This window comes from Gorilla gorilla, chromosome 13 (assembly GCF_029281585.2).
Source record: "Gorilla gorilla gorilla isolate KB3781 chromosome 13, NHGRI_mGorGor1-v2.1_pri, whole genome shotgun sequence".
NCBI classification, from domain to species: domain Eukaryota; kingdom Metazoa; phylum Chordata; class Mammalia; order Primates; family Hominidae; genus Gorilla; species Gorilla gorilla.
In genome coordinates this window covers 19,010,754-19,154,932 of record NC_073237.2, presented here as the reverse complement: position 1 = coordinate 19,154,932, position 144,179 = coordinate 19,010,754, and positions in this window count along the sequence as shown.

Here is a 144,179-nt window from a genome sequence, read left to right as displayed (position 1 = left end):
CTTTGTGATGAGTGTCCTCAACTAACAGAGTTGAACCTTTCTTTTGACAGAGCACTTTGGAAACACTCATTTGTCGAATCTGTTAGTGGATATCTAGATAGTTCTAACGATTTCGTTGGAAAAGGGAATATCTTCATCTGAAATCTAGACAGAAGCACTGTCAGAAACTACTTTGTGATATCTGCATTCAAGTCACAGAGCTGAACATTCCCTTTCAAAGAGCAGGTTTGAAACCCTCTTTCTATAGTATCTGGAAGTGGATATTTCGAGCGCATTCAGGCCTTGGGTGAAAAACGTAATATCTTCCCATAAAAACTACACAGAAGCATTCTCAGAAACTTATTTGGCATGTGTGTCCTCAACTAACAGAGTTGAAACTTTCTTTTGATAGAGCAGTTTGGAAACAGTCTTTTTGTAGAATCTGAAAGTCGATGTTTGGATAACTGTGAAGATTTCATTGGAAACGGGAATATCTTCATATAAAATCTAGACAGAAGCATTCTCAGAAACTTCTTTGTGATGAGTGTCCTCAACTAACAGAGTTGAACCTTTCTTTTTATAGAGAAGTTTGGAAACACTCTTTTTGTGGAATCTGTAATTGGATATCTAGATAGTCCTAAGGATTTCGTTGGAAACGGGAATATCTTCATCTAAATTCTAGACAGAATCACTGTCAGAAACTACTTTGTGATATCTGCATTCAAGTCACAGAGCTGAACATTCCCTTTCATAGAGCAGGTTGGAAACCCTCTTTCTGTAGTGTCTGGAAGTGGACATTTCGAGCGCATTCGGGCCTATGGTGAAAAACGAAATATCTCCCCTTTAAATCTACACAGAAGCGTTCTCAGAAACTTATTTGGGATGTGTGTCCTCAATTAACAGAGTTGAACCTTTCTTTGGATACAGCAGTTTGGAAACACTGTTTTTGTAGAATCTGTAAGTGGATATTAGGATAACTGTGATGATTTCGTTGGAAACGGGAATATCTTCATCTAAAATCTAGACAGAAGCGCTGTCAGAAACTACTTTGTGATATCTGCATTCAAGTCTCAGAGCTGAACATTCCGTTTCATAGAGCAGGTTTGAAACACTCTTTCTGCAGTATCTGGAAGTGGACATTTCGAGTGCTTTCAGGCCTACGGAGAAAAAGGAAGTATTTCCCATAAAAACGAGACAGAGGCTGTCTCAGAAACTTATTTGGGATGTGTGTCCTCAACTAAGAGAGTTGAACTTTCTTTTGATACAGCAGTTTGGAAACACTCTTTTTGTAGAATCTGCAAGTGGATATTTGGAAAGCTGTGAAGATTTCATAGGAATCGGGAACATCTTCATGTAAAATATAGACAGAAGCATTCTCAGAAACTTCTTTGTGATGTGTGTCCTCAACTAACAGAGTTCAACCTTTCTTTTGATACAGCAATTTGGAAACACTCTTTTTGTAGAATCTGCAAGTGGAAGTTGGATAACTGTGATGATTTCGTTGGAAACGGGAATATCTTCATATAAAATCTAGACAGAAGCATTCTCAGAAACTTCTTTGTGATGAGTGTCCTCAACTAACAGAGTTGAACCTTTCTTTTTACAGAGCACTTTGGAAACACTCTTTTTGTCGAATCTGTTAGTGGATATCTAGATAGTTCTAACGATTTCATTGGAAAAGGGAATATCTTCATCTGAAATCTAGACAGAAGCACTGTCAGAAACTACTTTGTGATATCTGCATTCAAGTCACAGAGCTGAACATTCCCTTTCAAAGAGCAGGTTTGAAACCCTCTTTCTGTAGTATCTGGAAGTGGATATTTCGAGCGCATTCGGGCCTATGGTGAAAAACGTAATATCTTCCCATAAAAACTACACAGAAGCATTCTCAGAAACTTATTTGGCATGTGTGTCCTCAACTAAGAGATTTGAAACTTTCTTTTGATAGAGCGGTTTGGAAACACTCTTTTTGTAGAATCTGCAAGTCGATGTTTGGATAACTGTGAAGATTTCGTTGGAAACGGGAATATCTTCATATAAAATCTAGACAGAAGCATTCTCAGAAACTTCTTGGTGATGAGTGTCCCCAACTAACAGAGTTGAACCTTTCTTTTTATAGAGCAGTTTGGAAACACTGTTTTTGTGGAATCTGTAATTGGATATCTAGATAGTCCTAAGGATTTCGTTGGAAACGGGAATATCTTCATCTAAATTCTAGACAGAAGCACTGTCAGAAACTACTTTGTGATATCTGCATTCAAGTCACAGAGCTGAACATTCCCTTTCATAGAGCAGGTTGGAAACCCTCTTTCTGTAGTGTCTGGAAGTGGACATTTCGAGCGCATTCGGGCCTATGGAGAAAAAAGAAATATCTCCCCTTTAAATCTACACAGAAGCGTTCTCAGAAACTTATTTGGGATGTGTGTCCTCAACTAACAGAGTTGAACCTTTCTTTGGATACAGCAGTTTGGAAACACTGTTTTTGTAGAATCTGTAAGTGGATATTTGGATAACTGTGATGATTTCGTTGGAAACGGGAATATCTTCATCTAAAATCTAGACAGAAGCTCTGTCAGAAACTACTTTGTGATATCTGCATTCAAGTCACAGAGCTGAACATTCCCTTTCATAGAGTAGGTTTGAAACAGTCTTTCTGTAGTATCTGGAAGTGGACATTTCCAGCGCTTTCAGGCCTATGGTGAAAAAGGAAATATCATCCCATAAAATCTAGACAAAAGCATTCTAAGAAACTTATTTGGGATGAGTTTACTCCACTAACAGACTTGATCATTTCTTTTGATATAGCAGTTTGGAAACACTCTTTTTGTAGAATCTGCAAGTGGATATTTGGATAACTGTGAAGATTTCGTTGGAAACGGTAATATCTTCATATAAAATCTTGACAGAAGCATTCTCAGAAACTTCTTTGTGATGTTTGTCCTCAACTAACAGAGTTCAACATTTCTTTTGCTACAGCAGTTTGGAAACACTCTTTTTGTAGAATCTTCAAGTGGATATTTGGATAACTGTGAAGATTTCATAGGAAACGGGAATATCTTCATATAAAATCTTGACAAAAGCATTCTCAGAAACTTCTTTGTGATGAGTGTCCTCAACTAACAGAGTTGAACCTTTCTTTTGACAGAGCACTTTCGAAACACTCTTTTTGTAGAATCTGTAAGTGGATATCTAGATAGTTCTAACGATTTCATTGGAAACGGGAATATCTTCATCTGAAATCTAGACAGAAGCACTGTCAGAAACTACTTTGTGATATCTGCATTCAACTCACTTAGCTGAACATTCCCTTTCATAGAGCAGGTTGGAAACCCTCTTTCTGTAGTGTCTGGAAGTGGACATTTCGAGCGCATTCGGGCCTATGGTGAAAAACGAAATATCTCCCCATTAAATCTACACAGAAGCATTCTCCGAAACTTATTTGGCATGTGTGTCCTCAACTAACGGAGTTGAAACTTTCTTTTGATAGAGCAGTTTGGAAACACTCTTTTTGTAGAATCTGCAAGTCGATTTTTGGATAACTGTGAAGATTTCGTTGGAAACGGGAATATCTTCCTATAAAATCTAGACAGAAGCATTCTCAGAAACTTCTTTGTGATGAGTGTCCTCAACTGACGGAGTTGAACCTTTCTTTTTATAGAGCAGTTTGGAAACACTCTTTTTGTAGTATCTGTATGTGGATATCAAGATAGTTCTAACGATTTCATTGGAAACGGTAATATCTTCTTCTAAAATCTAGATAGAAGCACTGTCAGAAACTACTTTGTGATATCTGCATTCAAGCCTCAGAGCTGAACATTCCGTTTCATAGAGCAGGTTTGAAACACTCTTTCTGCAGTATCTGCAAGTGGACATTTCGAGCGCTTTCAGGCCTACGGTGAAAAAGGAAGTATCTTCCCATAAAAACGAGACGGAGGATTTCTCAGAAACTTATGTGGGATGTGTGTCCTCAACTAAGGGAGTTGAACCTTTCTTTTGATACAGCAGTTTGGAAACACACTTTTTGTAGAATCTGCAAGAGGATATTTGGAAAGCTGTGAAGATTTCGTAGGAAACGGGGATATCTTCATGTAAAATCTAGACAGAAGCATTCTCAGAAACTTCTTTGTGATGTGTGTCCTCAACTAACAGAGTTGAACCTTTCTTTTGCTACAGCAGTTTGGAAACACTCTTTTTGTAGAATCTGTAAGTGGATATTGTTATAGCTCTGAAGATTTCATTGGAAACGGGAATATCTTCATTTAAAATCTAGACAGAAGCATTCTCAGAAACTTCTTTGTGATGTGTGTCCTCAACTAACAGAGTTGAACCTTTCTTTGGATAGAGCACTTTGGAAACACTCTTTTTGTAGAATCTGCAAGTGGATATTTGTTTAACTGTGATGATATCGTTGGAAACGGGAATATCTTCATCTAAAATCTAGAAAGAAGCATTCTCAGAAACTTCTTTGTGATGTGTGTCCTCAACTAACAGTGTTCAACCTTTCTTTTGATAGAGCAGTTTGGAAACACTCTTTTTGTGGAATCTTCAAGTGGATATTTGGATAACTGTGAAGATTTCATTGGAAACGGGAATATCTTTATATAAAATCTAGACAGAAGCATTCTCAGAAACTTCCTTGTGATGTGTGTCCTCAACTAACAGAGTTGAACCTTTCTTTTTATAGAGCGGTTTGGAAACACTCTTTTTGTAGAATCTGTATGTGGATATCAAGACAGTTCTAACGATTTTGTTGGAAACGGGAATATCTTCTTCTAAAATCTAGACAGAAGCACTGTCAGAAACTACTTTGTGATATCTGCATTCAAGTCTCAGAGCTGAACATTCCGTTTCATAGAGCAGGTTTGAAACACTCTTTCTGCAGTATCTGGAAGTGGACATTTCGAGTGCTTTCAGGCCTACGGAGAAAAAGGAAGTATTTCCCATAAAAACGAGACAGAGGCTGTCTCAGAAACTTATTTGGGTTGTGTGTCCTCAACTAAGAGAGTTGAACTTTCTTTTGATACAGCAGTTTGGAAACACTCTTTTTGTAGAATCTGCAAGTGGATATTTGGAAAGCTGTGAAGATTTCATAGGAAACGGGAACATCTTCATGTAAAATATAGACAGAAGCATTCTCAGAAACTTCTTTGTGATGAGTGTCCTCAACTAACAGAGTTGAACCTTTCTTTTTATAGAGAAGTTTGGAAACACTCTTTTTGTGGAATCTGTAATTGGATATCTAGATAGTCCTAAGGATTTCGTTGGAAACGGGAATATCTTCATCTAAATTCTAGACAGAAGCACTGTCAGAAACTACTTTGTGATATCTGCATTCAAGTCACAGAGCTGAACATTCCCTTTCATAGAGCAGGTTGGAAACCCTCTTTCTGTAGTGTCTGGAAGTGGACATTTCGAGGGCATTCGGGCCTATGGTGAAAAACGAAATATCTCCCCTTTAAATCTACACAGAAGCATTCTCAGAAACTTATTTGGGATGTGTGTCCTCAACTAACAGATTTGAACCTTTCTTTGGATACAGCAGTTTGGAAACACTGTTTTTGTAGAATCTGTAAGTGGATATTTGGATAACTGTGATGATTTCGTTGGAAACGGGAATATCTTCATCTAAAATCTAGACAGAAGCGCTGTCAGAAACTACTTTGTGATATCTGCATTCAAGTCACAGAGCTGAACATTCCCTTTCATAGAGTAGGTTTGAAACAGTCTTTCTGTAGTATCTGGAAGTGGACATTTCGAGCGCCTTCAGGCCTATGGTGAAAAAGGAAATATCATCCCATACAATCTAGACAAAAGCATTCTAAGAAACTTATTTGGGATGAGTTTACTCCACTAACAGACTTGATCATTTCTTTTGATATAGCAGTTTGGAAACACTCTTTTTGTAGAATCTGCAAGTGGATATTTGGATATATGTGAAGATTTAGTTGGAAACGGTAATGTCTTCATATAAAATCTTGACAGAAGCATTCTCAGAAACTTCTTTGTGATGTTTGTCCTCAACTAACAGAGTTCAACATTTCTTTGGCTACAGCAGTTTGGAAACACTCTTTTTGTAGAATCTTCAAGTGGATATTTGGATAACTGTGAAGATTTCATAGGAAACGGGAATATCTTCATATAAAATCTTGACAAAAGCATTCTCAGAAACTTCTTTGTGATGAGTGTCCTCAACTAACAGAGTTGAACCTTTCTTTTGACAGAGCACTTTCGAAACACTCTTTTTGTAGAATCTGTAAGTGGATATCTAGATAGTTCTAACGATTTCATTGGAAACGGGAATATCTTCATCTGAAATCTAGACAGAAGCACTGTCAGAAACTACTTTGTGATATCTGCATTCAACTCACTTAGCTGCACATTCCCTTTCATAGAGCAGGTTGGAAACCCTCTTTCTGTAGTGTCTGGAAGTGGACATTTCGAGCGCATTCGGGCCTATGGTGAAAAACGAAATATCTCCCCATTAAATCTACACAGAAGCATTCTCCGAAACTTATTTGGCATGTGTGTCCTCAACTAACGGAGTTGAAACTTTCTTTTGATAGAGCAGTTTGGAAACACTCTTTTTGTAGAATCTGCAAGTCGATTTTTGGATAACTGTGAAGATTTCGTTGGAAACGGGAATATCTTCCTATAAAATCTAGACAGAAGCATTCTCAGAAACTTCTTTGTGATGAGTGTCCTCAACTGACGGAGTTGAACCTTTCTTTTTATAGAGCAGTTTGGAAACACTCTTTTTGTAGTATCTGTATGTGGATATCAAGATAGTTCTAACGATTTCATTGGAAACGGTAATATCTTCTTCTAAAATCTAGATAGAAGCACTGTCAGAAACTACTTTGTGATATCTGCATTCAAGCCTCAGAGCTGAACATTCCGTTTCATAGAGCAGGTTTGAAACACTCTTTCTGCAGTATCTGCAAGTGGACATTTCGAGCGCTTTCAGGCCTACGGTGAAAAAGGAAGTATCTTCCCATAAAAACGAGACGGAGGATTTCTCAGAAACTTATGGGGGATGTGTGTCCTCAACTAAGGGAGTTGAACCTTTCTTTTGATACAGCAGTTTGGAAACACACTTTTTGTAGAATCTGCAAGAGGATATTTGGAAAGCTGTGAAGATTTCGTAGGAAACGGGGATATCTTCATGTAAAATCTAGACAGAAGCATTCTCAGAAACTTCTTTGTGATGTGTGTCCTCAACTAACAGAGTTGAACCTTTCTTTTGCTACAGCAGTTTGGAAACACTCTTTTTGTAGAATCTGTAAGTGGATATTGTTATAGCTCTGAAGATTTCGTTGGAAACGGGAATATCTTCATTTAAAATCTAGACAGAAGCATTCTCAGAAACTTCTTTGTGATGTGTGTCCTCAACTAACAGAGTTGAACCTTTCTTTGGATAGAGCACTTTGGAAACACTCTTTTTGTAGAATCTGCAAGTGGATATTTGTTTAACTGTGATGATATCGTTGGAAACGGGAATATCTTCATCTAAAATCTAGAAAGAAGCATTCTCAGAAACTTCTTTGTGATGTGTGTCCTCAACTAACAGTGTTCAACCTTTCTTTTGATAGAGCAGTTTGGAAACACTCTTTTTGTGGAATCTTCAAGTGGATATTTGGATAACTGTGAAGATTTCATTGGAAACGGGAATATCTTTATATAAAATCTAGACAGAAGCATTCTCAGAAACTTCCTTGTGATGTGTGTCCTCAACTAACAGAGTTGAACCTTTCTTTTTATAGAGCGGTTTGGAAACACTCTTTTTGTAGAATCTGTATGTGGATATCAAGACAGTTCTAACGATTTTGTTGGAAACGGGAATATCTTCTTCTAAAATCTAGACAGAAGCACTGTCAGAAACTACTTTGTGATATCTGCATTCAAGTCTCAGAGCTGAACATTCCGTTTCATAGAGCAGGTTTGAAACACTCTTTCTGCAGTATCTGGAAGTGGACATTTCGAGTGCTTTCAGGCCTACGGAGAAAAAGGAAGTATTTCCCATAAAAACGAGACAGAGGCTGTCTCAGAAACTTATTTGGGTTGTGTGTCCTCAACTAAGAGAGTTGAACTTTCTTTTGATACAGCAGTTTGGAAACACTCTTTTTGTAGAATCTGCAAGTGGATATTTGGAAAGCTGTGAAGATTTCATAGGAAACGGGAACATCTTCATGTAAAATATAGACAGAAGCATTCTCAGAAACTTCTTTGTGATGAGTGTCCTCAACTAACAGAGTTGAACCTTTCTTTTTATAGAGAAGTTTGGAAACACTCTTTTTGTGGAATCTGTAATTGGATATCTAGATAGTCCTAAGGATTTCGTTGGAAACGGGAATATCTTCATCTAAATTCTAGACAGAAGCACTGTCAGAAACTACTTTGTGATATCTGCATTCAAGTCACAGAGCTGAACATTCCCTTTCATAGAGCAGGTTGGAAACCCTCTTTCTGTAGTGTCTGGAAGTGGACATTTCGAGCGCATTCGGGCCTATGGTGAAAAACGAAATATCTCCCCTTTAAATCTACACAGAAGCATTCTCAGAAACTTATTTGGGATGTGTGTCCTCAACTAACAGATTTGAACCTTTCTTTGGATACAGCAGTTTGGAAACACTGTTTTTGTAGAATCTGTAAGTGGATATTTGGATAACTGTGATGATTTCGTTGGAAACGGGAATATCTTCATCTAAAATCTAGACAGAAGCGCTGTCAGAAACTACTTTGTGATATCTGCATTCAAGTCACAGAGCTGAACATTCCCTTTCATAGAGTAGGTTTGAAACAGTCTTTCTGTAGTATCTGGAAGTGGACATTTCGAGCGCCTTCAGGCCTATGGTGAAAAAGGAAATATCATCCCATACAATCTAGACAAAAGCATTCTAAGAAACTTATTTGGGATGAGTTTACTCCACTAACAGACTTGATCATTTCTTTTGATATAGCAGTTTGGAAACACTCTTTTTGTAGAATCTGCAAGTGGATATTTGGATATATGTGAAGATTTCGTTGGAAACGGTAATGTCTTCATATAAAATCTTGACAGAAGCATTCTCAGAAACTTCTTTGTGATGTTTGTCCTCAACTAACAGAGTTCAACATTTCTTTTGCTACAGCAGTTTGGAAACACTCTTTTTGTAGAATCTTCAAGTGGATATTTGGATAACTGTGAAGATTTCATAGGAAACGGGAATATCTTCATATAAAATCTTGACAAAAGCATTCTCAGAAACTTCTTTGTGATGAGTGTCCTCAACTAACAGAGTTGAACCTTTCTTTTGACAGAGCACTTTCGAAACACTCTTTTTGTAGAATCTGTAAGTGGATATCTAGATAGTTCTAACGATTTCATTGGAAACGGGAATATCTTCATCTGAAATCTAGACAGAAGCACTGTCAGAAACTACTTTGTGATATCTGCATTCAACTCACTTAGCTGAACATTCCCTTTCATAGAGCAGGTTGGAAACCCTCTTTCTGTAGTGTCTGGAAGTGGACATTTCGAGCGCATTCGGGCCTATGGTGAAAAACGAAATATCTCCCCATTAAATCTACACAGAAGCATTCTCCGAAACTTATTTGGCATGTGTGTCCTCAACTAAAGGAGTTGAAACTTTCTTTTGATAGAGCAGTTTGGAAACACTCTTTTTGTAGAATCTGCAAGTCGATTTTTGGATAACTGTGAAGATTTCGTTGGAAACGGGAATATCTTCCTATAAAATCTAGACAGAAGCATTCTCAGAAACTTCTTTGTGATGAGTGTCCTCAACTGACGGAGTTGAACCTTTCTTTTTATAGAGCAGTTTGGAAACACTCTTTTTGTAGTATCTGTATGTGGATATCAAGATAGTTCTAACGATTTCATTGGAAACGGTAATATCTTCTCCTAAAATCTAGATAGAAGCACTGTCAGAAACTACTTTGTGATATCTGCATTCAAGCCTCAGAGCTGAACATTCCGTTTCATAGAGCAGGTTTGAAACACTCTTTCTGCAGTATCTGCAAGTGGACATTTCGAGCGCTTTCAGGCCTACGGTGAAAAAGGAAGTATCTTCCCATAAAAACGAGACGGAGGATTTCTCAGAAACTTATGGGGGATGTGTGTCCTCAACTAAGGGAGTTGAACCTTTCTTTTGATACAGCAGTTTGGAAACACACTTTTTGTAGAATCTGCAAGAGGATATTTGGAAAGCTGTGAAGATTTCGTAGGAAACGGGGATATCTTCATGTAAAATCTAGACAGAAGCATTCTCAGAAACTTCTTTGTGATGTGTGTCCTCAACTAACAGAGTTGAACCTTTCTTTTGCTACAGCAGTTTGGAAACACTCTTTTTGTAGAATCTGTAAGTGGATATTGTTATAGCTCTGAAGATTTCGTTGGAAACGGGAATATCTTCATTTAAAATCTAGACAGAAGCATTCTCAGAAACTTCTTTGTGATGTGTGTCCTCAACTAACAGAGTTGAACCTTTCTTTGGATAGAGCACTTTGGAAACACTCTTTTTGTAGAATCTGCAAGTGGATATTTGTTTAACTGTGATGATATCGTTGGAAACGGGAATATCTTCATCTAAAATCTAGAAAGAAGCATTCTCAGAAACTTCTTTGTGATGTGTGTCCTCAACTAACAGTGTTCAACCTTTCTTTTGATAGAGCAGTTTGGAAACACTCTTTTTGTGGAATCTTCAAGTGGATCTTTGGATAACTGTGAATATTTCATTGGAAACGGGAATATCTTTATATAAAATCTAGACAGAAGCATTCTCAGAAACTTCCTTGTGATGTGTGTCCTCAACTAACAGAGTTGAACCTTTCTTTTTATAGAGCGGTTTGGAAACACTCTTTTTGTAGAATCTGTATGTGGATATCAAGACAGTTCTAACGATTTTGTTGGAAACGGGAATATCTTCTTCTAAAATCTAGACAGAAGCACTGTCAGAAACTACTTTGTGATATCTGCATTCAAGTCTCAGAGCTGAACATTCCGTTTCATAGAGCAGGTTTGAAACACTCTTTCTGAAGTATCTGGAAGTGGACATTTCGAGTGCTTTCAGGCCTACGGAGAAAAAGGAAGTATTTCCCATAAAAACGAGACAGAGGCTGTCTCAGAAACTTATTTGGGTTGTGTGTCCTCAACTAAGAGAGTTGAACTTTCTTTTGATACAGCAGTTTGGAAACACTCTTTTTGTAGAATCTGCAAGTGGATATTTGGAAAGCTGTGAAGATTTCATAGGAAACGGGAACATCTTCATGTAAAATATAGACAGAAGCATTCTCAGAAACTTTTTGTGATGAGTGTCCTCAACTAACAGAGTTGAACCTTTCTTTTTATAGAGAAGTTTGGAAACACTCTTTTTGTGGAATCTGTAATTGGATATCTAGATAGTCCTAAGGATTTCGTTGGAAACGGGAATATCTTCATCTAAATTCTAGACAGAAGCACTGTCAGAAACTACTTTGTGATATCTGCATTCAAGTCACAGAGCTGAACATTCCCTTTCATAGAGCAGGTTGGAAACCCTCTTTCTGTAGTGTCTGGAAGTGGACATTTCGAGCGCATTCGGGCCTATGGTGAAAAACGAAATATCTCCCCTTTAAATCTACACAGAAGCATTCTCAGAAACTTATTTGGGATGTGTGTCCTCAACTAACAGATTTGAACCTTTCTTTGGATACAGCAGTTTGGAAACACTGTTTTTGTAGAATCTGTAAGTGGATATTTGGATAACTGTGATGATTTCGTTGGAAACGGGAATATCTTCATCTAAAATCTAGACAGAAGCGCTGTCAGAAACTACTTTGTGATATCTGCATTCAAGTCACAGAGCTGAACATTCCCTTTCATAGAGTAGGTTTGAAACAGTCTTTCTGTAGTATCTGGAAGTGGACATTTCGAGCGCCTTCAGGCCTATGGTGAAAAAGGAAATATCATCCCATACAATCTAGACAAAAGCATTCTAAGAAACTTATTTGGGATGAGTTTACTCCACTAACAGACTTGATCATTTCTTTTGATATAGCAGTTTGGAAACACTCTTTTTGTAGAATCTGCAAGTGGATATTTGGATATATGTGAAGATTTCGTTGGAAACGGTAATGTCTTCATATAAAATCTTGACAGAAGCATTCTCAGAAACTTCTTTGTGATGTTTGTCCTCAACTAACAGAGTTCAACATTTCTTTTGCTACAGCAGTTTGGAAACACTCTTTTTGTAGAATCTTCAAGTGGATATTTGTATAACTGTGAAGATTTCATAGGAAACGGGAATATCTTCATATAAAATGTTGACAAAAGCATTCTCAGAAACTTCTTTGTGATGAGTGTCCTCAACTAACAGAGTTGAACCTTTCTTTTGACAGAGCACTTTCGAAACACTCTTTTTGTAGAATCTGTAAGTGGATATCTGGATAGTTCTAACGATTTCATTGGAAACGGGAATATCTTCATCTGAAATCTAGACAGAAGCACTGTCAGAAACTACTTTGTGATATCTGCATTCAAGTCACAGAGCTGAACATTCCCTTTCATAGAGCAGGATGGAAACCCTCTTTCTGTAGTGTCTGGAAGTGGACATTTCGAGCGCATTCGGGCCTATGGTGAAAAACGAAATATCTCCCCATTAAATCTACACAGAAGCATTCTCCGAAACTTATTTGGCATGTGTGTCCTCAACTAACAGAGTTGAAACTTTCTTTTGATAGAGCAGTTTGGAAACACTCTTTTTGTAGAATCTGCAAGTCGATTTTTGGATAACTGTGAAGATTTCGTTGGAAACGGGAATATCTTCATATAAAATCTAGACAGAAGCATTCTCAGAAACTTCTTTGTGATGAGTGTCCTCAACTAACAGAGTTGAACCTTTCTTTTTATAGAGCAGTTTGGAAACACTCTTTTTGTAGAATCTGTATGTGGATATCAAGATAGTTCTAACGATTTCATTGGAAACGGGAATATCTTCTTCTAAAATCTAGACAGAAGCACTTTCAGAAACTACTTTGTGATATCTGCATTCAAGCCTCAGAGCTGAACATTCCGTTTCATAGAGCAGGTTTGAAACACTCTTTCTGCAGTATCTGCAAGTGGACATTTCGAGCGCTTTCAGGCCTACGGTGAAAAAGGAAGTATCTTCCCATAAAAACGAGACGGAGGATTTCTCAGAAACTTATGTGGGATGTGTGTCCACAACTAAGAGAGTTGAATCTTTCTTTTGATACAGCAGTTTGGAAACACTCTTTTTGTAGAATCTGCAAGTGTGTATTTGGAAAGCAGTGAAGATTTCGTAGGAAACGGGAATATCTTCATATAAAATCTTGACAGAAGCATTCTCAGAAACTTCTTTGTGATGTGTGTCCTCAACTAACAGAGTTGAACCTTTCTTTGGATAGAGCACTTTGGAAACACTCTTTTTGTAGAATCTGCAAGTGGATATTTGTTTAACTGTGATGATATCGTTGGAAACGGGAATATCTTCATCTAAAATCTAGAAAGAAGCATTCTCAGAAACTTCTTTGTGATGTGTGTCCTCAACTAACAGTGTTCAACCTTTCTTTTGATAGAGCAGTTTGGAAACACTCTTTTTGTGGAATCTTCAATTGGATATTTGGATAACTGTGAAGATTTCATTGGAAACGGGAATATCTTTATATAAAATCTAGACAGAAGCATTCTCAGAAACTTCCTTGTGATGTGTGTCCTCAACTAACAGAGTTGAACCTTTCTTTTTATACAGCGGTTTGGAAACACTCTTTTTGTAGAATCTGTATGTGGATATCAAGACAGTTCTAACGATTTTGTTGGAAACGGGAATATCTTCTTCTAAAATCTAGACAGAAGCACTGTCAGAAACTACTTTGTGATATCAGCATTCAAGTCTCAGAGCTGAACATTCCGTTTCATAGAGCAGGTTTGAAACACTCTTTCTGCAGTATCTGGAAGTGGACATTTCGAGTGCTTTCAGGCCTACGGAGAAAAAGGAAGTATTTCCCATAAAAACGAGACAGAGGCTGTCTCAGAAACTTATTTGGGATGTGTGTCCTCAACTAAGAGAGTTGAACTTTCTTTTGATACAGCAGTTTGGAAACACTCTTTTTGTAGAATCTGCAAGTGGATATTTGGAAAGCTGTGAAGATTTCATAGGAAACGGGAACATCTTCATGTAAAATATAGACAGAAGCATTCTCAGAAACTTCTTTGTGATGTGTGTCCTCAACTAACAGAGTTCAACCTTTCTTTTGATACAGCAATTTGGAAACACTCTTTTTGTAGAATCTGCAAGTGGAAGTTGGATAACTGTGATGATTTCGTTGGAAACGGGAATATCTTCATATAAAATCTAGACAGAAGCATTCTCAGAAACTTCTTTGTGATGAGTGTCCTCAACTAACAGAGTTGAACCTTTCTTTTGACAGAGCACTTTGGAAACACTCATTTGTCGAATCTGTTAGTGGATATCTAGATAGTTCTAACGATTTCGTTGGAAAAGGGAATATCTTCATCTGAAATCTAGACAGAAGCACTGTCAGAAACTACTTTGTGATATCTGCATTCAAGTCACAGAGCTGAACATTCCCCTTCATAGAGCAGGTTGGAAACCCTCTTTCTGTAGTGTCTGGAAGTGGACATTTCGAGCGCATTCGGGCCTATGGTGAAAAACGAAATATCTCCCCTTTAAATCTACACAGAAGCGTTCTCAGAAACTTATTTGGGATGTGTGTCCTCAACTAACAGAGTTGAACCTTTCTTTGGATACAGCAGTTTGGAAACACTGTTTTTGTAGAATCTGTAAGTGGATATTTGGATAACTGTGATGATTTCGTTGGAAACGGGAATATCTTCATCTAAAATCTAGACAGAAGCGCTGTCAGAAACTACTTTGTGATATCTGCATTCAAGTCACAGAGCTGAACATTCCCTTTCATAGAGTAGGTTTGAAACAGTCTTTCTGTAGTATCTGGAAGTGGACATTTCGAGCGCTTTCAGGCCTATGGTGAAAAAGGAAATATCATCCCATAAAATCTAGACAAAAGCATTCTAAGAAACTTATTTGGGATGAGTTTACTCCACTAACAGACTTGATCATTTCTTTTGATATAGCAGTTTGGAAACACTCTTTTTGTAGAATCTGCAAGTGGATATTTGGATAACTGTGAAGATTTCGTTGGAAACGGTAATATCTTCATATAAAATCTTGACAGAAGCATTCTCAGAAACTTCTTTGTGATGTTTGTCCTCAACTAACAGAGTTCAACATTTCTTTTGCTACAGCAGTTTGGAAACACTCTTTTTGTAGAATCTTCAAGTGGATATTTGGATAACTGTGAAGATTTCATAGGAAACGGGAATATCTTCATATAAAATCTTGACAAAAGCATTCTCAGAAACTTCTTTGTGATGAGTGTCCTCAACTAACAGAGTTGAACCTTTCTTTTGACAGAGCACTTTCGAAACACTCTTTTTGTAGAATCTGTAAGTGGATATCAAGATAGTTCTAACGATTTCATTGGAAACGGGAATATCTTCATCTGAAATCTAGACAGAAGCACTGTCAGAAACTACTTTGTGATATCTGCATTCAACTCACTTAGCTGAACATTCCCTTTCATAGAGCAGGTTGGAAACCCTCTTTCTGTAGTGTCTGGAAGTGGACATTTCGAGCGCATTCGGGCCTATGGTGAAAAACGAAATATCTCCCCATTAAATGTACACAGAAGCATTCTCCGAAACTTATTTGGCATGTGTGTCCTCAACTAACAGAGTTGAAACTTTCTTTTGATAGAGCAGTTTGGAAACACTCTTTTTGTAGAATCTGCAAGTCTATTTTTGGATAACTGAAGATTTCGTTGGAAACGGGAATATCTTCCTATAAAATCTAGACAGAAGCATTCTCAGAAACTTCTTTGTGATGAGTGTCCTCAACTGACAGAGTTGAACCTTTTTTTTATAGAGCAGTTTGGAAACACTCTTTTTGTAGAATCTGTATGTGGATATCAAGATGGTTCTAACGATTTCTTTGGAAACGGGAATATCTTCTTCTAAAATCTAGACAGAAGCACTGTCAGAAACTCCTTTGTGATATCTGCATTCAAGCCTCAGAGCTGAACATTCCGTTTCATAGAGCAGGTTTGAAACACTCTTTCTGCAGTATCTGCAAGTGGACATTTCGAGCGCTTTCAGGCCTACGGTGAAAAAGGAAGTATCTCCCCATAAAAACGAGACGGAGGATTTCTCAGAAGCTTATGTGGGATGTTTGTCCACAACTAAGAGAGTTGAACCTTTCTTTTGATACAGCAGTTTGGAAACACTCTTTTTGTAGAATCTGCAAGTGTATATTTGGAAAGCTGTGAATATTTCGTAGGAAACGGTAATATCTTCATGTAAAATCTAGACAGAAGCATTCTCAGAAACTTCTTTGTGATGTGTGTCCTCAACTAACGTAGTTGAGCCTTTCTTTTGCTACAGCAGTTTAGAAACACTCTTTTTGTAGAATCTGTAAGTGGATATTGTTATATCTCTGAAGATTTCATTGGAAACGGGAATATCTTCATTTAAAATCTAGACAGAAGCATTCTCAGAAACTTCTTTGTGATGTGTGTCCTCAACTAACAGAGTTGAACCTTTCTTTGGATAGAGCACTTTGGAAACACTCTTTTTGTAGAATCTGCAAGTGGATATTTGTTTAACTGTGATGATATCGTTGGAAACGGGAATATCTTCATCTAAAATATAGAAAGAAGCATTCTCAGAAACTTCTTTGTGATGTGTGTCCTCAACTAACAGTGTTCAACCTTTCTTTTGATAGAGCAGTTTGGAAACACTCTTTTTGTGGAATCTTCAAGTGGATATTTGGATAACTGTGAAGATATCATTGGAAACGGGAATATCTTTATATAAAATCTAGACAGAAGCATTCTCAGAAACTTCCTTGTGATGTGTGTCCTCAACTAACAGAGTTGAACCTTTCTTTTTATAGAGCGGTTTGGAAACACTCTTTTTGTAGAATCTGTATGTGGATATCAAGACAGTTCTAACGATTTTGTTGGAAACGGGAATATCTTCTTCTAAAATCTAGACAGAAGCACTGTCAGAAACTACTTTGTGATATCTGCATTCAAGTCTCAGAGCTGAACATTCCGTTTCATAGAGCAGGTTTGAAACACTCTTTCTGCAGTATCTGGAAGTGGACATTTCGAGTGCTTTCAGGCCTACGGAGAAAAAGGAAGTATTTCCCATAAAAACGAGACAGAGGCTGTCTCAGAAACTTATTTGGGATGTGTGTCCTCAACTAAGAGAGTTGAACTTTCTTTTGATACAGCAGTTTGGAAACACTCTTTTTGTAGAATCTGCAAGTGGATATTTGGAAAGCTGTGAAGATTTCATAGGAAACGGGAACATCTTCATGTAAAATATAGACAGAAGCATTCTCAGAAACTTCTTTGTGATGTGTGTCCTCAACTAACAGAGTTCAACCTTTCTTTTGATACAGCAATTTGGAAACACTCTTTTTGTAGAATCTGCAAGTGGAAGTTGGATAACTGTGATGATTTCGTTGGAAACGGGAATATCTTCATCTAAAATCTAGACAGAAGCGCTGTCAGAAACTACTTTGTGATATCTGCATTCAAGTCACAGAGCTGAACATTCCCTTTCATAGAGTAGGTTTGAAACAGTCTTTCTGTAGTATCTGGAAGTGGACATTTCGAGCGCTTTCAGGCCTATGGTGAAAAAGGAAATATCATCCCATAAAATCTAGACAAAAGCATTCTAAGAAACTTATTTGGGATGAGTTTACTCCACTAGCAGACTTGATCATTTCTTTTGATACAGCAGTTTGGAAACACTCTTTTTGTAGAATCTGCAAGTGGATATTTGGATAACTGTGAAGATTTCATTGGAAACGGTAATATCTTCATATAAAATCTTGACAGAAGCATTCTCAGAAACTTCTTTGTGATGTTTGTCCTCAACTAACAGAGTTCAACATTTCTTTTGCTACAGCAGTTTGGAATTACTCTTTTTGTAGAATCTTCAAGTGGATATTTGGATAACTGTGAAGATTTCATAGGAAACGGGAATATCTTCATATAAAATCTTGACAAAAGCATTCTCAGAAACTTCTTTGTGATGAGTGTCCTCAACTAACAGAGTTGAACCTTTCTTTTTATAGAGCAGTTTGGAAACACTCTTTTTGTAGAATCTGTATGTGGATATCAAGATAGTTCTAACGATTTCATTGGAAACGGGAATATATTCTTCTAAAATCTAGACAGAAGCACTGTCAGAAACTACTTTGTGATATCTGCATTCAAGCCTCAGAGCTGAACATTCCGTTTCATAGAGCAGGTTTGAAACACTCTTTCTGCAGTATCTGCAAGTGGACATTTCGAGCGCTTTCAGGCTTACGGTGAAAAAGGAAGTATCTTCCCATAAAAACGAGACAGAGGATTTCTCAGAAACTTATGTGGGATGTGTGTCCACAACTAAGAGAGTTGAACCTTTCTTTTGATACAGCAGTTTGGAAACACACTTTTTGTAGAATCTGCAAGTGGATATTTGGAAAGCTGTGAAGATTTCGTAGGAAACGGGGATATCTTCATGTAAAATCTAGACAGAAGGATTCTCAGAAACTTCTTTGTGATGTGTGTCCTCAACTAACCGAGTAGAACCTTTCTTTTGCTAAAGCAGTTTGGAAACACTCTTTTTGTAGAATCTGTAAGTGGATATTGGGATAGCTCTGAAGATTTCGTTGGAAACGGGTATATCTTCATTTAAAATCTAGACAGAAGCATTCTCAGAAACTTCTTTGTGATGTGTGTCCTCAACTAACAGAGTTGAAACTTTCTTTGGATAGAGCACTTTGGAAACACTCTTTTTGTAGAATCTGCAAGTGGATATTTGTTTAACTGTGATGATATCATTGGAAACGGGAATATCTTCATCTAAAATCTAGAAAGAAGCATTCTCAGAAACTTCTTTGTGATGTGTGTCCTCAACTAACAGAGTTCAACATTTCTTTTGCTACAGCAGTTTGGAAACACTCTTTTTGTGGAATCTTCAAGTGGATATTTGGATAACTGTGAAGATTTCATTGGAAACGGGAATTTCTTTATATAAAATCTAGACAGAAGCGTTCTCAGAAACTTCCTTGTGATGTGTGTCCTCAACTAACAGAGTTGAACCTTTCTTTTTATAGAGCGGTTTGGAAACACTCTTTTTGTAGAATCTGTATGTGGATATCCAGACAGTTCTAACGATTTTGTTGGAAACGGGAATATCTTCTTCTAAAATCTAGACAGAAGCACTGTCAGAAACTACTTTGTGATATCTGCATTCAAGTCTCAGAGCTGAACATTCCGTTTCATAGAGCAGGTTTGAAACACTCTTTCTGCAGTATCTGGAAGTGGACATTTCGAGTGCTTTCAGGCCTACGGAGAAAAAGGAAGTATTTCCCATAAAAACGAGACAGAGGCTATCTCAGAAACTTGTTTGGGATGTGTGTCCTCAACTAAGAGAGTTGAACTTTCTTTTGATACAGCAGTTTGGAAACACTCTTTTTGTAGAATCTGCAAGTGGATATTTGGAAAGCTGTGAAGATTTCATAGGAAACGGGAACATCTTCATGTAAAATATAGACAGAAGCATTCTCAGAAACTTCTTTGTGATGTGTGTCCTCAACTAACAGAGTTCAACCTTTCTTTTGATACAGCAATTTGGAAACACTCTTTTTGTAGAATCTGCAAGTGGAAGTTGGATAACTGTGATGATTTCGTTGGAAACAGGAATATCTTCATATAAAATCTAGACAGAAGCATTCTCAGAAACTTCTTTGTGATGAGTGTCCTCAACTAACAGAGTTGAACCTTTCTTTTGACAGAGCACTTTGGAAACACTCTTTTTGTCGAATCTGTTAGTGGATATCTAGATAGTTCTAACGATTTCATTGGAAAAGGGAATATCTTCATCTGAAATCTAGACAGAAGCACTGTCAGAAACTACTTTGTGATATCTGCATTCACCTCACTTAGCTGAACATTCCCTTTCATAGAGCAGGTTGGAAACCCTCTTTCTGTAGTGTCTGGAAGTGGACATTTCGAGCGCATTCGGGCCTACGGTGAAAAACGAAATATCTCCCCATTAAATCTACACAGAAGCATTCTCAGAAACTTATTTGGCATGTGTGTCCTCAACTAACAGAGTTGAAACTTTCTTTTGATAGAGCAGTTTGGAAACACTCTTTTTGTAGAATCTGCAAGTCGATTTTTGGATAACTGTGAAGATTTCGTTGGAAACGGGAATATCTTCCTATAAAATCTAGACAGAAGCATTCTCAGAAACTTCTTTGTGATGAGTGTCCTCAACTAACAGAGTTGAACCTTTCTTTTTTTAGAGCAGTTTGGAAACACTCTTTTTGTAGAATCTGTATGTGGATATCAAGATAGTTCTAACGATTTCATTGGAAACGGGAATATCTTCTTCTAAAATCTAGACAGAAGCACTGTCAGAAACTACTTTGTGATATCTGCATTCAAGCCTCAGAGCTGAACATTCCGTTTCATAGAGCAGGTTTGAAACACTCTTTCTGCAGTATCTGCAAGTGGACATTTTGAGCGCTTTCAGGCCTACGGTGAAAAAGGAAGTATCTTCCCATAAATATGAGACGGAGGATTTCCCAGAAACTTATGTGGGATGTGTGTCCACAAGTAAGAGAGTTGAACCTTTCTTTTGATACAGCAGTTTGGAAACACACTTTTTGTAGAATCTGCAAGTGGATATTTGGAAAGCTGTGAAGATTTCGTAGGAAACGGGGATATCTTCATGTAAAATCTAGACAGAAGCATTCTCAGAAACTTCTTTGTGATGTGTGTCCTCAACTAACAGAGTAGAACCTTTCTTTTGCTACAGCAGTTTGGAAACACTCTTTTTGTAGAATCTGTAAGTGGATATTGGGATAGCTCTGAAGATTTCGTTGGAAACGGGAATATCTTCATTTAAAATCTAGACAGAAGCATTCTCAGAAACTTCTTTGTGATGTGTGTCCTCAACTAACAGAGTTGAACCTTTCTTTGGATAGAGCAGTTTGGAAACACTCTTTTTGTAGAATCTGCAAGTGGATATTTGTTTAACTGTGATGATTTCGTTGGAAACGGGAATATCTTCATCTAAAATCTAGAAAGAAGCATTCTCAGAAACTTCTTTGTGATGTGTGTCCTCAACTAACAGAGTTCAACATTTCTTTTGCTACAGCAGTTTGGAAACACTCTTTTTGTGGAATCTTCAAGTGGATATTTGGATAACTGTGAAGATTTCATTGGAAACTGGAATATCTTTATATAAAATCTAGACAGAAGCATTCTCAGAAACTTCCTTGTGATGTGTGTCCTCAACTAACAGAGTTGAACCTTTCTTTTTATAGAGCGGTTTGGAAACACTCTTTTTGTAGAATCTGTATGTGGATATCAAGACAGTTCTAACGATTTTGTTGGAAACCGGAATATCTTCTTCTAAAATCTAGACAGAAGCACTGTCAGAAACTACTTTGTGATATCTGCATTCAAGTCTCAGAGCTGAACATTCCGTTTCATAGAGCAGGTTTGAAACACTCTTTCTGCAGTATCTGGAAGTGGACATTTCGAGTGCTTTCAGGCCTACGGAGAAAAAGGAAGTATTTCCCATAAAAACGAGACAGAGGGTGTCTCAGAAACTTATTTGGGATGTGTGTCCTCAACTAAGAGAGTTGAACTTTCTTTTGATACAGCAGTTTGGAAACACTCTTTTTGTAGAATCTGCAAGTGGATATTTGGAAAGCTGTGAAGATTTCATAGGAAACGGGAACATCTTCATGTAAAATATAGACAGAAGCATTCTCAGAAACTTCTTTGTGATGTGTGTCCTCAACTAACAGAGTTCAACCTTTCTTTTGATACAGCAATTTGGAAACACTCTTTTTGTAGAATCTGCAAGTGGAAGTTGGATAACTGTGATGATTTCGTTGGAAACGGGAATATCTTCATATAAAATCTAGACAGAAGCATTCTCAGAAGCTTCTTTGTGATGAGTGTCCTCAACTAACAGAGTTGAACCTTTCTTTTGACAGAGCACTTTGGAAACACTCATTTGTCGAATCTGTTAGTGGATATCTAGATAGTTCAAACGATTTCGTTGGAAAAGGGAATATCATCATCTGAAATCTAGACAGAAGCACTGTCAGAAACTACTTTGTGATATCTGCATTCAAGTCACAGAGCTGAACATTCCCTTTCAAAGAGCAGGTTTGAAACCCTCTTTCTATAGTATCTGGAAGTGGATATTTCGAGCGCATTCAGGCCTTTGGTGAAAAACGTAATATCTTCCCATAAAAACTACACAGAAGCATTCTCAGAAACTTATTTGGCATGTGTGTCCTCAACTAACAGAGTTGAAACTTTCTTTTGATAGAGCAGTTTGGAAACAGTCTTTTTGTAGAATCTGAAAGTCGATGTTTGGATAACTGTGAAGATTTCATTGGAAACGGGAATATCTTCATATAAAATCTAGACAGAAGCATTCTCAGAAACTTCTTTGTGATGAGTGTCCTCAACTAACAGAGTTGAACCTTTCTTTTTATAGAGAAGTTTGGAAACACTCTTTTTGTGGAATCTGTAATTGGATATCTAGATAGTCCTAAGGATTTCGTTGGAAACGGGAATATCTTCATCTAAATTCTAGACAGAAGCACTGTCAGAAACTACTTTGTGATATCTGCATTCAAGTCACAGAGCTGAACATTCCCTTTCATAGAGCATGTTGGAAACCCTCTTTCTGTAGTGTCTGGAAGTGGACATTTCGAGCGCATTCGGGCCTATGGTGAAAAACGAAATATCTCCCCTTTAAATCTACACAGAAGCGTTCTCGGAAACTTATTTGGGATGTGTGTCCTCAACTAACAGAGTTGAACCTTTCTTTGGATACAGCAGTTTGGAAACACTGTTTTTGTAGAATCTGTAAGTGGATATTTGGATAACTGTGATGATTTCGTTGGAAACGGGAATATCTTCATCTAAAATCTAGACAGAAGCGCTGTCAGAAACTACTTTGTGATATCTGCATTCAAGTCACAGAGCTGAACATTCCCTTTCATAGAGTAGGTTTGAAACAGTCTTTCTGTAGTATCTGGAAGTGGACATTTCGAGCGCTTTCAGGCCTATGGTGAAAAAGGAAATATCATCCCATAAAATCTAGACAAAAGCATTCTAAGAAACTTATTTGGGATGAGTTTACTCCACTAACAGACTTGATCATTTCTTTTGATATAGCAGTTTGGAAACACTCTTTTTGTAGAATCTGCAAGTGGATATTTGGATAACTGTGAAGATTTCATTGGAAACGGGAATATCTTCATATAAAATCTAGACAGAAGCATTCTCAGAAACTTCTTTGTGATGTTTGTCCTCAACTAACAGAGTTCAACATTTCTTTTGCTACAGCAGTTTGGAAACACTCTTTTTGTAGAATCTTCAAGTGGATATTTGGATAACTGTGAAGATTTCATAGGAAACGGGAATATCTTCATATAAAATCTTGACAAAAGCATTCTCAGAAACTTCTTTGTGATGAGTGTCCTCAACTAACAGAGTTGAACCTTTCTTTTGACAGAGCACTTTCGAAACTCTCTTTTTGTAGAATCTGTAAGTGGATATCTAGATAGTTCTAATGATTTCATTGGAAAGGGGAATATCTTCATCTGAAATCTAGACAGAAGCACTGTCAGAAACTACTTTGTGATATCTGCATTCACCTCACTTAGCTGAACATTCCCTTTCATAGAGCAGGTTGGAAACCCTCTTTCTGTAGTGTCTGGAAGTGGACATTTCGAGCGCATTCGGGCCTATGGTGAAAAACGAAATATCTCCCCATTAAATCTACACAGAAGCATTCTCCAAAACTTATTTGGCATGTGTATCCTCAACTAACGGAGTTGAAACTTTCTTTTGATAGAGCAGTTTGGAAACACTCTTTTTGTAGAATCTGCAAGTCGATTTTTGGATAACTGTGAAGATTTCGTTGGAAACGGGAATATCTTCATATAAAATCTAGACAGAAGCATTCTCAGAAACTTCTTTGTGATGAGTGTCCTCAACTAACAGAGTTGAACCTTTCTTTTTATAGAGCTGTTTGGAAACACTCTTTTTGTAGAATCTGTATGTGGATATCAAGATAGTTCTAACGGTTTCATTGGAAACGGGAATATCTTCTTCTAAAATCTAGACAGAAGCACTGTCAGAAACTACTTTGTGATATCTGCATTCAAGAATCAGAGCTGAACATTCCGTTTCATAGAGCTGGTTTGAAACACTCTTTCTGCAGTATCTGCAAGTGGACATTTCGAGCGCTTTCAGGCCTACGGTGAAAAAGGAAGTATCTTCCCATAAAAACGAGACGGAGGATTTCTCAGAAACTTATGTGGGATGTGTGTCCACAACTAAGAGAGTTGAACCTTTCTTTTGATACAGCAGTTTGGAAACACTCTTTTTGTAGAATCTGCAAGTGTGTATTTGGAAAGATGTGAAGATTTCGTAGGAAACGGTAATATCTTCATGTAAAATCTAGACAGAAGCATTCTCAGAAACTTCTTTGTGATGTGTGTCCTCCACTAACAGAGTTGAGCCTTTCTTTTGCTACAGCAGTTTAGAAACACTCTTTTTGTAGAATCTGTAAGTGGATATTGTTATAGCTCTGAAGATTTCGTTGGAAACGGGAATATCTTCATTTAAAATCTAGACAGAAGCATTCTCAGAAACTTCTTTGTGATGTGTGTCCTCAACTAACAGAGTTGAACCTTTCTTTGGATAGAGCACTTTGGAAACACTCTTTTTGTAGAATCTGCAAGTGGATATTTGTTTAACTGTGATGATATCGTTGGAAACGGGAATATCTTCATCTAAAATCTAGAAAGAAGCATTCTCAGAAACTTCTTTGTGATGTGTGTCCTCAACTAACAGTGTTCAACCTTTCTTTTGATAGAGCAGTTTGGAAACACTCTTTTTGTGGAATCTTCAAGTGGATATTTGGATAACTGTGAAGATTTCATTGGAAACGGGAATATCTTTATATAAAATCTAGACAGAAGCATTCTCAGAAACCTCCTTGTGATGTGTGTCCTCAACTAACAGAGTTGAACCTTTCTTTTTATAGAGCGGTTTGGAAACACTCTTTTTGTAGAATCTGTATGTGGATATCAAGACAGTTCTAACGATTTTGTTGGAAACGGGAATATCTTCTTCTAAAATCTAGACAGAAGCACTGTCAGAAACTACTTTGTGATATCTGCATTCAAGTCTCAGAGCTGAACATTCCGTTTCATAGAGCAGGTTTGAAACACTCTTTCTGCAGTATCTGGTAGTGGACATTTCGAGTGCTTTCAGGCCTACGGAGAAAAAGGAAGTATTTCCCATAAAAACGAGACAGAGGGTGTCTCAGAAACTTATTTGGGATGTGTGTCCTCAACTAAGAGAGTTGAACTTTCTTTTGATACAGCAGTTTGGAAACACTCTTTTTGTAGAATCTGCAAGTGGATATTTGGAAAGCTGTGAAGATTTCATAGGAAACGGGAACATCTTCATGTAAAATATAGACAGAAGCATTCTCAGAAACTTCTTTGTGATGTGTGTCCTCAACTAACAGAGTTCAACCTTTCTTTTGATACAGCAATTTGGAAACACTCTTTTTGTAGAATCTGCAAGTGGAAGTTGGATAACTGTGATGATTTCGTTGGAAACGGGAATATCTTCATATAAAATCTAGACAGAAGCATTCTCAGAAACTTCTTTGTGATGAGTGTCCTCAACTAACAGAGTTGAACCTTTCTTTTGACAGAGCACTTTGGAAACACTCATTTGTCGAATCTGTTAGTGGATATCTAGATAGTTCTAACGATTTCGTTGGAAAAGGGAATATCATCATCTGAAATCTAGACAGAAGCACTGTCAGAAACTACTTTGTGATATCTGCATTCAAGTCACAGAGCTGAACATTCCCTTTCAAAGAGCAGGTTTGAAACCCTCTTTCTATAGTATCTGGAAGTGGATATTTCGAGCGCATTCAGGCCTTTGGTGAAAAACGTAATATCTTCCCATAAAAACTACACAGAAGCATTCTCAGAAACTTATTTGGCATGTGTGTCCTCAACTAACAGAGTTGAAACTTTCTTTTGATAGAGCAGTTTGGAAACAGTCTTTTTGTAGAATCTGAAAGTCGATGTTTGGATAACTGTGAAGATTTCATTGGAAACGGGAATATCTTCATATAAAATCTAGACAGAAGCATTCTCAGAAACTTCTTTGTGATGAGTGTCCTCAACTAACAGAGTTGAACCTTTCTTTTTATAGAGAAGTTTGGAAACACTCTTTTTGTGGAATCTGTAATTGGATATCTAGATAGTCCTAAGGATTTCGTTGGAAACGGGAATATCTTCATCTAAATTCTAGACAGAAGCACTGTCAGAAACTACTTTGTGATATCTGCATTCAAGTCACAGAGCTGAACATTCCCTTTCATAGAGCATGTTGGAAACCCTCTTTCTGTAGTGTCTGGAAGTGGACATTTCGAGCGCATTCGGGCCTATGGTGAAAAACGAAATATCTCCCCTTTAAATCTACACAGAAGCGTTCTCAGAAACTTATTTGGGATGTGTGTCCTCAACTAACAGAGTTGAAACTTTCTTTTGATAGAGCAGTTTGGAAACACTGTTTTTGTAGAATCTGTAAGTGGATATTTGGATAACTGTGATGATTTCGTTGGAAACGGGAATATCTTCATCTAAAATCTAGACAGAAGCGCTGTCAGAAACTACTTTGTGATATCTGCATTCAAGTCACAGAGCTGAACATTCCCTTTCATAGAGTAGGTTTGAAACAGTCTTTCTGTAGTATCTGGAAGTGGACATTTCGAGCGCTTTCAGGCCTATGGTGAAAAAGGAAATATCATCCCATAAAATCTAGACAAAAGCATTCTAAGAGACTTATTTGGGATGAGTTTACTCCACTAACAGACTTGATCATTTCTTTTGATATAGCAGTTTGGAAACACTCTTTTTGTAGAATCTGCAAGTGGATATTTGGATAACTGTGAAGATTTCGTTGGAAACGGTATTATCTTCATATAAAATCTTGAGAGAAGCATTCTCAGAAACTTCTTTGTGATGTTTGTCCTCAACTAACAGAGTTCAACATTTCTTCTGCTACAGCAGTTTGGAAACACTCTTTTTGTAGAATCTTCAAGTGGATATTTGGATAACTGTGAAGATTTCATAGGAAACGGGAATATCTTCATATAAAATCTTGACAAAAGCATTCTCAGAAACTTCTTTGTGATGAGTGTCCTCAACTAACAGAGTTGAACCTTTCTTTTGACAGAGCACTTTCGAAACACTCTTTTTGTAGAATCTGTAAGTGGATATCTGGATAGTTCTAACGATTCCATTGGAAACGGGAATATCTTCATCTGAAATCTAGACAGAAGCACTGTCAGAAACTACTTTGTGATATCTGCATTCAACTCACTTAGCTGAACATTCCCTTTCATAGAGCAGGTTGGAAACCCTCTTTCTGTAGTGTCTGGAAGTGGACATTTCGAGCGCATTCGGGCCTATGGTGAAAAACGAAATATCTCCCCATTAAATCTACACAGAAGCATTCTCCGAAACTTATTTGGCATGTGTGTCCTCAACTAACGGAGTTGAAACTTTCTTTTGATAGAGCAGTTTGGAAACACTCTTTTTGTAGAATCTGCAAGTCGATTTTTGGATAACTGTGAAGATTTCGTTGGAAACGGGAATATCTTCCTATAAAATCTAGACAGAAGCATTCTCAGAAACTTCTTTGTGATGAGTGTCCTCAACTAACAGAGTTGAACCTTTCTTTTTATATAGCAGTTTGGAAACACTCTTTTTGTAGAATCTGTATGTGGATATCAAGATAGTTCTAACGATTTCATTGGAAACGGGAATATCTTCTTCTAAAATCTAGACAGAAGCACTGTCAGAAACTACTTTGTGATATCTGCATTCAAGCCTCAGAGCTGAACATTCCGTTTCATAGAGCAGGTTTGAAACACTCTTTCTGCAGTATCTGCAAGTGGACATTTCGAGCGCTTTCAGGCCTACGGTGAAAAAGGAAGTATCTTCCCATAAAAACGAGACGGAGTATTTCTCAGAAACTTATGTGGGATGTGTGTCCACAACTAAGAGAGTTGAACCTTTCTTTTGATACAGCAGTTTGGAAACACTCTTTTTGTAGAATCTGCAAGTGTGTATTTGGAAAGCTGTGAAGATTTCGTAGGAAACGGTAATATCTTCATGTAAAATCTAGACAGAAGCATTCTCAGAAACTTCTTTGTGATGTGTGTCCTCAACTAACAGAGTTGAGCCTTTCTTTTGCTACAGCAGTTTGGAAACACTCTTTTTGTAGAATCTGCAAGTGGATATTTGTTTAACTGTGATGATATCGTTGGAAACGGGAATATCTTCATCTAAAATCTAGAAAGAAGCATTCTCAGAAACTTCTTTGTGATGTGTGTCCTCAACTAACAGTGTTCAACCTTTCTTTTGATAGAGCAGTTTGGAAACACTCTTTTTGTGGAATCTTCAAGTGGATATTTGGATAACTGTGAAGATTTCATTGGAAACGGGAATATCTTTATATAAAATCTAGACAGAAGCATTCTCAGAAACTTCCTTGTGATGTGTGTCCTCAACTAACAGAGTTGAACCTTTCTTTTTATAGAGCGTTTTGGAAACACTCTTTTTGTAGAATCTGTATGTGGATATCAAGACAGTTCTAACGATTTTGTTGGAAACGGGAATATCTTCTTCTAAAATCTAGACAGAAGCACTGTCAGAAACTACTTTGTGATATCTGCATTCAAGTCTCAGAGCTGAACATTCCGTTTCATAGAGCAGGTTTGAAACACTCTTTCTGCAGTATCTGGAAGTGGACATTTCGAGTGCTTTCAGGCCTACGGAGAAAAAGGAAGTATTTCCCATAAAAACGAGACAGAGGCTGTCTCAGAAACTTATTTGGGATGTGTGTCCTCAACTAGGAGAGTTGAACTTTCTTTTGATACAGCAGTTTGGAAACACTCTTTTTGTAGAATCTGCAAGTGGATATTTGGAAAGCTGTGAAGATTTCATAGGAAACGGGAACATCTTCATGTAAAATATAGACAGAAGCATTCTCAGAAACTTCTTTGTGATGTGTGTCCTCAACTAACAGAGTTCAACCTTTCTTTTGATACAGCAATTTGGAAACACTCTTTTTGTAGAATCTGCAAGTGGAAGTTGGATAACTGTGATGATTTCGTTGGAAACGGGAATATCTTCATATAAAATCTAGACAGAAGCATTCTCAGAAACTTCTTTGTGATGAGTGTCCTCAACTAACAGAGTTGAACCTTTCTTTTGACAGAGCACTTTGGAAACACTCATTTGTCGAATCTGTTAGTGGATATCTAGATAGTTCAAATGATTTCGTTGGAAAAGGGAATATCATCATCTGAAATCTAGACAGAAGCACTGTCAGAAACTACTTTGTGATATCTGCATTCAAGTCACAGAGCTGAACATTCCCTTTCAAAGAGCAGGTTTGAAACCCTCTTTCTATAGTATCTGGAAGTGGATATTTCGAGCGCATTCAGGCCTTTGGTGAAAAACGTAATATCTTCCCATAAAAACTACACAGAAGCATTCTCAGAAACTTATTTGGCATGTGTGTCCTCAACTAACAGAGTTGAAACTTTCTTTTGATAGAGCAGTTTGGAAACAGTCTTTTTGTAGAATCTGAAAGTCGATGTTTGGATAACTGTGAAGATTTCATTGGAAACGGGAATATCTTCATATAAAATCTAGACAGAAGCATTCTCAGAAACTTCTTTGTGATGAGTGTCCTCAACTAACAGAGTTGAACCTTTCTTTTTATAGAGAAGTTTGGAAACACTCTTTTTGTGGAATCTGTAATTGGATATCTAGATAGTCCTAAGGATTTCGTTGGAAACGGGAATATCTTCATCTAAATTCTAGACAGAAGCACTGTCAGAAACTACTTTGTGATATCTGCATTCAAGTCACAGAGCTGAACATTCCCTTTCATAGAGCAGGTTGGAAACCCTCTTTCTGTAGTGTCTGGAAGTGGACATTTCGAGCGCATTCGGGCCTATGGTGAAAAACGAAATATCTCCCCTTTAAATCTACACAGAAGCGTTCTCAGAAACTTATTTGGGATGTGTGTCCTCAACTAACAGAGTTGAACCTTTCTTTGGATACAGCAGTTTGGAAACACTGTTTTTGTAGAATCTGTAAGTGGATATTTGGATAACTGTGATGATTTCGTTGGAAACGGGAATATCTTCATCTAAAATCTAGACAGAAGCGCTGTCAGAAACTACTTTGTGATATCTGCATTCAAGTCACAGTGCTGAACATTCCCTTTCATAGAGTAGGTTTGAAACAGTCTTTCTGTAGTATCTGGAAGTGGACATTTCGAGCGCTTTCAGGCCTATGGTGAAAAAGGAAATATCATCCCATAAAATCTAGACAAAAGCATTCTAAGAGACTTATTTGGGATGAGTTTACTCCACTAACAGACTTGATCATTTCTTTTGATATAGCAGTTTGGAAACACTCTTTTTGTAGAATCTGCAAGTGGATATTTGGATAACTGTGAAGATTTCGTTGGAAACGGTATTATCTTCATATAAAATCTTGAGAGAAGCATTCTCAGAAACTTCTTTGTGATGTTTGTCCTCAACTAACAGAGTTCAACATTTCTTCTGCTACAGCAGTTTGGAAACACTCTTTTTGTAGAATCTTCAAGTGGATATTTGGATAACTGTGAAGATTTCATAGGAAACGGGAATATCTTCATATAAAATCTTGACAAAAGCATTCTCAGAAACTTCTTTGTGATGAGTGTCCTCAACTAACAGAGTTGAACCTTTCTTTTGACAGAGCACTTTCGAAACACTCTTTTTGTAGAATCTGTAAGTGGATATCTGGATAGTTCTAACGATTCCATTGGAAACGGGAATATCTTCATCTGAAATCTAGACAGAAGCACTGTCAGAAACTACTTTGTGATATCTGCATTCAACTCACTTAGCTGAACATTCCCTTTCATAGAGCAGGTTGGAAACCCTCTTTCTGTAGTGTCTGGAAGTGGACATTTCGAGCGCATTCGGGCCTATGGTGAAAAACGAAATATCTCCCCATTAAATCTACACAGAAGCATTCTCCGAAACTTATTTGGCATGTGTGTCCTCAACTAACGGAGTTGAAACTTTCTTTTGATAGAGCAGTTTGGAAACACTCTTTTTGTAGAATCTGCAAGTCGATTTTTGGATAACTGTGAAGATTTCGTTGGAAACGGGAATATCTTCCTATAAAATCTAGACAGAAGCATTCTCAGAAACTTCTTTGTGATGAGTGTCCTCAACTAACAGAGTTGAACCTTTCTTTTTATATAGCAGTTTGGAAACACTCTTTTTGTAGAATCTGTATGTGGATATCAAGATAGTTCTAACGATTTCATTGGAAACGGGAATATCTTCTTCTAAAATCTAGACAGAAGCACTGTCAGAAACTACTTTGTGATATCTGCATTCAAGCCTCAGAGCTGAACATTCCGTTTCATAGAGCAGGTTTGAAACACTCTTTCTGCAGTATCTGCAAGTGGACATTTCGAGCGCTTTCAGGCCTACGGTGAAAAAGGAAGTATCTTCCCATAAAAACGAGACGGAGTATTTCTCAGAAACTTATGTGGGATGTGTGTCCACAACTAAGAGAGTTGAACCTTTCTTTTGATACAGCAGTTTGGAAACACTCTTTTTGTAGAATCTGCAAGTGTGTATTTGGAAAGCTGTGAAGATTTCGTAGGAAACGGTAATATCTTCATGTAAAATCTAGACAGAAGCATTCTCAGAAACTTCTTTGTGATGTGTGTCCTCAACTAACAGAGTTGAGCCTTTCTTTTGCTACAGCAGTTTGGAAACACTCTTTTTGTAGAATCTGCAAGTGGATATTTGTTTAACTGTGATGATATCGTTGGAAACGGGAATATCTTCATCTAAAATCTAGAAAGAAGCATTCTCAGAAACTTCTTTGTGATGTGTGTCCTCAACTAACAGTGTTCAACCTTTCTTTTGATAGAGCAGTTTGGAAACACTCTTTTTGTGGAATCTTCAAGTGGATATTTGGATAACTGTGAAGATTTCATTGGAAACGGGAATATCTTTATATAAAATCTAGACAGAAGCATTCTCAGAAACTTCCTTGTGATGTGTGTCCTCAACTAACAGAGTTGAACCTTTCTTTTTATAGAGCGTTTTGGAAACACTCTTTTTGTAGAATCTGTATGTGGATATCAAGACAGTTCTAACGATTTTGTTGGAAACGGGAATATCTTCTTCTAAAATCTAGACAGAAGCACTGTCAGAAACTACTTTGTGATATCTGCATTCAAGTCTCAGAGCTGAACATTCCGTTTCATAGAGCAGGTTTGAAACACTCTTTCTGCAGTATCTGGAAGTGGACATTTCGAGTGCTTTCAGGCCTACGGAGAAAAAGGAAGTATTTCCCATAAAAACGAGACAGAGGCTGTCTCAGAAACTTATTTGGGATGTGTGTCCTCAACTAGGAGAGTTGAACTTTCTTTTGATACAGCAGTTTGGAAACACTCTTTTTGTAGAATCTGCAAGTGGATATTTGGAAAGCTGTGAAGATTTCATAGGAAACGGGAACATCTTCATGTAAAATATAGACAGAAGCATTCTCAGAAACTTCTTTGTGATGTGTGTCCTCAACTAACAGAGTTCAACCTTTCTTTTGATACAGCAATTTGGAAACACTCTTTTTGTAGAATCTGCAAGTGGAAGTTGGATAACTGTGATGATTTCGTTGGAAACGGGAATATCTTCATATAAAATCTAGACAGAAGCATTCTCAGAAACTTCTTTGTGATGAGTGTCCTCAACTAACAGAGTTGAACCTTTCTTTTGACAGAGCACTTTGGAAACACTCATTTGTCGAATCTGTTAGTGGATATCTAGATAGTTCAAACGATTTCGTTGGAAAAGGGAATATCATCATCTGAAATCTAGACAGAAGCACTGTCAGAAACTACTTTGTGATATCTGCATTCAAGTCACAGAGCTGAACATTCCCTTTCAAAGAGCAGGTTTGAAACCCTCTTTCTATAGTATCTGGAAGTGGATATTTCGAGCGCATTCAGGCCTTTGGTGAAAAACGTAATATCTTCCCATAAAAACTACTCAGAAGCATTCTCAGAAACTTATTTGGCATGTGTGTCCTCAACTAACAGAGTTGAAATTTTCTTTTGATAGAGCAGTTTGGAAACAGTCTTTTTGTAGAATCTGAAAGTCGATGTTTGGATAACTGTGAAGATTTCATTGGAAACGGGAATATCTTCATATAAAATCTAGACAGAAGCATTCTCAGAAACTTCTTTGTGATGAGTGTCCTCAACTAACAGAGTTGAACCTTTCTTTTTATAGAGAAGTTTGGAAACACTCTTTTTGTGGAATCTGTAATTGGATATCTAGATAGTCCTAAGGATTTCGTTGGAAACGGGAATATCTTCATCTAAATTCTAGACAGAAGCACTGTCAGAAACTACTTTGTGATATCTGCATTCAAGTCACAGAGCTGAACATTCCCTTTCATAGAGCAGGTTGGAAACCCTCTTTCTGTAGTGTCTGGAAGTGGACATTTCGAGCGCATTCGGGCCTATGGTGAAAAACGAAATATCTCCCCTTTAAATCTACACAGAAGCGTTCTCAGAAACTTATTTGGGATGTGTGTCCTCAACTAACAGAGTTGAACCTTTCTTTGGATACAGCAGTTTGGAAACACTGTTTTTGTAGAATCTGTAAGTGGATATTTGGATAACTGTGATGATTTCGTTGGAAACGGGAATATCTTCATCTAAAATCTAGACAGAAGCGCTGTCAGAAACTACTTTGTGATATCTGCATTCAAGTCACAGAGCTGAACATTCCCTTTCATAGAGTAGGTTTGAAACAGTCTTTCTGTAGTATCTGGAAGTGGACATTTCGAGCGCTTTCAGGCCTATGGTGAAAAAGGAAATATCATCCCATAAAATCTAGACAAAAGCATTCTAAGAAACTTATTTGGGATGAGTTTACTCCACTAACAGACTTGATCATTTCTTTTGATATAGCAGTTTGGAAACACTCTTTTTGTAGAATCTGCAAGTGGATATTTGGATAACTGTGAAGATTTCGTTGGAAACGGTAATATCTTCATATAAAATCTTGACAGAAGCATTCTCAGAAACTTCTTTGTGATGTTTGTCCTCAACTAACAGAGTTCAACATTTCTTTTGCTACAGCAGTTTGGAATTACTCTTTTTGTAGAATCTTCAAGTGGATATTTGGATAACTGTGAAGATTTCATAGGAAACCGGAATATCTTCATATAAAATCTTGACAAAGGCATTCTCAGAAACTTCTTTGTGATGAGTGTCCTCAACTAACAGAGTTGAACATTTCTTTTGACAGAGCACTTTCGAAACACTGTTTTTGTAGAATCTGTAATTGGATATCTAGATAGTTCTAACGATTTCATTGGAAACGGGAATATCTTCATCTTAAATCTAGACAGAAGCACTGTCAGAAACTACTTTGTGATATCTGCATTCACCTCACTTAGCTGAACATTCTCTTTCATAGAGCAGGTTGGAAACCCTCTTTCTGTAGTGTCTGGAAGTGGACATTTCGAGCGCATTCGGGCCTATGGTGAAAAGCGAAATATCTCCCCATTAAATCTACACAGAAGCATTCTCCGAAACTTATTTGGCATGTGTGTCCTCAACTAACGGAGTTGAAACTTTCTTTTGATAGAGCAGTTTGGAAACACTCTTTTTGTAGAATCTGCAAGTCGATTTTTGGATAACTGTGAAGATTTCGTTGGAAACGGGAATATCTTCATATAAAATCTAGACAGAAGCATTCTCAGAAACTTCTTTGTGATGAGTGTCCTCAACTAACAGAGTTGAACCTTTCTTTTTTTAGAGCAGTTTGGAAACACTCTTTTTGTAGAATCTGTATGTGGATATCAAGATAGTTCTAACGATTTCATTGGAAACGGGAATATCTTCTTCTAAAATCTAGACAGAAGCACTGTCAGAAACTACTTTGTGATATCTGCATTCAAGCCTCAGAGCTGAACATTCCGTTTCATAGAGCAGGTTTGAAACACTCTTTCTGCAGTATCTGCAAGTGGACATTTCGGGTGCTTTCAGGCCTACGGTGAAAAAGGAAGTATCTTCCCATAAAAACGAGACGGAGGATTTCTCAGAAACTTATGTGGGATGTGTGTCCACAACTAAGAGAGTTGAACCTTTCTTTTGATACAGCAGTTTGGAAACACTCTTTTTGTAGAATCTGCAAGTGTGTATTTGGAAAGCTGTGAAGATTTCGTAGGAAACGGTAATATCTTCATGTAAAATCTAGACAGAAGCATTCTCAGAAACTTCTTTGTGATGTGTGTCCTCAACTGACAGAGTTGAGCCTTTCTTTTGCTACAGCAGTTTAGAAACACTCTTTTTGTAGAATCTGTAAGTGGATATTGTTATAGATCTGAAGATTTCGTTGGAAACGGGAATATCTTCATTTAAAATCTAGACTGAAGCATTCTCAGAAACTTCTTTGTGATGTGTGTCCTCAACTAACAGAGTTGAACCTTTCTTTGGATAGAGCACTTTGGAAACACTCTTTTTGTAGAATCTGCAAGTGGATATTTGTTTAACTGTGATGATATCGTTGGAAACGGGAATATCTTCATCTAAAATCTAGAAAGAAGCATTCTCAGAAACTTCTTTGTGATGTGTGTCCTCAACTAACAGTGTTCAACCTTTCTTTTGATAGAGCAGTTTGGAAACACTCTTTTTGTGGAATCTTCAAGTGGATATTTGGATAACTGTGAAGATTTCATTGGAAACGGGAATATCTTTATATAAAATCTAGACAGAAGCATTCTCAGAAACTTCCTTGTGATGTGTGTCCTCAACTAACAGAGTTGAACCTTTCTTTTTATAGAGCGGTTAGGAAACACTCTTTTTGTATAATCTGTATGTGGATATCAAGACAGTTCTAACGATTTTGTTGGAAACGGGAATATCTTCTTCTAAAATCTAGACAGAAGCACTGTCAGAAACTACTTTGTGATATCTGCATTCAAGTCTCAGAGCTGAACATTCCGTTTAATAGAGCAGGTTTGAAACACTCTTTCTGCAGTATCTGGAAGTGGACATTTCGAGTGCTTTCAGGCCTACGGAGAAAAAGGAAGTATTTCCCATAAAAACGAGACAGAGGCTGTCTCAGAAACTTATTTGGGATGTGTGTCCTCAACTAAGAGAGTTGAACTTTCTTTTGATACAGCAGTTTGGAAACACTCTTTTTGTAGAATCTGCAAGTGGATATTTGGAAAGCTGTGAAGATTTCATAGGAAACGGGAACATCTTCATGTAAAATATAGACAGAAGCATTCTCAGAAACTTCTTTGTGATGTGTGTCCTCAACTAACAGAGTTCAACCTTTCTTTTGATACAGCAATTTGGAAACACTCTTTTTGTAGAATCTGCAAGTGGAAGTTGGATAACTGTGATGATTTCGTTGGAAACGGGAATATCTTCATATAAAATCTAGACAGAAGCATTCTCAGAAACTTCTTTGTGATGAGTGACCTAAACTAACAGAGTTGAACCTTTCTTTTGACAGAGCACTTTGGAAACACTCATTTGTCGAATCTGTTAGTGGATATCTAGATAGTTCTAACGATTTCGTTGGAAAAGGGAATATCTTCATCTGAAATCTAGACAGAAGCACTGTCAGAAACTACTTTGTGATATCTGCATTCAAGTCACAGAGCTGAACATTCCCTTTCAAAGAGCAGGTTTGAAACCCTCTTTCTATAGTATCTGGAAGTGGATATTTCGAGCGCATTCAGGCCTTTGGTGAAAAACGTAATATCTTCCCATAAAAACTACACAGAAGCATTCTCAGAAACTTATTTGGCATGTGTGTCCTCAACTAACAGAGTTGAAACTTTCTTTTGATAGAGCAGTTTGGAAACAGTCTTTTTGTAGAATCTGAAAGTCGATGTTTGGATAACTGTGAAGATTTCATTGGAAACGGGAATATCTTCATATAAAATCTAGACAGAAGCATTCTCAGAAACTTCTTTGTGATGAGTGTCCTCAACTAACAGAGTTGAACCTTTCTTTTTATAGAGAAGTTTGGAAACACTCTTTTTGTGGAATCTGTAATTGGATATCTAGATAGTCCTAAGGATTTCGTTGGAAACGGGAATATCTTCATCTAAATTCTAGACAGAAGCACTGTCAGAAACTACTTTGTGATATCTGCATTCAAGTCACAGAGCTGAACATTCCCTTTCATAGAGCAGGTTGGAAACCCTCTTTCTGTAGTGTCTGGAAGTGGACATTTCGAGCGCATTCGGGCCTATGGTGCAAAACGAAATATCTCCCCTTTAAATCTACACAGAAGCGTTCTCAGAAACTTATTTGGGATGTGTGTCCTCAACTAACAGAGTTGAACCTTTCTTTGGATACAGCAGTTTGGAAACACTGTTTTTGTAGAATCTGTAAGTGGATATTTGGATAACTGTGATGATTTCGTTGCAAACGGGAATATCTTCATCTAAAATCTAGACAGAAGCGCTGTCAGAAACTACTTTGTGATATCTGCATTCAAGTCACAGAGCTGAACATTCCCTTTCATAGAGTAGGTTTGAAACAGTCTTTCTGTAGTATCTGGAAGTGGACATTTCCAGCGCTTTCAGGCCTACGGTGAAAAAGGAAATATCATCCCATAAAATCTAGACAAAAGCATTCTAAGAAACTTATTTGGGATGAGTTTACTCCACTAACAGAGTTGATCATTTCTTTTGATATAGCAGTTTGGAAACACTCTTTTTGTAGAATCTGCAAGTGGATATTTGGATAACTGTGAAGATTTCGTTGGAAACGGTAATATCTTCATATAAAATCTTGACAGAAGCATTCTCAGAAACTTCTTTGTGATGTTTGTCCTCAACTAAGAGAGTTCAACATTTCTTTTGCTACAGCAGTTTGGAAACACTCTTTTTGTAGAATCTTCAAGTGGATATTTGGATAACTGTGAAGATTTCATAGGAAACGGGAATATCTTCATATAAAATCTTGACAAAAGCATTCTCAGAAACTTCTTTGTGATGAGTGTCCTCAACTAACAGAGTTGAACCTTTCTTTTGACAGAGCACTTTCGAAACACTCTTTTTGTAGAATCTGTAAGTGGTTATCAAGATAGTTCTAACGATTACATTGGAAACGGGAATATCTTCATCTGAAATCTAGACAGAAGCACTGTCAGAAACTACTTTGTGATATCTGCATTCAACTCACTTAGCTGAACATTCCCTTTCATAGAGCAGGTTGGAAACCCTCTTTCTGTAGTGTCTGGAAGTTGACATTTCGAGCGCATTCGGGCCTATGGTGAAAAACGAAATATCTCCCCATTAAATCTACACAGAAGCATTCTCCGAAACTTATTTGGCATGTGTGTCCTCAACTGACGGAGTTGAATCTTTCTTTTGATAGAGCAGTTTGGAAACACTCTTTTTGTAGAATCTGCAAGTCGATTTTTGGATAACTGTGAAGATTTCGTTGGAAACGGGAATATCTTCATATAAAATCTAGACAGAAGAATTCTCAGAAACTTCTTTGTGATGAGTGTCCTCAACTAACAGAGTTGAACCTTTCTTTTTATAGAGCAGTTTGGAAACACTCTTTTTGTAGAATCTGTATGTGGATATCAAGATAGTTCTAACGATTTCATTGGAAACGGGAATATCTTCTTCTAAAATCTAGACAGAAGCACTGTCAGAAACTACTTTGTGATATCTGCATTCAAGCCTCAGAGCTGAACATTCCGTTTCATAGAGCAGGTTTGAAACACTCTTTCTGCAGTATCTGCAAGTGGACATTTCGAGCGCTTTCAGGCCTACGGTGAAAAAGGAAGTATCTTCCCATAAAAACGAGACGGAGGATTTCTCAGAAACTTATGTGGGATGTGTGTCCACAACTAAGAGAGTTGAACCTTTCTTTTGATACAGCAGTTTGGAAACACTCTTTTTGTAGAATCTGCAAGTGTGTATTTGGAAAGCTGTGAAGATTTCGTAGGAAACGGTAATATCTTCATGTAAAATCTAGACAGAAGCATTCTCAGAAACTTCTTTGTGATGTGTGTCCTCAACTAACAGAGTTGAGCCTTTCTTTTGCTACAGCAGTTTAGAAACACTCTTTTTGTAGAATCTGTAAGTGGATATTGTTATAGATCTGAAGATTTCGTTGGAAACGGCAATATCTTCATTTAAAATCTAGACAGAAGCATTCTCAGAAACTTCTTTGTGATGTGTGTCCTCAACTAACAGAGTTGAACCTTTCTTTGGATAGAGCACTTTGGAAACACTCTTTTTGTAGAATCTGCAAGTGGATATTTGTTTAACTGTGATGATATCGTTGGAAACGGGAATATCTTCATCTAAAATCTAGAAAGAAGCATTCTCAGAAACTTCTTTGTGATGTGTGTCCTCAACTAACAGTGTTCAACCTTTCTTTTGATAGAGCAGTTTGGAAACACTCTTTTTGTGGAATCTTCAAGTGGATATTTGGATAACTGTGAAGATTTCATTGGAAACGGGAATATCTTTATATAAAATCTAGACAGAAGCATTCTCAGAAACTTCCTTGTGATGTGTGTCCTCAACTAACAGAGTTGAACCTTTCTTTTTATAGAGCGGTTTGGAAACACTCTTTTTGTAGAATCTGCATGTGGATATCAAGACAGTTCTAACGATTTTGTTGGAAACGGGAATATCTTCTTCTAAAATCTAGACAGAAGCACTGTCAGAAACTACTTTGTGATATCTGCATTCAAGTCTCAGAGCTGAACATTCCGTTTCATAGAGCAGGTTTGAAACACTCTTTCTGCAGTATCTGGAAGTGGACATTTCGAGTGCTTTCAGGCCTACGGAGAAAAAGGAAGTATTTCCCATAAAAACGAGACAGAGGCTGTCTCAGAAACTTATTTGGGATGTGTGTCCTCAACTAAGAGAGTTGAACTTTCTTTTGATACAGCAGTTTGGAAACACTCTTTTTGTAGAATCTGCAAGTGGATATTTGGAAAGCTGTGGAGATTTCATAGGAAACGGGAACATCTTCATGTAAAATATAGACAGAAGCATTCTCAGAAACTTCTTTGTGATGTGTGTCCTCAACTAACAGAGTTCAACCTTTCTTTTGATACAGCAATTTGGAAACACTCTTTTTGTAGAATCTGCAAGTGGAAGTTGGATAACTGTGATGATTTCGTTGGAAACGGGAATATCTTCATATAAAATCTAGACAGAAGCATTCTCAGAAACTTCTTTGTGATGAGTGTCCTCAACTAACAGAGTTGAACCTTTCTTTTGACAGAGCACTTTGGAAACACTCATTTGTCGAATCTGTTAGTGGATATCTAGATAGTTCTAACGATTTTGTTGGAAAAGGGAATATCTTCATCTGAAATCTAGACAGAAGCACTGTCAGAAACTACTTTGTGATATCTGCATTCAAGTCACAGAGCTGAACATTCCCTTTCAAAGAGCAGGTTTGAAACCCTCTTTCTATAGTATCTGGAAGTGGATATTTCGAGCGCATTCAGGCCTTTGGTGAAAAACGTAATATCTTCCCACAAAAACTACACAGAAGCATTCTCAGAAACTTATTTGGCATGTGTGTCCTCAACTAACAGAGTTGAAACTTTCTTTTGATAGAGCAGTTTGGAAACAGTCTTTTTGTAGAATCTGAAAGTCGATGTTTGGATAAATGTGAAGATTTCATTGGAAACGGGAATATCTTCATATAAAATCTAGACAGAAGCATTCTCAGAAACTTCTTTGTGATGAGTGTCCTGAACTAACAGAGTTGAACCTTTCTTTTTATAGAGAAGTTTGGAAACACTCTTTTTGTGGAATCTGTAATTGGATATCTAGATAGTCCTAAGGATTTCGTTGGAAACGGGAATATCTTCATCTAAATTCTGGACAGAAGCACTGTCAGAAACTACTTTGTGATATCTGCATTCAAGTCACAGAGCTGAACATTCCCTTTCATAGAGCAGGTTGGAAACCCTCTTTCTGTAGTGTCTGGAAGTGGACATTTCGAGCGCATTCGGGCCTATGGTGCAAAACGAAATATCTCCCCTTTAAATCTACACAGAAGCGATCTCAGAAACTTATTTGGGATGTGTGTCCTCAACTAACAGAGTTGAACCTTTCTTTGGATACAGCAGTTTGGAAACACTGTTTTTGTAGAATCTGTAAGTGGATATTTGGATAACTGTGATGATTTCGTTGCAAACGGGAATATCTTCATCTAAAATCTAGACAGAAGCGCTGTCAGAAACTACTTTGTGATATCTGCATTCAAGTCACAGAGCTGAACATTCCCTTTCATAGAGTAGGTTTGAAACAGTCTTTCTGTAGTATCTGGAAGTGGACAATTCGAGCGCTTTCAGGCCTTTGGTGAAAAAGGAAATATCATCCCATAAAATCTAGACAAAAGCATTCTAAGAAACTTATTTGGGATTAGTTTACTCCACTAACAGACTTGATCATTTCTTTTGATATAGCAGTTTGGAAACACTCTTTTTGTAGAATCTGCAAGTGGATATTTGGATAACTGTGAAGATTTCGTTGGAAACGGTAATATCTTCATATAAAATCTTGACAGAAGCATTCTCAGAAACTTCTTTGTGATGTTTGTCCTCAACTAACAGAGTTCAACATTTCTCTTGCTACAGCAGTGTGGAAACACTCTTTTTGTAGAATCTTCAAGTGGATATTTGGATAACTGTGAAGATTTCATAGGAAACGGGAATATCTTCATATAAAATCTTGACAAAAGCATTCTCAGAAACTTCTTTGTGATGAGTGTCCTCAACTAACAGAGTTGAACCTTTCTTTTGACAGAGCACTTTCGAAACACTCTTTTTGTAGAATCTGTAAGTGGATATCTGGATAGTTCTAACGATTTCATTGGAAACGGGAATATCTTCATCTGAAATCTAGACAGAAGCACTGTCAGAAACTACTTTGTGATATCTGCATTCACCTCACTTAGCTGAACATTCCCTTTCATAGAGCAGGTTGGAAACCCTCTTTCTGTAGTGTCTGGAAGTGGACATTTCGAGCGCATTCGGGCCTATGGTGAAAAACGAAATATCTCCCCATTAAATCTACACAGAAGCATTCTCCGAAACTTATTTGGCATGTGTGTCCTCAACTAACGGAGTTGAAACTTTCTTTTGATAGAGCAGTTTGGAAACACTCTTTTTGTAGAATCTGCAAGTCGATTTTTGGATAACTGTGAAGATTTCGATGGAAACGGGAATATCTTCATATAAAATCTAGACAGAAGCATTCTCAGAAACTTCTTTGTGATGAGTGTCCTCAACTAACAGAGTTGAACCTTTCTTTTCATAGAGCAGTTTGGAAACACTCTTTTTGTAGAATCTGTATGTGGATATCAAGATAGTTCTAACGATTTCATTGGAAACGGGAATATCTTCTTCTAAAATCTAGACAGAAGCACTGTCAGAAACTACTTTGTGATATCTGCATTCAAGCCTCAGAGCTGAACATTCCGTTTCATAGAGCAGGTTTGAAACACTCTTTCTGCAGTATCTGCAAGTGGACATTTCGAGCGCTTTCAGGCCTACGGTGAAAAAGGAAGTATCTTCCCATAAAAACGAGACGGAGGATTTCTCAGAAACTTATGTGGGATGTGTGTCCACAACTAAGAGAGTTGAACCTTTCTTTTGATACAGCAGTTTGGAAACACTCTTTTTGTAGAATCTGCAAGTGTGTATTTGGAAAGCTGTGAAGATTTCGTAGGAAACGGTAATATCTTCATGTAAAATCTAGACAAAAGCATTCTCAGAAACTTCTTTGTGATGTGTGTCCTCAACTAACAGAGTTGAGCCTTTCTTTTGCTACAGCAGTTTAGAAACACTCTTTTTGTAGAATCTGTAAATGGATATTGTTATAGCTCTGAAGATTTCATTGGAAACGGGAATATCTTCATTTAAAATCTTGACAGAAGCATTCTCAGAAACTTCTTTGTGATGTGTGTCCTCAACTAACAGAGTTGAAACTTTCTTTGGATAGAGCACTTTGGAAACACTCTTTTTGTAGAATCTGCAAGTGGATATTTGTTTAACTGTGATGATATCGTTGGAAACGGGAATATCTTCATCTAAAAGCTAGAAAGAAGCATTCTCAGAAACTTCTTTGTGATGTGTGTCCTCAACTAACAGTGTTCAACCTTTCTTTTGATAGAGCAGTTCGGAAACACACTTTTTGTGGAATCTTCAAGTGGATATTTGGATAACTGTGAAGATTTCATTGGAAACGGGAATATCTTTATATAAAATCTAGACAGAAGCATTCTCAGAAACTTCCTTGTGATGTGTGTCCTCAACTAACAGAGTTGAACCTTTCTTTTTATAGAGCGGTTTGGAAACACTCTTTTTGTAGAATCTGTATGTGGATATCAAGACAGTTCTAACGATTTTGTTGGAAACGGGAATATCTTCTTCTAAAATCTAGACAGAAGCACTGTCAGAAACTACTTTGTGATATCTGCATTCAAGTCTCAGAGCTGAACATTCCGTTTCATAGAGCAGGTTTGAAACACTCTTTCTGCAGTATCTGGAAGTGGACATTTCGAGTGCTTTCAGGCCTACGGAGAAAAAGGAAGTATTTCCCATAAAAACGAGACAGAGGCTGTCTCAGAAACTTATTTGGGATGTGTGTCCTCAACTAAGAGAGTTGAACTTTCTTTTGATACAGCAGTTTGGAAACACTCTTTTTGTAGAATCTGCAAATGGATATTTGGAAAGATGTGAAGATTTCATAGGAAACGGGAACATCTTCATGTAAAATATAGACAGAAGCATTCTCAGAAACTTCTTTGTGATGTGTGTCCTCAACTAACAGAGTTCAACCTTTCTTTTGATACAGCAATTTGGAAACACTCTTTTTGTAGAATCTGCAAGTGGAAGTTGGATAACTGTGATGATTTCGTTGGAAACGGGAATATCTTCATATAAAATCTAGACAGAAGCATTCTCAGAAACTTCTTTGTGATGAGTGTCCTCAACTAACAGAGTTGAACCTTTCTTTTGACAGAGCACTTTGGAAACACTCATTTGTCGAATCTGTTAGTGGATATCTAGATAGTTCTAACGATTTCGTTGGAAAAGGGAATATCTTCATCTGAAATCTAGACAGCAGCACTGTCAGAAACTACTTTGTGATATCTGCATTCAAGTCACAGAGCTGAACATTCCCTTTCAAAGAGCAGGTTTGAAACCCTCTTTCTATAGTATCTGGAAGTGGATATTTCGAGCGCATTCAGGCCTTTGGTGAAAAACGTAATATCTTCCCATAAAAACTACACAGAAGCATTCTCAGAAACTTATTTGGCATGTGTGTCCTCAACTAACAGAGTTGAAACTTTCTTTTGATAGAGCAGTTTGGAAACAGTCTTTTTGTAGAATCTGAAAGTCGATGTTTGGATAACTGTGAAGATTTCATTGGAAACGGGAATATCTTCATATAAAATCTAGACAGAAGCATTCTCAGAAACTTCTTTGTGATGAGTGTCCTCAACTAACAGAGTTGAACCTTTCTTTTTATAGAGAAGTTTGGAAACACTCTTTTTGTGGAATCTGTAATTGGATATCTAGATAGTCCTAAGGATTTCGTTGGAAACGGGAATATCTTCATCTAAATTCTAGACAGAAGCACTGTCAGAAACTACTTTGTGATATCTGCATTCAAGTCACAGAGCTGAACATTCCCTTTCATAGAGCAGGTTGGAAACCCTCTTTCTGTAGTGTCTGGAAGTGGACATTTCGAGCGCATTCGGGCCTATGGTGCAAAACGAAATATCTCCCCTTTAAATCTACACAGAAGCGTTCTCAGAAACTTATTTGGGATGTGTGTCCTCAACTAACAGAGTTGAACCTTTCTTTGGATACAGCAGTTTGGAAACACTGTTTTTGTAGAATCTGTAAGTGGATATTTGGATAACTGTGATGATTTCGTTGGAAACGGGAATATCTTCATCTAAAATCTAGACAGAAGCGCTGTCAGAAACTACTTTGTGATATCTGCATTCAAGTCACAGAGCTGAACATTCCCTTTCATAGAGTAGGTTTGAAACAGTCTTTCTGTAGTATCTGGAAGTGGACATTTCGAGCGCTTTCAGGCCTATGGTGAAAAAGGAAATATCATCCCATAAAATCTAGACAAAAGCATTCTAAGAAACTTATTTGGGATGAGTTTACTCCACTAACAGACTTGATCATTTCTTTTGATATAGCAGTTTGGAAACACTCTTTTTGTAGAATCTGCAAGTGGATATTTGGATAACTGTGAAGATTTCGTTGGAAACGGTAATATCTTCATATAAAATCTTGACAGAAGCATTCTCAGAAACTTCTTTGTGATGTTTGTCCTCAACTAACAGAGTTCAACATTTCTTTTGCTACAGCAGTTTGGAAACACTCTTTTTGTAGAATCTTCAAGTGGATATTTGGATAACTGTGAAGATTTCATAGGAAACGGGAATATCTTCATATAAAATCTTGACAAAAGCATTCTCAGAAACTTCTTTGTGATGAGTGTCCTCAACTAACAGAGTTGAACCTTTCTTTTGACAGAGCACTTTCGAAACACTCTTTTTGTAGAATCTGTAAGTGGACATCTAGATAGTTCTAACGATTTCATTGGAAACGGGAATATCTGCATCTGAAATCTAGACAGAAGCACTGTCAGAAACTACTTTGTGATATCTGCATTCACCTCACTTAGCTGAACATTCCCTTTCATAGAGCAGGTTGGAAACCCTCTTTCTGTAGTGTCTGGAAGTGGACATTTCGAGCGCATTCGCGCCTATGGTGAAAAGCGAAATATCTCCCCATTAAATCTACACAGAAGCATTCTCCGAAACTTATTTGGCATGTGTGTCCTCAACTAACGGAGTTGAAACTTTCTTTTGATAGAGCAGTTTGGAAACACTCTTTTTGTAGAATCTGCAAGTCGATTTTTGGATAACTGTGAAGATTTCGTTGGAAACGGGAATATCTTCATATAAAATCTAGACAGAAGCATTCTCAGAAACTTCTTTGTGATGAGTGTCCTCAACTAACAGAGTTGAACCTTTCTTTTTATAGAGCAGTTTGGAAACACTCTTTTTGTAGAATCTGTATGTGGATATCAAGATAGTTCTAACGATTTCATTGGAAACGGGAATATCTTCTTCTAAAATCTAGACAGAAGCACTGTCAGAAAATACTTTGTGATATCTGCATTCAAGCCTCAGAGCTGAACATTCCGTTTCATAGAGCAGGTTTGAAACACTCTTTCTGCAGTATCTGCAAGTGGACATTTCGAGCGCTTTCAGGCCTACGGTGAAAAAGGAAGTATCTTCCCATAAAAACGAGACGGAGGATTTCTCAGAAACTTATGTGGGATGTGTGTCCACAACTAAGAGAGTTGAACCTTTCTTTTGATACAGCAGTTTGGAAACACTCTTTTTGTAGAATCTGCAAGTGTGTATTTGGAAAGCTGTGAAGATTTCGTAGGAAACGGTAATATCTTCATGTAAAATCTAGACAGAAGCATTCTCAGAAACTTCTTTGTGATGTGTGTCCTCAACTAACAGAGTTGAGCCTTTCTTTTGCTACAGCAGTTTAGAAACACTCTTTTTATAGAATCTGTAAGTGGATATTGTTATAGCTCTGAAGATTTCGTTGGAAACGGGAATATCTTCATTTAAAATCTAGACAGAGGCATTCTCAGAAACTTCTTTGTGATGTGTGTCCTCAACTAACAGAGTTGAACCTTTCTTTGGATAGAGCACTTTGGAAACACTCTTTTTGTAGAATCTGCAAGTGGATATTTGTTTAACTGTGATGATATCGTTGGAAACGGGAATATCTTCATCTAAAATCTAGAAAGAAGCATTCTCAGAAACTTCTTTGTGATGTGTGTCCTCAACTAACAGTGTTCAACCTTTCTTTTGATAGAGCAGTTTGGAAACACTCTTTTTGTGGAATCTTCAAGTGGATATTTGGATAACTGTGAAGATTTCATTGGAAACGGGAATATCTTTATATAAAATCTAGACAGAAGCATTCTCAGAAACTTCCTTGTGATGTGTGTCCTCAACTAACAGAGTTGAACCTTTCTTTTTATAGAGCGGTTTGGAAACACTCTTTTTGTAGAATCTGTATGTGGATATCAAGAGAGTTCTAACGATTTTGTTGGAAACGGGAATATCTTCTTCTAAAATCTAGACAGAAGCACTGTCAGAAACTACTTTGTGATATCTGCATTCAAGTCTCAGAGCTGAACATTCCGTTTCATAGAGCAGGTTTGAAACACTCTTTCTGCAGTATCTGGAAGTGGACATTTCGAGTGCTTTCAGGCCTACGGAGAAAAAGGAAGTATTTCCCATAAAAACGAGACAGAGGCTGTCTCAGAAACTTATTTGGGATGTGTGTCCTCAACTAAGAGAGTTGAACTTTCTTTTGATACAGCAGTTTGGAAACACTCTTTTTGTAGAATCTGCAAGTGGATATTTGGAAAGCTGTGAAGATTTCATAGGAAACGGGAACATCTTCATGTAAAATCTAGACAGAAGCATTCTCAGAAACTTCTTTGTGATGTGTGTCCTCAACTAACAGAGTTCAACCTTTCTTTTGATACAGCAATTTGGAAACACTCTTTTTGTAGAATCTGCAAGTGGAAGTTGGATAACTGTGATGATTTCGTTGGAAACGGGAATATCTTCATATAAAATCTAGACAGAAGCATTCTCAGAAACTTCTTTGTGATGAGTGTCCTCAACTAACAGAGTTGAACCTTTCTTTTGACAGAGCACTTTGGAAACACTCATTTGTCGAATCTGTTAGTGGATATCTAGATAGTTCTAACGATTTTGTTGGAAAAGGGAATATCTTCATCTGAAATCTAGACAGAAGCACTGTCAGAAACTACTTTGTGATATCTGCATTCAAGTCACAGAGCTGAACATTCCCTTTCAAAGAGCAGGTTTGAAACCCTCTTTCTATAGTATCTGGAAGTGGATATTTCGAGCGCATTCAGGCCTTTGGTGAAAAACGTAATATCTTCCCACAAAAACTACACAGAAGCATTCTCAGAAACTTATTTGGCATGTATGTCCTCAACTAACAGAGTTGAAACTTTCTTTTGATAGAGCAGTTTGGAAACAGTCTTTTTGTAGAATCTGAAAGTCGATGTTTGGATAACTGTGAAGATTTCATTGGAAACGGGAATATCTTCATATAAAATCTAGACAGAAGCATTCTCAGAAACTTCTTTGTGATGAGAGTCCTCAACTAACAGAGTTGAACCTTTCTTTTTATAGAGAAGTTTGGAAACACTCTTTTTGTGGAATCTGTAATTGGATATCTAGATAGTCCTAAGGATTTCGTTGGAAACGGGAATATCTTCATCTAAATTCTAGACAGAAGCACTGTCAGAAACTACTTTGTGATATCTGCATTCAAGTCACAGAGCTGAACATTCCCTTTCATAGAGCAGGTTGGAAACCCTCTTTCTGTAGTGTCTGGAAGTGGACATTTCGAGCGCATTCGGGCCTATGGTGAAAAACGAAATATCTCCCCTTTAAATCTACACAGAAGCGTTCTCAGAAACTTATTTGGGATGTGTGTCCTCAACTAACAGAGTTGAACCTTTCTTTGGATACAGCAGTTTGGAAACACTGTTTTTGTAGAATCTGTAAGTGGATATTTGGATAACTGTGATGATTTCGTTGGAAACGGGAATATCTTCATCTAAAATCTAGACAGAAGCGCTGTCAGAAACTACTTTGTGATATCTGCATTCAAGTCACAGAGCTGAACATTCCCTTTCATAGAGTAGGTTTGAAACAGTCTTTCTGTAGTATCTGGAAGTGGACATTTCGAGCGCTTTCAGGCCTATGGTGAAAAAGGAAATATCATCCCATAAAATCTAGACAAAAGCATTCTAAGAAACTTATTTAGGATGAGTTTACTCCACTAACAGACTTGATCATTTCTTTTGATATAGCAGTTTGGAAACACTCTTTTTGTAGAATCTGCAAGTGGATATTTGGATAACTGTGAAGATTTCGTTGGAAACGGTAATATCTTCATATAAAATCTTGACAGAAGCATTCTCGGAACCTTCTTTGTGATGTTTGTCCTCAACTAACAGAGTTCAACATTTCTTTTGCTACAGCAGTTTGGAAACACTCTTTTGGTAGAATCTTCATGTGGATATTTGGATAACTGTGAAGATTTCATAGGAAACGGGAATATCTTCATATAAAATCTTGACAAAAGCATTCTCAGAAACTTCTTTGTGATGAGTGTCCTCAACTAACAGAGTTGAACCTTTCTTTTGACAGAGCACTTTCGAAACACTCTTTTTGTAGAATCTGTAAGTGGATATCTAGATAGTTCTAACGATTTCATTGGAAACGGGAATATCTTCATCTGAAATCTAGACAGAAGCACTGTCAGAAACTACTTTGTGATATCTGCATTCAACTCACTTAGCTGAACATTCCCTTTCATAGAGCAGGTTGGAAACCCTCTTTCTGTAGAGTCTGGAAGTGGACATTTCGAGCGCATTCGGGCCTATGGTGAAAAACGAAATATCTCCCCATTAAATCTACACAGAAGCATTCTCCGAAACTTATTTGGCATGTGTGTCCTCAACTAACGGAGTTGAAACTTTCTTTTGATAGAGCAGTTTGGAAACACTCTTTTTGTAGAATCTGCAAGTCGATTTTTGGATAACTGTGAAGATTTCGTTGGAAACGGGAATATCTTCCTATAAAATCTAGACAGAGGCATTCTCAGAAACTTCTTTGTGATGAGTGTCCTCAACTAACAGAGTTGAACCTTTCTTTTTATAGAGCAGTTTGGAAACACTCTTTTTGTAGAATCTGTATGTGGATATCAAGATAGTTCTAACGATTTCATTGGAAACGGGAATATCTTCTTCTAAAATCTAGACAGAAGCACTGTCAGAAACTACTTTGTGATATCTGCATTCAAGCCTCAGAGCTGAACATTCCGTTTCATAGAGCAGGTTTGAAACACTCTTTCTGCAATATCTGCAAGTGGACATTTCGAGCGCTTTCAGGCCTACGGTGAAAAAGGAAGTATCTTCCCATAAAAACGAGACGGAGGATTTCTCAGAAACTTATGTGGGATGTGTGTCCACAACTAAGAGAGTTGAACCTTTCTTTTGATACAGCAGTTTGGAAACACTCTTTTTGTAGAATCTGCAAGTGTGTATTTGGAAAGCTGTGAAGATTTCGTAGGAAACGGTAATATCTTCATGTAAAATATAGACAGAAGCATTCTCAGAAACTTCTTTGTGATGTGTGTCCTCAACTAACAGAGTTGAGCCTTTCTTTTGCTACAGCAGTTTAGAAACACTCTTTTTGTAGAATCTGTAAGTGGATATTGTTATAGCTCTGAAGATTTCGTTGGAAACGGGAATATCTTCATTTAAAATCTAGACAGAAGCATTCTCAGAAACTTCTTTGTGATGTGTGTCCTCAACTAACAGAGTTGAACCTTTCTTTGGATAGAGCACTTTGGAAACACTCTTTTTGTAGAATCTGCAAGTGGATATTTGTTTAACTGTGATGATATCGTTGGAAACGGGAATATCTTCATCTAAAATCTAGAAAGAAGCATTCTCAGAAACTTCTTTGTGATGTGTGTCCTCAACTAACAGTGTTCAACCTTTCTTTTGATAGAGCAGTTTGGAAACACTCTTTTTGTGGAATCTTCAAGTGGATATTTGGATAACTGTGAAGATTTCATTGGAAACGGGAATATCTTTATATAAAATCTAGACAGAAGCATTCTCAGAAACTTCCTTGTGATGTGTGTCCTCAACTAACAGAGTTGAACCTTTCTTTTTATAGAGCAGTTTGGAAACACTCTTTTTGTAGAATCTGTATGTGGATATCAAGACAGTTCTAACGATTTTGTTGGAAACGGGAATATCTTCTTCTAAAATCTAGACAGAAGCACTGTCAGAAACTACTTTGTGATATCTGCATTCAAGTCTCAGAGCTGAACATTCCGTTTCATAGAGCAGGTTTGAAACACTCTTTCTGCAGTATCTGGAAGTGGACATTTCGAGTGCTTTCAGGCCTACGGAGAAAAAGGAAGTATTTCCCATAAAAACGAGACAGAGGCTGTCTCAGAAACTTATTTGGGATGTGTGTCCTCAACTAAGAGAGTTGAACTTTCTTTTGATACAGCAGTTTGGAAACACTCTTTTTGTAGAATCTGCAAGTGGATATTTGGAAAGCTGTGAAGATTTCATAGGAAACGGGAACATCTTCATGTAAAATCTAGACAGAAGCATTCTCAGAAACTTCTTTGTGATGTGTGTCCTCAACTAACAGAGTTCAACCTTTCTTTTGATACAGCAATTTGGAAACACTCTTTTTGTAGAATCTGCAAGTGGAAGTTGGATAACTGTGATGATTTCGTTGGAAACGGGAATATCTTCATATAAAATCTAGACAGAAGCATTCTCAGAAACTTCTTTGTGATGAGTGTCCTCAACTAACAGAGTTGAACCTTTCTTTTGACAGAGCACTTTGGAAACACTCATTTGTCTAATCTGTTAGTGGATATCTAGATAGTTCTAACGATTTCGTTGGAAAAGGGAATATCTTCATCTGAAATCTAGACAGAAGCACTGTCAGAAACTACTTTGTGATATCTGCATTCAAGTCACAGAGCTGAACATTCCCTTTCAAAGAGCAGGTTTGAAACCCTCTTTCTATAGTATCTGGAAGTGGATATTTCGAGCGCATTCAGGCCTTTGGTGAAAAACGTAATATCTTCCCATAAAAACTACACAGAAGCATTCTCAGAAACTTATTTGGCATGTGTGTCCTCAACTAACAGAGTTGAAACTTTCTTTTGATAGAGCAGTTTGGAAACAGTCTTTTTGTAGAATCTGAAAGTCGATGTTTGGATAACTGTGAAGATTTCATTGGAAACGGGAATATCTTCATATAAAATCTAGACAGAAGCATTCTCAGAAACTTCTTTGTGATGAGTGTCCTCAACTAACAGAGTTGAACCTTTCTTTTTATAGAGAAGTTTGGAAACACTCTTTTTGTGGAATCTGTAATTGGATATCTAGATAGTCCTAAGGATTTCGTTGGAAACGGGAATATCTTCATCTAAATTCTAGACAGAAGCACTGTCAGAAACTACTTTGTGATATCTGCATTCAAGTCACAGAGCTGAACATTCCCTTTCATAGAGCAGGTTGGAAACCCTCTTTCTGTAGTGTCTGGAAGTGGACATTTCGAGCGCATTCGGGCCTATGGTGCAAAACGAAATATCTCCCCTTTAAATCTACACAGAAGCGTTCTCAGAAACTTATTTGGGATGTGTGTCCTCAACTAACAGAGTTGAACCTTTCTTTGGATACAGCAGTTTGGAAACACTGTTTTTGTAGAATCTGTAAGTGGATATTTGGATAACTGTGATGATTTCGTTGGAAACGGGAATATCTTCATCTAAAATCTAGACAGAAGCGCTGTCAGAAACTACTTTGTGATATCTGCATTCAAGTCACAGAGCTGAACATTCCCTTTCATAGAGTAGGTTTGAAACAGTCTTTCTGTAGTATCTGGAAGTGGACATTTCGAGCGCTTTCAGGCCTATGGTGAAAAAGGAAATATCATCCCATAAAATCTAGACAAAAGCATTCTAAGAAACTTATTTGGGATGAGTTTACTCCACTAACAGACTTGATCATTTCTTTTGATATAGCAGTTTGGAAACACTCTTTTTGTAGAATCTGCAAGTGGATATTTGGATAACTGTGAAGATTTCGTTGGAAACGGTAATATCTTCATATAAAATCTTGACAGAAGCATTCTCAGAAACTTCTTTGTGATGTTTGTCCTCAACTAACAGAGTTCAACATTTCTTTTGCTACAGCAGTTTGGAAACACTCTTTTTGTAGAATCTTCAAGTGGATATTTGGATAACTGTGAAGATTTCATAGGAAACGGGAATATCTTCATATAAAATCTTGACAAAAGCATTCTCAGAAACTTCTTTGTGATGAGTGTCCTCAACTAACAGAGTTGAACCTTTCTTTTGACAGAGCACTTTCGAAACACTCTTTTTGTAGAATCTGTAAGTGGATATCAAGATAGTTCTAACGATTTCATTGGAAACGGGAATATCTTCATCTGAAATCTAGACAGAAGCACTGTCAGAAACTACTTTGTGATATCTGCATTCAACTCACTTAGCTGAACATTCCCTTTCATAGAGCAGGTTGGAATCCCTCTTTCTGTAGTGTCTGGAAGTGGACATTTCGAGCGCATTCGGGCCTATGGTGAAAAACGAAATATCTCCCCATTAAATCTACACAGAAGCATTCTCAGAAACTTATTTGGCATGTGTGTCCTCAACTAACAGAGTTGAATCTTTCTTTTGATAGAGCAGTTTGGAAACACTCTTTTTGTAGAATCTGTATGTGGATATCAAGATAGTTCTACTGATTTCATTGGAAACGGGAATATCTTCTTCTAAAATCTAGACAGAAGCACTGTCAGAAACTACTTTGTGATATCTGCATTCAAGCCTCAGAGCTGAACATTCCGTTTCATAGAGCAGGTTTGAAACACTCTTTCTGCAGTATCTGCAAGTGGACATTTCGAGCGCTTTCAGGCCTACGGTGAAAAAGGAAGTATCTTCCCATAAAAACGAGACGGAGGATTTCTCAGAAACTTATGTGGGATGTGTGTCCACAACTAAGAGAGTTGAACCTTTTTTTTGATACAGCAGTTTGGAAACACTCTTTTTGTAGAATCTGCAAGTGTGTATTTGGAAAGCTGTGAAGATTTCGTAGGAAACGGTAATATCTTCATGTAAAATCTAGACAGAAGCATTCTCAGAAACTTCTTTGTGATGTGTGTCCTCAACTAACAGAGTTGAGCCTTTCTTTTGCTACAGCAGTTTAGAAACACCCTTTTTGTAGAATCTGTAAGTGGATATTGTTATAGCTCTGAAGATTTCGTTGGAAACGGGAATATCTTCATTTAAAATCTAGACAGAAGCATTCTCAGAAACTTCTTTGTGATGTGTGTCCTCAACTAACAGAGTTGAACCTTTCTTTGGATAGAGCACTTTGGAAACACTCTTTTTGTAGAATCTGCAAGTGGATATTTGTTTAACTGTGATGATATCATTGGAAACGGGAATATCTTCATCTAAAATCTAGAAAGAAGCATTCTCAGAAACTTCTTTGTGATGTGTGTCCTCAACTAACAGTGTTCAACCTTTCTTTTGATAGAGCAGTTTGGAAACACTCTTTTTGTGGAATCTTCAAGTGGATATTTGGATAACTGTGAAGATTTCATTGGAAACGGGAATATCTTTATATAAAATCTAGACAGAAGCATTCTCAGAAACTTCCTTGTGATGTGTGTCCTCAACTAACAGAGTTGAACCTTTCTTTTTATAGAGCTGTTTGGAAACACTCTTTTTGTAGAATCTGTATGTGGATATCAAGACAGTTCTAACGATTTTGTTGGAAACGGGAATATCTTCTTCTAAAATCTAGACAGAAGCACTGTCAGAAACTACTTTGTGATATCTGCATTCAAGTCTCAGAGCTGAACATTCCGTTTCATAGAGCAGGTTTGAAACACTCTTTCTGCAGTATCTGGAAGTGGACATTTCGAGTGCTTTCAGGCCTACGGAGAAAAAGGAAGTATTTCCCATAAAAACGAGACAGAGGCTGTCTCAGAAACTTATTTGGGATGTGTGTCCTCAACTAAGAGAGTTGAACTTTCTTTTGATACAGCAGTTTGGAAACACTCTTTTTGTAGAATCTGCAAGTGGATAATTGGAAAGCTGTGAAGATTTCATAGGAAACGGGAACATCTTCATGTAAAACCTAGACAGAAGCATTCTCAGAAACTTCTTTGTGATGTGTGTCCTCAACTAACAGAGTTCAACCTTTCTTTTGATACAGCAATTTGGAAACACTCTTTTTGTAGAATCTGCAAGTGGAAGTTGGATAACTGTGATGATTTCGTTGGAAACGGGAATATCTTCATATAAAATCTAGACAGAAGCATTCTCAGAAACTTCCTTGTGATGAGTGTCCTCAACTAACAGAGTTGAACCTTTCTTTTGACAGAGCACTTTGGAAACACTCATTTGTCGAATCTGTTAGTGGATATCTAGATAGTTCTAACGATTTCGTTGGAAAAGGGAATATCTTAATCTGAAATCTAGACAGCAGCACTGTCAGAAACTACTTTGTGATATCTGCATTCAAGTCACAGAGCTGAACATTCCCTTTCAAAGAGCAGGTTTGAAACCCTCTTTCTATAGTATCTGGAAGTGGATATTTCGAGCGCATTCAGGCCTTTGGTGAAAAACGTAATATCTTCCCATAAAAACTACACAGAAGCATTCTCAGAAACTTATTTGGCATGTGTGTCCTCAACTCACAGAGTTGAAACTTTCTTTTGATAGAGCAGTTTGGAAACAGTCTTTTTGTAGAATCTGAAAGTCGATGTTTGGATAACTGTGAAGATTTCATTGGAAACGGGAATATCTTCATATAAAATCTAGACAGAAGCATTCTCAGAAACTTCTTTGTGATGAGTGTCCTCAACTAACAGAGTTGAACCTTTCTTTTTATAGAGAAGTTTGGAAACACTCTTTTTGTGGAATCTGTAATTGGATATCTAGATAGTCCTAAGGATTTCGTTGGAAACGGGAATATCTTCATCTAAATTCTAGACAGAAGCACTGTCAGAAACTACTTTGTGATATCTGCATTCAAGTCACAGAGCTGAACATTCCCTTTCATAGAGCAGGTTGGAAACCCTCTTTCTGTAGTGTCTGGAAGTGGACATTTCGAGCGCATTCGGGCCTATGGTGCAAAACGAAATATCTCCGCTTTAAATCTACACAGAAGCGTTCTCAGAAACTTATTTGGGATGTGTGTCCTCAACTAACAGAGTTGAACCTTTCTTTGGATACAGCAGTTTGGAAACACTGTTTTTGTAGAATCTGTAAGTGGATATTTGGATAACTGTGATGATTTCGTTGGAAACGGGAATATCTTCATATAAAATCTTGACAGAAGCATTCTCAGAAACTTCTTTGTGATGTTTGTCCTCAACTAACAGAGTTCAACATTTCTTTTGCTACAGCAGTTTGGAAACACTCTTTTTGTAGAATCTTCAAGTGGATATTTGGATAACTGTGAAGATTTCATAGGAAACGGGAATATCTTCATATAAAATCTTGACAAAAGCATTCTCAGAAACTTCTTTGTGATGAGTGTCCTCAACTAACAGAGTTGAACCTTTCTTTTGACAGAGCACTTTCGAAACACTCTTTTTGTAGAATCTGTAAGTGGATATCAAGACAGTTCTAACGATTTCATTGGAAACGGGAATATCTTCATCTGAAATCTAGACAGAAGCACTGTCAGAAACTACTTTGTGATATCTGCATTCAACTCACTTAGCTGAACATTCCCTTTCATAGAGCAGGTTGGAAACCCTCTTTCTGTAGTGTCTGGAAGTGGACATTTCGAGCGCATTCGGGCCTATGGTGAAAAACGAAATATCTCCCCATTAAATCTACACAGAAGCATTCTCAGAAACTTATTTGGCATGTGTGTCCTCAACTAACAGAGTTGAATCTTTGTTTTGATAGAGCAGTTTGGAAACACTCTTTTTGTAGAATCTGCAAGTCGATTTTTGGATAACTGTGAAGATTTCGTTGGAAACGGGAATATCTTCATATAAAATCTAGACAGAAGCATTCTCAGAAACTTCTTTGTGATGAGTGTCCTCAACTAACAGAGTTGAACCTTTCTTTTTTTAGAGCAGTTTGGAAACACTCTTTTTGTAGAATCTGTATGTGGATATCAAGATAGTTCTAACGATTTCATTGGAAACGGGAATATCTTCTTGTAAAATCTAGACAGAAGCACTGTCAGAAACTACTTTGTGATATCTGCATTCAAGCCTCAGAGCTGAACATTCCGTTTCATAGAGCAGGTTTGAAACACTCTTTCTGCAGTATCTGCAAGTGGACATTTCGAGCGCTTTCAGGCCTACAGTGAAAAAGGAAGTATCTTCCCATAAAAACGAGACGGAGGATTTCTCAGAAACTTATGTGGGATGTGTGTCCACAACTAAGAGAGTTGAACCTTTCTTTTGATACAGCAGTTTGGAAACACTCTTTTTGTAGAATCTGCAAGTGTGTATTTGGAAAGCTGTGAAGATTTCGTAGGAAACGGTAATATCTTCATGTAAAATCTAGACAGAAGCATTCTCAGAAACTTCTTTGTGATGTGTGTCCTCAACTAACAGAGTTGAGCCTTTCTTTTGCTACAGCAGTTTAGAAACACTCTTTTTGTAGAATCTGTAAGTGGATATTGTTATAGCTCTGAAGATTTCGTTGGAAACGGGAATATCTTCATTTAAAATCTAGACAGAAGCATTCTCAGAAACTTCTTTGTGATGTGTGTCCTCAACTAACAGAGGTGAACCTTTCTTTGGATAGAGCACTTTGGAAACACTCTTTTTGTAGAATCTGCAAGTGGATAATTGTTTAACTGTTATGATATCGTTGGAAACGGGAATATCTTCATCTAAAATCTAGAAAGAAGCATTCTCAGAAACTTCTTTGTGATGTGTGTCCTCAACTAACAGTGTTCAACCTTTCTTTTGATAGAGCAGTTTGGAAACACTCTTTTTGTGGAATCTTCAAGTGGATATTTGGATAACTGTGAAGATTTCATTGGAAACGGGAATATCTTTATATAAAATCTAGACAGAAGCATTCTCAGAAACTTCCTTGTGATGTGTGTCCTCAACTAACAGAGTTGAACCTTTCTTTTTATAGAGCGGTTTGGAAACACTCTTTTTGTAGAATCTGTATGTGGATATCAAGACAGTTCTAACGATTTTGTTGGAAACCGGAATATCTTCTTCTAAAATCTAGACAGAAGCACTTTCAGAAACTACTTTGTGATATCTGCATTCAAGTCTCAGAGCTGAACATTCCGTTTCATAGAGCAGGTTTGAAACACTCTTTCTGCAGTATCTGGAAGTGGACATTTCGAGTGCTTTCAGGCCTACGGAGAAAAAGGAAGTATTTCCCATAAAAACGAGACAGAGGCTGTCTCAGAAACTTATTTGGGATGTGTGTCCTCAACTAAGAGAGTTGAACTTTCTTTTGATACAGCAGTTTGGAAACACTCTTTTTGTAGAATCTGCAAGTGGATATTTGGAAAGCTGTGAAGATTTCATAGGAAACGGGAACATCTTCATGTAAAATATAGACAGAAGCATTCTCAGAAACTTCTTTGTGATGTGTGTCCTCAACTAACAGAGTTGAACCTTTCTTTGGATACAGCAGTTTGGAAACACTGTTTTTGTAGAATCTGTAAGTGGATATTTGGATAACTGTGATGATTTCGTTGGAAACGGGAATATCTTCATCTAAAATCTAGACAGAAGCGCTGTCAGAAACTACTTTGTGATATCTGCATTCAAGTCACAGAGCTGAACATTCCCTTTCATAGAGTAGGTTTGAAACAGTCTTTCTGTAGTATCTGGAAGTGGACATTTCGAGCGCTTTCAGGCCTATGGTGAAAAAGGAAATATCATCCCATAAAATCTAGACAAAAGCATTCTAAGAAACTTATTTGGGATGAGTTTACTCCACTAACAGACTTGATCATTTCTTTTGATATAGCAGTTTGGAAACACTCTTTTTGTAGAATCTGCAAGTGGATATTTGGATAACTGTGAAGATTTCGTTGGAAACGGTAATATCTTCATATAAAATCTTGACAGAAGCATTCTCAGAAACTTCTTTGTGATGTTTGTCCTCAACTAACAGAGTTCAACATTTCTTTTGCTACAGCAGTTTGGAAACACTCTTTTTGTAGAATCTTCAAGTGTATATTTGGATAACTGTGAAGATTTCATAGGAAACGGGAATATCTTCATATAAAATCTTGACAAAAGCATTCTCAGAAACTTCTTTGTGATGAGTGTCCTCAACTAACAGAGTTGAACCTTTCTTTTGACAGAGCACTTTGGAAACACTCTTTTTGAAGAATCTGTAAGTGGATATCAAGATAGTTCTAACGATTTCATTGGAAACGGGAATATCTTCATCTGAAATCTAGACAGAAGCACTGTCAGAAACTACTTTGTGATATCTGCATTCAACTCACTTAGCTGAACATTCCCTTTCATAGAGCAGGTTGGAATCCCTCTTTCTGTAGTGTCTGGAAGTGGACATTTCGAGCGCATTCGGGCCTATGGTGAAAAACGAAATATCTCCCCATTAAATCTACACAGAAGCATTCTCAGAAACTTATTTGGCATGTGTGTCCTCAACTAACAGAGTTGAATCTTTCTTTTGATAGAGCAGTTTGGAAACACTCTTTTTGTAGAATCTGCAAGTCGATGTTTGGATAACTGTGAAGATTTCGTTGGAAACGGGAATATCTTCATATAAAATCTAGACAGAAGCATTCTCAGAAACTTCTTTGTGATGAGTGTCCTCAACTAACAGAGTTGAACCTTTCTTTTTATAGAGAAGTTTGGAAACACTGTTTTTGTGGAATCTGTAATTGGATATCTAGATAGTCCTAAGGATTTCGTTGGAAACGGGAATATCTTCATCTAAATTCTAGACAGAAGCACTGTCAGAAACTACTTTGTGATATCTGCATTCAAGTCACAGAGCTGAACATTCCCTTTCATAGAGCGGGTTGGAAACCCTCTTTCTGTAGTGTCTGGAAGTGGACATTTCGAGCGCATTTGGGCCTATGGTGAAAAACGAAATATCTCCCCTTTAAATCTACACAGAAGCGTTCTCAGAAACTTATTTGGGATGTGTGTCCTCAACTAACAGAGTTGAACCTTTCTTTGGATACAGCAGTTTGGAAACACTGTTTTTGTAGAATCTGTAAGTGGATATTTGGATAACTGTGATGATTTCGTTGGAAACGGGAATATCTTCATCTAAAATCTAGACAGAAGCGCTGTCAGAAACTACTTTGTGATATCTGCATTCAAGTCACAGAGCTGAACATTCCCTTTCATAGAGTAGGTTTGAAACAGTCTTTCTGTAGTATCTGGAAGTGGACATTTCGAGCGCTTTCAGGCCTATGGTGAAAAAGGAAATATCATCCCATAAAATCTAGACAAAAGCATTCCAAGAAACTTATTTGGGATGAATTTACTCCACTAACAGACTTGATCATTTCTTTTGATATAGCAGTTTGGAAACACTCTTTTTGTAGAATCTGCAAGTGGATATTTGGATAACTGTGAAGATTTCGTTGGAAACGGTAATATCTTCATATAAAATCTTGACAGAAGCATTCTCAGAAACTTCTTTGTGATGTTTGTCCTCAACTAACAGAGTTCAACATTTCTTTTGCTACAGCAGTTTGGAAACACTCTTTTTGTAGAATCTTCAAGTGGATATTTGGATAACTGTGAAGATTTCATAGGAAACGGGAATATCTTCATATAAAATCTTGACAAAAGCATTCTCAGAAACTTCTTTGTGATGAGTGTCCTCAACTAACAGAGTTGAACCTTTCTTTTGACAGAGCACTTTCGAAACACTCTTTTTGTAGAATCTGTAAGTGGATATCTAGATAGTTCTAACGATTTCATTGGAAACGGGAATATCTTCATCTGAAATCTAGACAGAAGCACTGTCAGAAACTACTTTGTGATATCTGCATTCACCTCACTTAGCTGAACATTCCCTTTCATAGAGCAGGTTGGAAACCCTCTTTCTGTAGTGTCTGGAAGTGGACATTTCGAGCGTATTCTGGCCTATGGTGAAAAACGAAATATCTCCCCATTAAATCTACACAGAAGCATTCTCCGAAACTTATTTGGCATGTGTGTCCTCAACTAACGGAGTTGAAACTTTCTTTTGATAGAGCAGTTTGGAAACACTCTTTTTGTAGAATCTGCAAGTCGATTTTTGGATAACTGTGAAGATTTCGTTGGAAACGGGAATATCTTCATATAAAATCTAGACAGAAGCATTCTCAGAAACTTCTTTGTGATGAGTGTCCTCAACTAACAGAGTTGAACCTTTCTTTTTATAGAGCAGTTTGGAAACACTCTTTTTGTAGAATCTGTATGTGGATATCAAGATAGTTCTAACGATTTCATTGGAAACGGGAATATCTTCTTCTAAAATCTAGACAGAAGCACTGTCAGAAACTACTTTGTGATATCTGCATTCAAGCCTCAGAGCTGAACATTCCGTTTCATAGAGCAGGTTTGAAACACTCTTTCTGCAGTATCTGCAAGTGGACATTTCGAGCGCTTTCAGGCCTACGGTGAAAAAGGAAGTATCTTCCCATAAAAACGAGACGGAGGATTTCTCAGAAACTTATGTGGGATGTGTGTCCACAACTAAGAGAGTTGAACCTTTCTTTTGATACAGCAGTTTGGAAACCCTCTTTTTGTAGAATCTGCAAGTGTGTATTTGGAAAGCTGTGAAGATTTCGTAGGAAACGGTAATATCTTCATGTAAAATCTAGACAGAATCATTCTCAGAAACTTCTTTGTGATGTGTGTCCTCAACTAACAGAGTTGAGCCTTTCTTTTGCTACAGCAGTTTAGAAACACTCTTTTTGTAGAATCTGTAAGTGGATATTGTTATAGCTCTGAAGATTTCGTTGGAAACGGGAATATCTTCATTTAAAATCTAGACAGAAGCATTCTCAGAAACTTCTTTGTGATGTGTGTCCTCAACTAACAGAGTTGAACCTTTCTTTGGATAGAGCACTTTGGAAACACTCTTTTTGTAGAATCTGCAAGTGGATATTTGTTTAACTGTGATGATATTGTTGGAAACGGGAATATCTTCATCTAAAATCTAGAAAGAAGCATTCTCAGAAACTTCTTTGTGATGTGTGTCCTCAACTAACAGTGTTCAACCTTTCTTTTGATAGAGCAGTTTGGAAACACTCTTTTTGTGGAATCTTCAAGTGGATATTTGGATAACTGTGAAGATTTCATTGGAAACGGGAATATCTTTATATAAAATCTAGACAGAAGCATTCTCAGAAACTTCCTTGTGATGTGTGTCCTCATCTAACAGAGTTGAACCTTTCTTTTTATAGAGCGGTTTGGAACCACTCTTTTTGTAGAATCTGTATGTGGATATCAAGACAGTTCTAACGATTTTGTTGGAAACGGGAATATCTTCTTCTAAAATCTAGACAGAAGCACTGTCAGAAACTACTTTGTGATATCTGCATTCAAGTCTCAGAGCTGAACATTCCGTTTCATAGAGCAGGTTTGAAACACTCTTTCTGCAGTATCTGGAAGTGGACATTTCGAGTGCTTTCAGGCCTACGGAGAAAAAGGAAGTATTTCCCATAAAAACGAGACAGAGGCTGTCTCAGAAACTTATTTGGGATGTGTGTCCTCAACTAAGAGAGTTGAACTTTCTTTTGATACAGCAGTTTGGAAACACTCTTTTTGTAGAATCTGCAAGTGGATATTTGGAAAGCTGTGAAGATTTCATAGGAAACGGAACATCTTCATGTAAAATATAGACAGAAGCATTCTCAGAAACTTCTTTGTGATGTGTGTCCTCAACTAACAGAGTTCAACCTTTCTTTTGATACAGCAATTTGGAAACACTCTTTTTGTAGAATCTGCAAGTGGAAGTTGGATAACTGTGATGATTTCGTTGGAAACGGGAATATCTTCATATAAAATCTAGACAGAAGCATTCTCAGAAACTTCTTTGTGATGAGTGTCCTCAACTAACAGAGTTGAACCTTTCTTTTGACAGAGCACTTTGGAAACACTCATTTGTCGAATCTGTTAGTGGATATCTAGATAGTTCTAACGATTTCGTTGGAAAAGGGAATATCTTCATCTGAAATCTAGACAGAAGCACTGTCAGAAACTACTTTGTGATATCTGCATTCAAGTCACAGAGCTGAACATTCCCTTTCAAAGAGCAGGTTTGAAACCCTCTTTCTATAGTATCTGGAAGTGGATATTTCGAGCGCATTCAGGCCTTGGGTGAAAAACGTAATATCTTCCCATAAAAACTACACAGAAGCATTCTCAGAAACTTATTTGGCATGTGTGTCCTCAACTAACAGAGTTGAAACTTTCTTTTGATAGAGCAGTTTGGAAACAGTCTTTTTGTAGAATCTGAAAGTCGATGTTTGGATAACTGTGAAGATTTCATTGGAAACGGGAATATCTTCATATAAAATCTAGACAGAAGCATTCTCAGAAACTTCTTTGTGATGAGTGTCCTCAACTAACAGAGTTGAACCTTTCTTTTTATAGAGAAGTTTGGAAACACTCTTTTTGTGGAATCTGTAATTGGATATCTAGATAGTCCTAAGGATTTCGTTGGAAACGGGAATATCTTCATCTAAATTCTAGACAGAAGCACTGTCAGAAACTACTTTGTGATATCTGCATTCAAGTCACAGAGCTGAACATTCCCTTTCATAGAGCAGGTTGGAAACCCTCTTTCTGTAGTGTCTGGAAGTGGACATTTCGAGCGAATTCGGGCCTATGGTGCAAAACGAAATATCTCCCCTTTAAATCTACACAGAAGCGTTCTCAGAAACTTATTTGGGATGTGTGTCCTCAACTAACAGAGTTGAACCTTTCTTTGGATACAGCAGTTTGGAAACACTGTTTTTGTAGAATCTGTAAGTGGATATTTGGATAACTGTGATGATTTCGTTGGAAACGGGAATATCTTCATCTAAAATCTAGACAGAAGCGCTGTCAGAAACTACTTTGTGATATCTGCATTCAAGTCACAGAGCTGAACATTCCCTTTCATAGAGTAGGTTTGAAACAGTCTTTCTGTAGTATCTGGAAGTGGACATTTCGAGCGCTTTCAGGCCTATGGTGAAAAAGGAAATATCATCCCATAAAATCTAGACAAAAGCATTCTAAGAAACTTATTTGGGATGAGTTTACTCCACTAACAGACTTGATCATTTCTTTTGATATAGCAGTTTGGAAACACTCTTTTTGTAGAATCTGCAAGTGGATATTTGGATAACTGTGAAGATTTCGTTGGAAACGGTAATATCTTCATATAAAATCTTGACAGAAGCATTCTCAGAAACTTCTTTGTGATGTTTGTCCTCAACTAACAGAGTTCAACATTTCTTTTGCTACAGCAGTTTGGAAACACTCTTTTTGTAGAATCTTCAAGTGTATATTTGGATAACTGTGAAGATTTCATAGGAAACGGGAATATCTTCATATAAAATCTTGACAAAAGCATTCTCAGAAACTTCTTTGTGATGAGTGTCCTCAACTAACAGAGTTGAACCTTTCTTTTGACAGAGCACTTTGGAAACACTCTTTTTGAAGAATCTGTAAGTGGATATCAAGATAGTTCTAACGATTTCATTGGAAACGGGAATATCTTCATCTGAAATCTAGACAGAAGCACTGTCAGAAACTACTTTGTGATATCTGCATTCAACTCACTTAGCTGAACATTCCCTTTCATAGAGCAGGTTGGAATCCCTCTTTCTGTAGTATCTGGAAGTGGACATTTCGAGCGCATTCGGGCCTATGGTGAAAAACGAAATATCTCCCCATTAAATCTACACAGAAGCATTCTCAGAAACTTATTTGGCATGTGTGTCCTCAACTAACAGAGTTGAATCTTTCTTTTGATAGAGCAGTTTGGAAACACTCTTTTTGTAGAATCTGCAAGTCGATGTTTGGATAACTGTGAAGATTTCGTTGGAAACGGGAATATCTTCATATAAAATCTAGACAGAAGCATTCTCAGAAACTTCTTTGTGATGAGTGTCCTCAACTAACAGAGTTGAACCTTTCTTTTTATAGAGAAGTTTGGAAACACTGTTTTTGTGGAATCTGTAATTGGATATCTAGATAGTCCTAAGGATTTCGTTGGAAACGGGAATATCTTCATCTAAATTCTAGACAGAAGCACTGTCAGAAACTACTTTGTGATATCTGCATTCAAGTCACAGAGCTGAACATTCCCTTTCATAGAGCAGGTTGGAAACCCTCTTTCTGTAGTGTCTGGAAGTGGACATTTCGAGCGCATTTGGGCCTATGGTGAAAAACGAAATATCTCCCCTTTAAATCTACACAGAAGCGTTCTCAGAAACTTATTTGGGATGTGTGTCCTCAACTAACAGAGTTGAACCTTTCTTTGGATACAGCAGTTTGGAAACACTGTTTTTGTAGAATCTGTAAGTGGATATTTGGATAACTGTGATGATTTCGTTGGAAACGGGAATATCTTCATCTAAAATCTAGACAGAAGCGCTGTCAGAAACTACTTTGTGATATCTGCATTCAAGTCACAGAGCTGAACATTCCCTTTCATAGAGTAGGTTTGAAACAGTCTTTCTGTAGTATCTGGAAGTGGACATTTCGAGCGCTTTCAGGCCTATGGTGAAAAAGGAAATATCATCCCATAAAATCTAGACAAAAGCATTCCAAGAAACTTATTTGGGATGAATTTACTCCACTAACAGACTTGATCATTTCTTTTGATATAGCAGTTTGGAAACACTCTTTTTGTAGAATCTGCAAGTGGATATTTGGATAACTGTGAAGATTTCGTTGGAAACGGTAATATCTTCATATAAAATCTTGACAGAAGCATTCTCAGAAACTTCTTTGTGATGTTTGTCCTCAACTAACAGAGTTCAACATTTCTTTTGCTACAGCAGTTTGGAAACACTCTTTTTGTAGAATCTTCAAGTGGATATTTGGATAACTGTGAAGATTTCATAGGAAACGGGAATATCTTCATATAAAATCTTGACAAAAGCATTCTCAGAAACTTCTTTGTGATGAGTGTCCTCAACTAACAGAGTTGAACCTTTCTTTTGACAGAGCACTTTCGAAACACTCTTTTTGTAGAATCTGTAAGTGGATATCTAGATAGTTCTAACGATTTCATTGGAAACGGGAATATCTTCATCTGAAATCTAGACAGAAGCACTGTCAGAAACTACTTTGTGATATCTGCATTCACCTCACTTAGCTGAACATTCCCTTTCATAGAGCAGGTTGGAAACCCTCTTTCTGTAGTGTCTGGAAGTGGACATTTCGAGCGCATTCTGGCCTATGGTGAAAAACGAAATATCTCCCCATTAAATCTACACAGAAGCATTCTCCGAAACTTATTTGGCATGTGTGTCCTCAACTAACGGAGTTGAAACTTTCTTTTGATAGAGCAGTTTGGAAACACTCTTTTTGTAGAATCTGCAAGTCGATTTTTGGATAACTGTGAAGATTTCGTTGGAAACGGGAATATCTTCATATAAAATCTAGACAGAAGCATTCTCAGAAACTTCTTTGTGATGAGTGTCCTCAACTAACAGAGTTGAACCTTTCTTTTTATAGAGCAGTTTGGAAACACTCTTTTTGTAGAATCTGTATGTGGATATCAAGATAGTTCTAACGATTTCATTGGAAACGGGAATATCTTCTTCTAAAATCTAGACAGAAGCACTGTCAGAAACTACTTTGTGATATCTGCATTCAAGCCTCAGAGCTGAACATTCCGTTTCATAGAGCAGGTTTGAAACACTCTTTCTGCAGTATCTGCAAGTGGACATTTCGAGCGCTTTCAGGCCTACGGTGAAAAAAGAAGTATCTTCCCATAAAAACGAGACAGAGGATTTCTCAGAAACTTATGTGGGATGTGTGTCCACAACTAAGAGAGTTGAACCTTTCTTTTGATACAGCAGTTTGGAAACCCTCTTTTTGTAGAATCTGCAAGTGTGTATTTGGAAAGCTGTGAAGATTTCGTAGGAAACGGTAATATCTTCATGTAAAATCTAGACAGAATCATTCTCAGAAACTTCTTTGTGATGTGTGTCCTCAACTAACAGAGTTGAGCCTTTCTTTTGCTACAGCAGTTTAGAAACACTCTTTTTGTAGAATCTGTAAGTGGATATTGTTATAGCTCTGAAGATTTCGTTGGAAACGGGAATATCTTCATTTAAAATCTAGACAGAAGCATTCTCAGAAACTTCTTTGTGATGTGTGTCCTCAACTAACAGAGTTGAACCTTTCTTTGGATAGAGCACTTTGGAAACACTCTTTTTGTAGAATCTGCAAGTGGATATTTGTTTAACTGTGATGATATTGTTGGAAACGGGAATATCTTCATCTAAAATCTAGAAAGAAGCATTCTCAGAAACTTCTTTGTGATGTGTGTCCTCAACTAACAGTGTTCAACCTTTCTTTTGATAGAGCAGTTTGGAAACACTCTTTTTGTGGAATCTTCAAGTGGATATTTGGATAACTGTGAAGATTTCATTGGAAACGGGAATATCTTTATATAAAATCTAGACAGAAGCATTCTCAGAAACTTCCTTGTGATGTGTGTCCTCATCTAACAGAGTTGAACCTTTCTTTTTATAGAGCGGTTTGGAACCACTCTTTTTGTAGAATCTGTATGTGGATATCAGGACAGTTCTAACGATTTTGTTGGAAACGGGAATATCTTCTTCTAAAATCTAGACAGAAGCACTGTCAGAAACTACTTTGTGATATCTGCATTCAAGTCTCGGAGCTGAACATTCCGTTTCATAGAGCAGGTTTGAAACACTCTTTCTGCAGTATCTGGAAGTGGACATTTCGAGTGCTTTCAGGCCTACGGAGAAAAAGGAAGTATTTCCCATAAAAACGAGACAGAGGCTGTCTCAGAAACTTATTTGGGATGTGTGTCCTCAACTAAGAGAGTTGAACTTTCTTTTGATACAGCAGTTTGGAAACACTCTTTTTGTAGAATCTGCAAGTGGATATTTGGAAAGCTGTGAAGATTTCATAGGAAACGGGAACATCTTCATGTAAAATATAGACAGAAGCATTCTCAGAAACTTCTTTGTGATGTGTGTCCTCAACTAACAGAGTTGAACCTTTCTTTTGCTACAGCAGTTTGGAAACACTCTTTTTGTAGAATCTGCAAGTGGAAGTTGGATAACTGTGATGATTTCGTTGGAAACGGGAATATCTTCATATAAAATCTAGACAGAAGCATTCTCAGAAACTTCTTTGTGATGAGTGTCCTCAACTAACAGAGTTGAACCTTTCTTTTGACAGAGCACTTTGGAAACACTCATTTTTCGAATCTGTTAGTGGATATCTAGATAGTTCTAACGATTTCGATGGAAAAGGGAATATCTTCATCTGAAATCTAGACAGAAGCACTGTCAGAAACTACTTTGTGATATCTGCATTCAAGTCACAGAGCTGAACATTCCCTTTCAAAGAGCAGGTTTGAAACCCTCTTTCTATAGTATCTGGAAGTGGATATTTCGAGCGCATTCAGGCCTTTGGTGAAAAACGTAATATCTTCCCATAAAAACTACACAGAAGCATTCTCAGAAACTTATTTGGCATGTGTGTCCTCAACTAACAGAGTTGAAACTTTCTTTTGATAGAGCAGTTTGGAAACAGTCTTTTTGTAGAATCTGAAAGTCGATGTTTGGATAACTGTGAAGATTTCATTGGAAACGGGAATATCTTCATATAAAATCTAGACAGAAGCATTCTCAGAAACTTCTTTGTGATGAGTGTCCTCAACTAACAGAGTTGAACCTTTCTTTTTATAGAGAAGTTTGGAAACACTCTTTTTGTGGAATCTGTAATTGGATATCTAGATAGTCCTAAGGATTTCGTTGGAAACGGGAATATCTTCATCTAAATTCTAGACAGAAGCACTGTCAGAAACTACTTTGTGATATCTGCATTCAAGTCACAGAGCTGAACATTCCCTTTCATAGAGCAGGTTGGAAACCCTCTTTCTGTAGTGTCTGGAAGTGGACATTTCGAGCGCATTCGGGCCTATGGTGCAAAACGAAATATCTCCGCTTTAAATCTACACAGAAGCGTTCTCAGAAACTTATTTGGGATGTGTGTCCTCAACTAACAGAGTTGAACCTTTCTTTGGATACAGCAGTTTGGAAACACTGTTTTTGTAGAATCTGTAAGTGGATATTTGGATAACTGTGATGATTTCGTTGGAAACGGGAATATCTTCATATAAAATCTTGACAGAAGCATTCTCAGAAACTTCTTTGTGATGTTTGTCCTCAACTAACAGAGTTCAACATTTCTTTTGCTACAGCAGTTTGGAAACACTCTTTTTGTAGAATCTTCAAGTGTATATTTGGATAACTGTGAAGATTTCATAGGAAACGGGAATATCTTCATATAAAATCTTGACAAAAGCATTCTCAGAAACTTCTTTGTGATGAGTGTCCTCAACTAACAGAGTTGAACCTTTCTTTTGACAGAGCACTTTCGAAACACTCTTTTTGTAGAATCTGTAAGTGGATATCAAGATAGTTCTAACGATTTCATTGGAAACGGGAATATCTTCATCTGAAATCTAGACAGAAGCACTGTCAGAAACTACTTTGTGATATCTGCATTCAACTCACTTAGCTGAACATTCCCTTTCATAGAGCAGGTTGGAAACCCTCTTTCTGTAGTGTCTGGAAGTGGACATTTCGAGCGCATTCGGGCCTATGGTGAAAAACGAAATATCTCCCCATTAAATCTACACAGAAGCATTCTCAGAAACTTATTTGGCATGTGTGTCCTCAACTAACAGAGTTGAATCTTTGTTTTGATAGAGCAGTTTGGAAACACTCTTTTTGTAGAATCTGCAAGTCGATTTTTGGATAACTGTGAAGATTTTGTTGGAAACGGGAATATCTTCATATAAAATCTAGACAGAAGCATTCTCAGAAACTTCTTTGTGATGAGTGTCCTCAACTAACAGAGTTGAACCTTTCTTTTTATAGAGCAGTTTGGAAACACTCTTTTTGTAGAATCTGTATGTGGATATCAAGTTAGTTCTAACGATTTCATTGGAAACGGGAATATCTTCTTCTAAAATCTAGACAGAAGCACTGTCAGAAACTACTTTGTGATATCTGCATTCAAGCCTCAGAGCTGAACATTCCGTTTCATAGAGCAGGTTTGAAACACTCTTTCTGCAGTATCTGCAAGTGGACATTTCGAGCGCTTTCAGGCCTACGGTGAAAAAGGAAGTATCTTCCCATAAAAACGAGACGGAGGATTTCTCAGAAACTTATGTGGGATGTGTGTCCACAACTAAGAGAGTTGAACCTTTCTTTTGATACAGCAGTTTGGAAACACTCTTTTTGTAGAATCTGCAAGTGTGTATTTGGAAAGCTGTGAAGATTTCGTAGGAAACGGTAATATCTTCATGTAAAATCTAGACAGAAGCATTCTCAGAAACTTCTTTGTGATGTGTGTCCTCAACTAACAGAGTTGAGCCTTTCTTTTGCTACAGCAGTTTAGAAACACTCTTTTTGTAGAATCTGTAAGTGGATATTGTTATAGCTCTGAAGATTTCGTTGGAAACGGGAATATCTTCATTTAAAATCTAGACAGAAGCATTCTCAGAAACTTCTTTGTGATGTGTGTCCTCAACTAACAGAGTTGAACCTTTCTTTGGATAGAGCACTTTGGAAACACTCTTTTTGTAGAATCTGCAAGTGGATAATTGTTTAACTGTGATGATATCGTTGGAAACGGGAATATCTTCATCTAAAATCTAGAAAGAAGCATTCTCAGAAACTTCTTTGTGATGTGTGTCCTCAACTAACAGTGTTCAACCTTTCTTTTGATAGAGCAGTTTGGAAACACTCTTTTTGTGGAATCTTCAAGTGGATATTTGGATAACTGTGAAGATTTCATTGGAAACGGGAATATCTTTATATAAAATCTAGACAGAAGCATTCTCAGAAACTTCCTTGTGATGTGTGTCCTCAACTAACAGAGTTGAACCTTTCTTTTTATAGAGCGGTTTGGAAACACTCTTTTTGTAGAATCTGTATGTGGATATCAAGACAGTTCTAACGATTTTGTTGGAAACGGGAATATCTTCTTCTAAAATCTAGACAGAAGCACTTTCAGAAACTACTTTGTGATATCTGCATTCAAGTCTCAGAGCTGAACATTCCGTTTCATAGAGCAGGTTTGAAACACTCTTTCTGCAGTATCTGGAAGTGGACATTTCGAGTGCTTTCAGGCCTACGGAGAAAAAGGAAGTATTTCCCATAAAAACGAGACAGAGGCTGTCTCAGAAACTTATTTGGGATGTGTGTCCTCAACTAAGAGAGTTGAACTTTCTTTTGATACAGCAGTTTGGAAACACTTTTTTTGTAGAATCTGCAAGTGGATATTTGGAAAGCTGTGAAGATTTCATAGGAAACGGGAACATCTTCATGTAAAATCTAGACAGAAGCATTCTCAGAAACTTCTTTGTGATGTGTGTCCTCAACTAACAGAGTTCAACCTTTCTTTTGATACAGCAATTTGGAAACACTCTTTTTGTAGAATCTGCAAGTGGAAGTTGGATAACTGTGATGATTTCGTTGGAAACGGGAATATCTTCATATAAAATCTAGACAGAAGCATTCTCAGAAACTTCTTTGTGATGAGTGTCCTCAACTAACAGAGTTGAACCTTTCTTTTGACAGAGCACTTTGGAAACACTCATTTGTCTAATCTGTTAGTGGATATCTAGATAGTTCTAACGATTTCGTTGGAAAAGGGAATATCTTCATCTGAAATCTAGACAGAAGCACTGTCAGAAACTACTTTGTGATATCTGCATTCAAGTCACAGAGCTGAACATTCCCTTTCAAAGAGCAGGTTTGAAACCCTCTTTCTATAGTATCTGGAAGTGGATATTTCGAGCGCATTCAGGCCTTTGGTGAAAAACGTAATATCTTCCCATAAAAACTACACAGAAGCATTCTCAGAAACTTATTTGGCATGTGTGTCCTCAACTAACAGAGTTGAAACTTTCTTTTGATAGAGCAGTTTGGAAACAGTCTTTTTGTAGAATCTGAAAGTCGATGTTTGGATAACTGTGATGATTTCATTGGAAACGGGAATACCTTCATATAAAATCTAGACAGAAGCATTCTCAGAAACTTCTTTGTGATGAGTGTCCTCAACTAACAGAGTTGAACCTTTCTTTTTATAGAGAAGTTTGGAAACACTCTTTTTGTGGAATCTGTAATTGGATATCTAGATAGTCCTAAGGATTTCGTTGGAAACGGGAATATCTTCATCTAAATTCTAGACAGAAGCACTGTCAGAAACTACTTTGTGATATCTGCATTCAAGTCACAGAGCTGAACATTCCCTTTCATAGAGCAGGTTGGAAACCCTCTTTCTGTAGTGTCTGGAAGTGGACATTTCGAGCGCATTTGGGCCTATGGTGAAAAACGAAATATCTCCCCTTTAAATCTACACAGAAGCGTTCTCAGAAACTTATTTGGGATGTGTGTCCTCAACTAACAGAGTTGAACCTTTCTTTGGATACAGCAGTTTGGAAACACTGTTTTTGTAGAATCTGTAAGTGGATATTTGGATAACTGTGATGATTTCGTTGGAAACGGGAATATCTTCATCTAAAATCTAGACAGAAGCGCTGTCAGAAACTACTTTGTGATATCTGCATTCAAGTCACAGAGCTGAACATTCCCTTTCATAGAGTAGGTTTGAAACAGTCTTTCTGTAGTATCTGGAAGTGGACATTTCGAGCGCTTTCAGGCCTATGGTGAAAAAGGAAATATCATCCCATAAAATCTAGACAAAAGCATTCCAAGAAACTTATTTGGGATGAATTTACTCCACTAACAGACTTGATCATTTCTTTTGATATAGCAGTTTGGAAACACTCTTTTTGTAGAATCTGCAAGTGGATATTTGGATAACTGTGAAGATTTCGTTGGAAACGGTAATATCTTCATATAAAATCTTGACAGAAGCATTCTCAGAAACTTCTTTGTGATGTTTGTCCTCAACTAACAGAGTTCAACATTTCTTTTGCTACAGCAGTTTGGAAACACTCTTTTTGTAGAATCTTCAAGTGGATATTTGGATAACTGTGAAGATTTCATAGGAAACGGGAATATCTTCATATAAAATCTTGACAAAAGCATTCTCAGAAACTTCTTTGTGATGAGTGTCCTCAACTAACAGAGTTGAACCTTTCTTTTGACAGAGCACTTTCGAAACACTCTTTTTGTAGAATCTGTAAGTGGATATCTAGATAGTTCTAACGATTTCATTGGAAACGGGAATATCTTCATCTGAAATCTAGACAGAAGCACTGTCAGAAACTACTTTGTGATATCTGCATTCACCTCACTTAGCTGAACATTCCCTTTCATAGAGCAGGTTGGAAACCCTCTTTATGTAGTGTCTGGAAGTGGACATTTCGAGCGCATTCTGGCCTATGGTGAAAAACGAAATATCTCCCCATTAAATCTACACAGAAGCATTCTCCGAAACTTATTTGGCATGTGTGTCCTCAACTAACGGAGTTGAAACTTTCTTTTGATAGAGCAGTTTGGAAACACTCTTTTTGTAGAATCTGCAAGTCGATTTTTGGATAACTGTGAAGATTTCGTTGGAAACGGGAATATCTTCATATAAAATCTAGACAGAAGCATTCTCAGAAACTTCTTTGTGATGAGTGTCCTCAACTAACAGAGTTGAACCTTTCTTTTTATAGAGCAGCTTGGAAACACTCTTTTTGTAGAATCTGTATGTGGATATCAAGATAGTTCTAACGATTTCATTGGAAACGGGAATATCTTCTTCTAAAATCTAGACAGAAGCACTGTCAGAAACTACTTTGTGATATCTGCATTCAAGCCTCAGAGCTGAACATTCCGTTTCATAGAGCAGGTTTGAAACACTCTTTCTGCAGTATCTGCAAGTGGACATTTCGAGCGCTTTCAGGCCTACGGTGAAAAAGGAAGTATCTTCCCATAAAAACGAGACGGAGGATTTCTCAGAAACTTATGTGGGATGTGTGTCCACAACTAAGAGAGTTGAACCTTTCTTTTGATACAGCAGTTTGGAAACCCTCTTTTTGTAGAATCTGCAAGTGTGTATTTGGAAAGCTGTGAAGATTTCGTAGGAAACGGTAATATCTTCATGTAAAATCTAGACAGAATCATTCTCAGAAACTTCTTTGTGATGTGTGTCCTCAACTAACAGAGTTGAGCCTTTCTTTTGCTACAGCAGTTTAGAAACACTCTTTTTGTAGAATCTGTAAATGGATATTGTTATAGCTCTGAAGATTTCGTTGGAAACGGGAATATCTTCATTTAAAATCTAGACAGAAGCATTCTCAGAAACTTCTTTGTGATGAGTGTCCTCAACTAACAGAGTTGAACCTTTCTTTGGATAGAGCACTTTGGAAACACTCTTTTTGTAGAATCTGCAAGTGGATATTTGTTTAACTGTGATGATATTGTTGGAAACGGGAATATCTTCATCTAAAATCTAGAAAGAAGCATTCTCAGAAACTTCTTTGTGATGTGTGTCCTCAACTAACAGTGTTCAACCTTTCTTTTGATAGAGCAGTTTGGAAACACTCTTTTTGTGGAATCTTCAAGTGGATATTTGGATAACTGTGAAGGTTTCATTGGAAACGGGAATATCTTTATATAAAATCTAGACAGAAGCATTCTCAGAAACTTCCTTGTGATGTGTGTCCTCATCTAACAGAGTTGAACCTTTCTTTTTATAGAGCGGTTTGGAACCACTCTTTTTGTATAATCTGTATGTGGATATCAAGACAGTTCTAACGATTTTGTTGGAAACGGGAATATCTTCTTCTAAAATCTAGACAGAAGCACTGTCAGAAACTACTTTGTGATATCTGCATTCAAGTCTCAGAGCTGAACATTCCGTTTCATAGAGCAGGTTTGAAACACTCTTTCTGCAGTATCTGGAAGTGGACATTTCGAGTGCTTTCAGGCCTACGGAGAAAAAGGAAGTATTTCCCATAAAAACGAGACAGAGGCTGTCTCAGAAACTTATTTGGGATGTGTGTCCTCAACTAAGAGAGTTGAACTTTCTTTTGATACAGCAGTTTGGAAACACTCTTTTTGTAGAATCTGCAAGTGGATATTTGGAAAGCTGTGAAGATTTCATAGGAAACGGGAACATCTTCATGTAAAATATAGACAGAAGCATTCTCAGAAACTTCTTTGTGATGTGTGTCCTCAACTAACAGAGTTCAACCTTTCTTTTGATACAGCAATTTGGAAACACTCTTTTTGTAGAATCTGCAAGTGGAAGTTGGATAACTGTGATGATTTCGTTGGAAACGGGAATATCTTCATATAAAATCTAGACAGAAGCATTCTCAGAAACTTTTTTGTGATGAGTGTCCTCAACTAACAGAGTTGAACCTTTCTTTTGACAGAGCACTTTGGAAACACTCATTTGTCGAATCTGTTAGTGGATATCTAGATAGTTCTAACGATTTCGTTGGAAAAGGGAATATCTTCATCTGAAATCTAGACAGAAGCACTGTCAGAAACTACTTTGTGATATCTGCATTCAAGTCACAGAGCTGAACATTCCCTTTCAAAGAGCAGGTTTGAAACCCTCTTTCTATAGTATCTGGAAGTGGATATTTCGAGCGCATTCAGGCCTTTGGTGAAAAACGTAATATCTTCCCATAAAAACTACACAGAAGCATTCTCAGAAACTTATTTGGCATGTGTGTCCTCAACTAACAGAGTTGAAACTTTCTTTTGATAGAGCAGTTTGGAAACAGTCTTTTTGTAGAATCTGAAAGTCGATGTTTGGATAACTGTGATGATTTCATTGGAAACGGGAATACCTTCATATAAAATCTAGACAGAAGCATTCTCAGAAACTTCTTTGTGATGAGTGTCCTCAACTAACAGAGTTGAACCTTTCTTTTTATAGAGAAGTTTGGAAACACTCTTTTTGTGGAATCTGTAATTGGATATCTAGATAGTCCTAAGGATTTTGTTGGAAACGGGAATATCTTCATCTAAATTCTAGACAGAAGCACTGTCAGAAACTACTTTGTGATATCTGCATTCAAGTCACAGAGCTGAACATTCCCTTTCATAGAGCAGGTTGGAAACCCTCTTTCTGTAGTGTCTGGAAGTGGACATTTCGAGCGCATTCGGGCCTATGGTGAAAAACGAAATATCTCCCCTTTAAATCTACACAGAAGCGTTCTCAGAAACTTATTTGGGATGTGTGTCCTCAACTAACAGAGTTGAACCTTTCTTTGGATACAGCAGTTTGGAAACACTGTTTTTGTAGAATCTGTAAGTGGATATTTGGATAACTGTGATGATTTCGTTGGAAATGGGAATATCTTCATCTAAAATCTAGACAGAAGCGCTGTCAGAAACTACTTTGTGATATCTGCATTCAAGTCACAGAGCTGAACATTCCCTTTCATAGAGTAGGTTTGAAACAGTCTTTCTGTAGTATCTGGAAGTGGACATTTCGAGCGCTTTCAGGCCTATGGAGAAAAAGGAAATATCATCCCATAAAATCTAGACAAAAGCATTCTAAGAAACGTATTTGGGATGAGTTTACTCCACTAACAGAGTTGATCATTTCTTTTGATATAGCAGTTTGGAAACACTCTTTTTGTAGAATCTGCAAGTGGATATTTGGATAACTGTGAAGATTTCGTTGGAAACGGTAATATCTTCATATAAAATCTTGACAGAAGCATTCTCAGAAACTTCTTTGTGATGTTTGTCCTCAACTAACAGAGTTCAACATTTCTTCTTCTACAGCAGTTTGGAAACACTCTTTTTGTAGAATCTTCAAGTGGATATTTGGATAACTGTGAAGATTTCATAGGAAACGGGAATATCTTCATATAAAATCTTGACAAAAGCATTCTCAGAAACTTCTTTGTGATGAGTGTCCTCAACTAACAGAGTTGGACCTTTCTTTTGACAGAGCACTTTCGAAACACTCTTTTTGTAGAATCTGTAAGTGGATATCTAGATAGTTCTAACGATTTCATTGGAAACGGGAATATCTTCATCTGAAATCTAGACAGAAGCACTGTCAGAAACTACTTTGTGATATCTGCATTCACCTCACTTAGCTGAACATTCCCTTTCATAGAGCAGGTTGGAAACCCTCTTTCTGTAGTGTCTGGAAGTGGACATTTCGAGCGCATTCGCGCCTATGGTGAAAAACGAAATATCTCCCCATTAAATCTACACAGAAGCATTCTCCGAAACTTATTTGGCATGTGTGTCCTCAACTAACGGAGTTGAAACTTTCTTTTGATAGAGCAGTTTGGAAACACTCTTTTTGTAGAATCTGCAAGTCGATTTTTGGATAATTGTGAAGATTTCGTTGGAAACGGGAATATCTTCATATAAAATCTAGACAGAAGCATTCTCAGAAACTTCTTTGTGATGAGTGTCCTCAACTAACAGAGTTGAACCTTTCTTTTTATAGAGCAGTTTGGAAACACTCTTTTTGTAGAATCTGTATGTGGATATCAAGACAGTTCTAACGATTTTGTTGGAAACCGGAATATCTTCTTCTAAAATCTAGACAGAAGCACTGTCAGAAACTACTTTGTGATATCTGCATTCAAGTCTCAGAGCTGAACATTCCGTTTCATAGAGCAGGTTTGAAACACTCTTTCTGCAGTATCTGGAAGTGGACATTTCGAGTGCTTTCAGGCCTACGGAGAAAAAGGAAGTATTTCCCATAAAAACGAGACAGAGGCTGTCTCAGAAACTTATTTGGGATGTGTGTCCTCAACTAAGAGAGTTGAACTTTCTTTTGATACAGCAGTTTGGAAACACTCTTTTTGTAGAATCTGCAAGTGGATATTTGGAAAGCTGTGAAGATTTCATAGGAAACGGGAACATCTTCATGTAAAATATAGACAGAAGCATTCTCAGAAACTTCTTTGTGATGTGTGTCCTCAACTAACAGAGTTCAACCTTTCTTTTGATACAGCAATTTGGAAACACTCTTTTTGTAGAATCTGCAAGTGGAAGTTGGATAACTGTGATGATTTCGTTGGAAACGGGAATATCTTCATATAAAATCTAGACAGAAGCATTCTCAGAAACTTCTTTGTGATGAGTGTCCTCAACTAACAGAGTTGAACCTTTCTTTTGACAGAGCACTTTGGAAACACTCATTTGTCGAATCTGTTAGTGGATATCTAGATAGTTCTAACGATTTCGTTGGAAAAGGGAATATCTTCATCTGAAATCTAGACAGAAGCACTGTCAGAAACTACTTTGTGATATCTGCATTCAAGTCACAGAGCTGAACATTCCCTTTCAAAGAGCAGGTTTGAAACCCTCTTTCTATAGTATCTGGAAGTGGATATTTCGAGCGCATTCAGGCCTTTGGTGAAAAACGTAATATCTTCCCATAAAAACTACACAGAAGCATTCTCAGAAACTTATTTGGCATGTGTGTCCTCAACTAACAGAGTTGAAACTTTCTTTTGATAGAGCAGTTTGGAAACAGTCTTTTTGTAGAATCTGAAAGTCGATGTTTGGATAACTGTGAAGATTTCATTGGAAACGGGAATATCTTCATATAAAATCTAGACAGAAGCATTCTCAGAAACTTCTTTGTGATGAGTGTCCTCAACTAACAGAGTTGAACCTTTCTTTTTATAGAGAAGTTTGGAAACACTCTTTTTGTGGAATCTGTAATTGGATATCTAGATAGTCCTAAGGATTTCGTTGGAAACGGGAATATCTTCATCTAAATTCTAGACAGAAGCACTGTCAGAAACTACTTTGTGATATCTGCATTCAAGTCACAGAGCTGAACATTCCCTTTCATAGAGCAGGTTGGAAACCCTCTTTCTGTAGTGTCTGGAAGTGGACATTTCGAGCGCATTCGGGCCTATGGTGAAAAACGAAATATCTCCCCTTTAAATCTACACAGAAGCGTTCTCAGAAACTTATTTGGGATGTGTGTCCTCAACTAACAGAGTTGAACCTTTCTTTGGATACAGCAGTTTGGAAACACTGTTTTTGTAGAATCTGTAAGTGGATATTTGGATAACTGTGATGATTTCGTTGGAAACGGGAATATCTTCATCTAAAATCTAGACAGAAGCGCTGTCAGAAACTACTTTGTGATATCTGCATTCAAGTCACAGAGCTGAACATTCCCTTTCATAGAGTAGGTTTGAAACAGTCTTTCTGTAGTATCTGGAAGTGGACATTTCGAGCGCTTTCAGGCCTATGGTGAAAAAGGAAATATCATCCCATAAAATCTAGACAAAAGCATTCTAAGAAACTTATTTGGGATGAGTTTACTCCACTAACAGACTTGATCATTTCTTTTGATATAGCAGTTTGGAAACACTCTTTTTGTAGAATCTGCAAGTGGATATTTGGATAACTGTGAAGATTTCGTTGGAAACGGTAATATCTTCATATAAAATCTTGACAGAAGCATTCTCAGAAACTTCTTTGTGATGTTTGTCCTCAACTAACAGAGTTCAACATTTCTTTTGCTACAGCAGTTTGGAAACACTCTTTTTGTAGAATCTTCAAGTGGATATTTGGATAACTGTGAAGATTTCATAGGAAACGGGAATATCTTCATATAAAATCTTGACAAAAGCATTCTCAGAAACTTCTTTGTGATGAGTGTCCTCAACTAACAGAGTTGAACCTTTCTTTTGACAGAGCACTTTCGAAACACTCTTTTTGTAGAATCTGTAAGTGGATATCTAGATAGTTCTAACGATTTCATTGGAAACGGGAATATCTTCATCTGAAATCTAGACAGAAGCACTGTCAGAAACTACTTTGTGATATCTGCATTCACCTCACTTAGCTGAACATTCCCTTTCATAGAGCAGGTTGGAAACCCTCTTTCTGTAGTGTCTGGAAGTGGACATTTCGAGCGCATTCGGGCCTATGGTGAAAAACGAAATATCTCCCCATTAAATCTACACAGAAGCATTCTCCGAAACTTATTTGGCATGTGTGTCCTCAACTAACGGAGTTGAAACTTTCTTTTCATAGAGCAGTTTGGAAACACTCTTTTTGTAGAATCTGCAAGTCGATTTTTGGATAACTGTGAAGATTTCGTTGGAAACGGGAATATCTTCCTGTAAAATCTAGACAGAAGCATTCTCAGAAACTTCTTTGTGATGAGTGTCCTCAACTAACAGAGTTGAACCTTTCTTTTTATAGAGCAGTTTGGAAACACTCTTTTTGTAGAATCTGTATGTGGATATCAAGATAGTTCTAACGATTTCATTGGAAACGGGAATATCTTCTTCTAAAATCTAGACAGAAGCACTGTCAGAAACTACTTTGTGATATCTGCATTCAAGCCTCAGAGCTGAACATTCCGTTTCATAGAGCAGGTTTGAAACACTCTTTCTGCAGTATCTGCAAGTGGACATTTCGAGCGCTTTCAGGCCTACGGTGAAAAAGGAAGTATCTTCCCATAAAAACGAGACGGAGGATTTCTCAGAAACTTATGTGGGATGTGTGTCCACAACTAAGAGAGTTGAACCTTTCTTTTGATACAGCAGTTTGGAAACACACTTTTTGTAGAATCTGCAAGTGTGTATTTGGAAAGCTGTGAAGATTTCGTAGGAAACGGTAATATCTTCATGTAAAATCTAGACAGAAGCATTCTCAGAAACTTCTTTGTGATGTGTGTCCTCAACTAACAGAGTTGAGCCTTTCTTTTGCTACAGCAGTTTAGAAACACTCTTTTTGTAGAATCTGTAAGTGGATATTGTTATAGCTCTGAAGATTTCGTTGGAAACGGGAATATCTTCATTTAAAATCTAGACAGAAGCATTCTCATAAACTTCTTTGTGATGTGTGTCCTCAACTAACAGAGTTGAACCTTTCTTTGGATAGAGCACTTTGGAAACACTCTTTTTGTAGAATCTGCAAGTGGATATTTGTTTAACTGTGATGATATCGTTGGAAACGGGAATATCTTCATCTAAAATCTAGAAAGAAGCATTCTCAGAAACTTCTTTGTGATGTGTGTCCTCAACTAACAGTGTTCAACCTTTCTTTTGATAGAGCAGTTTGGAAACACTCTTTTTGTGAAATCTTCAAGTGGATATTTGGATAACTGTGAAGATTTCATTGGAAACGGGAATATCTTTATATAAAATCTAGACAGAAGCATTCTCAGAAACTTCCTTGTGATGTGTGTCCTCAACTAACAGAGTTGAACCTTTCTTTTTATAGAGCGGTTTGGAAACACTCTTTTTGTAGAATCTGTATGTGGATATCAAGACAGTTCTAACGATTTTGTTGGAAACGGGAATATCTTCTTCTAAAATCTAGACAGAAGCACTGTCAGAAACTACTTTGTGATATCTGCATTCAAGTCTCAGAGCTGAACATTCCGTTTCATAGAGCAGGTTTGAAACACTCTTTCTGCAGTATCTGGAAGTGGACATTTCGAGTGCTTTCAGGCCTACGGAGAAAAAGGAAGTATTTCCCATATAAACGAGACAGAGGCTGTCTCAGAAACTTATTTGGGATGTGTGTCCTCAACTAAGAGAGTTGAACTTTCTTTTGATACAGCAGTTTGGAAACACTCTTTTTGTAGAATCTGCAAGTGGATATTTGGAAAGCTGTGAAGATTTCATAGGAAACGGGAACATCTTCATGTAAAATATAGAAGAAGCATTCTCAGAAACTTCTTTGTGATGTGTGTCCTCAACTAACAGCGTTCAACCTTTCTTTTGATACAGCAATTTGGAAACACCCTTTTTGTAGAATCTGCAAGTCGATGTTTGGATAACTGTGAAGATTTCGTTGGAAACGGGAATATCTTCATATAAAATCTAGACAGAAGCATTCTCAGAAACTTCTTTGTGATGAGTGTCCTCAACTAACAGAGTTGAACCTTTCTTTTTATAGAGCAGTTTGGAAACACTCTTTTTGTGGAATCTGTAATTGGATATCTAGATAGTCCTAAGGATTTCGTTGGAAACGGGAATATCTTCATCTAAATTCTAGACAGAAGCACTGTCAGAAACTACTTTGTGATATCTGCATTCAAGTCACAGAGCTGAACATTCCCTTTCATAGAGCAGGTTGGAAACCCTCTTTCTGTAGTGTCTGGAAGTGGACATTTCGAGCGCATTCGGGCCTATGGTGAAAAACGAAATATCTCCCCTTTAAATCTACACAGAAGCGTTCTCAGAAACTTATTTGGGATGTGTGTCCTCAACTAACAGAGTTGAACCTTTCTTTGGATACAGCAGTTTGGAAACACTGTTTTTGTAGAATCTGTAAGTGGATATTTGGATAACTGTGATGATTTCGTTGCAAACGGGAATATCTTCATCTAAAATCTAGACAGAAGCGCTGTCAGAAACTACTTTGTGATATCTGCATTCAAGTCACAGAGCTGAACATTCCCTTTCATAGAGTAGGTTTGAAACAGTCTTTCTGTAGTATCTGGAAGTGGACATTTCGAGCGCTTTCAGGCCTATGGTGAAAAAGGAAATATCATCCCATAAAATCTAGACAAAAGCATTCTAAGAAACTTATTTGGGATGAGTTTACTCCACTAACAGACTTGATCATTTCTTTTGATATAGCAGTTTGGAAACACTCTTTTTGTAGAATCTGCAAGTGGATATTTGGATAACTGTGAAGATTTCGTTGGAAACGGTAATATCTTCATATAAAATCTTGACAGAAGCATTCTCAGAAACTTCTTTGTGATGTTTGTCCTCAACTAACAGAGTTCAACATTTCTTTTGCTACAGCAGTTTGGAAACACTCTTTTTGTAGAATCTTCAAGTGGATATTTGGATAACTGTGAAGATTTCATAGGAAACGGGAATATCTTCATATAAAATCTTGACAAAAGCATTCTCAGAAACTTCTTTGTGATGAGTGTCCTCAACTAACAGAGTTGAACCTTTCTTTTGACAGAGCACTTTCGAAACACTCTTTTTGTAGAATCTGTAAGTGGATATCTAGATAGTTCTAACGATTTCATTGGAAACGGGAATATCTTCATCTGAAATCTAGACAGAAGCACTGTCAGAAACTACTTTGTGATATCTGCATTCACCTCACTTAGCTGAACATTCCCTTTCATAGAGCAGGTTGGAAACCCTCTTTCTGTAGTGTCTGGAAGTGGACATTTCGAGCGCATTCGGGCCTATGGTGAAAAACGAAATATCTCCCCATTAAATCTACACAGAAGCATTCTCCGAAACTTATTTGGCATGTGTGTCCTCAACTAACGGAGTTGAAACTTTCTTTTCATAGAGCAGTTTGGAAACACTCTTTTTGTAGAATCTGCAAGTCGATTTTTGGATAACTGTGAAGATTTCGTTGGAAACGGGAATATCTTCCTGTAAAATCTAGACAGAAGCATTCTCAGAAACTTCTTTGTGATGAGTGTCCTCAACTAACAGAGTTGAACCTTTCTTTTTATAGAGCAGTTTGGAAACACTCTTTTTGTAGAATCTGTATGTGGATATCAAGATAGTTCTAACGATTTCATTGGAAACGGGAATATCTTCTTCTAAAATCTAGACAGAAGCACTGTCAGAAACTACTTTGTGATATCTGCATTCAAGCCTCAGAGCTGAACATTCCGTTTCATAGAGCAGGTTTGAAACACTCTTTCTGCAGTATCTGCAAGTGGACATTTCGAGCGCTTTCAGGCCTACGGTGAAAAAGGAAGTATCTTCCCATAAAAACGAGACGGAGGATTTCTCAGAAACTTATGTGGGATGTGTGTCCACAACTAAGAGAGTTGAACCTTTCTTTTGATACAGCAGTTTGGAAACACACTTTTTGTAGAATCTGCAAGTGTGTATTTGGAAAGCTGTGAAGATTTCGTAGGAAACGGTAATATCTTCATGTAAAATCTAGACAGAAGCATTCTCAGAAACTTCTTTGTGATGTGTGTCCTCAACTAACAGAGTTGAGCCTTTCTTTTGCTACAGCAGTTTAGAAACACTCTTTTTGTAGAATCTGTAAGTGGATATTGTTATAGCTCTGAAGATTTCGTTGGAAACGGGAATATCTTCATTTAAAATCTAGACAGAAGCATTCTCATAAACTTCTTTGTGATGTGTGTCCTCAACTAACAGAGTTGAACCTTTCTTTGGATAGAGCACTTTGGAAACACTCTTTTTGTAGAATCTGCAAGTGGATATTTGTTTAACTGTGATGATATCGTTGGAAACGGGAATATCTTCATCTAAAATCTAGAAAGAAGCATTCTCAGAAACTTCTTTGTGATGTGTGTCCTCAACTAACAGTGTTCAACCTTTCTTTTGATAGAGCAGTTTGGAAACACTCTTTTTGTGAAATCTTCAAGTGGATATTTGGATAACTGTGAAGATTTCATTGGAAACGGGAATATCTTTATATAAAATCTAGACAGAAGCATTCTCAGAAACTTCCTTGTGATGTGTGTCCTCAACTAACAGAGTTGAACCTTTCTTTTTATAGAGCGGTTTGGAAACACTCTTTTTGTAGAATCTGTATGTGGATATCAAGACAGTTCTAACGATTTTGTTGGAAACGGGAATATCTTCTTCTAAAATCTAGACAGAAGCACTGTCAGAAACTACTTTGTGATATCTGCATTCAAGTCTCAGAGCTGAACATTCCGTTTCATAGAGCAGGTTTGAAACACTCTTTCTGCAGTATCTGGAAGTGGACATTTCGAGTGCTTTCAGGCCTACGGAGAAAAAGGAAGTATTTCCCATATAAACGAGACAGAGGCTGTCTCAGAAACTTATTTGGGATGTGTGTCCTCAACTAAGAGAGTTGAACTTTCTTTTGATACAGCAGTTTGGAAACACTCTTTTTGTAGAATCTGCAAGTGGATATTTGGAAAGCTGTGAAGATTTCATAGGAAACGGGAACATCTTCATGTAAAATATAGAAGAAGCATTCTCAGAAACTTCTTTGTGATGTGTGTCCTCAACTAACAGCGTTCAACCTTTCTTTTGATACAGCAATTTGGAAACACCCTTTTTGTAGAATCTGCAAGTCGATGTTTGGATAACTGTGAAGATTTCGTTGGAAACGGGAATATCTTCATATAAAATCTAGACAGAAGCATTCTCAGAAACTTCTTTGTGATGAGTGTCCTCAACTAACAGAGTTGAACCTTTCTTTTTATAGAGCAGTTTGGAAACACTCTTTTTGTGGAATCTGTAATTGGATATCTAGATAGTCCTAAGGATTTCGTTGGAAACGGGAATATCTTCATCTAAATTCTAGACAGAAGCACTGTCAGAAACTACTTTGTGATATCTGCATTCAAGTCACAGAGCTGAACATTCCCTTTCATAGAGCAGGTTGGAAACCCTCTTTCTGTAGTGTCTGGAAGTGGACATTTCAAGCGTATTCGGGCCTATGGTGAAAAACGAAATATCTCCCCATTAAATCTACACAGAAGCATTCTCAGAAACTTATTTGGGATGTGTGTCCTCAACTAACAGAGTTGAACCTTTCTTTGGATACAGCAGTTTGGAAACACTGTTTTTGTAGAATCTGTAAGTGGATATTTGGATAACTGTGATGATTTCGTTGGAAACGGGAATATCTTCATCTAAAATCTAGACAGAAGCGCTGTCAGAAACTACTTTGTGATATCTGCATTCAAGTCACAGAGCTGAACATTCCCTTTCATAGAGTAGGTTTGAAACAGTCTTTCTGTAGTATCTGGAAGTGGACATTTCGAGCGCTTTCAGGCCTATGGTGAAAAAGGAAATATCATCCCATAAAATCTAGACAGAAGAATTCTAAGAAACTTATTTGGGATGAGTTTACTCCACTAACAGACTTGATCATTTCTTTTGATAGAGCAGTTTTGAAACACTCTTTTTGTAGAATCTTCAAGTGGATAATTGGATAACTGTGAAGATTTCGTTGGAAACGGGAATATCTTCATATAAAATCTACACAGAAGCGTTCTCAGAAACTTATTTGGGATGTGTGTCCTCAACTAACAGAGTTGAACCTTTCTTTGGATACAGCAGTTTGGAAACACTGTTTTTGTAGAATCTGTAAGTGGATATTTGGATAACTGTGATGATTTCGTTGGAAACGGGAATATCTTCATCTAAAATCTAGACAGAAGCGCTGTCAGAAACTACTTTGTGATATCTGCATTCAAGTCACAGAGCTGAACATTCCCTTTCATAGAGTAGGTTTGAAACAGTCTTTCTGTAGTATCTGGAAGTGGACATTTCGAGCGCTTTCAGACCTATGGTGAAAAAGGAAATATCATCCCATAAAATCTAGACAGAAGCATTCTAAGAAACTTATTTGGGATTAGTTTACTCCACTAACAGACTTGATCATTTCTTTTGATAGAGCAGTTTCGAAACACTCTTTTTGTAGAATCTGCAAGTGGATATTTGTTTAACTTAGATGATATCGTCGGAAACGGGAATATCTTCATCTAAAATCTAGAAAGAAGCATTCTCAGAAACTTCTTTGTGATGTTTGTCCTCAACTAACGGAGTTCAACATTTCTTTTGCTACAGCAGTTTGGAAACAATCTTTTTGTAGAATCTACAAGTGGATATTTGGATAACTGTGAAGATTTCGTTGGAAACGGGAATATCTTCATCTAAAATCTAGACAGAAGCATTCTCAGAAACTTCTTTGTGATGAGTGTCCTCAACTAACAGAGTTGAAACTTTCTTTTGACAGAGCACTTTGGAAACACTCTTTTGTAGAAAGTGTAAGTGGATATCTAGATAGTACTAACGATTTCATTGGAAACGGGTATATCTTCATCTGAAATCTAGACAGAAGCACTGTCAGAAACTACTTTGTGATATCTGCATTCAAGTCACAGAGCTGAATATTTCCTTTCAAAGAGCAGGTTTGAAACTCTCTTTCTGTTGTGTCTGGAAATGGACATTTCGAGCGCTTTCGGGCCTATGGTGAAAAACGAAATATCTACCCATAAAATCTAGACAGAAGCATTCTCAGAAACATATTTGGGATTTGTGTCCTCAACTAACAGAGTTGAACCTTTCTTTTGATAGAGCAGTTAGGAAACACTCTTTTTTTAGAATCTGCAAGTCGATGATTGGGTAACTGTGAAGATTTTGTTGGAAACGGGAATATCTTCATATAAAATCTCGACAGAAGCATTCTTAGAAACTTCTTTGTGATGAGTGTCCTCAACTAACAGAGTTGAACCATTTTATTAATAGAGCACTTTGGAAACACTCATTTGGTAGAATCCTCAATTGGATAATTGGATAACTGTGAAGATTTCGTTGGAAAGGAGAATATCTTCATATAAAATATACACAGAAGAATTCTCAGAAACTTCTTTGTGATGAGTGTCCTCAACTAACAGAGTTCAACCTTTCTTTTTATAGAGCAGTTTGGAAACACTCTTTTTGTGGAATCTGTAATTGGATATCTAGATAGTACTAACGATTTCGTTGGAAACGGGAATACCTTCATCTAAATTCTAGACAGAAGCACTGTAAGAAACTACTTTGTGATATCTGCATTCAAGTCACAGAGCTGAACATTCCCTTTCATAGAGCAGGTTGGAAACCCTCTTTCTGTAGTGTCTGGAAGTGGACATTTCAAGCGCATTTGGGCCTATGGTGAAAAACGAAATATCTCCCCATTAAATCTACACAAAAGCGTTCTCAGAAACTTATTTGGGATGTGTGTCCTCAACTAACAGAGTTGAAACTTTCTTTTGATAGAGCAGTTTGGAAACACTCTTTTTGTAGAATCTGCAAGTCGATTTTTGGATAACTGTGAAGATTTCGTTGGAAACGGGAATATCTTCATATAAAATCTACACAGAAGCATTCTCGGAAACTTCTTTGTGATGAGTGTCCTCAACTAACAGAGTTGAAACTTTCTTTTTATAGAGCAGTTTGGAAACACTCTTTTTGTAGAGTCTGTAAGTGTATACCAACATAGTTCCAACGATTTCATTGGAAACGGGAATATCTTCTTCTAAAATCTAGACAGAAGCACTGTCAGAAACTACTTTGTGATATCTGCATTCAAGTCTCAGAGCTGAACATTCCGTTTCATAGAGCAGGTTTGAAACACTCTTTCTGCAGTATCTGGAATTGGACATTTCGAGCTCTTTCAGGCCTACGGTGAAAAAGGAAGTATCTTCCCGTAAAAACGAGACGGAGGATTTCTCAGAAACTTATGTGGGATGTGTGTCCGCAACAAAGAGAGTTGAACCTTTCTTTTGATACAGCAGTTTGGAAACACACTTTTTGTAGAATCTGCAAGTGGATATTTGGAAAGCTGTGAAGATTTCGTAGGAAACGGGAATATCTTCATGTAAAATCTAGACAGAAGCATTCTCAGAAACATCTTTGTGATGTGTGTCCTCAACTAACAGAGTTGAACCTTTCTTTTGCTACAGCAGTTTGGAAACACTCTTTTTGTAGAATCTGTTAGTGGATATTGGTATAGCTCTGAAGATTTCGTTGGAAACGGGAATATCTTCATTTAAAATCTAGACAGAAGCATTCTCTGAAACTTCTTTGTGATGTGTGTCCTCAACTAACAGAGTTCAACATTTCTTTTGCTACAGCAGTTTGGAAACACTCTTTTTGTGGAATCTTCAAGTGGATATTTGGATAACTGTGAAGATTTCATTGGAAACGGCAATATCTTTATATAAAATCTAGACAGAAGCATTCTCAGAAACTTCCTTGTGATGTGTGTCCTCAACTAACAGAGTTGAACCTTTGTTTTATAGAGTGGTTTGGAAACACTCTTTTTGTAGAATCTGTATGTGGATATCAAGACAGTTCTAACGATTTTGTTGGAAACGGGAATATCTTCTTCTAAAATCTAGACAGAAGCACTGTCAGAAACTACTTTGTGATATCTGCATTCAAGTCTCAGAGCTGAACATTCCGTTTCATAGAGCAGGTTTGAAACACTCTTTCTGCAGTATCTGGAAGTGGACATTTCGAGTGCTTTCAGGCCTACGGAGAAAAAGGAAGTATTTCCCATAAAAACGAGACAGAGGCTGTCTCAGAAACTTATTTGGGATGTGTGTCCTCAACTAAGAGAGTTGAACTTTCTTTTGATACAGCAGTTTGGAAACACTCTTTTTGTAGAATCTGCAAGTGGATATTTGGAAAGCTGTGAAGATTTCATAGGAAACGGGAACATCTTCATGTAAAATATAGACAGAAGCATTCTCAGAAACTTCTTTGTGATGTGTGTCCTCAACTAACAGAGTTCAACCTTTCTTTTGATACAGCAATTTGGAAACACTCTTTTTGTAGAATCTGCAAGTGGAAGTTGGATAACTGTGATGATTTCGTTGGAAACGGGAATATCTTCATATAAAATCTAGACAGAAGCATTCTCAGAAACTTCTTTGTGATGAGTGTCCTCAACTAACAGAGTTGAACCTTTCTTTTGACAGAGCACTTTGGAAACACTCTTTTTGTCGAATCTGTTAGTGGATATCTAGATAGTTCTAACGATTTCATTGGAAAAGGGAATATCTTCATCTGAAATCTAGACAGAAGCACTGTCAGAAACTACTTTGTGATATCTGCATTCAAGTCACAGAGCTGAACATTCCCTTTCAAGGAGCAGGTTTGAAACCCTCTTTCTGTGGTATCTGGAAGTGGATATTTCGAGCGCATTCGGGCCTATGGTGAAAAACGTAATATCTTCCCATAAAAACTACACAGAAGCATTCTCAGAAACTTATTTGGCATGTGTGTCCTCAACTAAGAGATTTGAAACTTTCTTTTGATAGAGCAGTTTGGAAACACTCTTTTTGTAGAATCTGCAAGTCGATGTTTGGATAACTGTGAAGATTTCGTTGGAAACGGGAATATCTTCATATAAAATCTAGACAGAAGCATTCTCAGAAACTTCTTGGTGATGAGTGTCCTCAACTAACAGAGTTGAACCTTTCTTTTTATAGAGCAGTTTGGAAACACTCTTTTTGTGGAATCTGTAATTGGATATCTAGATAGTCCTAAGGATTTCGTTGGAAACGGGAATATCTTCATCTAAATTCTAGACAGAAGCACTGTCAGAAACTACTTTGTGATATCTGCATTCAAGTCACAGAGCTGAACATTCCCTTTCGTAGAGCAGGTTGGAAAACCTCTTTCTGTAGTGTCTGGAAGTGGACATTTCGAGCGCATTCGGGCCTATGGTGAAAAACGAAATATCTCCCCTTTAAATCTACACAGAAGCGTTCTCAGAAACTTATTTGGGATGTGTGTCCTCAACTAACGGAGTTGAACCTTTCTTTGGATACAGCAGTTTGGAAACACTGTTTTTGTAGAATCTGTAAGTGGATATTTGGATAACTGTGATGATTTCGTTGGAAACGGGAATATCTTCATCTAAAATCTAGACAGAAGCGCTGTCAGAAACTACTTTGTGATATCTGCATTCAAGTCACAGAGCTGAACATTCCCTTTCATAGAGTAGGTTTGAAACAGTCTTTCTGTAGTATCTGGAAGTGGACATTTCGAGCGCTTTCAGGCCTATGGTGAAAAAGGAAATATCATCCCATAAAATCTAGACAAAAGCATTCTAAGAAACTTATTTGGGATGAGTTTACTCCACTAACAGACTTGATCATTTCTTTTGATATAGCAGTTTGGAAACACTCTTTTTGTAGAATCTGCAAGTGGATATTTGGAAAGCTGTGAAGATTTCGTAGGAAACGGGAATATCTTCATGTAAAATCTAGACAGAAGCATTCTCAGAAACATCTTTGTGATGTGTGTCCTCAACTAACAGAGTTGAACCTTTCTTTTGCTACAGCAGTTTGGAAACACTCTTTTTGTAGAATCTGTTAGTGGATATTGGTATAGCTCTGAAGATTTCGTTGGAAACGGGAATATCTTCATTTAAAATCTAGACAGAAGCATTCTCTGAAACTTCTTTGTGATGTGTGTCCTCAACTAACAGAGTTCAACATTTCTTTTGCTACAGCAGTTTGGAAACACTCTTTTTGTGGAATCTTCAAGTGGATATTTGGATAACTGTGAAGATTTCATTGGAAACGGCAATATCTTTATATAAAATCTAGACAGAAGCATTCTCAGAAACTTCCTTGTGATGTGTGTCCTCAACTAACAGAGTTGAACCTTTGTTTTATAGAGTGGTTTGGAAACACTCTTTTTGTAGAATCTGTATGTGGATATCAAGACAGTTCTAACGATTTTGTTGGAAACGGGAATATCTTCTTCTAAAATCTAGACAGAAGCACTGTCAGAAACTACTTTGTGATATCTGCATTCAAGTCTCAGAGCTGAACATTCCGTTTCATAGAGCAGGTTTGAAACACTCTTTCTGCAGTATCTGGAAGTGGACATTTCGAGTGCTTTCAGGCCTACGGAGAAAAAGGAAGTATTTCCCATAAAAACGAGACAGAGGCTGTCTCAGAAACTTATTTGGGATGTGTGTCCTCAACTAAGAGAGTTGAACTTTCTTTTGATACAGCAGTTTGGAAACACTCTTTTTGTAGAATCTGCAAGTGGATATTTGGAAAGCTGTGAAGATTTCATAGGAAACGGGAACATCTTCATGTAAAATATAGACAGAAGCATTCTCAGAAACTTCTTTGTGATGTGTGTCCTCAACTAACAGAGTTCAACCTTTCTTTTGATACAGCAATTTGGAAACACTCTTTTTGTAGAATCTGCAAGTGGAAGTTGGATAACTGTGATGATTTCGTTGGAAACGGGAATATCTTCATATAAAATCTAGACAGAAGCATTCTCAGAAACTTCTTTGTGATGAGTGTCCTCAACTAACAGAGTTGAACCTTTCTTTTGACAGAGCACTTTGGAAACACTCTTTTTGTCGAATCTGTTAGTGGATATCTAGATAGTTCTAACGATTTCATTGGAAAAGGGAATATCTTCATCTGAAATCTAGACAGAAGCACTGTCAGAAACTACTTTGTGATATCTGCATTCAAGTCACAGAGCTGAACATTCCCTTTCAAGGAGCAGGTTTGAAACCCTCTTTCTGTGGTATCTGGAAGTGGATATTTCGAGCGCATTCGGGCCTATGGTGAAAAACGTAATATCTTCCCATAAAAACTACACAGAAGCATTCTCAGAAACTTATTTGGCATGTGTGTCCTCAACTAAGAGATTTGAAACTTTCTTTTGATAGAGCAGTTTGGAAACACTCTTTTTGTAGAATCTGCAAGTCGATGTTTGGATAACTGTGAAGATTTCGTTGGAAACGGGAATATCTTCATATAAAATCTAGACAGAAGCATTCTCAGAAACTTCTTGGTGATGAGTGTCCTCAACTAACAGAGTTGAACCTTTCTTTTTATAGAGCAGTTTGGAAACACTCTTTTTGTGGAATCTGTAATTGGATATCTAGATAGTCCTAAGGATTTCGTTGGAAACGGGAATATCTTCATCTAAATTCTAGACAGAAGCACTGTCAGAAACTACTTTGTGATATCTGCATTCAAGTCACAGAGCTGAACATTCCCTTTCGTAGAGCAGGTTGGAAAACCTCTTTCTGTAGTGTCTGGAAGTGGACATTTCGAGCGCATTCGGGCCTATGGTGAAAAACGAAATATCTCCCCTTTAAATCTACACAGAAGCGTTCTCAGAAACTTATTTGGGATGTGTGTCCTCAACTAACGGAGTTGAACCTTTCTTTGGATACAGCAGTTTGGAAACACTGTTTTTGTAGAATCTGTAAGTGGATATTTGGATAACTGTGATGATTTCGTTGGAAACGGGAATATCTTCATCTAAAATCTAGACAGAAGCGCTGTCAGAAACTACTTTGTGATATCTGCATTCAAGTCACAGAGCTGAACATTCCCTTTCATAGAGTAGGTTTGAAACAGTCTTTCTGTAGTATCTGGAAGTGGACATTTCGAGCGCTTTCAGGCCTATGGTGAAAAAGGAAATATCATCCCATAAAATCTAGACAAAAGCATTCTAAGAAACTTATTTGGGATGAGTTTACTCCACTAACAGACTTGATCATTTCTTTTGATATAGCAGTTTGGAAACACTCTTTTTGTAGAATCTGCAAGTGGATATTTGGATAACTGTGAAGATTTCGTTGGAAACGGTAATATCTTCATATAAAATCTTGACAGAAGCATTCTCAGAAACTTCTTTGTGATGTTTGTCCTCAATTAACAGAGTTCAACATTTCTTTTGCTACAGCAGTTTGGAAACACTCTTTTTGTAGAATCTTCAAGTGGATATTTGGATAACTGTGAAGATTTCATAGGAAACCGGAATATCTTCATATAAAATCTTGACAAAAGCATTCTCAGAAACTTCTTTGTGATGAGTGTCCTCAACTAACAGAGTTGAACCTTTCTTTTGACAGAGCACTTTCGAAACACTCTTTTTGTAGAATCTGTAAGTGGATATCAAGATAGTTCTAACGATTTCATTGGAAACGGGAATATCTTCATCTGAAATCTAGACAGAAGCACTGTCAGAAACTACTTTGTGATATCTGCATTCACCTCACTTAGCTGAACATTCCCTTTCATAGAGCAGGTTGGAAACCCTCTTTCTGTAGTGTCTGGAAGTGGACATTTCGAGCGCATTCGGGCCTATGGTGAAAAACGAAATATCTCCCCATTAAATCTACACAGAAGCATTCTCCGAAACTTATTTGGCATGTGTGTCCTCAACTAACAGAGTTGAAACTTTCTTTTGATAAAGCAGTTTGGAAACACTCTTTTTGTAGAATCTGCAAGTCGATTTTTGGATAACTGTGAAGATTTCGTGGGAAACGGGAATATCTTCCTATAAAATCTAGACAGAAGCATTCTCAGAAACTTCTTTGTGATGAGTGTCCTCAACTGACAGAGTTGAACCTTTCTTTTTATAGAGCAGTTTGGAAACACTCTTTTTGTAGAATCTGTATGTGGATATCCAGATAGTTCTAACGATTTCATTGGAAACGGGAATATCTTCTTCTAAAATCTAGACAGAAGCACTGTCAGAAACTACTTTGTGATATCTGCATTCAAGCCTCAGAGCTGAACATTCCGTTTCATAGAGCAGGTTTGAAACACTCTTTCTGCAGTATCTGCAAGTGGACATTTCGAGCGCTTTCAGGCCTACAGTGAAAAAGGAAGTATCTTCCCATAAAAACGAGACGGAGGATTTCTCAGAAACTTATGTGGGATGTGTATCCTCAACTAAGAGAGTTGAACCTTTCTTTTGATACAGCAGTTTGGAAACACACTTTTTGTAGAATCTGCAAGTGGATATTTGGAAAGCTGTGAAGATTTCATAGGAAACGGGGATATCTTCATGTAAAATCTAGACAGAAGCATTCTCAGAAACTTCTTTGTGATGTGTGTCCTCAACTAACAGAGTAGAACCTTTCTTTTGCTACAGCAGTTTGGAAAAACTCTTTTTGTAGAATCTGTAAGTGGATATTGTTATAGCTCTGAAGATTTCGTTGGAAACGGGAATATCTTCATTTAAAATCTAGACAGAAGCATTCTCAGAAACTTCTTTGTGATGTGTGTCCTCAACTAACAGAGTTGAACCTTTCTTTGGATAGAGCAGTTTGGAAACACTCTTTTTGTAGAATCTGCAAGTGGATATTTGTTTAACTGTGATGATATCGTTGGAAACGGGAATATCTTCATCTAAAATCTAGAAAGAAGCATTCTCAGAAACTTCTTTGTGATGTGTGTCCTCAACTAACAGAGTTCAACATTTCTTTTGCTACAGCAGTTTGGAAACACTCTTTTAGTGGAATCTTCAAGTGGATATTTGGATAAATGTGAAGATTTCGTTGGAAACGGTAATATCTTCATATAAAATCTTGACAGAAGTATTCTGAGAAACTTCTTTGTGATGTTTGTCCTCAACTAACAGAGTTCAACATTTCTTTTGCTACAGCAGTTTGGAAACACTCTTTTTGTAGAATCTTCAAGTGGATATTTGGATAACTGTGAAGATTACATAGGAAACGGGAATATCTTCATATAAAATCTTGACAAAAGCATTCTCAGAAACTTCTTTGTGATGAGTGTCCTCAACTAACAGAGTTGAACCTTTCATTTGACAGAGCACTTTCGAAACACTCTTTTTGTAGAATCTGTAAGTGGATATCAAGATAGTTCTAACGATTTCATTGGAAACGGGAATATCTTCATCTGAAATCTAGACAGAAGCACTGTCAGAAACTACTTTGTGATATCTGCATTCAACTCACTTAGCTGAACATTCCCTTTCATAGAGCAGGTTGGAAACCCTCTTTCTGTAGTGTCTGGAAGTGGACATTTCGAGCGCATTCGGGCCTATGGTGAAAAACGAAATATCTCCCCATTAAATCTACACAGAAGCATTCTCCGAAACTTATTTGGCATGTGTGTCCTCAGCTAACAGAGTTGAAACTTTCTTTTGATAGAGCAGTTTGGAAACACTCTTTTTGTAGAATCTGCAAGTCGATTTTTGGATAACTGTGAAGATTTCGTTGGAAACGGGAATATCTTCATATAAAATCTAGACAGAAGCATTCTCAGAAACTTCTTTGTGATGAGTGTCCTCAACTAACAGAGTTGAACCTTTCTTTTTATAGAGCTGTTTGGAAACACTCTTTTTGTAGAATCTGTATGTGGATATCAAGATAGTTCTAATGATTTCATTGGAGACGGGAATATCTTCTTCTAAAATCTAGACAGAAGCTCTGTCAGAAACTACTATGTGATATCTGCATTCAAGCCTCAGAGCTGAACATTCCGTTTCATAGAGCAGGTTTGAAACACTCTTTCTACAGTATCTGCAAGTGGACATTTCGAGCGCTTTCAGGCCTACGGTGAAAAAGGAAGTATCTTCCCATAAAAACGAGACGGAGGATTTCTCAGAAACTTATGTTGGATGTGTGTCCACAACTAAGAGAGTTGAACCTTTCTTTTGATACAGCAGTTTGGAAACACACTTTTTGTAGAATCTGCATGTGGATATTTGGAAAGCTGTGAAGATTTCGTAGGAAACGGGAATATCTTCATGTAAAATCTAGACAGAAGCATTCTCAGAAACTTCTTTGTGATGTGTGTCCTCAACTAACAGAGTTGAGCCTTTCTTTTGCTACAGCAGTTTGGAAACACTCTTTTTGTAGAATCTGTAAGTGGATATTTTTATAGCTCTGAAGATTTCGTTGGAAAAGGGAATATCTTCATTTAAAATCTAGACAGAAGCATTCTCAGAAACTTCTTTGTGATGTGTGTCCTCAACTAACAGAGTTGAACCTTTCTCTTTATAGAGCGGTTTGGAAACACTCTTTTTGTAGAATCTGTATGTGGATATCAAGACAGTTCTAACGATTTTGTTGGAAACGGGAATATCTTCTTCTAAAATCTAGACAGAAGCACTGTCAGAAACTACTTTGTGATATCTGCATTCAAGTCTCAGAGCTGAACATTCCTTTTCATAGAGCAGGTTTGAAACACTCCTTCTGCAGTATCTGGAAGTGGACATTTCGAGTGCTTTCAGGCCTACGGAGAAAAAGGAAGTATTCCCCATAAAAACGAGACAGAGGCTGTCTCAGAAACTTATTTGGGATGTGTGTCCTCAACTAAGAGAGTTGAACTTTCTTTTGATACAGCAGTTTGGAAACACTCTTTTTGTAGAATCTGCAAGTGGATATTTGGAAAGCTGTGAAGATTTCATAGGAAACGGGAACATCTTCATGTAAAATATAGACAGAAGCATTCTCAGAAACTTCTTTGTGATGTGTGTCCTCAACTAACAGAGTTCAACCTTTCTTTTGATACAGCAATTTGGAAACACTCTTTTTGTAGAATCTGCAAGTGGAAGTTGGATAACTGTGATGATTTCGTTGGAAACGGGAATATCTTCATATAAAATCTAGACAGAAGCATTCTCAGAAACTTCTTTGTGATGAGTGTCTTCAACTAACAGAGTTGAACCTTTCTTTTGACAGAGCACTTTGGAAACACCCATTTGTCGAATCTGTTAGTGGATATCTAGATAGTTCTAACGATTTCATTGGAAAAGGGAATATCTTCATCTGAAATCTAGACAGAAGCACTGTCAGAAACTACTTTGTGATATCTTCATTCAAGTCACAGAGCTGAACATTCCCTTTCAAAGAGCAGGTTTGAAACTCTCCTTCTGTAGTTTCTGGAATTGGATATTTCGAGCGCATTCGGGCCTTTGGTGAAAAACGTAATATCTTCCCATAAAAACTACACAGAAGCATTCTCAGAAACTTATTTGGCATGTGTGTCCTCAACTAACAGAGTTGAAACTTTCTTTTGATAAAGCAGTTTGGAAACACTCTTTTTGTAGAATCTGCAAGTCGATGTTTGGATAACTGTGAAGATTTCGTGGGAAACGGGAATACCTTCCTATAAAATCTAGACAGAAGCATTCTCAGAAACTTCTTTGTGATGAGTGTCCTCAACTGACAGAGTTGAACCTTTCTTTTTATAGAGCAGTTTGGAAACACTCTTTTTGTAGAATCTGTATGTGGATATCCAGATAGTTCTAACGATTTCATTGGAAACGGGAATATCTTCTTCTAAAATCTAGACAGAAGCACTGTCAGAAACTACTTTGTGATATCTGCATTCAAGCCTCAGAGCTGAACATTCCGTTTCATAGAGCAGGTTTGAAACACTCTTTCTGCAGTATCTGCAAGTGGACATTTCGAGCGCTTTCAGGCCTACAGTGAAAAAGGAAGTATCTTCCCATAAAAACGAGACGGAGGATTTCTCAGAAACTTATGTGGGATGTGTATCCTCAACTAAGAGAGTTGAACCTTTCTTTTGATACAGCAGTTTGGAAACACACTTTTTGTAGAATCTGCAAGTGGATATTTGGAAAGCTGTGAAGATTTCATAGGAAACGGGGATATCTTCATGTAAAATCTAGACAGAAGCATTCTCAGAAACTTCTTTGTGATGTGTGTCCTCAACTAACAGAGTAGAACCTTTCTTTTGCTACAGCAGTTTGGAAAAACTCTTTTTGTAGAATCTGTAAGTGGATATTGTTATAGCTCTGAAGATTTCGTTGGAAACGGGAATATCTTCATTTAAAATCTAGACAGAAGCATTCTCAGAAACTTCTTTGTGATGTGTGTCCTCAACTAACAGAGTTGAACCTTTCTTTGGATAGAGCAGTTTGGAAACACTCTTTTTGTAGAATCTGCAAGTGGATATTTGTTTAACTGTGATGATATCGTTGGAAACGGGAATATCTTCATCTAAAATCTAGAAAGAAGCATTCTCAGAAACTTCTTTGTGATGTGTGTCCTCAACTAACAGAGTTCAACATTTCTTTTGCTACAGCAGTTTGGAAACACTCTTTTAGTGGAATCTTCAAGTGGATATTTGGATAAATGTGAAGATTTCGTTGGAAACGGTAATATCTTCATATAAAATCTTGACAGAAGTATTCTGAGAAACTTCTTTGTGATGTTTGTCCTCAACTAACAGAGTTCAACATTTCTTTTGCTACAGCAGTTTGGAAACACTCTTTTTGTAGAATCTTCAAGTGGATATTTGGATAACTGTGAAGATTACATAGGAAACGGGAATATCTTCATATAAAATCTTGACAAAAGCATTCTCAGAAACTTCTTTGTGATGAGTGTCCTCAACTAACAGAGTTGAACCTTTCATTTGACAGAGCACTTTCGAAACACTCTTTTTGTAGAATCTGTAAGTGGATATCAAGATAGTTCTAACGATTTCATTGGAAACGGGAATATCTTCATCTGAAATCTAGACAGAAGCACTGTCAGAAACTACTTTGTGATATCTGCATTCAACTCACTTAGCTGAACATTCCCTTTCATAGAGCAGGTTGGAAACCCTCTTTCTGTAGTGTCTGGAAGTGGACATTTCGAGCGCATTCGGGCCTATGGTGAAAAACGAAATATCTCCCCATTAAATCTACACAGAAGCATTCTCCGAAACTTATTTGGCATGTGTGTCCTCAGCTAACAGAGTTGAAACTTTCTTTTGATAGAGCAGTTTGGAAACACTCTTTTTGTAGAATCTGCAAGTCGATTTTTGGATAACTGTGAAGATTTCGTTGGAAACGGGAATATCTTCATATAAAATCTAGACAGAAGCATTCTCAGAAACTTCTTTGTGATGAGTGTCCTCAACTAACAGAGTTGAACCTTTCTTTTTATAGAGCAGTTTGGAAACACTCTTTTTGTAGAATCTGTATGTGGATATCAAGATAGTTCTAATGATTTCATTGGAGACGGGAATATCTTCTTCTAAAATCTAGACAGAAGCTCTGTCAGAAACTACTATGTGATATCTGCATTCAAGCCTCAGAGCTGAACATTCCGTTTCATAGAGCAGGTTTGAAACACTCTTTCTACAGTATCTGCAAGTGGACATTTCGAGCGCTTTCAGGCCTACGGTGAAAAAGGAAGTATCTTCCCATAAAAACGAGACGGAGGATTTCTCAGAAACTTATGTTGGATGTGTGTCCACAACTAAGAGAGTTGAACCTTTCTTTTGATACAGCAGTTTGGAAACACACTTTTTGTAGAATCTGCATGTGGATATTTGGAAAGCTGTGAAGATTTCGTAGGAAACGGGAATATCTTCATGTAAAATCTAGACAGAAGCATTCTCAGAAACTTCTTTGTGATGTGTGTCCTCAACTAACAGAGTTGAGCCTTTCTTTTGCTACAGCAGTTTGGAAACACTCTTTTTGTAGAATCTGTAAGTGGATATTTTTATAGCTCTGAAGATTTCGTTGGAAAAGGGAATATCTTCATTTAAAATCTAGACAGAAGCATTCTCAGAAACTTCTTTGTGATGTGTGTCCTCAACTAACAGAGTTGAACCTTTCTCTTTATAGAGCGGTTTGGAAACACTCTTTTTGTAGAATCTGTATGTGGATATCAAGACAGTTCTAACGATTTTGTTGGAAACGGGAATATCTTCTTCTAAAATCTAGACAGAAGCACTGTCAGAAACTACTTTGTGATATCTGCATTCAAGTCTCAGAGCTGAACATTCCTTTTCATAGAGCAGGTTTGAAACACTCCTTCTGCAGTATCTGGAAGTGGACATTTCGAGTGCTTTCAGGCCTACGGAGAAAAAGGAAGTATTTCCCATAAAAACGAGACAGAGGCTGTCTCAGAAACTTATTTGGGATGTGTGTCCTCAACTAAGAGAGTTGAACTTTCTTTTGATACAGCAGTTTGGAAACACTCTTTTTGTAGAATCTGCAAGTGGATATTTGGAAAGCTGTGAAGATTTCATAGGAAACGGGAACATCTTCATGTAAAATATAGACAGAAGCATTCTCAGAAACTTCTTTGTGATGTGTGTCCTCAACTAACAGAGTTCAACCTTTCTTTTGATACAGCAATTTGGAAACACTCTTTTTGTAGAATCTGCAAGTGGAAGTTGGATAACTGTGATGATTTCGTTGGAAACGGGAATATCTTCATATAAAATCTAGACAGAAGCATTCTCAGAAACTTCTTTGTGATGAGTGTCTTCAACTAACAGAGTTGAACCTTTCTTTTGACAGAGCACTTTGGAAACACCCATTTGTCGAATCTGTTAGTGGATATCTAGATAGTTCTAACGATTTCATTGGAAAAGGGAATATCTTCATCTGAAATCTAGACAGAAGCACTGTCAGAAACTACTTTGTGATATCTTCATTCAAGTCACAGAGCTGAACATTCCCTTTCAAAGAGCAGGTTTGAAACTCTCCTTCTGTAGTTTCTGGAATTGGATATTTCGAGCGCATTCTGGCCTTTGGTGAAAAACGTAATATCTTCCCATAAAAACTACACAGAAGCATTCTCAGAAACTTATTTGGCATGTGTGTCCTCAACTAACAGAGTTGAAACTTTCTTTTGATAGAGCAGTTTGGAAACACTCTTTTTGTAGAATCTGCAAGTCGATGTTTGGATAACTGTGAAGATTTCGTTGGAAACGGGAATATCTTCATATAAAATCTAGACAGAAGCATTCTCAGAAACTTCTTGGTGATGAGTGTCCTCAACTAACAGAGTTGAACCTTTCTTTTTATAGAGCAGTTTGGAAACACTCTTTTTGTGGAATCTGTAATTGGATATCTAGATAGTCCTAAGGATTTCGTTGGAAACGGGAATATCTTCATCTAAATTCTAGACAGAAGCACTGTCAGAAACTACTTTGTGATATCTGCATTCAAGTCACAGAGCTGAACATTCCCTTTCATAGAGCAGGTTGGAAACCCTCTTTCTGTAGTGTCTGGAAGTGGACATTTCGAGCGCATTCGGGCCTATGGTGAAAAACGAAATATCTCCCCTTTAAATCTACACAGAAGCGTTCTCAGAAACTTATTTGGGATGTGTGTCCTCAACTAACAGAGTTGAACCTTTCTTTGGATACAGCAGTTTGGAAACACTGTTTTTGTAGAATCTGTAAGTGGATATTTGGATAACTGTGATGATTTCGTTGGAAACGGGAATATCTTCATCTAAAATCTAGACAGACGCGCTGTCAGAAACTACTTTGTGATATCTGCATTCAAGTCACAGAGCTGAACATTTCCTTTCATAGAGTAGGTTTGAAACAGTCTTTCTGTAGTATCTGGAAGTGGACATTTCGAGCGCTTTCAGGCCTATGGTGAAAAAGGAAATATCATCCCATAAAATCTAGACAAAAGCATTCTAAGAAACTCATTTGGGATGAGTTTACTCCACTAACAGACTTGATCATTTCTTTTGATATAGCAGTTTGGAAACACTCTTTTTGTAGAATCTGCAAGTGGATATTTGGATAACTGTGAAGATTTCGTTGGAAACGGTAATATCTTCATATAAAATCTTGACAGAAGCATTCTCAGAGACTTCTTTGTGATGTTTGTCCTCAACTAACAGAGTTCAACATTTCTTTTGCTACAGCAGTTTGGAAACACTCTTTTTGTAGAATCTTCAAGTGGATATTTGGATAACTGTGAAGATTTCATAGGAAACGGGAATATCTTCATATAAAATCTTGACAAAAGCATTCTCAGAATCTTCTTTGTGATGAGTGTCCTCAACTAACAGAGTTGAACCTTTCTTTTGACAGAGCACTTTCGAAACACTCTTTTGGTAGTATCTGTAAGTGGATATCAAGATAGCTCTAACGATTTCATTGGTAACGGGAATATCTTCATCTGAAATCTAGACAGAAGCACTGTCAGAAACTACTTTGTGATATCTGCATTCACCTCACTTAGCTGAACATTCCCTTTCATAGAGCAGGTTGGAAACCCTCTTTCTGTAGTGTCTGGAAGTGGACATTTCGAGCGCATTCGGGCCTATGGTGAAAAACGAAATATCTCCCCATTAAATCTACACAGAAGCATTCTCCGAAACTTATTTGGCATGTGTGTCCTCAACTAACCGAGTTGAAACTTTCTTTTGATAGAGCAGTTTGGAAACACTCTTTTTGTAGAATCTGCAAGTCGATTTTTGGATAACTGTGAAGATTTCGTGGGAAAAGGGAATATCTTCATATAAAATCTAGACAGAAGCATTCTCAGAAACTTCTTTGTGATGAGTGTCCTCAACTAACAGAGTTGAACCTTTCTTTTTATAGAGCAGTTTGGAAACACTCTTTTTGTAGAATCTGTATGTGGATATCAAGATAGTTCTAACGATTTCATTGGAAACGGGAATATCTTCTTCTAAAATCTAGACAGAAGCACTGTCAGAAACTACATTGTGATATCTGCATTCAAGTCTCAGAGCTGAACATTCCGTTTCATAGAGCAGGTTTGAAACACTCTTTCTGCAGTATCTGCAAGTGGACATTTCGAGCGCTTTCCGGCCTACGGTGAAAAAGGAAGTATCTTCCCATAAAAACGAGACGGAGGATTTCTCAGAAACTTCTGTGGGATGTGTGTCCACAACTAAGAGATTTGAACCTTTCTTTTGATACAGCAGTTTGGAAACACTCTTTTTGTAGAATCTGCAAGTGTATATTTGGAAAGCTGAGAAGATTTCGTAGGAAACGGTAATATCTTCATGTAAAATCTAGACAGAAGCATTCTCAGAAACTTCTTTGTGATGTGTGTCCTCAACTAACAGAGTTGAGCCTTTCTTTTGCTACAGCAGTATGGAAACACTCTTTTTGTAGAATCTGTAAGTGGATATTGTTATAGCTATGAAGATTTAGTCGGAAACGGGAATATCTTCATTTAAAATCTAGACAGAAGCATTCTCAGAAACTTCTTTGTGATGTGTGTCCTCAACTAACAGTGTTCAACCTTTCTTTTGATAGAGCAGTTTGGAAACACTCTTTTTGTGGAATCTTCAAGTGGATATTTGGATAACTGTGAAGATTTCATTGGAAACGGGAATGTCTTTATATAAAATCTAGACAGAAGCATTCTCAGAAACTTCCTTGTGATGTGTGTCCTCAACTAACAGAGTTGAACCTTTCTTTTTATAGAGCGGTTTGGAAACACTCTTTTTGTAGAATCTGTATGTGGATATCAAGACAGTTCTAACGATTTTGTTGGAAACGGGAATATCTTCTTCTAAAATCTAGACAGAAGCACTGTCAGAAAATACTTTGTGATATCTGCATTCAAGTCTAAGAGCTGAACATTCCGTTTCATAGAGCAGGTTTGAAACACTCTTTCTGCAGTATCTGGAAGTGGACATTTCGAGTGCTTTCTGGCCTACGGGGAAAAAGGAAGTATTTCCCATAAAAACGAGACAGAGGCTGTCTCAGAAACTTATTTGGGATGTGTGTTCTCAACTAAGAGATTTGAACTTTCTTTTGATACAGCAGTTTGGAAACACTCTTTTTGTAGAATCTGCAAGTGGATATTTGGAAAGCTGTGAAGATTTCATAGGAAACGGGAACATCTTCATGTAAAATATAGACAGAAGCATTCTCAGAAACTTCTTTGTGATGTGTGTCCTCAACTAACAGAGTTCAACCTTTCTTTTGATACAGCAATTTGGAAACACTCTTTTTGTAGAATCTGCAAGTGGAAGTTGGATAACTGTGATGATTTCGTTGGAAACGGGAATATCTTCATATAAAATCTAGACAGAAGCATTCTCAGAAACTTCTTTGTGATGAGTGTCCTCAACTAACAGAGTTGAACCTTTCTTTTGACAGAGCACTTTGGAAACACTCATTTGTCGAATCTGTTAGTGGATATCTAGATAGTTCTAACGATTTCATTGGAAAAGGGAATATCTTCATCTGAAATCTAGACAGAAGCACTGTCAGAAATTACTTTGTGATATTTGCATTCAAGTCACAGAGCTGAACATTCCCTTTCAAAGAGCAGATTTGAAACCCTCTTTCTATAGTATCTGGAAGTGGATATTTAGAGCGCATTCAGGCCTTTGGTGAAAAACGTAATATCTTCCCATAAAAACTACACAGAAACATTCTCAGAAACTTATTTGGCATGTGTGTCCTCAACTAACAGAGTTGAAACTTTCTTTTGATAGAGCAGTTTGGAAACACTCTTTTTGTAGAATCTGCAAGTCGATGTTTGGATAACTGTGAAGATTTCGTTGGAAACGGGAATATCTTCATATAAAATCTAGACAGAAGCATTCTCAGAAACTTCTTTGTGATGAGTGTCCTCAACTAACAGAGTTGAACCTTTCTTTTTATAGAGCAGTTTGGAAACACTCTTTTTGTGGAATCTGTAATTGGATATCTAGATAGTCCTAAGGATTTCGTTGGAAACGGGAATATCTTCATCTAAATTCTAGACAGAAGCACTGTCAGAAACTACTTTCTGATATCTGCATTCAAGTCACAGAGCTGAACATTCCCTTTCATAGAGCAGGTTGGAAACCCTCTTTCTGTAGTGTCTGGAAGTGGACATTTCGAGCGCATTCGGGCCTATGGTGAAAAACGAAATATCTCCCCTTTAAATCTACACAGAAGCGTTCTCAGAAACTTATTTGGGATGTGTGTCCTCAACTAACAGAGTTGAACCTTTCTTTGGATACAGCAGTTTGGAAACACTGTTTTTGTAGAATCTGTAAGTGGATATTTGGATAACTGTGATGATTTCGTTGGAAACGGGAATATCTTCATCTAAAATCTAGACAGAAGCGCTGTCAGAAACTACTTTGTGATATCTGCATTCAAGTCACAGAGCTGAACATTCCCTTTCATAGAGTAGGTTTGAAACAGTCTTTCTGTAGTATCTGGAAGTGGACATTTCGAGCGCTTTCAGGCCTATGGTGAAAAAGGAAATATCATCCCATAAAATCTAGACAAAAGCATTCTAAGAAACTCATTTGGGATGAGTTTACTCCACTAACAGACTTGATCATTTCTTTTGATATAGCAGTTTGGAAACACTCTTTTTGTAGAATCTGCAAGTGGATATTTGGATAACTGTGAAGATTTCGTTGGAAACGGTAATATCTTCATATAAAATCTTGACAGAAGTATTCTGAGAAACTTCTTTGTGATGTTTGTCCTCAACTAACAGAGTTCAACATTTCTTTTGCTACAGCAGTTTGGAAACACTCTTTTTGTAGAATCTTCAAGTGGATATTTGGATAACTGTGAAGATTTCATAGGAAACGGGAATATCTTCATATAAAATCTTGACAAAAGCATTCTCAGAAACTTCTTTGTGATGAGTGTCCTCAACTAACAGAGTTGAACCTTTCTTTTGACAGAGCACTTTCGAAACACTCTTTTTGTAGAATCTGTAAGTGGATATCAAGATAGTTCTAACGATTTCATTGGAAACGGGAATATCTTCATCTGAAATCTAGACAGAAGCACTGTCAGAAACTACTTTGTGATATCTGCATTCAACTCACTTAGCTGAACATTCCCTTTCATAGAGCAGGTTGGAAACCCTCTTTCTGTAGTGTCTGGAAGTGGACATTTCGAGCGCATTCGGGCCTATGGTGAAAAACGAAATATCTCCCCATTAAATCTACACAGAAGCATTCTCCGAAACTTATTTGGCATGTGTGTCCTCAACTAACAGAGTTGAAACTTTCTTTTGATAGAGCAGTTTGGAAACACTCTTTTTGTAGAATCTGCAAGTCGATTTTTGGATAACTGTGAAGATTTCGTTGGAAACGGGAATATCTTCATATAAAATCTAGACAGAAGCATTCTCAGAAACTTCTTTGTGATGAGTGTCCTCAACTAACAGAGTTGAACCTTTCTTTTTATAGAGCAGTTTGGAAACACTCTTTTTGTAGAATCTGTATGTGGATATCAAGATAGTTCTAACGATTTCATTGGAGATGGGAATATCTTCTTCTAAAATCTAGACAGAAGCTCTGTCAGAAACTACTTTGTGATATCTGCATTCAAGCCTCAGAGCTGAACATTCCGTTTCATAGAGCAGGTTTGAAACACTCTTTCTGCAGTATCTGGAAGTGGACATTTCGAGCGCTTTCAGGCCTACGGTGAAAAAGGAAGTATCTTCCCATAAAAACGAGACGGAGGATTTCTCAGAAACTTATGTTGGATGTGTGTCCACAACTAAGATAGTTGAACCTTTTTTTGATACAGCAGTTTGGAAACACACTTTTTGTAGAATCTGCATGTGGATATTTGGAAAGCTGTGAAGATTTCGTAGGAAACGGGAATATCTTCATGTAAAATCTAGACAGAAGCATTCTCAGAAACTTCTTTGTGATGTGTGTCCTCAACTAACAGAGTTGAGCCTTTCTTTTGCTACAGCAGTTTGGAAACACTCTTTTTGTAGAATCTGTAAGTGGATATTTTTATAGCTCTGAAGATTTCGTTGGAAACGGGAATATCTTCATTTAAAATCTAGACAGAAGCATTCTCAGAAACTTCTTTGTCAACTAACAGAGTTGAACCTTTCTTTGGATACAGCAGTTTGGAAACACTCTTTTTGTAGAATCTGCAAGTGGATATTTGTTTAACTGTGATGATATCGTTGGAAACGGGAATATCTTCATCTAAAATCTAGAAAGAAGCATTCTCAGAAACTTCTTTGTGATGTGTGTCCTCAACTAACAGTGTTCAACCTTTCTTTTGATAGAGCAGTTTGGAAACACTCTTTTTGTGGAATCTTCAAGTGGATATTTGGATAACTGTGAAGATTTCATTGGAAACGGGAATATCTTTATATAAAATCTAGACAGAAGCATTCTCAGAAACTTCCTTGTGATGTGTGTCCTCAACTAACAGAGTTGAACCTTTCTCTTTATAGAGCGGATTGGAAACACTCTTTTTGTAGAATCTGTATGTGGATATCAAGACAGTTCTAACGATTTTGTTGGAAACGGGAATATCTTCTTCTAAAATCTAGACAGAAGCACTGTCAGAAACTACTTTGTGATATCTGCATTCAAGTCTCAGAGCTGAACATTCCTTTTCATAGAGCAGGTTTGAAACACTCTTTCTGCAGTATCTGGAAGTGGACATTTCGAGTGCTTTCAGGCCTACGGAGAAAAAGGAAGTATTTCCCATAAAAACGAGACAGAGGCTGTCTCAGAAACTTATTTGCGATGTGTGTCCTCAACAAAGAGAGTTGAACTTTCTTTCGATACAGCAGTTTGGAAACACTCTTTTTGTAGAATCTGCAAGTGGATATTTGGAAAGCTGTGAAGATTTCATAGGAAACGGGAACATCTTCATGTAAAATATAGACAGAAGCATTCTCAGAAACTTCTTTGTGATGTGTGTCTTCAACTAACAGTGTTCAACCTTTCTTTTCATACAGCAATTTGGAAACACTCTTTTTGTAGAATCTGCAAGTGGAAGTTGGATAACTGTGAAGATTTCGTTGGGAACGGTAATATCTTCATATAAAATATAGACAGAAGCATTCTCAGAAACTTCTTTGTGATGAGTGTCCTCAACTAACAGAGTTGAACCTTTCTTTTGACAGAGCACTTTGGAAACACCCATTTGTCGAATCTGTTAGTGGATATCTAGATAGTTCTAACGATTTCATTGGAAAAGGGAATATCTTCATCTGAAATCTAGACAGAAGCACTGTCAGAAACTACTTTGTGATATCTTCATTCAAGTCACAGAGCTGAACATTCCCTTTCAAAGAGCAGGTTTGAAACTCTACTTCTGTAGTTTCTGGAAGTGGATATTTTGAGCGCATTCGGGCCTTTGGTGAAAAACGTAATATCTTCCCATAAAAACTACACAGAAGCATTCTCAGAAACTTATTTGGCATGTGTGTCCTCAACTAACAGAGTTGAAACTTTCTTTTGATAGAGCAGTTTGGAAACACTCTTTTTGTAGAATCTGCAAATCGATGTTTGGATAACTGTGATGATTTCGTTGGAAACGGGAATACCTTCATCTAAAATCTAGACAGAAGCATTCTCAGAAACTTCTTTGTGATGAGTGTCCTCAACTAACAGAGTTGAACCTTTCTTTTTATAGAGCAGTTTGGAAACACTCTTTTTGTGGAATCTGTAATTGGATATCTAGATAGTCCTAAGGATTTCATTGGAAACGGGAATATCTTCATCTAAATTCTAGACAGAAGCACTGTCAGAAACTACTTTGTGATATCTGCATTCAAGTCACAGAGCTGAACATTCCCTTTCATAGAGCAGGTTGGAAACCCTCTTTCTGTAGTGTCTGGAAGGGGACATTTCGAGCGCATTCGGGCCTATGGTGAAAAACGAAATATCTCCCCTTTAAATCTACACAGAAGCGTTCTCAGAAACTTATTTGGGATGTGTGTCCTCAACTAACAGAGTTGAACCTTTCTTTGGATACAGCAGTTTGGAAACACTGTTTTTGTAGAATCTGTAAGTGGATATTTGGATAACTGTGATGATTTCGTTGGAAACGGGAATATCTTCATCTAAAATCTAGACAGAAGCGCTGTCAGAAACTACTTTGTGATATCTGCATTCAAGTCACAGAGCTGAACATTCCGTTTCATAGAGTAGGTTTGAAACAGTCTTTCTGTAGTATCTGGAAGTGGACATTTCAAGCGCTTTCAGGCCTATGGTGAAAAAGGAAATATCATCCCATAAAATCTAGACAAAAGCATTCTAAGAAACTTATTTGGGATGAGTTTACTCCACTAACAGACTTGATCATTTCTTTTGATATAGCAGTTTGGAAACACTCTTTTTGTAGAATCTGCAAGTGGATATTTGGATAACTGTGAAGATTTCGTTGGAAACGGTAATATCTTCATATAAAATCTTGACATAAGTATTCTGAGAAACTTCTTTGTGATGTTTGTCCTCAACTAACAGAGTTCAACATTTCTTTTGCTACAGCAGTTTGGAAACACTCTTTTTGTAGAATCTTCAAGTGGATATTTGGATAACTGTGAAGATTTCATAGGAAACGGGAATATCTTCATATAAAATCTTGACAAAAGCATTCTCAGAAACTTCTTTGTGATGAGTGTCCTCAACTAACAGAGTTGAACCTTTCTTTTGACAGAGCACTTTCGAAACACTCTTTTTGTAGAATCTGTAAGTGGATATCAAGATAGTTCTAACGATTTCATTGGAAACGGGAATATCTTCATCTGAAATCTAGACAGAAGCACTGTCAGAAACTACTTTGTGATATCTGCATTCAACTCACTTAGCTGAACATTCCCTTTCATAGAGCAGGTTGGAAACCCTCTTTCTGTAGTGTCTGGAATTGGACATTTCGAGCGCATTCGGGCCTATGGTGAAAAACGAAATATCTCCCCATTAAATCTACACAGAAGCATTCTCCGAAACTTATTTGGCATGTGTGTCCTCAACTAACAGAGTTGAAACTTTCTTTTGATAGAGCAGTTTGGAAACACTCTTTTTGTAGAATCTGCAAGTCGATTTTTGGATAACTGTGAAGATTTCGTTGGAAACGGGAATATCTTCATATAAAATCTAGACAGAAGCATTCTCAGAAACTTCTTTGTGATGAGTGTCCTCAACTAACAGAGTTGAACCTTTCTTTTTATAGAGCAGTTTGGAAACACTCTTTTGTAGAATCTGTATGTGGATATCAAGATAGTTCTAACGATTTCATTGGAGACGGGAATATCTTCTTCTAAAATCTAGACTGAAGCTCTGTCAGAAACTACTTTGTGATATCTGCATTCAAGCCTCAGAGCTGAACATTCCGTTTCATAGAGCAGGTTTGAAACACTCTTTCTGCAGTATCTGGAAGTGGACATTTCGAGCGCTTTCAGGCCTACGGTGAAAAAGGAAGTATCTTCCCATAAAAACGAGACGGAGGATTTCTCAGAAACTTATGTTGGATGTGTGTCCACAACTAAGAGAGTTGAACCTTTCTTTTGATACAGCAGTTTGGAAACACACTTTTTGTAGAATCTGCATGTGGATATTTGGAAAGCTGTGAAGATTTCGTAGGAAACGGGAATATCTTCATGTAAAATCTAGACAGTAGCATTCTCAGAAACTTCTTTGTGATGTGTGTCCTCAACTAACAGAGTTGAGCCTTTCTTTTGCTACAGCAGTTTGGAAACACTCTTTTTGTAGAATCTGTAAGTGGATATTGTTATAGCTCTGAAGATTTCGTTGGAAACGGGAATATCTTCATTTAAAATCTAGACAGAAGCATTCTCAGAAACTTCTTTGTCAACTAACAGAGTTGAACCTTTCTTTGGATAGAGCACTTTGGAAACACTCTTTTTGTAGAATCTGCAAGTGGATATTTGTTTAACTGTGATGATATCGTTGGAAACGGGAATATCTTCATCTAAAATCTAGAAAGAAGCATTCTCAGAAACTTCTTTGTGATGTGTGTCCTCAACTAACAGTGTTCAACCTTTCTTTTGATAGAGCAGTTTGGAAACACTCTTTTTGTGGAATCTTCAAGTGGATATTTGGATAACTGTGAAGATTTCATTGGAAACGGGAATATCTTTATATAAAATCTAGACAGAAGCATTCTCAGAAACTTCCTTGTGATGTGTGTCCTCAACTAACAGAGTTGAACCTTTCTCTTTATAGAGCGGTTTGGAAACACTCTTTTTGTAGAATCTGTATGTGGATATCAAGACAGTTCTAACGATTTTGTTGGAAACGGGAATATCTTCTTCTAAAATCTAGACAGAAGCACTGTCAGAAACTACTTTGTGATATCTGCATTCAAGTCTCAGAGCTGAACATTCCTTTTCATAGAGCAGGTTTGAAACACTCTTTCTGCAGTATCTGGAAGTGGACATTTCGAGTGCTTTCAGGACTACGGAGAAAAAGGAAGTATTTCCCATGAAAACGAGACAGAGGCTGTCTCAGAAACTTATTTGGGATGTGTGTCCTCAACTAAGAGAGTTGAACTTTCTTTTGATACAGCAGTTTGGAAACACTCTTTTTGTAGAATCTGCAAGTGGATATTTGGAAAGCTGTGAAGATTTCATAGGAAACGGGAACATCTTCATGTAAAATATAGACAGAAGCATTCTCAGAAACTTCTTTGTGATGTGTGTCCTCAACTAACAGAGTTCAACCTTTCTTTTGATACAGCAATTTGGAAACACTCTTTTTGTAGAATCTGCAAGTGGAAGATGGATAACTGTGAAGATTTCTTTGGGAACGGTAATATCTTCATATAAAATATAGACAGAAGCATTCTCAGAAACTTCTTTGTGATGAGTGTCCTCAACTAACAGAGTTGAACCTTTCTTTTGACAGAGCACTTTGGAAACACCCATTTGTCGAATCTGTTAGTGGATATCTAGATAGTTCTAACGATTTCATTGGAAAAGGGAATATCTTCATCTGAAATCTAGACAGAAGCACTGTCAGAAACTGCTTTGTGATATCTTCATTCAAGTCACAGAGCTGAACATTCCCTTTCAAAGAGCAGGTTTGAAACTCTCCTTCTGTAGTTTCTGGAAGTGGATATTTCGATCGCATTCGGGCCTTTGGTGAGAAACGTAATATCTTCCCATAAAAACTACACAGAAGCATTCTCAGAAACTTATTTGGCATGTGTGTCCTCAACTAACAGAGTTGAAACTTTCTTTTGATAGAGCAGTTTGGAAACACTCTTTTTGTAGAATCTGCAATTCGATGTTTGGATAACTGTGAAGATTTCGTTGGAAACGGGAATACCTTCATCTAAAATCTAGACAGAAGCATTCTCAGAAACTTCTTTGTGATGAGTGTCCTCAACTAACAGAGTTGAACCTTTCTTTTTATAGAGCAGTTTGGAAACACTCTTTTTGTGGAATCTGTAATTGGATATCTAGATAGTCCTAAGGATTTCGTTGGAAACGGGAATATCTTCATCTAAATTCTAGACAGAAGCACTGTCAGAAACTACTTTGTGATATCTGCATTCAAGTCACAGAGCTGAACATTCCCTTTCATAGAGCAGGTTGGAAACCCTCTTTCTGTAGTGTCTGGAAGTGGACATTTCGAGCGCATTCGGGCCTATGGTGAAAAACGAAATATCTCCCCATTAAATCTACACAGAAGCGTTCTCAGAAACTTATTTGGGATGTGTGTCCTCAACTAACAGAGTTGAACCTTTCTTTTGATACAGCAGTTTGGAAACACTGTTTTTGTAGAATCTGTAAGTGGATATTTGGATAACTGTGATGATTTCGTTGGAAACGGGAATATCTTCATCTAAAATCTAGACAGAAGCGCTGTCAGAAACTACTTTGTGATATCTGCATTCAAGTCACAGAGCTGAACATTCCGTTTCATAGAGTAGGTTTGAAACAGTCTTTCTGTAGTATCTGGAAGTGGACATTTCAAGCGCTTTCAGGCCTATGGTGAAAAAGGAAATATCATCCCATAAAATCTAGACAAAAGCATTCTAAGAAACTTATTTGGGATGAGTTTACTCCACTAACAGACTTGATCATTTCTTTTGATATAGCAGTTTGGAAACACTCTTTTTGTAGAATCTGCAAGTGGATATTTGGATAACTGTGAAGATTTCGTTGGAAACGGTAATATCTTCATATAAAATCTTGACAGAAGTATTCTGAGAAACTTCTTTGTGATGTTTGTCCTCAACTAACAGAGTTCAACATTTCTTTTGCTACAGCAGTTTGGAAACACTCTTTTTGTAGAATCTTCAAGTGGATATTTGGATAACTGTGAAGATTTCATAGGAAACGGGAATATCTTCATATAAAATCTTGACAAAAGCATTCTCAGAAACTTCTTTGTGATGAGTGTCCTCAACTAACAGAGTTGAACCTTTCTTTTGACAGAGCACTTTCGAAACACTCTTTTTGTAGAATCTGTAAGTGGATATCAAGATAGTTCTAACGATTTCATTGGAAACGGGAATATCTTCATCTGAAATCTAGACAGAAGCACTGTCAGAAACTACTTTGTGATATCTGCATTCAACTCACTTAGCTGAACATTCCCTTTCATAGAGCAGGTTGGAAACCCTCTTTCTGTAGTGTCTGGAATTGGACATTTCGAGCGCATTCGGGCCTATGGTGAAAAACGAAATATCTCCCCATTAAATCTACACAGAAGCATTCTCCGAAACTTATTTGGCATGTGTGTCCTCAACTAACAGAGTTGAAACTTTCTTTTGATAGAGCAGTTTGGAAACACTCTTTTTGTAGAATCTGCAAGTCGATTTTTGGATAACTGTGAAGATTTCGTTGGAAACGGGAATATCTTCATATAAAATCTAGACAGAAGCATTCTCAGAAACTTCTTTGTGATGAGTGTCCTCAACTAACAGAGTTGAACCTTTCTTTTTATAGAGCAGTTTGGAAACACTCTTTTGTAGAATCTGTATGTGGATATCAAGATAGTTCTAACGATTTCATTGGAGACGGGAATATCTTCTTCTAAAATCTAGACTGAAGCTCTGTCAGAAACTACTTTGTGATATCTGCATTCAAGCCTCAGAGCTGAACATTCCGTTTCATAGAGCAGGTTTGAAACACTCTTTCTGCAGTATCTGGAAGTGGACATTTCGAGCGCTTTCAGGCCTACGGTGAAAAAGGAAGTATCTTCCCATAAAAACGAGACGGAGGATTTCTCAGAAACTTATGTTGGATGTGTGTCCACAACTAAGAGAGTTGAACCTTTCTTTTGATACAGCAGTTTGGAAACACACTTTTTGTAGAATCTGCATGTGGATATTTGGAAAGCTGTGAAGATTTCGTAGGAAACGGGAATATCTTCATGTAAAATCTAGACAGTAGCATTCTCAGAAACTTCTTTGTGATGTGTGTCCTCAACTAACAGAGTTGAGCCTTTCTTTTGCTACAGCAGTTTGGAAACACTCTTTTTGTAGAATCTGTAAGTGGATATTGTTATAGCTCTGAAGATTTCGTTGGAAACGGGAATATCTTCATTTAAAATCTAGACAGAAGCATTCTCAGAAACTTCTTTGTCAACTAACAGAGTTGAACCTTTCTTTGGATAGAGCACTTTGGAAACACTCTTTTTGTAGAATCTGCAAGTGGATATTTGTTTAACTGTGATGATATCGTTGGAAACGGGAATATCTTCATCTAAAATCTAGAAAGAAGCATTCTCAGAAACTTCTTTGTGATGTGTGTCCTCAACTAACAGTGTTCAACCTTTCTTTTGATAGAGCAGTTTGGAAACACTCTTTTTGTGGAATCTTCAAGTGGATATTTGGATAACTGTGAAGATTTCATTGGAAACGGGAATATCTTTATATAAAATCTAGACAGAAGCATTCTCAGAAACTTCCTTGTGATGTGTGTCCTCAACTAACAGAGTTGAACCTTTCTCTTTATAGAGCGGTTTGGAAACACTCTTTTTGTAGAATCTGTATGTGGATATCAAGACAGTTCTAACGATTTTGTTGGAAACGGGAATATCTTCTTCTAAAATCTAGACAGAAGCACTGTCAGAAACTACTTTGTGATATCTGCATTCAAGTCTCAGAGCTGAACATTCCTTTTCATAGAGCAGGTTTGAAACACTCTTTCTGCAGTATCTGGAAGTGGACATTTCGAGTGCTTTCAGGCCTACGGAGAAAAAGGAAGTATTTCCCATGAAAACGAGACAGAGGCTGTCTCAGAAACTTATTTGGGATGTGTGTCCTCAACTAAGAGAGTTGAACTTTCTTTTGATACAGCAGTTTGGAAACACTCTTTTTGTAGAATCTGCAAGTGGATATTTGGAAAGCTGTGAAGATTTCATAGGAAACGGGAACATCTTCATGTAAAATATAGACAGAAGCATTCTCAGAAACTTCTTTGTGATGTGTGTCCTCAACTAACAGAGTTCAACCTTTCTTTTGATACAGCAATTTGGAAACACTCTTTTTGTAGAATCTGCAAGTGGAAGATGGATAACTGTGAAGATTTCTTTGGGAACGGTAATATCTTCATATAAAATATAGACAGAAGCATTCTCAGAAACTTCTTTGTGATGAGTGTCCTCAACTAACAGAGTTGAACCTTTCTTTTGACAGAGCACTTTGGAAACACCCATTTGTCGAATCTGTTAGTGGATATCTAGATAGTTCTAACGATTTCATTGGAAAAGGGAATATCTTCATCTGAAATCTAGACAGAAGCACTGTCAGAAACTGCTTTGTGATATCTTCATTCAAGTCACAGAGCTGAACATTCCCTTTCAAAGAGCAGGTTTGAAACTCTCCTTCTGTAGTTTCTGGAAGTGGATATTTCGAGCGCATTCGGGCCTTTGGTGAGAAACGTAATATCTTCCCATAAAAACTACACAGAAGCATTCTCAGAAACTTATTTGGCATGTGTGTCCTCAACTAACAGAGTTGAAACTTTCTTTTGATAGAGCAGTTTGGAAACACTCTTTTTGTAGAATCTGCAATTCGATGTTTGGATAACTGTGAAGATTTCGTTGGAAACGGGAATACCTTCATCTAAAATCTAGACAGAAGCATTCTCAGAAACTTCTTTGTGATGAGTGTCCTCAACTAACAGAGTTGAACCTTTCTTTTTATAGAGCAGTTTGGAAACACTCTTTTTGTGGAATCTGTAATTGGATATCTAGATAGTCCTAAGGATTTCGTTGGAAACGGGAATATCTTCATCTAAATTCTAGACAGAAGCACTGTCAGAAACTACTTTGTGATATCTGCATTCAAGTCACAGAGCTGAACATTCCCTTTCATAGAGCAGGTTGGAAACCCTCTTTCTGTAGTGTCTGGAAGTGGACATTTCGAGCGCATTCGGGCCTATGGTGAAAAACGAAATATCTCCCCATTAAATCTACACAGAAGCGTTCTCAGAAACTTATTTGGGATGTGTGTCCTCAACTAACAGAGTTGAACCTTTCTTTGGATACAGCAGTTTGGAAACACTGTTTTTGTAGAATCTGTAAGTGGATATTTGGATAACTGTGATGATTTCGTTGGAAACGGGAATATCTTCATCTAAAATCTAGACAGAAGCGCTGTCAGAAACTACTTTGTGATATCTGCATTCAAGTCACAGAGCTGAACATTCCGTTTCATAGAGTAGGTTTGAAACAGTCTTTCTGTAGTATCTGGAAGTGGACATTTCAAGCGCTTTCAGGCCTATGGTGAAAAAGGAAATATCATCCCATAAAATCTAGACAAAAGCATTCTAAGAAACTTATTTGGGATGAGTTTACTCCACTAACAGACTTGATCATTTCTTTTGATATAGCAGTTTGGAAACACTCTTTTTGTAGAATCTGCAAGTGGATATTTGGATAACTGTGAAGATTTCGTTGGAAACGGTAATATCTTCATATAAAATCTTGACATAAGTATTCTGAGAAACTTCTTTGTGATGTTTGTCCTCAACTAACAGAGTTCAACATTTCTTTTGCTACAGCAGTTTGGAAACACTCTTTTTGTAGAATCTTCAAGTGGATATTTGGATAACTGTGAAGATTTCATAGGAAACGGGAATATCTTCATATAAAATCTTGACAAAAGCATTCTCAGAAACTTCTTTGTGATGAGTGTCCTCAACTAACAGAGTTGAACCTTTCTTTTGACAGAGCACTTTCGAAACACTCTTTTTGTAGAATCTGTAAGTGGATATCAAGATAGTTCTAACGATTTCATTGGAAACGGGAATATCTTCATCTGAAATCTAGACAGAAGCACTGTCAGAAACTACTTTGTGATATCTGCATTCAACTCACTTAGCTGAACATTCCCTTTCATAGAGCAGGTTGGAAACCCTCTTTCTGTAGTGTCTGGAATTGGACATTTCGAGCGCATTCGGGCCTATGGTGAAAAACGAAATATCTCCCCATTAAATCTACACAGAAGCATTCTCCGAAACTTATTTGGCATGTGTGTCCTCAACTAACAGAGTTGAAACTTTCTTTTGATAGAGCAGTTTGGAAACACTCTTTTTGTAGAATCTGCAAGTCGATTTTTGGATAACTGTGAAGATTTCGTTGGAAACGGGAATATCTTCATATAAAATCTAGACAGAAGCATTCTCAGAAACTTCTTTGTGATGAGTGTCCTCAACTAACAGAGTTGAACCTTTCTTTTTATAGAGCAGTTTGGAAACACTCTTTTGTAGAATCTGTATGTGGATATCAAGATAGTTCTAACGATTTCATTGGAGACGGGAATATCTTCTTCTAAAATCTAGACTGAAGCTCTGTCAGAAACTACTTTGTGATATCTGCATTCAAGCCTCAGAGCTGAACATTCCGTTTCATAGAGCAGGTTTGAAACACTCTTTCTGCAGTATCTGGAAGTGGACATTTCGAGCGCTTTCAGGCCTACGGTGAAAAAGGAAGTATCTTCCCATAAAAACGAGACGGAGGATTTCTCAGAAACTTATGTTGGATGTGTGTCCACAACTAAGAGAGTTGAACCTTTCTTTTGATACAGCAGTTTGGAAACACACTTTTTGTAGAATCTGCATGTGGATATTTGGAAAGCTGTGAAGATTTCGTAGGAAACGGGAATATCTTCATGTAAAATCTAGACAGTAGCATTCTCAGAAACTTCTTTGTGATGTGTGTCCTCAACTAACAGAGTTGAGCCTTTCTTTTGCTACAGCAGTTTGGAAACACTCTTTTTGTAGAATCTGTAAGTGGATATTGTTATAGCTCTGAAGATTTCGTTGGAAACGGGAATATCTTCATTTAAAATCTAGACAGAAGCATTCTCAGAAACTTCTTTGTCAACTAACAGAGTTGAACCTTTCTTTGGATAGAGCACTTTGGAAACACTCTTTTTGTAGAATCTGCAAGTGGATATTTGTTTAACTGTGATGATATCGTTGGAAACGGGAATATCTTCATCTAAAATCTAGAAAGAAGCATTCTCAGAAACTTCTTTGTGATGTGTGTCCTCAACTAACAGTGTTCAACCTTTCTTTTGATAGAGCAGTTTGGAAACACTCTTTTTGTGGAATCTTCAAGTGGATATTTGGATAACTGTGAAGATTTCATTGGAAACGGGAATATCTTTATATAAAATCTAGACAGAAGCATTCTCAGAAACTTCCTTGTGATGTGTGTCCTCAACTAACAGAGTTGAACCTTTCTCTTTATAGAGCGGTTTGGAAACACTCTTTTTGTAGAATCTGTATGTGGATATCAAGACAGTTCTAACGATTTTGTTGGAAACGGGAATATCTTCTTCTAAAATCTAGACAGAAGCACTGTCAGAAACTACTTTGTGATATCTGCATTCAAGTCTCAGAGCTGAACATTCCTTTTCATAGAGCAGGTTTGAAACACTCTTTCTGCAGTATCTGGAAGTGGACATTTCGAGTGCTTTCAGGACTACGGAGAAAAAGGAAGTATTTCCCATAAAAACGAGACAGAGGCTGTCTCAGAAACTTATTTGGGATGTGTGTCCTCAACAAAGAGAGTTGAACTTTCTTTTGATACAGCAGTTTGGAAACACTCTTTTTGTAGAATCTGCAAGTGGATATTTGGAAAGCTGTGAAGATTTCATAGGAAACGGGAACATCTTCATGTAAAATATAGACAGAAGCATTCTCAGAAACTTCTTTGTGATGTGTGTCCTCAACTAACAGAGTTCAACCTTTCTTTTGATACAGCAATTTGGAAACACTCTTTTTGTAGAAACTGCAAGTGGAACTTGGATAACTGTGATGATTTCGTTGGAAACGGGAATATCTTCATATAAAATCTAGACAGAAGCATTCTCAGAAACTTCTTTGTGATGAGTGTCCTCAACTAACAGAGTTGAACCTTTCTTTTGACATAGCACTTTCGAAACACCCATTTGTCGAATTTGTTAGTGGATATCTAGATAGTTCTAACGATTTCATTGGAAAAGGGAATATCTTCATCTGAAATCTAGACAGAAGCACTGTCAGAAACTACTTTGTGATATCTTCATTCAAGTCACAGAGCTGAACATTCCCTTTCAAAGAGCAGGTTTGAAACCCTCTTTCTGTAGTATCTGGAAGTGGATATTTCGAGCGCATTCGGGCCTTTGGTGAAAAACGTAATATCTTCCCATAAAAACTACACAGAAGCATTCTCAGAAACTTATTTGGCATGTGTGTCCTCAACTAACAGAGTTGAAACTTTCTTTTGATAGAGCAGTTTGGAAACACTCTTTTTGTAGAATCTGCAAGTCGATGTTTGGATAACTGTGAAGATTTCGTTGGAAACGGGAATATCTTCATATAAAATCTAGACAGAAGCATTCTCAGAAACTTCTTTGTGATGAGTGTCCTCAACTAACAGAGTTGAACCTTTCTTTTTATAGAGCAGTTTGGAAACACTCTTTTTGTGGAATCTGTAATTGGATATCTAGATAGTCCTAAGGATTTCGTTGGAAACGGGAATATCTTCATCTAAATTCTAGACAGAAGCACTGTCAGAAACTACTTTGTGATATCTGCATTCAAGTCACAGAGCTGAACATTCCCTTTCTTAGAGCAGGTTGGAAACCCTCTTTCTGTAGTGTCTGGAAGTGGACATTTCGAGCGCATTCGGGCCTATGGTGCAAAACGAAATATCTCCCCTTTAAATCTACACAGAAGCGTTCTCAGAAACTTATTTGGGATGTGTGTCCTCAACTAACAGAGTTGAACCTTTCTTTGGATACAGCAGTTTGGAAACACTGTTTTTGTAGAATCTGTAAGTGGATATTTGGATAACTGTGATGATTTCGTTGGAAACGGGAATATCTTCACCTAAAATCTAGACAGAAGCGCTGTCAGAAACTACTTTGTGATAGCTGCATTCAAGTCACAGAGCTGAACATTCCCTTTCATAGAGTAGGTTTGAAACAGTCTTTCTGTAGTATCTGGAAGTGGACATTTCGAGCGCTTTCTGGCCTATGGTGAAAAAGGAAATATCATCCCATAAAATCTAGACAAAAGCATTCTAAGAAACTTATTTGGGATGAGTTTACTCCACTAACAGACTTGATCATTTCTTTTGATATGGCAGTTTGGAAACACTCTTTTTGTAGAATCTGCAAGTGGATATTTGGATAACTGTGAAGATTTCGTTGGAAACGGTAATATCTTCATATAAAATCTTGACAGAAGCATTCTCAGAAACTTCTTTGTGATGTTTGTCCTCAACTAACAGAGTTCAACATTTCTTTTGCTACAGCAGTTTGGAAACACTCTTTTTGTAGAATCTTCAAGTGGATATTTGGATAACTGTGAAGATTTCATAGGAAACGGGAATATCTTCATATAAAATCTTGACAAAAGCATTCTCAGAAACTTCTTTGTGATGAGTGTCCTCAACTAACAGAGTTGAACCTTTCTTTTGACAGAGCACTTTCGAAACACTTTTTTTGTAGAATCTGTGAGTGGATATCAAGATAGTTCTAACGATTTCATTGGAAACGGAAATATCTTCATCAGTAATCTAGACAGAAGCACTGTCAGAAACTACTTTGTGATATCTGCATTCAACTCACTTAGCTGAACATTCCCTTTCATAGAGCAGGTTGGAAACCCTCTTTCTGTAGTGTCTGGAAGTGGACATTTCGAGCGCATTCGGGCCTATGGTGAAAAACGAAATATCTCCCCATTAAATCTACACAGAAGCATTCTCCGAAACTTATTTGGCATGTGTGTCCTCAACTAACAGAGTTGAAACTTTCTTTTGATAGAGCAGTTTGGAAACACTCTTTTTGTAGAATCTGCAAGTCGATTTTTGGATAACTGTGAAGATTTCGTGGGAAACGGGAATATCTTCATATAAAATCTAGACAGAAGCATTCTCAGAAACTTCTTTGTGATGAGTGTCCTCAACTAACAGAGTTGAACCTTTCTTTTTATAGAGCAGTTTGGAAACACTCTTTTTGTAGAATCTGTATGTGGATATCAAGATAGTTCTAACGATTTCATTGGAAACGGGAATATCTTCTTCTAAAATCTAGACAGAAGCACTGTCAGAAACTACTTTGTGATATCTGCATTCAAGCCTCAGAGCTGAACATTCCGTTTCATAGAGCAGGTTTGAAACACTCTTTCTGCAGTATCTGCAAGTGGACATTTTGAGCGCTTTCAGGCCTACGGTGAAAAAGGAAGTATCTTCCCATAAAAATGAGACGGAGGATTTCTCAGAAACTTATGTGGGATGTGTGTCCAAAACTAAGAGATTTGAACATTTCTTTTGATACAGCAGTTTGGAAACACACTTTTTGTAGAATTTGCAAGTGGATATTTGGAAAGCTGAGAAGATTTCGTAGGAAACGGGAATATCTTCATGTAAAATCTAGACAGAAGCATTCTCAGAAACTTATTTGTGATGTGTGTCCTCAACTACCAGAGTTGAACCTTTCTTTTGCTACAGCAGTTTGGAAACACTCTTTTTGTAGAATCTGTAAGTGGATATTGGTATAGCTCTGAAGATTTCGTTGGAAACGGGAATATCTTCATTTAAAATCTAGACAGAAGCATTCTCAGAAACTTCTTTGTGATGTGTGTCCTCAACTAACAGAGTTGAACCTTTCTTTGGATAGAGCACTTTGGAAACACTCTTTTTGTAGAATCTGCGAGTGGATATTTGTTTAACTGTGATGATATCGTTGGAAACGGGAATATCTTCATCTAAAATCTAGAAAGAAGCATTCTCAGAAACTTCTTTGTGATGTGTGTCCTCAACTAACAGTGTTCAACCTTTCTTTTGATAGAGCAGTTTGGAAACACTCTTTTTGTGGAATCTTCAAGTGGATATTTGGAAAACTGTGAAGATTTCATTGGAAACGGGAATATCTTTATATAAAATCTAGACAGAAGCATTCTCAAAAACTTCCTTGTGATGTGTGTCCTCAACTAACAGAGTTGAACCTTTCTTTTTATAGAGCGGTTTGGAAACACTCTTTTTGTAGAATCTGTTTGTGGATATCAAGACAGTTCTAACGATTTTGTTGGAAACGGGAATATATTCTTCTAAAATCTAGACAGAAGCACTGTCAGAAACTACTTTGTGATATCTGCATTCAAGTCTCAGAGCTGAACATTCCGTTTCATAGAGCAGGTTTGAAACACTCTTTCTGCAGTATCTGGAAGTGGACATTTCTAGTGCTTTCAGGCCTACGGAGAAAAAGGAAGTATTTCCCATAAAAACGAGACAGAGGCTGTCTCAGAAACTTATTTGGGATGTGTGTCCTCAACTAAGAGAGTTGAACTTTCTTTTGATACAGCAGTTTGGAAACACTCTTTTTGTAGAATCTGCAAGTGGATATTTGGAAAGCTGTGAAGATTTCATAGGAAACGGGAACATCTTCATGTAAAATATAGACAGAAGCATTCTCAGAAACTTCTTTGTGATGTGTGTCTTCAACTAACAGAGTTCAACCTTTCTTTTGATACAACAATTTGGAAACACTCTTTTTGTAGAATCTGCAAGTGGAAGTTGGATAACTGTGACGATTTCGTTGGAAACGGGAATATCTTCATATAAAATCTAGACAGAAGCATTCTCAGAAACTTCTTTGTGATGAGTGTCCTCAACTAACAGAGTTGAACCTTTCTTTTGACAGAGCACTTTGGAAACACTCTTTTTGTCGAATCTGTAAGTGGATATCTAGATAGTTCTAACGATTTCATTGGAAAAGGGAATATCTTCATCTGAAATCTAGACAGAAGCACTGTCAGAAACTACTTTGTGATATCTGCATTCAAGTCACAGAGCTGAACATTCCCTTTCAAAGAGCAGGTTTGAAACCCTCTTTCTGTTGTATCTGGAAGTGGATATTTCGAGCGCATTCGGGCCTATGGTGAAAAACGTAATATCTTCCCATAAAAACTACACAGAAGCATTCTCAGAAACTTATTTGGCATGTGTGTCCTCAACTAACAGAGTTGAAACTTTCTTTTGATAGAGCAGTTTGGAAACACTCTTTTTGTAGAATCTGCAAGTCGATGTTTGGATAACTGTGAAGATTTCGTTGGAAACGGGAATATCTTCATATAAAATCTAGACAGAAGCATTCTCAGAAACTTCTTCGTGATGAGTGTCCTCAACTAACAGAGTTGAACCTTTCTTTTTATAGAGCAGTTTGGAAACACTCTTTTTGTGGAATCTGTAATTGGATATCTAGATAGTCCTAAGGATTTCGTTGGAAACGGGAATATCTTCATCTAAATTCTAGACAGAAGCACTGTCAGAAACTACTTTGTGATATCTGCATTCAAGTCACAGAGCTGAACATTCCCTTTCATAGAGCAGGTTGGAAACCCTCTTTCTGTAGTGTCTGGAAGTGGACATTTCGAGCGCATTCGGGCCTATGGTGAAAAACGAAATATCTCCCCTTTAAATCTACACAGAAGCGTTCTCAGAAACTTATTTGGGATGTGTGTCCTCAACTAACAGAGTTGAACCTTTCTTTGGATACAGCGGTTTGGAAACACTGTTTTTGTAGAATCTGTAAGTGGATATTTGGATAACTGTGATGATTTCGTTGGAAACGGGAATATCTTCACCTAAAATCTAGACAGAAGCGCTGTCAGAAACTACTTTGTGATATCTGCATTCAAGTCACAGAGCTGAACATTCCCTTTCATAGAGTAGGTTTGAAACAGTCTTTCTGTAGTATCTGAAAGTGGACATTTCGAGCGCTTTCAGGCCTATGATTAAAAAGGAAATATCATCCCATAAAATCTAGACAAAAGCATTCTAAGAAACTTATTTGGGATGAGTTTACTCCACTAACAGACTTGATCATTTCTTTTGATATGGCAGTTTGGAAACACTCTTTTTGTAGAATCTGCAAGTGGATATTTGGATAACTGTGAAGATTTCGTTGGAAACGGTAATATCTTCATATAAAATCTTGACAGAAGCATTCTCAGAAACTTCTTTGTGATGTTTGTCCTCAACTAACAGAGTTCAACATTTCTTTTGCTACAGCAGTTTGGAAACACGCTTTTTGTAGAATCTTCAAGTGGATATTTGGATAACTGTGAAGATTTCATAGGAAACGGGAATATCTTCATATAAAATCTTGACAAAAGCATTCTCAGAAACTTCTTTGTGATGAGTGTCCTCAACTAACAGAGTTGAACCTTTCTTTTGACAGAGCACTTTTGAAACACTTTTTTTGTAGAATCTGTGGGTGGATATCAAGATAGTTCTAACGATTTCATTGGAAACGGAAATATCTTCATCTGTAATCTAGACAGAAGCACTGTCAGAAACTACTTTGTGATATCTGCATTCAACTCACTTAGCTGAACATTCCCTTTCATAGAGCAGGTTGGAAACCCTCTTTCTGTAGTGTCTGGAAGTGGACATTTCGAGCGCATTCGGGCCTATGGTGAAAAACGAAATATCTCCCCATTAAATCTACACAGAAGCATTCTCCGAAACTTATTTGGCATGTGTGTCCTCAACTAACAGAGTTGAAACTTTCTTTTGATAGAGCAGTTTGGAAACACTCTTTTTGTAGAATCTGCAAGTCGATTTTTGGATAACTGTGAAGATTTCGTGGGAAACGGGAATATCTTCATATAAAATCTAGACAGAAGCATTCTCAGAAACTTCTTTGTGATGAGTGTCCTCAACTAACAGAGTTGAACCTTTCTTTTTATAGAGCAGTTTGGAAACACTCTTTTTGTAGAATCTGTATGTGGATATCAAGATAGTTCTAACGATTTCATTGGAAACGGGAATATCTTCTTCTAAAATCTAGACAGAAGCACTGTCAGAAACTACTTTGTGATATCTGCATTCAAGCCTCAGAGCTGAACATTCCGTTTCATAGAGCAGGTTTGAAACACTCTTTCTGCAGTATCTGCAAGTGGACATTTCGAGCGCTTTCAGGCCTACGGTGAAAAAGGAAGTATCTTCCCATAAAAACGAGACGGAGGATTTCTCAGAAACTTATGTGGGATGTGTGTCCAAAACTAAGAGATTTGAACATTTCTTTTGATACAGCAGTTTGGAAACACACTTTTTGTAGAATTTGCAAGTGGATATTTGGAAAGCTGTGAAGATTTCGTAGGAAACGGGAATATCTTCATGTAAAATCTAGACAGAAGCATTCTCAGAAACTTCTTTGTGATGTGTGTCCTCAACTACCAGAGTTGAACCTTTCTTTTGCTACAGCAGTTTGGAAACACTCTTTTTGTAGAATCTGTAAGTGGATATTGGTATAGCTCTGAAGATTTCGTTGCAAACGGGAATATCTTCATTTAAAATCTAGACAGAAGCATTCTCAGAAACTTCTTTGTGATGTGTGTCCTCAACTAACAGAGTTGAACCTTTCTTTGGATAGAGCACTTTGGAAACACTCTTTTTGTAGAATCTGCGAGTGGATATTTGTTTAACTGTGATGATATCGTTGGAAACGGGAATATCTTCATCTAAAATCTAGAAAGAAGCATTCTCAGAAACTTCTTTGTGATGTGTGTCCTCAACTAACAGTGTTCAACCTTTCTTTTGATAGAGCAGTTTGGAAACACTCTTTTTGTGGAATCTTCAAGTGGATATTTGGAAAACTGTGAAGATTTCATTGGAAACGGGAATATCTTTATATAAAATCTAGACAGAAGCATTCTCAAAAACTTCCTTGTGATGTGTGTCCTCAACTAACAGAGTTGAACCTTTCTTTTTATAGAGCGGTTTGGAAACACTCTTTTTGTAGAATCTGTTTGTGGATATCAAGACAGTTCTAACGATTTTGTTGGAAACGGGAATATCTTCTTCTAAAATCTAGACAGAAGCACTGTCAGAAACTACTTTGTGATATCTGCATTCAAGTCTCAGAGCTGAACATTCCGTTTCATAGAGCAGGTTTGAAACACTCTTTCTGCAGTATCTGCAAGTGGACATTTCGAGCGCTTTCAGGCCTACGGTGAAAAAGGAAGTATCTTCCCATAAAAACGAGACGGAGGATTTCTCAGAAACTTATGTGGGATGTGTGTCCAAAACTAAGAGATTTGAACATTTCTTTTGATACAGCAGTTTGGAAACACACTTTTTGTAGAATTTGCAAGTGGATATTTGGAAAGCTGTGAAGATTTCGTAGGAAACGTGTATATCTTCATGTAAAATCTAGACAGAAGCATTCTCAGAAACTTCTTTGTGATGTGTGTCCTCAACTACCAGAGTTGAACCTTTCTTTTGCTACAGCAGTTTGGAAACACTCTTTTTGTAGAATCTGTAAGTGGATATTGGTATAGCTCTGAAGATTTCGTTGCAAACGGGAATATCTTCATTTAAAATCTAGACAGAAGCATTCTCAGAAACTTCTTTGTGATGTGTGTCCTCAACTAACAGAGTTGAACCTTTCTTTGGATAGAGCACTTTGGAAACACTCTTTTTGTAGAATCTGCGAGTGGATATTTGTTTAACTGTGATGATATCGTTGGAAACGGGAATATCTTCATCTAAAATCTAGAAAGAAGCATTCTCAGAAACTTCTTTGTGATGTGTGTCCTCAACTAACAGTGTTCAACCTTTCTTTTGATAGAGCAGTTTGGAAACACTCTTTTTGTGGAATCTTCAAGTGGATATTTGGAAAACTGTGAAGATTTCATTGGAAACGGGAATATCTTTATATAAAATCTAGACAGAAGCATTCTCAAAAACTTCCTTGTGATGTGTGTCCTCAACTAACAGAGTTGAACCTTTCTTTTTATAGAGCGGTTTGGAAACACTCTTTTTGTAGAATCTGTTTGTGGATATCAAGACAGTTCTAACGATTTTGTTGGAAACGGGAATATCTTCTTCTAAAATCTAGACAGAAGCACTGTCAGAAACTACTTTGTGATATCTGCATTCAAGTCTCAGAGCTGAACATTCCGTTTCATAGAGCAGGTTTGAAACACTCTTTCTGCAGTATCTGGAAGAGGACATTTCGAGTGCTTTCAGGCCTACGGAGAAAAAGGAAGTATTTCCCATAAAAAGGAGACAGAGGCTGTCTCAGAAACTTATTTGGGATGTGTGTCCTCAACTAAGAGAGTTGAACTTTCTTTTGATACAGCAGTTTGGAAACACTCTTTTTGTAGAATCTGCAAGTGGATATTTGGAAAGCTGTGAAGATTTCATAGGAAACGGGAACATCTTCATGTAAAATATAGACAGAAGCATTCTCAGAAACTTCTTTGTGATGTGTGTCTTCAACTAACAGAGTTCAACCTTTCTTTTGATACAGCAATTTGGAAACACTCTTTTTGTAGAATCTGCAAGTGGAAGTTGGATAACTGTGACGATTTCGTTGGAAACGGGAATATCTTCATATAAAATCTAGACAGAAGCATTCTCAGAAACTTCTTTATGATGAGTGTCCTCAACTAACAGAGTTGAACCTTTCTTTTGACAAAGCACTTTGGAAACACTCTTTTTGTCGAATCTGTAAGTGGATATCTAGATAGTTCTAACGATTTCATTGGAAAAGGGAATATCTTCATCTGAAATCTAGACAGAAGCACTGTCAGAAACTACTTTGTGATATCTGCATTCAAGTCACAGAGCTGAACATTCCCTTTCAAAGAGCAGGTTTGAAACCCTCTTTCTGTTGTATCTGGAAGTGGATATTTCGAGCGCATTCGGGCCTATGGTGAAAAACGTAATATCTTCCCATAAAAACTACACAGAAGCATTCTCAGAAACTTATTTGGCATGTGTGTCCTCAACTAACAGAGTTGAAACTTTCTTCTGATAGAGCAGTTTGGAAACACTCTTTTTGTAGAATCTGCAAGTCGATGTTAGGATAACTGTCAAGATTTCGTTGGAAACGGGAATATCTTCATATAAAATCTAGACAGAAGCATTCTCAGAAACTTCTTGGTGATTAGTGTCCTCATCTCAGAGAGTTGAACCTTTCTTTTTATAGAGCAGTTTGGAAACACTCTTTTTGTAGAATCTGTAAGTGGATATTGTTATAGCTCTGAAGATTTCGTTGGAAACGGGAATATCTTCATTTAAAATCTAGACAGAAGCATTCTCAGAAACTTCTTTGTGATGTGTGTCCTCAACTAACAGAGTGGAGCCTTTCTTTGGGTAGAGCAGTTTGTAAACACTCTTTTTGTAAAATCTGTAAGTGGATATTTGGATAACTGTGATGATTTCATTGGAAACGGGAACGTCTTCATCTAAAATCTAGAGAGAAGGGCTGTCAGAAACTACTTTGCGATATCTGCATTCAAGTCACAGAGCTGAACATTCCCATTCATAGAGTAGGCTTGAAACAGTCTTTCTGTAGTATCTGTAAGTGGACATTTCGAGCGATTTCAGGCCTACGGTGAAAAAGGAAATATCATCCATTAAATCTAGACAGAAGCATTCTGAGAAACTTATTTGGAATGAGTTTCCTCCACAAACAGAGTTGATCCTTTCTTTTGATACAGCAGTTTGGAAACACTCTTTTTGAAGAATCTGCAAGCGGATATTTGGATAACAGTGAAGATTTCGTTGGAAACGGTAATATCTTCATATAAAATCTACACAGAAGCATTCTCAGAAACTTCTTTGTGATGTGTGTCCTCACCTAACAGAGTTCAACATTTCTTTTGCTACAGCAGTTTGGAAACACTCTTTTTGAAGAATCTTCAAGTCGATTTTTGGATAACTGTGAAGATTTCGTTGGAAACGGGAATATCTTCATATAAATTCTCGACAGAAGCATTCTCAGAAACATATTTGGGATGTGTGACCTCAACTAACAGAGTTGAACATTTCTTTGGATACAGCAGTTTGGAAACACACTTTTTGTGGAATCTGCAAGTCGATGATTGGATAACTGTGAAGATTTTGTTGGAAAAGGGAATATCTTCATATAAAATCTCGACAGAAGCATTCTCAGAAACTTCTTTGTGATGAGTGTCCTCAACTAACGGAGTTGAACCATTTTATTAATAGAGCACATTTGAAACACTCATTTGGTAGAATCTTCAAGTGGATAATTGGATAACTGTGAAGATTTCGTTGGAAACGGGAATATCTTCATATAAAATATACACAGAAGAATTCTCAGAAACTTCTTTGTGATGAGTGTCCTCAACTAACAGAGTTGAACCTTTCTTTTTATAGAGCAGTTTGGAAACACTCTTTTTGTGGAATCTGTAATTGGATATCTAGATAGTACTAACGATTTCGTTGGAAACGGGAATACCTTCATCTAAATTCTAGACAGAAGCACTGTAAGAAACTACTTTGTGATATCTGCATTCAAGTCACAGAGCTGAACATTCCCTTTCATAGAGCAGGTTGGAAACCCTCTTTCTGTAGTGTCTGGAAGTGGACATTTCGAGCGCATTCGGGCCTATGGTGAAAAACGAAATATCTCCCCATTAAATCTACACAAAAGCTTTCTCAGAAACTTATTTGGGATGTGTGTCCTCAACTAACAGAGTTGAAACTTTCTTTTGATAGAGCAGTTTGGAAACACTCTTTTTGTAGAATCTGCAAGTCGATGTTTGGATAACTGTGAAGATTTCGTTGGAAACGGGAATATCTTCATATAAAATCTACACAGAAGCATTCTCGGAAACTTCTTTGTGATGAGTGTCCTCAACTAACAGAGTTGAAACTTTCTTTTTATAGAGCAGTTTGGAAAAACTCTTTTTGTAGAGTCTGTATGTGTATACCAACATAGTTCCAAAGATTTCATTGGAAACGGGAATATCTTCTTCTGAAATCTAGACAGAAGCACTGTCAGAAACTACTTTGTGATATCTGCATTCAAGTCTCAGAGCTGAACATTCCGTTTCATAGAGCTGGTTTGAAACACTCTTTCTGCAGTATCTGGAATTGGACATTTCGAGCGCTTTCAGGACTACGGTGAAAAAGGAAGTATCTTCCCGTAAAAACGAGACAGAGGATTTCTCAGAAACTTATGTGGGATGTGTGTCCACAACTAAGAGAGTTGGACCTTTCTTTTGATACAGCAGTTTGGAAACACACTTTTTGTAGAATCTGCAAGTGGATATTTGGAAAGCTGTGAAGATTTCGTAGGAAACGGGAATATCTTCATGTAAAATCTAGACAGAAGCATTCTCAGAAACTTCTTAGTGATGTGTGTCCTCAACTAACAGAGTTGAACCTTTCTTTTGCTACAGCTGTTTGGAAACACTCTTTTTGTAGAATCTGTAAGTGGATATTGGTATAGCTCTGAAGATTTCGTTGGAAACGGGAATATCTTCATTTAAAATCTAGACAGAAGCATTCTCAGAAACTTCTTTGTGATGTGTGTCCTCAACTAACAGAGTTGAACCTTTCTTTGGATAGAGCAGTTTGGAAACACTCTTTTTGTAGAATCTGCAAGTGGATATTTGTTTAACTGTGATGATATCGTTGGAAACGGGAATATCTTCATCTAAAATCTAGACAGAAGCATTCTCAGAGACTTCTTTGTGATGTGTGTCCTCAACTAACAGTGTTCAACCTTTCTTTTGATAGAGCAGTTTGGAAACACTCTTTTTGTGGAATCTTCAAGTGGATATTTGAATAACTGTGAAGATTTCATTGGAAACGGGAATATCTTTATATAAAATCTAGACAGAAGCATTCTCAGAAACTTCCTTGTGATGTGTGTCCTCAACTAACAGAGTTGAACCTTTCTTTTCATAGAGCAGTTTGGAAACACTCTTTTTGTAGAATCTGTATGTGGATATCAAGACAGTTCTAACGATTTTGTTGGAAACGGGAATATCTTTTTCTAAAATCTAGACAGAAGCACTGTCAGAAACTACTTTGTGATATCTGCATTCAAGCCTCAGAGCTGAATATTCCGTTTCATAGAGCAGGTTTGAAACACTCTTTCTGCAGTATCTGCAAGTGGACATTTCGATCGCTTTCAGGCCTACGGTGAAAAGGGAAGTATCTTCCCATAAAAACGAGACGGAGGATTTCTCAGAAACTTATGTGGGATGTGTGTCCACAACTAAGAGAGTTGAACCTTTCTTTTGATACAGCAGTTTGGAAACACACTTTTTGTAGAATCTGCAAGTGGATATTTGGAAAGCTGTGAAGATTTCGTAGGAAACGGGAATATCTTCATGTAAAATCTAGACAGAAGCATTCTCAGAAACTTCTTTGTGATGTGTGTCCTCAACTAACAGAGTTCAACATTTCTTTTGCTACAGCAGTTGGGAAACACTCTTTTTGTAGAATCTTCAAGTGGATATTTGGATAACTGTGAAGATTTCGTTGGAAACGGGAATATCTTCATCTAAAATCTAGACAGAAGCATTCTCAGAAACTTCTTTGTGATGAGTGTCCTCAACTAACAGAGTTGAACCTTTCTTTTGACAGAGCACTTTGGAAACACTCTTTTGTAGAAAGTGTAAGTGGATATCTAGATAGTACTAAAGATTTCATTGGAAACGGGTATATCTTCATCTGAAATCTAGACAGAAGAACTGTCAGAAACTACTTTGTGATATCTGCATTCAAGTCACAGAGCTGAATATTTCCTTTCAAAGAGCAGGTTTGAAACTCTCTTTCTGTTGTTTCTGGAAATGGACATTTCGAGGGCTTTCGGGCCTATGGTGAAAAATGAAATATCTACCCATAAAATCTAGACAGAAGCATTCTCAGAAACATATTTCGGATTTGTGTCCTCAACTAACAGAGTTGAACCTTTCTTTTGATAGAGCAGTAAGGAAACACTCTTTTTGTAGAATCTTCAAGTCGATGATTGGATAACTGTGAAGATTTTGTTGGAAACGGGAATATCTTCATATAAAATCTCGACAGAAGCATTCTTAGAAACTTCTTTGTGATGAGTGTCCTCAACTAACAGAGTTGAACCATTTTATTAATAGAGCACTTTGTAAACACTCATTTGGTAGAATCTTCAAGTGGATAATTGGATAACTGTGAAGATTTCGTTGGAAACGGGAATATCTTCATATAAAATATACACAGAAGAATTCTCAGAAACTTCTTTGTGATGAGTGTCCTCAACTAACAGAGTTGAACCTTTCTTTTTATAGAGCAGTTTGGAAACACTCTTTTTGTGGAATCTGTAATTGGATATCTAGATAGTACTAACGATTTCGTTGGAAACGGGAATACCTTCATCTAAATTCTAGACAGAAGCACTGTAAGAAACTACTTTGTGATATCTGCATTCAAGTCACAGAGCTGAACATTCCCTTTCATAGAGCACGTTGGAAACCCTCTTTCTGTAGTGTCTGGAAGTGGACATTTCGAGCGCATTCGGGCCTATGGTGAAAAACGAAATATCTCCCCTTTAAATCTACACAGAAGCGTTTTCAGAAACTTATTTGGTATGTGTGTCCTCAACTAACAGAGTTGAACCTTTCTTTGGATACAGCAATTTGGAAGCACTCTTTTTGTAGAGTCTGTAAGTGGATATTGGGACAGCTCTGAGGATTTCGTTGGATATGGGAATATCTTCATTTAAAATCTAGACAGAAGCATTCTCAGAAACTTCTTTGTGATGTGTGTCCTCAACTAACAGAGTGGAACCTTTCTTTGGGTAGAGCAGTTTGTAAACACTCTTTTTGTAAAATCTGTAAGTGGATATTTGGATAACTGTGATGATTTCATTGGAAACGGGAACGTCTTCATCTAAAATCTAGAGAGAAGGGCTGTCAGAAACTACTTTGCGATATCTGCATTCAAGTCACAGAGCTGAACATTCCCATTCATAGAGTAGGCTTGAAACAGTCTTTCTGTAGTATCTGTAAGTGGACATTTCGAGCGATTTCAGGCCTACGGTGAAAAAGGAAATATCATCCATTAAATCTAGACAGAAGCATTCTGAGAAACTTATTTGGAATGAGTTTCCTCCACAAACAGAGTTGATCCTTTCTTTTGATACAGCAGTTTGGAAACACTCTTTTTGAAGAATCTGCAAGCGGATATTTGGATAACAGTGAAGATTTCGTTGGAAACGGTAATATCTTCATATAAAATCTACACAGAAGCATTCTCAGAAACTTCTTTGTGATGTGTGTCCTCACCTAACAGAGTTCAACATTTCTTTTGCTACAGCAGTTTGGAAACACTCTTTTTGAAGAATCTTCAAGTCGATTTTTGGATAACTGTGAAGATTTCGTTGGAAACGGGAATATCTTCATATAAATTCTCGACAGAAGCATTCTCAGAAACATATTTGGGATGTGTGACCTCAACTAACAGAGTTGAACATTTCTTTGGATACAGCAGTTTGGAAACACACTTTTTGTGGAATCTGCAAGTCGATGATTGGATAACTGTGAAGATTTTGTTGGAAAAGGGAATATCTTCATATAAAATCTCGACAGAAGCATTCTCAGAAACTTCTTTGTGATGAGTGTCCTCAACTAACGGAGTTGAACCATTTTATTAATAGAGCACATTGGAAACACTCATTTGGTAGAATCTTCAAGTGGATAATTGGATAACTGTGAAGATTTCGTTGGAAACGGGAATATCTTCATATAAAATATACACAGAAGAATTCTCAGAAACTTCTTTGTGATGAGTGTCCTCAACTAACAGAGTTGAACCTTTCTTTTTATAGAGCAGTTTGGAAACACTCTTTTTGTGGAATCTGTAATTGGATATCTAGATAGTACTAACGATTTCGTTGGAAACGGGAATACCTTCATCTAAATTCTAGACAGAAGCACTGTAAGAAACTACTTTGTGATATCTGCATTCAAGTCACAGAGCTGAACATTCCCTTTCATAGAGCAGGTTGGAAACCCTCTTTCTGTAGTGTCTGGAAGTGGACATTTCGAGCGCATTCGGGCCTATGGTGAAAAACGAAATATCTCCCCATTAAATCTACACAAAAGCTTTCTCAGAAACTTATTTGGGATGTGTGTCCTCAACTAACAGAGTTGAAACTTTCTTTTGATAGAGCAGTTTGGAAACACTCTTTTTGTAGAATCTGCAAGTCGATGTTTGGATAACTGTGAAGATTTCGTTGGAAACGGGAATATCTTCATATAAAATCTACACAGAAGCATTCTCGGAAACTTCTTTGTGATGAGTGTCCTCAACTAACAGAGTTGAAACTTTCTTTTTATAGAGCAGTTTGGAAAAACTCTTTTTGTAGAGTCTGTATGTGTATACCAACATAGTTCCAAAGATTTCATTGGAAACGGGAATATCTTCTTCTGAAATCTAGACAGAAGCACTGTCAGAAACTACTTTGTGATATCTGCATTCAAGTCTCAGAGCTGAACATTCCGTTTCATAGAGCTGGTTTGAAACACTCTTTCTGCAGTATCTGGAATTGGACATTTCGAGCGCTTTCAGGCCTACGGTGAAAAAGGAAGTATCTTCCCGTAAAAACGAGACAGAGGATTTCTCAGAAACTTATGTGGGATGTGTGTCCACAACTAAGAGAGTTGGACCTTTCTTTTGATACAGCAGTTTGGAAACACACTTTTTGTAGAATCTGCAAGTGGATATTTGGAAAGCTGTGAAGATTTCGTAGGAAACGGGAATATCTTCATGTAAAATCTAGACAGAAGCATTCTCAGAAACTTCTTAGTGATGTGTGTCCTCAACTAACAGAGTTGAACCTTTCTTTTGCTACAGCTGTTTGGAAACACTCTTTTTGTAGAATCTGTAAGTGGATATTGGTATAGCTCTGAAGATTTCGTTGGAAACGGGAATATCTTCATTTAAAATCTAGACAGAAGCATTCTCAGAAACTTCTTTGTGATGTGTGTCCTCAACTAACAGAGTTGAACCTTTCTTTGGATAGAGCAGTTTGGAAACACTCTTTTTGTAGAATCTGCAAGTGGATATTTGTTTAACTGTGATGATATCGTTGGAAACGGGAATATCTTCATCTAAAATCTAGACAGAAGCATTCTCAGAGACTTCTTTGTGATGTGTGTCCTCAACTAACAGTGTTCAACCTTTCTTTTGATAGAGCAGTTTGGAAACACTCTTTTTGTGGAATCTTCAAGTGGATATTTGAATAACTGTGAAGATTTCATTGGAAACGGGAATATCTTTATATAAAATCTAGACAGAAGCATTCTCAGAAACTTCCTTGTGATGTGTGTCCTCAACTAACAGAGTTGAACCTTTCTTTTCATAGAGCAGTTTGGAAACACTCTTTTTGTAGAATCTGTATGTGGATATCAAGACAGTTCTAACGATTTTGTTGGAAACGGGAATATCTTTTTCTAAAATCTAGACAGAAGCACTGTCAGAAACTACTTTGTGATATCTGCATTCAAGCCTCAGAGCTGAATATTCCGTTTCATAGAGCAGGTTTGAAACACTCTTTCTGCAGTATCTGCAAGTGGACATTTCGATCGCTTTCAGGCCTACGGTGAAAAGGGAAGTATCTTCCCATAAAAACGAGACGGAGGATTTCTCAGAAACTTATGTGGGATGTGTGTCCACAACTAAGAGAGTTGAACCTTTCTTTTGATACAGCAGTTTGGAAACACACTTTTTGTAGAATCTGCAAGTGGATATTTGGAAAGCTGTGAAGATTTCGTAGGAAACGGGAATATCTTCATGTAAAATCTAGACAGAAGCATTCTCAGAAACTTCTTTGTGATGTGTGTCCTCAACTAACAGAGTTGAACCTTTCTTTTGCTACAGCAGTTTGGAAACACTCTTTTTGTAGAATCTGTAAGTGGATATTGGGATAGCTCTGAAGATTTCGTTGGAAATGGGAATATCTTCATTTAAAATCTATACAGAAGCATTCTCAGAAACTTCTTTGTGATGTGTGTCCTCAACTAACAGAGTTGAACCTTTCTTTGGATAGAGCAGTGTGGAAACACTCTTTTTGTAGAATCTGCAAGTGGATATTTGTTTAACTGAGATGATATCGTCGGAAACGGGAATATCTTCATCTAAAATCTAGAAAGAAGCATTCTCAGAAACTTCTTTGTGATGTTTGTCCTCATCTAACGGAGTTCAACATTTCTTTTGCTACAGCAGTTGGGAAACACTCTTTTTGTAGAATCTTCAAGTGGATATTTGGATAACTGTGAAGATTTCGTTGGAAACGGGAATATCTTCATCTAAAATCTAGACAGAAGCATTCTCAGAAACTTCTTTGTGATGAGTGTCCTCAACTAACAGAGTTGAACCTTTCTTTTGACAGAGCACTTTGGAAACACTCTTTTGTAGACAGTGTAAGTGGATATCTAGATAGTACTAAAGATTTCATTGGAAACGGGTATATCTTCATCTGAAATCTAGACAGAAGAACTGTCAGAAACTACTTTGTGATATCTGCATTCAAGTCACAGAGCTGAATATTTCCTTTCAAAGAGCAGGTTTGAAACTCTCTTTCTGTTGTTTCTGGAAATGGACATTTCGAGGGCTTTCGGGCCTATGGTGAAAAATGAAATATCTACCCATAAAATCTAGACAGAAGCATTCTCAGAAACATATTTCGGATTTGTGTCCTCAACTAACAGAGTTGAACCTTTCTTTTGATAGAGCAGTAAGGAAACACTCTTTTTGTAGAATCTTCAAGTCGATGATTGGATAACTGTGAAGATTTTGTTGGAAACGGGAATATCTTCATATAAAATCTCGACAGAAGCATTCTTAGAAACTTCTTTGTGATGAGTGTCCTCAACTAACAGAGTTGAACCATTTTATTAATAGAGCACTTTGGAAACACTCATTTGGTAGAATCTTCAAGTGGATAATTGGATAACTGTGAAGATTTCGTTGGAAACGGGAATATCTTCATATAAAAAATACACAGAAGAATTCTCAGAAACTTCTTTGTGATGAGTGTCCTCAACTAACAGAGTTGAACCTTTCTTTTTATAGAGCAGTTTGGAAACACTCTTTTTGTGGAATCTGTAATTGGATATCTAGATAGTACTAACGATTTCGTTGGAAACGGGAATACCTTCATCTAAATTCTAGACAGAAGCACTGTAAGAAACTACTTTGTGATATCTGCATTCAAGTCACAGAGCTGAACATTCCCTTTCATAGAGCAGGTTGGAAACCCTCTTTCTGTAGTGTCTGGAAGTGGACATTTCAAGCGCATTCGGGCCTATGGTGAAAAACGAAATATCTCCCCATTAAATCTACACAAAAGCGTTCTCAGAAACTTATTTGGGATGTGTGTCCTCAACTAACAGAGTTGAAACTTTCTTTTGATAGAGCAGTTTGGAAACACTCTTTTTGTAGAATCTGCAAGTCGATTTTTGGATAACTGTGAAGATTTCGTTGGAAACGGGAATATCTTCATATAAAATCTACACAGAAGCATTCTCGGAAACTTCTTTGTGATGAGTGTCCTCAACTAACAGAGTTGAAACTTTCTTTTTATAGAGCAGTTTGGAAACACTCTTTTTGTAGAGTCTGTATGTGTATACCAACATAGTTCCAACGATTTCATTGGAAACGGGAATATCTTCTTCTAAAATCTAGACAGAAGCACTGTCAGAAACTACTTTGTGATATCTGCATTCAAGTCTCAGAGCTGAACATTCCGTTTCATAGAGCTGGTTTGAAACACTCTTTCTGCAGTATCTGGAATTGGACATTTCGAGCTCTTTCAGGCCTACGGTGAAAAAGGAAGTATCTTCCCGTAAAAACGAGACGGAGGATTTCTCAGAAACTTATGTGGGATGTGTGTCCACAACTAAGAGAGTTGAACCTTTCTTTTGATACAGAAGTTTGGAAACACACTTTGTGTAGAATCTGCAAGTGGATATTTGGAAAGCTGTGAAGATTTCATAGGAAACGGGAATATCTTCATGTAAAATCTAGACAGAAGCATTCTCAGAAACTTCTTTGTGATGTGTGTCCTCAACTAACAGAGTTGAACCTTTCTTTTGCTACAGCAGTTTGGAAACACTCTTTTTGTAGAATCTGTAAGTGGATATTGGGATAGCTCTGAAGATTTCGTTGGAAACGTGAATATCTTCATTTAAAATCTATACAGAAGCATTCTCAGAAACTTCTTTGTGATGTGTGTCCTCAACTAACAGAGTTGAACCTTTCTTTGGATAGAGCAGTGTGGAAACACTCTTTTTGTAGAATCTGCAAGTGGATATTTGTTTAACTGAGATGATATCGTCGGAAACGGGAATATCTTCATCTAAAATCTAGAAAGAAGCATTCTCAGAAACTTCTTTGTGATGTGTGTCCTCAACTAACAGAGTTGAACCTTTCTTTGGATAGAGCAGTGTGGAAACACTCTTTTTGTAGAATCTGCAAGTGGATATTTGTTTAACTGAGATGATATCGTCGGAAACGGGAATATCTTCATCTAAAATCTAGAAAGAAGCATTCTCAGAAACTTCTTTGTGATGTTTGTCCTCAACTAACGGAGTTCAACATTTCTTTTGCTACAGCAGTTGGGAAACACTCTTTTTGTAGAATCTTCAAGTGGATATTTGGATAACTGTGAAGATTTCGTTGGAAACGGGAATATCTTCATCTAAAATCTAGACAGAAGCATTCTCAGAAACTTCTTTGTGATGAGTGTCCTCAACTAACAGAGTTGAACCTTTCTTTTGACAGAGCACTTTGGAAACACTCTTTTGTAGAAAGTGTAAGTGGATATCTAGATAGTACTAAAGATTTCATTGGAAACGGGTATATCTTCAACTGAAATCTAGACAGAAGAACTGTCAGAAACTACTTTGTGATATCTGCATTCAAGTCACAGAGCTGAATATTTCCTTTCAAAGAGCAGGTTTGAAACTCTCTTTCTGTTGTGTCTGGAAATGGACATTTCGAGCGCTTTCGGGCCTATGGTGAAAAACGAAATATCTACCCATAAAATCTAGACAGAAGCATTCTCAGAAACATATTTCGGATTTGTGTCCTCAACTAACAGAGTTGAACCTTTCTTTTGATAGAGCAGTAAGGAAACACTCTTTTTGTAGAATCTGCAAGTCGATGATTGGATAACTGTGAAGATTTTGTTGGAAACGGGAATATCTTCATATAAAATCTCGACAGAAGCATTCTTAGAAACTTCTTTGTGATGAGTGTCCTCAACTAACAGAGTTGAACCATTTTATTAATAGAGCACTTTGGAAACACTCATTTGGTAGAATCTTCAAGTGGATAATTGGATAACTGTGAAGATTTCGTTGGAAACGGGAATATCTTCATATAAAATATACACAGAAGAATTCTCAGAAACTTCTTTGTGATGAGTGTCCTCAACTAACAGAGTTGAACCTTTCTTTTTATAGAGCAGTTTGGAAACACTCTTTTTGTGGAATCTGTAATTGGATATCTAGATAGTACTAACGATTTCGTTGGAAACGGGAATACCTTCATCTAAATTCTAGACAGAAGCACTGTAAGAAACTACTTTGTGATATCTGCATTCAAGTCACAGAGCTGAACATTCCCTTTCATAGAGCAGGTTGGAAACCCTCTTTCTGTAGTGTCTGGAAGTGGACATTTCAAGCGCATTCGGGCCTATGGTGAAAAACGAAATATCTCCCCATTAAATCTACACAAAAGCGTTCTCAGAAACTTATTTGGGATGTGTGTCCTCAACTAACAGAGTTGAAACTTTCTTTTGATAGAGCAGTTTGGAAACACTCTTTTTGTAGAATCTGCAAGTCGATTTTTGGATAACTGTGAAGATTTCGTTGGAAACGGGAATATCTTCATATAAAATCTACACAGAAGCATTCTCGGAAACTTCTTTGTGTTGAGTGTCCTCAACTAACAGAGTTGAAACTTTCTTTTTATAGAGCAGTTTGGAAACACTCTTTTTGTAGAGTCTGTATGTGTATACCAACATAGTTCCAACGATTTCATTGGAAACGGGAATATCTTCTTCTAAAATCTAGACAGAAGCACTGTCAGAAACTACTTTGTGATATCTGCATTCAAGTCTCAGAGCTGAACATTCCGTTTCATAGAGCTGGTTTGAAACACTCTTTCTGCAGTATCTGGAATTGGACATTTCGAGCTCTTTCAGGCCTACGGTGAAAAAGGAAGTATCTTCCCGTAAAAACGAGACGGAGGATTTCTCAGAAACTTATGTGGGATGTGTGTCCACAACTAAGATGGTTGAACCTTTCTTTTGATACAGCAGTTTGGAAACACACTTTGTGTAGAATCTGCAAGTGGATATTTGGAAAGCTGTGAAGATTTCGTAGGAAACGGTAATATCTTCATGTAAAATCTAGACAGAAGCATTCTCAGAAACTTCTTTGTGATGTGTGTCCTCAACTAACAGAGTTGAACCTTTCTTTTGCTACAGCAGTTTGGAAACACTCTTTTTGTAGAATCTGTAAGTGGATATTGGAATAGCTCTGAAGATTTCGTTGGAAACGGGAATATCTTCATTTAAAATCTAGACAGAAGCATTCTCAGAAACTTATTTGTGATGTGTGTCCTCAACTAACAGAGTTGAAACTTTCTTTTGATAGAGCAGTTTGGAAACACTCTTTTTGTAGAATCTGCAAGTCGATGTTTGGATAACTGTGAAGATTTCGTTGGAAACGGGAATATCTTCATATAAAATCTAGACAGAAGCATTCTCAGAAACTTCTTTGTGATGAGTGTCCTCATCTAACAGAGTTGAACCTTTCTTTTTATAGAGCAGTTTGGAAACACTCTTTTTGTGGAATCTGTAATTGGATATCTAGATAGTCCTAAGGATTTCGTTGGAAACGGGAATATCTTCATCTAAATTCTAGACATAAGCACTGTCAGAAACTACTTTGTGATATCTGCATTCAAGTCACAGAGCTGAACATTCCCTTTCATAGAGCAGGTTGGAAACCCTCTTTCTGTAGTGTCTGGAAGTGGACATTTCGAGCGCATTCGGGCCTATGGTGCAAAACGAAATATCTCCCCTTTAAATCTACACAGAAGCGTTCTCAGAAACTTATTTGGGATGTGTGTCCTCAACTAACAGAGTTGAACCTTTCTTTGGATACAGCAGTTTGGAAACACTGTTTTTGTAGAATCTGTAAGTGGATATTTGTATAACTGTGATGATTTCGTTGGAATCGGGAATATCTTCATATAAAATATAGACAGAAGCGCTGTCAGAAACTACTTTGTGATATCTGCATTCAAGTCACAGAGCTGAACATTCCCTTTCATAGAGTAGGTTTGAAACAGTCTTTCTGTAGTATCTGGAAGTGGACATTTCGAGCGCTTTCAGGCCTATGGTGAAAAAGGAAATATCATCCCATAAAATCTAGACAAAAGCATTCTAAGAAACTTATTTGGGATGAGTTTACTCCACTAACAGACTTGATCATTTCTTTTGATATAGCAGTTTGGAAACACTCTTTTTGTAGAATCTGCAAGTGAATATTTGGATAACTGTGAAGATTTCGTTGGAAACGGTAATATCTTCATATAAAATCTTGACAGAAGCATTCTCAGAAACTTCTTTGTGATGTTTGTCCTCAACTAACAGAGTTCAACATTTCTTCTTCTACAGCAGTTTGGAAACACTCTTTTTGTAGAATCTTCAAGTGGATATTTGGATAACTGTGAAGATTTCATAGGAAACGGGAATATCTTCATATAAAATCTTGACAAAAGCATTCTCAGAAACTTCTTTGTGATGAGTGTCCTCAACTAACAGAGTTGAACCTTTCTTTTGACAGAGCACTTTCGAAACACTCTTTTTGTAGAATCTGTAAGTGGATATCAAGATAGTTCTAACGGTTTCATTGGAAACGGGAATATCTTCATCTGAAATCTAGACAGAAGCACTGTCAGAAACTACTTTGTGATATCTGCATTCAACTCACTTAGCTGAACATTCCCTTTCATAGAGCAGGTTGGAAACCCTCTTTCTGTAGTGTCTGGAAGTGGACATTTCGAGCGCATTCGGGCCTATGGTGAAAAACGAAATATCTCCCCATTAAATCTACACAGAAGCATTCTCCGAAACTTATTTGGCATGTGTGTCCTCAACTAACAGAGTTGAAACTTTCTTTTGATAGAGCAGGTTGGAAACACTCTTTTTGTAGAATCTGCAAGTCGATTTTTGGATAACTGTGAAGATTTCGTTGGAAACGGGAATATCTTCATATAAAATCTAGACAGAAGCATTCTCAGAAACTTCTTTGTGATGAGTGTCCTCAACTAACAGAGTTGAACCTTTCTTTTTATAGAGCAGTTTGGAAACACTCTTTTTGTAGAATCTGTATGTGGATATCAAGATGGTTCTAACGATTTCATTGGAAACGGGAATATCTTCTTCTAAAATCTAGACAGAAGCACTGTCAGAAACTACTTTGTGACATCTGCATTCAAGCCTCAGAGCTGAACATTCCGTTTCATAGAGCAGGTTTGAAACACTCTTTCTGCAGTATCTGCAAGTGGACATTTCGAGCGCTTTCAGGCCTACGGTGAAAAAGGAAGTATCTTCCCATAAAAACGAGACGGAGGATTTCTCACAAACTTATGTGGGATGTGTGTCCACAACTAAGGGAGTTGAACCTTTCTTTTGATACAGCAGTTTGGAAACACACTTTTTGTAGAATCTGCAAGTGGATATTTGGAAAGCTGTGAAGATTTCGTAGGAAACGGGAATATCTTCATGTAAAATCTAGACAGAAGCATTCTCAGAAACTTCTTTGTGATGTGTGTCCTCAACTAACAGAGTTGAGCCTTTCTTTTGCTACAGCAGTTTGGAAACACTCTTTTTGTAGAATCTGTAAGTGGATATTGTTATAGCTCTGAAGATTTCATTGGAAACGGGAATATCTTCATTTAAAATCTAGACAGAAGCATTCTCAGAAACTTCTTTGTGATGTGTGTCCTCAACTAACAGTGTTCAACCTTTCTTTTGATAGAGCAGTTTGGAAACACTCTTTTTCTGGAATCTTCAAGTGGATATTTGGATAACTGTGAAGATTTCATTGGAAACGGGAATTTCTTTATATAAAATCTAGACAGAAGCATTCTCAGAAACTTCCTTGTGATGTGTGTCCTCAACTAACAGAGTTGAACCTTTCTTTTTATAGAGCGGTTTGGAAACACTCTTTTTGTAGAATCTGTATGTGGATATCAAGACAGTTCTAACGATTTTGTTGGAAACGGGAATATCTTCTTCTAAAATCTAGACAGAAGCACTGTCAGAAAATACTTTGTGATATCTGCATTCAAGTCTAAGAGCTGAACATTCCGTTTCATAGAGCAGGTTTGAAACACTCTTTCTGCAGTATCTGGAAGTGGACATTTCGAGTGCTTTCTGGCCTACGGGGAAAAAGGAAGTATTTCCCATAAAAACGAGACAGAGGCTGTCTCAGAAACTTATTTGGGATGTGTGTCCTCAACTAAGAGATTTGAACTTTCTTTTGATACAGCAGTTTGGAAACACTCTTTTTGTAGAATCTGCAAGTGGATATTTGGAAAGCTGTGAAGATTTCATAGGAAACGGGAACATCTTCATGTAAAATATAGACAGAAGCATTCTCAGAAACTTCTTTGTGATGTTTGTCCTCAACTAACAGAGTTCAACATTTCTTCTTCTACAGCAGTTTGGAAACACTCTTTTTGTAGAATCTTCAAGTGGATATTTGGATAACTGTGAAGATTTCATAGGAAACGGGAATATCTTCATATAAAATCTTGACAAAAGCATTCTCAGAAACTTCTTTGTGATGAGTGTCCTCAACTAACAGAGTTGAACCTTTCTTTTGACAGAGCACTTTCGAAACACTCTTTTTGTAGAATCTGTAAGTGGATATCAAGATAGTTCTAACGGTTTCATTGGAAACGGGAATATCTTCATCTGAAATCTAGACAGAAGCACTGTCAGAAACTACTTTGTGATATCTGCATTCAACTCACTTAGCTGAACATTCCCTTTCATAG